The 101,214-nt window shown below is 43.6% G+C and overlaps 2 protein-coding genes across 2 annotated transcripts; one reads left to right on the forward strand and one right to left on the reverse strand.

Moving 5' to 3' along the window:
* Window positions 1-11,678: 11,678 nt before the first annotated feature.
* Window positions 11,679-12,917, reverse strand: SLC35G2 (solute carrier family 35 member G2). The gene has a single exon (XM_015426844.1). It carries the CDS (start codon window positions 12,915-12,917, stop codon window positions 11,679-11,681), a length of 1,239 nt encoding a protein of 412 aa, XP_015282330.1.
* Window positions 12,918-34,594: 21,677 nt separating this feature from the next.
* On the forward strand, window positions 34,595-83,745 carry PCCB (propionyl-CoA carboxylase beta subunit). Its single transcript, XM_015426807.1, has 15 exons — window positions 34,595-34,795; window positions 38,325-38,444; window positions 39,884-39,952; window positions 45,311-45,367; window positions 46,350-46,463; window positions 49,391-49,501; window positions 52,218-52,326; window positions 54,626-54,746; window positions 55,399-55,480; window positions 60,461-60,584; window positions 61,663-61,770; window positions 65,310-65,410; window positions 79,998-80,096; window positions 80,269-80,362; window positions 83,388-83,745. The coding sequence occupies exons 1-15, from the start codon at window positions 34,595-34,597 to the stop codon at window positions 83,507-83,509; spliced, it is 1,632 nt and encodes a 543-aa protein (XP_015282293.1). The 3' UTR covers window positions 83,510-83,745.
* The last annotated feature ends 17,469 nt before the right edge of the window (window positions 83,746-101,214 follow it).

Raw genomic sequence — 101,214 nt, forward strand, 5'->3', positions numbered from 1 at the left:
CCCCGGGGGGGGGGGGGGAATCTGCTTTTTAAAAAAGTCCGTTTTAATTAGAACTCATGTTCATTGTCGGTCAGATTCTCTGACCACGCTGTGTTTTAACGATCTTCCGCTCGATCTCCAGCGCTTGTCCCAATCAAACCAGCTTGTGCCCAAAGGCCACACAGCGACTGGACCGTCAGGGCAGAGGGAAGCCTCGATTCTCCGGCATTACACCATCGAAGAGGCTACCCCTCAAAAGCCCTCTGGCCTGGAGCCTATCGCAAAGGCTCTGTGGGGGTGTCACTTGAGGTGGCGCCCCTCCAGGCCGCTGGTGTGTGATTCGCCTTCCCACGGCTCGGGGAGAGCGACCGCCATCGCTGCTTCATAAACTGGAAGTCCGCCAGGCTTGAAGTTATGAAGACATGAATGGCAGTCATGGGCCTAGTTCTGAAAGAAAGGGCTGCCAGCCTTCTCACCAATGGGGAATTTATCAAAGGTGCTCCTGAACTTGGCAAACACAGGACCCAGAACCATGCAAAGACTGGGTGTGTGGGTGACTATGAGAGAAATCATTTCATTCATGATCAAGTTTCTATCATGAAGTCTGTCTTTTCTAGGTCTCAAAATGAGTTTGCTCATCATGCATATATTGAACAGGAAAGTGGAGCACAGTATATGTTAGCTTAACAGGTGAAGTCTAGAGATCTCCCAGAATAACAACTGATCTCCAGACAACAGAGATCAGTTCCCCTGGAGAAAATGGCTGTTTGGAGGGTGGGTTCTATGGCATTATCCCCCACTAAGGTGGTCCCCAAGCTCCAGCCTCCCAGGATCTACCACCCAAATCTCCAGGAACTTCCCAAGCCAGAGTTGGCAACCCTCAGCCACATATACATGCCACATATACATCCTTCCATCCCCGGAAGGAGTCACATATACATGCCACATATACATCCTCCCATCCCCGGAAGGAGTCACATATACATGCCACATATACATCCTTCCATCCCCGGAAGGAGTCACTGCGGTCGAGGAAGATCTACGCCATGACGTCGTCACCCGGGGATTAAGAACTTCAGCAGAAAACAACAACCAAGAAACCCTGCCGCGTGTGCCTGATAGGTAGTCATCTCCCCTCAATATATGTGGCCCTAGTGAGGTAGTGTAAATTAATTGTACGGTGTAAACCGCTCAGAGCCCTTTGGGGGTTGAGCAGTCTAGAAATCGAAAGTTAGATAAAAATAAATAAAAACAGGAAATTAGGTAGAAATGGACTCTGTATACCCTAATAAGGCCTTGAAAATTATTATGGGGGTGGGGGGAATCACTGAATATCATTATAAAACTAGATAAGGTATCATGATGATCTCTCCGCACAACAGACTATGTCAGCATCCACACTATGTTACATGGAAGCCTTAAGATTGCAGTACTATTCACAATGGACTCAGTGGGACTACTTTTGTAAAATAAGCACAGAACTCTCACTAAAAGGTGATTCTGCAAGATTCACCAGCTTCTTTGTTGGTTCCAGTCTTTGTAAATTAGCTTCATAAATAAGCTTCAGCAGTTGAGCCATAACCTGTGTTAGCGTAGGTTCACTTGAATTCTCTTTCACTCCATTTGACTGATAACAGTCCTAAACAAATGTATTTGTTTTATTTGAAATGTTTTTACCTTGCCTTTCTTGCAAAGGCCCAAGGCAGATTAAAACACCTATGCCATCATAACAGTCAAAACAATTAAAACAACAATATGTGAGTATATGAGCTAATCATCATCCCAGTACCAAAACCTCTCAAGAGCCAACTAAAATAGAATTAACAAATTTGCATAAAGTTAAGCAGAAAGCCTTCTTAAATTAGACTGCTTTACAAGATTTCCTGAAGACTATCGGATAAGGTACTCTTCTAACTTGCTCTGGCAGACTTATTAAAGATTGGGACAGAAACTGAGAAAGCCTGTGACCAGCCTGAAGAGCAAACCTAAGCAGGTCCATTCAGGAGTGAGTCTGATTTTATTCAATGGGGCTTACTCCAAGAAATTGTTTTTTTTTTAGGATTGCTGCCTGAGTATCCCTAAGGGATAGCACAGAGAATAACATCTGTTGGGAGTAGCATAAGGAAAAGGTAATCTTAGGCTCTTTGGAAGTACTTTTCTAGAAACAACTTCACAAAGGCACTTCTTTCTTAAGTAAGCATGTTTAATATGTTGTCGAAGGCTTTCACTGGCTGTTGTAGATTTTCTGGGCGGTATGGCCGTGGTCTTGGCATTGTAGTACCTGATGTTTCCCCAGCAGCTGTGACTGGTATCCTCAGAGGTATAACACAGAAAGATGGAGTACTCTCTGTGTCATTGTCAGAGAGAGTACATCTTTCTGTGTTATAACTCTGAGGATTGACGCAGAGAGTACTCCATCTTTCTGTGTTATACCTCTGAGGATGCCAGTCACAGCTGTTGACGAAACATCAGGTACTACAATGCCAAGACCACAGCCATACAGCCCGTAAATTCTACAACAACTAATAAGCATGTTTAGGTTTTATGTACATGACATTTAACTGGCAGAGTATCAGTTTATTTATACCCAAGCACTTCAAAGGGACCCTATAAAAAGCTTCCTCAGAGACAATGAGAGTAGTTCCAGTTAAATTAATAGGTCTACTCTGATGTAAGTACTTAGCTGAATCGAAGTAATAATCATTTGCTTTTTCTGGCCACTTGATGGCAGGATTTAGAGAGATTATATCCCATATGGATTTGATTTTCAAAAAAGAAAGATATATTCTTGCAGACTCTTATCTGAATAGGCTTCCTTAAACACGTTTTGCTAATGAATATAGGCACTGTCTATAGATGCATATTCAAACATTAACAATATTCTTAGGCTCAAAGTTAGCTGCTCTCCAGAGAAGCAAAAGCCAACAGTAACACTAGATCAACCAATATGTTTCAACAACTCATGAACTGAATTTGGCTAAATGGCCTCTTTAAGAAGGATATTTAATGTTTATCTGAAGATAAACAATTATTGCAGTTATTGTTCATCTCAGCAGTCAGCTTCTGGTTCTCAATCTACATTATTCTCCAACATATAAAATCACATAGTGGCAGCTACTTCCTCTTATGTTCTCTTTCTGATTAATCAGAAAGGAAAAATTGTACTACTACCTGTTGCACCTGGAAAACGACATTTAAGTGCTATTATTTATTACAGGTTTATCCCACCTTCCAGCAAAGAGATGTGTGAATATCATACACGGTCTCCTCTCTCAACAACATTATGAAGTAGGTTGAGAGACAACAACTGGCCCAATATCACCCAGTAAACTTTCTGGGTGTGCTGGTACTTGAACCCAGGTTTTCAATCCAACACTCTACAATGCTCTTGCTCGTCATTGTTTTGTCAGTATAATTTGATGCAACCTTGGGCAAAATCCACCCTCTCCATACTAATAGGAAATTTCAATGTCAGACATGGGGGAGGGGGATATTTGCTTTTCTTACTAACCTGCAAAGTTAATTCCTTCTTCCTGCTCACCATTGTTCTTTCAAAAGGGGGGGAAATCACAAACTGATGACACGTGATGAAATGCTACAAAATATTAGAAAACAATATAAAATACCACTAAGGCTGTTTACACACAAATGTCATTAGTGAGATACAACACCAACAATTTGATAATCTAAATACTGTTTTAGTAGCTAGTACAGATGGTATATGTCATTTGACATACTGTCTCTGGTTACAGGTGTTACATTTATTGTCGTTGTTTAAATTAACCAACTAGAAAAATGCCTCTGATTAATTAAACACCAAAGAGTGATTAACACATGGAATTCACTGCCACAGGAGGTGGTGGTGGCTACAAGCATGGACGGTTTCAAGAAGGAATTGGATAAACCTATGGAACAGAGGTCCATCAGTGGCTGTTAGCCACAAGGTGTAGGTAGGAACTCTAAGATCTGGGGCAAGTGGTGCTCTGTATTCTTGGTGCTTGGATGGGGGCAACAGTGGAAGGGCTTCTAGTGTCTTGGCCCCACTGCTGGACCTCCTGATGGCACCTGGTATTTTTGACTAGACGGGCCATTGGCCTGATCCAACACTGGCTTCTCTTATGTTCTTAATTAATTAACACATTACTTTTCATAAGAACATAAGAAGAGCCCTGCTGGATCATACCATCTAGTTCAGCATCCTGTCTCACACAGAGGCCAACCAGTTCCTCTGGACGACCCTGAACGAGGCTTTCTCCTGATGTTGCCTTCTGACTCCGGGATTCAGAGAGAAGTTGGATCTCAAAATTATGACAGCTCTTTTCCCTGGCTACACCAGAAGGGCAGTAGAATGAGGCTGGATGTAACTGTAGCTGTACAGAGCTATGTAGATAGCTGGAGAAGGAAGACATTAAAACTGATGTCACATGATGAGATGTTACTTACAGCAGAAGCAAAAGAGAAAATGGGTAACAATGGCCCCGGTCACACAGGCCGGATATCACAGTGGGAGGCATGGCTGTTTGTCCCGGAGCGAACTACCGCGCGGCCACGGGATCACACGTCCCGCCGTCTGGTGGTTGGGGGGGGGGAGCCCGGGGAGGTGCCGATCAGACGGCACGGCAAAGAAGCGGCGCTGCTGTGGCAAACGGGGATGGTTTTTTTTTAAAAAAAAACCAAGTATGCGCTTGCGCCGTTGGGTGCTTGTGCGCATCCTGTGGAGACTTAAAAAAAACAACCTTCTTTGCGACGGGACATGGGTGGGTGGCCACAGGATTCCACCAGAAACGCGATCAGGCGCCCGCCCTTGCCCCGCGGTTTCTGGAAACTAGTACCTCCGAGGTACTAGTTTTTTACCCCGCATTTTCGGCGGGAAGCCTCAGGTGAGCCACGGGAGCTCTACGCTTCCCAGATGTGGCGGTTTGATCGCGCCCGGAAAATCCACCTATCTTCCATCTCTGTAGCGTGGCTAATGCTCCGTGTGACCGGGGCCAATGTTTGTTTATTGTACTAAAAACTGATTGGGAAAGCCTTTTGAGCGCAATGCAAAAGCTAAAATGTGGTTGGAGACCCCACTTGGCTACTCAGTGTGCTGCCATTGCTTACCCAGTAGCGAGGGAAGGTACACGTCCTCAGAGGCACTCTTCTTTCTGTGCAAGCCTCAGCATGGAAAAAGGTGCAGGGATGCAAAAGTGTGAGACGCTAGGGATGTGGACACGAGAATAACTTGAGGCGACCCTTTTCTGCCCCAGCGAAAACTCTCTATCTCCCCCGCGGCGGGTTACAAGATTCCTGTTCCAGAGACCAGCAACGCTGTGGCGTCTCTGGTTTCCATGGCAGCATGACGGGCCAATAGGAGACAGCTCTGCTCCTTTCCTCATTCCTCAAATAAACAGGAGCCGTGGGGCACCTTAAGGACGAACAAACAAAACTGTATTCCAGTATAAATTTTCGCGGACTGGAGCCCATGTGGGATTCCCCCTCCCAATTTTTAAAAAATCGTCTTTAAGGTGGTGTCGCGTGGCTCCTGTTTCTTTTTTGCTGCGACAGTCAACGAACAGACGTGGCTGGTCTTGAAATTAAATTCTTCCCTGAGCAAGATTTTCTGGTCCTCCCTGTGCAGCCAGATGGCCACTCTGCTCCCTCTAATTGCCTAGCGGGACAGGAAGTGTATGTGGCGAGGAACTGAAAAGAGGAAAAAAGAACGGGAGTGACAGCTTCCTAGGGAACGGGGGCTTGAAAAATACTGTTTTGTTTACGTTTGTACGTGTGAAATCTGCCTGCTTGCACATCCGGGTGCAAAAAAATGAGCAGATGTGGTAAGGAAAGGGAAGGTCCCTTTAGCAGATTTACTATCTTCCTTCAAAACATCCATCACCCTCTGTTCAAAGAGCATCACTTTAAAATTCCCTCACATTCAAGTGCTTGCTTGATTTTGGTAAGGGGTAGTTATTAAAATGCCTGGTATTCTGGAAAAAAAAATTAGGAGCTGCGGTGGCTCAAATGGTTAAGACGCTGAACTGCAGGCTCTGGAAGGTCAGTAGTTCAGCAGTTCAAGACCCGAGTGTGCCACATGACAGAGTGAGCTCCCGTCTCTAGTTCCAGCTCCTGCCAACCTAGCAGTTCGAAAACAAGACATTGCAAGTAGATAAATAGGTACCACTTCGATGGGAAGGTAACAGCATTCCGTGCGCCTTGGTGTTTAGTCATGCCAGCCACATGACCACGGAAATGTCTTTGGACAGCGCTGGCTCTTCGGCTTTGAAAAGGAGATGAGCACCACAACCCTAGAGTTGGACTTGACTGGCTTTCGAGCAAGGGAACTTTTACCTATTCTGAAAAATAATTGGTAGGTAAAGAAGGAACTCACATGACTTAGACCAAATGTGTTTCAGCTAAAGCAGTGAAGCTGATTATGTCCAGGATGGAATTCAGAAGAATTCCCAAGCAATTAAGTTCTGTGATCCAGCCAATAAAGAACAACTTAGCCATGGTTTTGCAACAGATTCAGGTGGGTAGCCATGTTGGTCTGAAAAGTTTAATACTGGGTATAAGCTTTGTGTGCATGCACACAAGAGCTTACACCCAGAAAAACATTGTTGGTCTTAAAGGCACCACTGGACTCAAACTTTGTTCTATAGTTTTGTAACATTATCCAAAGAGGGTTTTTTTATTTGCAGCACAGTGACCTTGCCTTGTGGAGCACATATACAGAACAGCCACAAATAAGACCGTGGTAAAAATTAAACATCCATATTCTCTTATTTAATTATTGGGCTCCAAAGAAGATTCACATTTGTTTTAATATGTCCTCATTTGCTTCTTTTTATGGCAAAGAGTGTTAGAATTTTGTTGGGTGTAAGGCCTTAGAGCAGTGATGGTGAACCTTTTAGAGACCGAGTGCCCAAACTGCGACCCAAAACCCACTTATTTAATGCAAAGTGCCAACACTCCAATTTAACCTGAATACTGAGGTTTTACTTTAGAAAAAACAACTCATACATTAACTTAAGATGATCCAAACAAAGTAAGGAAAGCAATCCCAAATGCTTTCATTTACTTAAAATTATTTGGCAGAGAATTCAACATTTTAATGATGGCCTGGGCCTGGCTGGGGCGATGGCACACGTGCCCACAGACAAGGCTCTGAGTGCCACCTCTAGCACCCGTGCCATAGGTTCGCCACCACTGCCTTAGAGGATCCCCCAAACCTCTGCTCAGATCCTGAGCTGCTGATGATGGACAGTGAAATTTGGAGCTCTCTTAAAACACTGAAAGGTAATCAGGCAGTGGTTACCTGCTGCTGCGTTCTCATCTCTTCATGCTTTCTCCCAAATAAATCTGCAGATGCATAACTTTGTTTTTCTAAACCTCCCTTCTCCTTTTCCTTCATACCTTTCCTCCTCCCAGGTCCCTGGGAGCACAAACAGGCTTACAGCATTGGTGGCAAAGAGTTTTGCTTCTTGAGAAAGATGAGGCTGAAATTGGTTTCCAGTTTGTTGTACTTACTGGTTTCTTATTTGCCAGTCTGATACTGAAACAGCTCTACACCCAAAAAGGAACTTTTGACCACCCCAGATCATATACCCACAAAATCTGAGCATGTCAGGGGTTGTCAGAGGGGGTAGCAAATGAATTAATGAATGGAAGGATGGAGGAGTAAGTGTGGTGGAAGGAAATGATGGGGAGAGGAATGGGCGGACAAAGAAAAGGGTGGTGAGAGAGAAAGGGGAGGGAGAAGAAAGGTTATGAGGGAGGAAAGAATGGGAAACCGTACACTGGAGAGGAGAGGGAGAGGACTGGGGAGGGAAGTGGAGGATTAGGTAGAGTGGTGTGTTTGTGCTGTTCCACTTGGAGTATTGGTTTACTCCACTTGGAAATGTGGCAGCCTGTGTTGCAATAATGACATGTGGTAAATGGGAGGAGGCTACACTCAGATTAAGCAGGATCCAAACATAATGCCCAGCTGTGTCCTCTTTGCTTTCTGGCCTCAGCAGGATCGAAGGTAATGTGGGACTCCCAACCTCCCAACACTACTTTGCCTCACATGGAAATGCAGCATCCCCACCTAGTGAAGAATGTTGGCTATAACCTTCAGAGAAAGGGGAGGACAAAACTTCTGATCTTTTATCCTCATTTTTGTGTTCTCCTCCATTGTTTATCACATAAAATCATCTATTCAGTTTCCATAGGCTTCTGCCTGAGTAAAAACATTTAGCATTTATATAGCACTTTTAAATGTTCAAAGCATAACATATATATTATCTTGTTTTAAAGCAGCCTTGTAAGGTACATATATAAGTGCCATCAAGTTGCAGCTGACTCATGGTGACCCCAGCCAAGGGGCTTTCAAAGCAAGTGAGACGCAGAAGTGGTTTGCCCATTGCCTTCCTCTGCAGTCTTTCTCGTCAGTTTCCCATCCAAGTCCCACTGGCCCCTGGTTAGCTTCTGATATCTGACCAGATCATGCTATACCATGCTGCCTTCCATCTATGCCGGGGTAGGCAAATATCACTATCCCCCTATGCAGATGGGGTCTGGAAAAGTGTGGCTTGCCTAACAATGGTATATGAAAGTACTGAAAAGCAAACAGAAATGTCCCTGCTAGCAACCAACATGCCTTTTTTTGTTTTAAGATAATCTGATAATAATGCAGTGTAAAATGTCTAGGATGCAAATATTCTTTCCTTCCTCCTAGGGGCTGGTATAGACAATGTAAAATATATAGGTAAAAAGATTTGTTTGTCTGCTTACAGATCAAAATTGGTTAGTGTAATGGTTTAAGTGTCAGACTAGCATCTGGGATACGGAGACCCAGGTTCAAATCCCTGCTCTGCCATGGAAGCTTACTGGGTGAGTTTGGGCTAGTGACATAGTTGCAGCCTAATGTAACTCACAGGGTTGTTGTGAGGATAAAATGGCGGAGAGGAGAACACTGTAAGCAGCTTTGGACCCCACTGGGGAAAAAGGGAGACCTGGGTTCAAATTCCCACCCTGCCACGGAAGCTTACTAGGTGACTTTGGGGTATTGACATACTTGCAGCCTAACGTACCTCTCAGGTTTTTTGTGGGGGAAAACAGAGGAGAGGAAAACAATGTAAGCTGCTTTGGATCCTCACTGGGGAGAAACACGAACTATAAATGAAGTAAACAAATAACATGCACTCCACACAATTAGATCTGTACTACATATGCAGGTACATACATATAGTGCATATGTATCATATTTTAAACTTTCAGGTTACATGCAGCATACATGAAGAAAGGTTTTTGTAAAATAAGAAAAATCAGCTGTGGGAGCACCTGAGGAGTTGAGTGTCCCTGTGAAAGACCAAAACATAATTTTCTTCACTGGCTGATTTTATAATAATACATCATGGCTAACAATTTTGCTTTGTGTTTGCTGAAGATATGAAAAAAATTTTTTTTGAGAGGATACATTACAGTAGTGTTGTTATCACTCCCTGAGAAGGATTCTGTTTTGATTTGGAAAATGCCCCTATCTCTGCTGAGCAGGGCTGGTCCTTCTTCCAGAAGTTTGAAAAAACACTACCCAACGTGGTACAGTATGGTAGATGGAGCTGGCCATGACTCTGGAGCATACTGTAAACTTGGTAGCGCAAGGGCCCTGGCATACACTAGACCTACTATGGTGCTAGTACCAGTGGGGTTGTAGTGGTTACAGTGTTGGGATGGGATCTGAGAGACCCAGGTTCAAATCCTTACTCTGTCATAGAAGCTTGACTGGGTGACCTTGGGCCAGTCACTCTTTGTCAGCTTAACCCAGCCAACAGGAATTTTATGAGGATAAAATGAAGAAAGATGCTGTAAGCTGCTTTGGGTCTTCATTGGGGAGCAAAGGAGAATGTAAATATCAGATAAATAAATAAAAATATTGCCATTGCAGTGTGAGCTAGTGATTAGCCAATGTTCTCTCAGTTCAACTCAGAACTGGCTCAGAAATTATAAACTTCCTTGGATAACAGTAAGACTGATCATTTTTTAAAATGCTCTCTCCTGGCGTATAATGTTGGGTTATGAATGCCAAAGTAGTTTATAACACCAGAAGGTCGGACCAGAACCAATGGGTTGAAATTAAATCAGAAGAGTTTTCAGCTAAACATTAGGAAAAATTTCCTGACAGTTAGAGCGGTTTCTCAGTAGAACAGGCTTCCTTGGGAGGTGGTGGGCTCTCCTTCTTTGGAGGTTTTCAAAGAGAGGCTAGATGGCCATCTGACAGCAGTGCGGATTCTGTGTACTTAGGCAGATCATGAGGGAGGGCAGGAAGGGTTGCCTCAGTGCTTAGGTCTTGTGACCCTTTCTTACATGCCCAGGGAAATGCCGGTTGCCACTTTGGGGTCAGGAAGCGATTTTTCTCCTGGCTGGTTTGGCCAGGGATCCTGCAGGTTTTTTTGTCATCTTCTGGGCATGGAACAGTGGTCACTGCGGATGTGAGGGTGTCGTATTTGTGAATTTCCTGCCTTGTGCAGGGGGTTTGACTAGATGACCCTGGAGGTCCCTTCCAACTCTATGATTCTATGATTCTAGCCCTGGCTGAGAGTCATTTAGAAAAACAGCTGAGAGAGGTAATCCGAATAGACATGGACACTCATCAAATAACAGGCTGCTTGGGCAGGTGGACTTTTAACATAGTTCACAGGCATTAATATGAGTTTCAGCAAGGGTAAAGGCTTAACATTAAAGAAGTTCTATGGATGCATCTACAATGCATTCTGTGCTCTGGTCTACTTTGTGCTCCTGGTCTGCTGCCAACTGTACAACATCTAATTTTACAGTTTGAGCCAAAGAACAACAAATAAAAATCATACACCTGAATCAGAGATGAATCATACTTGTTATAAGCACATACATGTTAAAATTCTTATATATAAAATATTACATACTACATACAAGTAGTATATATGATTATCATAATCAATAATACTCTTCCTTTAGTGGCCATACTTCTGCTGAATTACTTTCTGCAATATATTATCTTATACTAGCTAGTTTTATCCCCACAGCAAGTCCTAAAACTGGGCCTTTGGTTCGAGGTTGTTAGGGCACTATCAGACTTCAGAATTCAGAAGAGCAGGGAAGCAAACCAGCTGACATCTCCCGGAGCCATAAATACATTTTTTTAAAAACCCTGATGCATTTAAAATGGCAGACATGGCTCTTTACAAAAACGTCCATATTAAACCTAGTTCTTTGTTGCAAAAAATGAACAGCGCAATCCTAAGCAGAGTTACACTTAGAAGGGTATTACTGTTTAGGATTGCACTATAAAGGCCTCATTTTGGTGGGTATTTCCTTCCGTTGCCCTTGTCCTGAACCCCGCAAAAGGCCACTTTACACAGAGGCAGTTGTCCAACCAGATATATATTAAACCTCAAACTATTCCAATTAGAATCTACTTAAGATGTCTCCTGGAACACAGCCATCTATATTAAACACTGGCATTTCTATATACTATCTAAGAATAAAATATAATTTTAAAAGCTTGCACATTTAAAAAAAAAGATTTTTCATGTATAGAACAGACATTTCTGGAGAATCTCCATTCAGCTATAGTTTGGCAGATGTGCCTCTTATTTTTGAACATGTAAAGGTAGTATGCTGTCAACAACACTATACAAAAAGACATACATAAATGAATAATAATTGTACACTGCAGTGAACAGAATACAACACCGTGTTATTCACTTAATGGAAGAATCCAGTATCTCTTGATAATCTTGTGTTTTTAATTTCTTCCAAGACAGTTTATAACATGCAAGAAAAAAGACACTGATGATTATAATAGCTCCTCCAATCATATCATAGATGCTGGGGAAGATGCGTAATACAAGAAGCTGAAGGACCATGGCTATCACAATCTCAAGATGCTGTACTGTGCTGACCAAGGCTGGATGGAATTTACTCAAGGCATAATAGACCCCCAGAAAAGCCACTGTGGAACACAGACAGATGCCCATGAGATAGCTCCAGCTTTCTCCATTCAGTGGAATAATTGGCTCCTGTAGAAAAAACATGGTGGAAGCTCCCCACAGTGTGCCAGTCCAACCGAAGGTAAACAGTGCTGTCCACATGCTGACATTATCCTTGATTGACCTGTATACTATCATGGAGAGAGCTGTTGTTAAGCCTGCCATGACTGTCATTGTGTAACCAAATGCCTCCTTCCAGATATTCAGCAGAGAACTTTCTTCATCAACAATGTTGGGGATTATGACCAGACAAACACCCAAAACACTACACAGCACAGTAATTACATCAACACAAGCCATTCGCTCATCTACTAGTAAAAAGGCCAGAATGGCACTGAAGACTGTGGTGGTAGCTCTCCACAGAGTAGTCCCATTGCTTGGGGGCACTATTGAGAAAGACGTGTAAGCACAGGTAATGGAAATAACATTGCACACTCCATAGAAGAACAGCCGCAATCTGTGGCCTTTTGGTCCAAAAGGGTCCTCTTGGTAATAGCACACAACTAAGACAGAAAACGCTTGCAAGACAGACCGAATGAAGATCAGTTCTAGAGATGGCACTTTGGAACGGTCAGAAGCCAGTCTAGTTATCAAGGCTACACAACCATGGGCCAAAGCAGATCCAAAAAGCACAGCCCAAGTCTTTCTGGATTGAAAAATGCTTCCTTCTATGAAATCTTGGCCTGGCTCACTCTTGGTGGCTTCTGGCTTTTGTGTGGCCTGAGAAGGGATGTCTATCGTTCCAAAGAAGGACCTTCCTTTCGATCGCCCATCACTCAGCAGCCTCCTCTTTGGATTATCTTCTACAAAACTATCATTGTCTTCACTAGCTCCTTCATATTCTTCTTCTCCAGGTTGCGGGTAATGGGAGGTATATTTTACTGTCACTGTATTAGGGTGAATTTTCACTCGTTTTTTCACTGGATATTGTTTGGAAGGTGAAGTATCCATTTCCTCAGATCACTAGGACTAATAGTAAAGAAATATATATATATAAGTAATTTAGCAATAATAAAGTAGTTTGGTTGCAATATTTAGGTACTTACACTGTAATCCTAAATTCAATTCTGTATGTTCTCCCATTGCCCTGGGTAAGCTGAACTGGTTTGAGAAGAAACCAAAGCTCAAATATTAATGCCAAATATAGCAAATCTGTTGTGACAGCAGAACACTACACTGCATCATAGTCATCAATGCATTTTTCTTGTTAGACATGTTTAAAATAGGCTTGACATTTACCTCTCCTGCAACACCCCCACAATTTCCCCCTGTATTTTAATGCAGTTCAAGCAAATGGCTTATTCTGAAGAATTCATTTGTCTTCAATAAAATATTAACAGATTACAGTTTCAACTAGAATTGAAATAAATTGCAATGTTTGCATTCTACAAAATAGATGTGTAATTGACAGACTCTCAACAAAGTTGCAATGGCCATCAATATAATTGTGTAATTGCAACGATATCCTGTAAATATGTAGCTATCCTGCAAACTTCTCTTCCATTGACACTGATTTCATTCAGTCAATGTTCCTTCATATACAGCTGAGTTACTCCAAGTCCCCTCTCCTACTTCTGTGCCACACAACAGCTTTATGTGTGGTTGTTTCTACAGGTGTTGCAGTGCTGACCTGTGCTGCTGGGCTATTATGATGTTATGAACCAGTCTGGGCTGTCCAGTTCAGTGCCATAGGTGTGATATTGCACTGGTTCAAAAGTCAGTCTGCTCAATCCTATTTGCTGGCATAGCGGTCCATACATAAGACTGGGCCAGAACTTACAGGAGTAACAAGAACAATTTTTATTATTATTTGGGAATACTGTACCCATGCTGGCAATTAAAACAGGTAAATGTCAGTTTGAATACAGTTTTCTTATGATGCAAATAAGGACTAACAGTTTTCCAACTTGTTCCCTGCCCCTTTCACTGCCTTTTAATTGTATAGTCTTTAAATGCACAGCATAAGATACATTGCCTTAAAAATGAAAATACAGAGAGCAGTAAGTTGTTAAGGCAGTGGGATTGATGAATGCTGACCACTCTGTCAGTATCAGAACTAGTATATGCCAAATGGGGAGATTAAAGACCATGGACACTTGGCAAAATGGAGATAGGAGTGCTCCTTCAAAAATATATGACCGTGTTAACAATGCCTGATGTGGGGTTACTAGTTACTACAATTTTGTCTAATCGGGGGAGGGGGGAGCTTTCAAAGTTGCTCTGTGATCCCCCCCATATAACCCATTATTTTAAAACTGCACATCTGCAGAATGCACATTAATGGACATGAATGGTGCAGCTTAAATAGACATTCAATGACAACTGAGATGTTCTTTTATCATGCAAGAGAGAGCAACAAACAGCCAAAGCAAAAGGGACGAAATATATTTCTTTACCTTTGTTTAGAAGGTTCTGGATAAACGATGCCACACAAATATCCCAAGGCTGAGAGATGTTAAAGGAAGTAAGTCTGTGCTCCAATATCCAGCAGCGTGTCCATTTCTGTTTTTTTTTAGCTTTGAAGAAAATAGGAAGAATTGGAGATAGCTACCTGTGAATCCAAATGTACTGGGCAGCCAGGAACAGAGAACCAAATGTCATCAATTCAGAGTGTGTACAGGAGAAATAATGTAGATTCTGTTTCTGCTACCCTCTCTTCTGTCTGCACACTGAGGCACTGAAGAGGAGAGGAGGAGAGAGAGAGGCGACAGCTAAAGAATCAAATGCTTTGAATAGACCAGAATAAGTGAGCATGCTCAGTAGAACTCAAGGGCATTTGATAGTACCTTCACTACTAATTATGGAGTGGAATAAATCTGTTTCTTACTAGTGACTCTGACAATGAAGCATGTTTTAAAGGATGTATTACTTATTAAAAAACAGAATAAACGAAAAGGTAATTATTTTTATGGCATACATGGTGTGAACATTGCTCATTCTCAGTCACAAAGACAGATTTTTAATCAGCATCCTGTATAGAGGATATACAGAGCAGAAGAAACCGAAATCCCATAATCACAAACCATGGAACTAGATTCAACAATGTTTTGAGCTAGGCATTTTAAATGTTAATATGCACAGTATATTACAGAGAAGTAGACAGAAATAAACACATTATCTAGAAGAAAGCACCTTTACAATAAAGGGACTGACTCTCATTGTTCATCAAGTAATCAGTAAATATCCTTGGGATGACTCATTGCCCATTTTCATTGATGCAGTCGTACAAAATAAATGGTACTGCATCACATGTACAGTGAGCAGTAGCTCAACCATAGTCTAATATCTGAACAAATGTACTGACAAATTTCTCAGGCTGGTACTCTCCCTTAGGACATGTAACACAGAGGCTTTAAAGGCTTACCCAGTAACAGACAAGTAAAAATCTAACACTATTTTACTTCTCAATAAATAAACAAATCAACCTCTAATTTTTATCCACTATTATCTTCTGTTCTTCTGCCTTTTCCATATAGATTACAATTATTTCATGTCAAAGTTCCTTCTCATGTGTGTTCATGCTTGTGCTATTTTGAAGAGAGTCCAAATTGGATAAACATCTAGTTTTCCAAACAAGATACAGGCATTCCTAATTCTTATTTATGTAGCTCATAATATGATATGGAACTAGGCACACCTCACAATTTTCTTATTGTACAGATTTTGTTTACCAATTTTATTCATTTGCCATATATATGATATCTTTTTGCCATAAAGACACTCACAGCAGCTAACAGGAATCTCTCCTTATATATAAAAGCAATTTCATGTCCCACTTTCCTCAACGTTCCACATGCTCCCACAGCCCTTGGCTCCCTCAGCTGCCATTCTGAAGGACTGCCAATCCCCTGGCTGCATTGCCTTGGCCCCACCCACAGAGCCAGTAGCCAGCGTCTCGCCCTCAGTCTGGAGGGAGCCAGCGTAGGGGATGGACGCTCCGTCGAGAGAGTGGCAACCCCCTCCACGGGGGAGAAGGAGGCAGACCTAGTGAGTGGTGGCAAGCAGGGGGAAGCACTCACCTTCACTGCCCCTTGCAGCGCCTCTCCCTCAGCCGCAAGGGCGGTGCTTCGTGAGGGTGATAGCTCAGCGGGCTGCACCACAGAGAAGGCTGCCCAGTGCCTTTCAAAGGTTCCCCCGCCTTCCTTCAGCAGCAGTGGCAGTGCCAGGGAGGGTCTGGCCTAGAGGAAACGAGCTGCGGCTCCTAGAAAGCCGGACTCTCTCCTGAGGAAGACACTTCTCTTGGCTCCTGTGTGGGACTAACTGGGACTAACTGTCCACTCAGTGCCTGTTGGTAGGCAACCAAGCCTGCTTCTGTCAGTAAAAAAACAAAGGACTTTCATCATAACCCCCTCCCCCGCCCACTGCCAGCTTTGCCACTTCCTGTCAGAATAAACTTAAAACATCTCTCTCTCCTTTTTGGCTCCACCATGGCTGGCTGGCTAATGAGGTGGGCCAGCGACCATCAAACCATTCTCTTCAACCCCCTGCTGTGTGGCTGACTTTCCCCATGGGTTGCCAGTCTCCAGGTGGGACCTGGAGATCTCCCGCTGTTACAATTGATCTCCAGATGACAGAGATCACTTCCCCTGGAGAAAATGGCTGCTTTGGAGGGTAGACCCTATGGCATTATCCCCTGCTGAGTCCTTCCAACCCCCCAATGCTGCCCTCCACAGGATACACCCCCCAAATCTCCAGGTATTTCCCTAATCAGAGCTGGCAACTATACTTTCTCCTCAGTGCCTGTTGCTAGGCAACCAGGTTCTGTCAGTAAAAGGCCCTTTCCACACCTATTAAGGCCTTTGGGAAAAAACTCATTGGGGCCAGTCCTGATAGGGTTGCCAACTCCAGGTGGGAAATTCCTGGAGATTTGAGGGATGGAGCCTGGAGAGGGTGAGGTTTGAGGAGGGGTAGGACCTCAGACAGGTACGATGCCATAGACTCCATCCTCCAAGCCAGCCAGTCCCTCATGGGAAACCATTGTTGCCAATCTCCAGGTGGGGGTTGGAGATCACTCAGAATTACAACTGCTCTCTAGGGTGGGGGAGGTGGAAAGCTGAAGCCAGGGGGCAGATGATAGGCTGACGGTTGGCTGGGAGGAAGATAGGGTTGCCAACTCCAGGTTGGGAAATTCCTGGAGATTTGAGGTGTGGAGCCTGGAGACTGTGAGGTTTGAGGAGGGGTGGGACCTCAGACAGGCACAATGCCATAGACTCCACCCTCCAAACCAGCCATTCCCTCATGGGAAACCATTGTTGCCAGTCTCCAGGGAAGGGATGGAGATCACACAGAATTACAACTGCTCTTCAGATGGCAGAGATCAGTTCCCCTGGAGAAAATGGTGGACTCTATGTCATTATACCCTGTTGAGGTCGCCACAGCAAATTGATGCTGAGTGCCCAAGGCTGGGGCACTCTCCCAGAGCCTCTTTCTAGAGCTTGTTGTATTTATTTCCACAACGTCCCTTATTCCTAGTAAAGTATAAATGCAAAAGAATAATGGAGAAACTGCTTGGGGTTTACAGAGGCAGCCTGTCCAGAAGGGGGGGGGTTGCACTCTTCCCGAAGGAGCAGTTTCATAGCTTGGGGGTACTACTAGATCCTGGCCTACAACTGGAGGCTCAGGTCTCCTCCATGGCACGTAGCACCTTTTATCAGCTCCAGCTGGTTTGCCAGTTATGGCTGTTTCTCAAAAAGCATTATTTGGCCACAGTGATTAGGGTTGCCAACTCTGAATTGGAAAATACCTGGCAATTTGGGGGCAGGAGCATGGGAGGGAGGGGTTTGGGACCTCATTAGGGTATAATCCCATACAGTGCACCCTCCAGAGCAGCCATTTTCTCCAGGTGAACTGATCTGTTTTATCTGGAGATAATTTTAAATTTTGGGAGATCTGTAGACCCCACCTAGAGGTTGGCAACCCTAACAGTGCTGGTTCTTACCTTTAAAGCTCTAATGGTTTGGGACCAGGGTACAAGGACTGTCTCCTCCCACACCGTCCAGCTAGAGATGCCAGACCCCGCCTTTGGGGCACACTTCTCCACTGTGGACCAGCTGGCTGGCGAGGGGCTTACCCTCCCAACTGGGAAGAATGCCAAAAATAAATACAATGTGCCTATGTGACCCAGACGTGATGTGGGCACATCAGGGATGCTGGGGGGCAACACTCTGATATTTGGTAGGGCTGCCAGATCCCCAGGGGGGCAGGGGGTTAGCTGCCCTAGCAGCCCCCAACCCTCTGGCCCAGATCCGGACAGCGAGGGGAACCCCGCCCCCAAAGTGCTGGAGTGAGCCGACATGCTCGGGATGATGACATCACCTGGAGGGGACATCATTGCGCTAGGCACGTTGCCAGGGGGATGCCCTAGCATTCAGTCTGAAAACTATGGTACCATAGAGTTTTCAGGCTGAATGCTAGAGCATCCTGGCAGACCAGGAGCCTCTTGCCCCCACTAAAAAAAAGGTAAGGACCTGGCAACCCTAGTATTTGGGCAAAAGTCCATGGTGGGAGCTAATTCTGCCATAACATTTTGCCCCAAAACCAGAGCATTGCCCCATGACGTCCTTGGCATGCCTATGTCACTTTGGGGTCATGTAGGCATGTCACATTTATTTTCAGCATTCCTCCCCACTTCTGGTAAGTTCACTTCCCATCCCCCACCAGCTAGTCCAAGGGACCTGGCAACTTTATGTCCAACCCACCAGTTAAAATTTGCCTCTTATGCTCTGCTCTCTGTGCCCCCCCCCTTCAGAGGTGAGGCAGGAGGTGACTGGAAATAGAACATTTTCTGTGGTTGCACCTTGACTTTGGAATGCCCTCCCCCTTGAGGGCACCTACTTGACTTTCATTTAGGTGCCAGGCTAAAACACATCTTTTTACTCAGGCTTTTAATTAGGGGTTTAGTAGTCTGGTCTGTTTTATGGATTTTATGCTGATGATGTTTAATGGCTTGTGTTTTACACTGTGATTTTTTACTGTAGGCCACCTTGAGCAGCTCTCTGAAGAGGCAGCATAGAAATAGTCTAAATAAATTTAAAAAACACACAGTAGCATAGCCTATATGAGATTAAAAATATGAGTGAATTTATATTTAAAAGATGTTAACATCCGTTCCAGGCAAACTTGACTTGGGAGAAAATTTAACAGTTCAGGTGCTATTGTAGAAAAGGCCTTGTCTCTGGTACCCACCTGTTTAACCTCTAAAAACAGGGGCACTTAGGCTGGCAACACAGATCTCTACTGATGGGCAGGTTCCAATGGGAGCAAATGGCCTTTAAAGTAGCCCAGTCCAAGATTGTTTAGGCTTTTCTTGGTAAATACCAGCACTATTAACCCCAAACACCTTTTCATAAAGTCCACTGATGCAGATGAAATGAGAAGTTAGAGATAACTGGCATATTAATGACATATCACTCCACATCACATAATCTCTCCCAGTGATGTAGGCATTAGCACGGAGGATAAGGCACAATTTTGAAGCACCTGACTGCATAACTATAGTGGTTGTATGAGAATCACCAAGAGATACAAGGGAATCAAAGGGCCACATTTTCCCTCTTTCATTCTCAGTACAGGCTATTCATCCTTCAGAATGTCCAATGCAGTTTAAATTACACAACAGGGTTGGAAGTAAGCGTGAAATGGGTCCAGCAACAGGTCTTGTCTAGAAAAGCCTGGAGCTATGCAACCAACCATATGTATGAACACTCAATTCCGGGACTTCCGGTTTATGGCGACACGCTGAGCAGACTCACCTCCCGGACCTCCTGGGGATGAAATCTGCGCACCAGCAGAAAGGAGGGGGGTGACGTCTCGCTACCCCCCCTAGCCATGGGACTTTTGAGAGGTGGCCTCTTCGTCAGCGCGATGCTGGGGAATCGAGGCGCTTCTCTGTCCCGACGGTCCTCCTGCTGTGTGTCCGTATGGAACTAGTGACGCTGACCAGGACAAGCGCTGGAGAGCGAGTGTTTTAAACGGAGTTACAGCAAGGTCGCAAGACCGAATATGAACTGTGAGTCAGATTAGAGCGTAATTGTCAATTTAAAAAGAAAGCTCCCACCCCATGGACTAGAAAGTAAAGCGAGTGGGGGAGGGGCCCGGGAGGGGCCCCTCCCATGCACATGAATTAAAAAGCGAGATCCAAGTAAAAATGCTCAAATCTGTTGGGAGAGACTTACCAGGGCGCGGATGAGCGGATGACCATATATTCAGAGACTTTAGCAAATTTTTGGAAAGTAAACAATCTATAAAGATGGCAGGGATGAGGACTGAGAAAGAGAAACTTTTAAAAGCGAAAGTAGCTGGGAGCCCTCGTCTGGAAGAAACCACCGAGTTGGCTAAAACGTTGGCAGAATCCCTGCACCCCCTGCTGGACCAGATGACTAATCTCAAGGAACAGCTGTCAATGATGAACCAAAGCATCACTACTCAGCAGCTTCAATTGAATGAGACTCTTAAAATCACGGAGCAAACAGCTGAGAAAGTGAAAGAAGTTGATGTCAGTACTCAAAAGGTGAAGAAAAAGGTGCAAAAACTGGAAAAGAAGCTAGTCTCTACAGAAGAACAACTTTTACAGCTACAAATGGAGAAGGCAAACCTGGTTCTTCGTTTCCAAGGTGTCCCAGAATCCAAAGGCGAGAATCTGAAGCAAATGATGAGTGAAGCATTAGCCCCAGTAACAGATTTGAAGGCGGAATACCGTATGAGTGAGATGGATGTGGCCTACAGGTCTTACTCCGTATATATAAAGAAAAATAATCTGCCAGGGGAAATAGTGATGAGATTCTTGAAGAGGCATGTGAGGGATTCTATCCTGAGAGCGACTGCGGGGTCACCCTTGAAAATTGGGGACAATACTATCAGGATCTTGAAAGATATCCCATTTGAAATAAGACAAAGGAGAAAGAAATATATTTAATTCTTTTTCTTCAAACAAATGCAATTGTGTACAGGTGGTTAATTCCAGAGGGCGTAACCTTCAAACTTCAGGACAAAAAAGAAAAGATTGACTTTGTTTCTAAAGCACGGGAGTTTTTGAGAATCCAGTTGGGTGAGCCAGAGGAGGTGGATAAAGAGGAGAAGGACAGCAAATCCAGTGGCGAGTTGGACTCGGAGTCTTCCGGAGAGGACTCTCTTTCTGAAAAAGGGGCGGCTGCCCCTAAAAGTCCATACAAACTGAGGAAAATACAAGATAAGAAAAAATGAAGGCTGAAGGACTCTGAATTGTGCCTTTGAAAGTATAGCTTTTAATAATGAGATGCTCTGGGGTTTCTCTCTAACAGTTAAATCTAAGATTTAAAAGATATTTTAGCATGTCTGACTAAGTTCAAAAGATACTAGCGATTTAAGGAAAGACTTTGTATTCAAGCTGTTTTAATGATCTCCTACTCTTGGGATTTTAGTTAGTAGTGGTTATCTTTTCTTTCTCCTTAATTGTAGTTCCCTTCCTCTACTTTCGTTGTAGTTTGTAGTCTAATTAAAAATGAAATTAAAAAATCCCCTCCGGGGGGCCAAAAACAAAACAAAACAAAACACTCAATTCCAAAAGTACTTTGCATATTGGACAATAGTGGATGAATCATAAAGATCCAGGGATGGCTGCAGTAGGAATATCCTGACAGCTGTCTCCTTCAAGGTGACTGGTACCACTCCCCCTAGCACAAAGCATTAATCAGCTCCTGGATTCAAATGGTCACCATCCTCCTCCTATGCAATAAACTGTGATGGACAAGGGTGAAAGCATATAGGTGTGAGGTCTTTTGAAGCATTGTTAATTTTCCTCATGCAGCAACTGTAATTGTATGTAAATGCATGTAATCATGCATCCAACAAACAAGGACTAGTCAGTGTTCTGGATGCCTCATATAGAATCATACAGTTCAAAGGGACCATACAGACCATCTAGTCCAACCCCCCGCCCAATGCACGACCTGTCTAAAGCATCTCTGACAAATATTCATCCAGCCTCTTCTTGAAAGCTGTCAGTGACGGCTCACCCACTAGGCGAACTAGGCATTTGCCTAGAGTGCGGGCTGGCCCTTAGGGTGCAAAACTAGACCTGCCCTCCCTGCCGCCGCCAGGACTGCCACCATGATGGTGGTGGCTCTCCTGCAGGGCACTGGCGCTGCCCAGGGCCTTCGTCCGCTGCCCCACTGCCGCCGACAGCTTCTCCCCGCTGCACTCCCGCCCGACCCAACTCGCACCTCCTCTGACCGAGCGTGTGCAGTGGGGCTGCCCGGAGAGCCAATCCCGGTGGTGCATCCGTGATGCCCCAGGGAGCCTGGCCAATGAGTGCGCTCCTTCCTCCAGGGGCAGGGAGCGGACGTTTCAAACAAAATGCATGGAGACGAAAGTGTCTGTTTTTCTGGGAAGAGTTTGCAGGGCAGAGGAGAAGGACGCGGGAGGGGGGGTCTTTCCCCACCCTCCCACTACCACTACTCACCTCGTCCCACTTGATGAACTTGCTGCCCTTGAGCAGAGTCTCCAGGACATGCGGGGGCTCCAGCTGGAGTGCGTGGACCCCCAGGCGCGCCCCGGCCATAGCTGCGTGCAGCTTGCCTGGGACCCCCGCGCAGCCCATGCAGAACCTCCTCCATTTCTGTGGTGGTGACTGCTGCTACTGCCTCTCCCTGGCCCGGGAGGGGCGAGGCGAGGACTGGTACTCGGGTGGGACCGGCCAAGGAATAGTAGCTTAAAGAGACAGCCGGGCTCCTCCTTGGAGTGCAAAGAGGACAAAGTTGATGCAGGCAGAGAGAGATGAGGACAAATTAAATGGGAAGGAGAGGAGATGACACACACGGAAGGCTTCGAGCCGGCACGTGCTTTACTTGGGAGCAAGGTCCTATTGGGGTTGCCAGGTCTTACTTCCGAGTAGGGCGGGACCGCGCTCTTTCGGGCAAGGTCTTGGCTGCTCAGGGAGATTGCAAAGGGTGTTTTCAAAGTATGAATGGTATGGGAGGGGGGAGGGGAGCCTTTTCTCTGGGATTCGAGAACTAGGAGCCGTTCAATTAAACTGCTTCAGGGTAGAGAAGAGGAGAGTGGGCCTTCTCCCAGTGTATAATTAACTTATGGAACTCTCTACCACAAGATCTGGCCATGGCTGCCAGCTTTTATAAAAGAGATCTCCAGGCCCCACTGGGAGGTTGGCATCACCTGGGGGGCGCCACAAGCTGGCCTCGCCTAGGGTGCAGAAACACCTCGGGCCAGCCCTGCATCTCACTTCCTCTTCTCCCACTATTTCCTCTTTTTCCTGAAAGCCCCCATAGTCTCTTCCCCTTTCCAGCTTTCTTCTCTCCTTCTAGGGTTGCCAACCTCTGAATGGGGGCTGGAGATCTCCTGGAATCACAACAGATCTCCCAACTACAGAGATCAGTTCCACTTAACATTGCCAGATGGAGGTTGGGAAATCTCTGGGGATTTGGGAGTGGCACCTTGGGAAGACAGGGACCTCAGTGGGATACAATGCCATAAAGTCCACCCTCTGAAGCAGCCATTTTCTCTAGGGGGACTGATCTCTGTCATCTGGAAAGTATAGGGTTGCCAGATCCTTACCTCTTGCTGGTGTGGGGTGGCAGGGAGCTTTCCAGAAGTGTGTGGGTGGGGATGAAGTTGCTGCACACAACATCCCTGATGTGATGACATCATGCAGAAGTGACATCACTCTGGGGATGTTGCATGGTGACACTGGTTTTGGGGCAAAATTGGACCCAAACCATAGAGTTTTGCCCCAAAACCAGAGTGCTGCCGCACGACATCCCTGATGTGATTACATCACTTCCACATGATGTCATCACATTAGGGACGTCACACAGGGTCATGGCTGTTGGGGGCGGGCTTCACCCCACTGACCAGCTGGCTGGCAGTGGGAGCCCATGAAATCGGGGGATCCCCCACTCCCACCTGGGGACTGGCAACCCTAGGAAAGTAGTTGTATTTCCTGGTGATCTCCAGCCCCCACCTGGAGGCTGTGGCTTAGTGAAAACATCTGTAATCATTTCTTCTGTTGGACAGTAGGTCAGCTTGATAACTTCTATCATAGCTTGGGGATTTTCCCACATCAGCTGCTGATGATTCTGTCAAGGCCCTGACTGCTCTCTGGAGTATGGAAATTGCCCAGAGTTGACACAATTGCCCCCAAGCATCTTCTCCCCTGGACAGAGGCAGGCAGTCTTCCTGGTTTACCAGGAAACTGATGGCAACAGAATGGGAGGGATGATGGATGGAGCACTGCTGGCAGAACAATCAAGAGTGAGACTGACTGAACATAGCACAGAGCCCATATTAGACGTTATTCTGTGACAGTGATGGTGGTGAAAAGTCAATATTTCTCTGCCACCATTTCATCTTGTCAGTTCTTCTGGCTGCTTCTCAGCTCTAGGGGCTCTTGGAAGAGGGTGATTTTCTGGAACTGTTTTAACCTGGCTTCAGGTCGGGGTTTGGAACTTGCTGCTTTGGTTGCCATGATTGATGACCTCTACCAAGAACTACACAGGGGGAATGTGACCCTGAAAATTCTGCAGAATCTCTCAGCAGCCTTTGATATTGACCATAGTACCCTACTGAGCCACCTCTGAGCACTAGGACAAGGGGACACTATGTTACGGTAGTTCAAGTCCTATCTGGAGGAGTAGTTTCAGAAGGTGATGCTGGGGGATTCCTGCTCTGCCCCATGGCCACTGACCCATGGGGCTTTGCAGGGTCTGATCTCCTCTCCCTATTCTATTTAATATCTGTTATGGGTGCTTTCACACACGCTAAATAATGCAGTTTCAATCCACTTCAGCTACCATTTCACATAGTAAAATCTAGTTGCAAAGTGCATGGAAAGTGTGTGTGAAAGCACCCTATGTGAAGCCACTTGGAGAAGTCATCAGGGGATATGGGCTTTGGTGTCACCAATATGAAGATGATTCCAAGCTATACATTTCTTTCTGACCTAATTCCAAGGATGCTGTTGATGTTCTGACCAGCGCTTGGAGTCAGTAATGGACAGGATGAGAGTAAACAAGCTAAAACTTAATCTCGACAAGACAAAGGTTCCCTGGGTTAGTAGAAAGGCAGACCTGGGATTTGAGATTGCTCCTGTTTTGGTTGGGGTTATAATCCCCTTGGAAAAGCCAGGTTTGCAGCTTGGGAGTGCTATTTGACACAGCAATCACCTTAGAAAACCAGCTGCCTGTGGTAGTTTGGAGTGCTTTTGCCCAGCTTCAGCTGTTGTGTCAACTGTGTCCATTCCTGGGTCAATAAGATCTACCCACAGTGATCCATGACTTAGGTACATCTAGACTGGACTCCTGTAATGTGCTGTACTTGGGGCTACCCTTGAAGAGTGTTTGGAGGCTGCAGAACACTGTGGCTATATTGTTGATTGAGGCCAGCTATTAGGAGCATGTCACCCTGATATTATAGCAATTACACTCGCGACCAATCCACTCCCGAGCCCAATTCAAGGTGTTGGTTTCAACCTCTAAAGCTCTAAATGCCTTGGTCCAGGGTATCTGAAGGACTGTGTTCTCCCATAAGTTCCTACCCGGGAATTAAGATCACAGGGAGAGACCCTCCTGACCATCTCATCAATCAAAGAATCTTGTCTGGTGGGTACACGCAGAGGGTCTTTTCAGTGGCAGTCCCGATTATGAAACAACCGCTCTGGGAAGGTGCGCCTGGCCTGGGTTCTCCTATGCATTTAAAACTTGTTAAAATAAAGGAAACAGAGAGTAGGAATACATGTTCTCACAGTGGAGGGAAGTAAGCAGTGGGGTCTCACAAGAATTGGTATTGGGATCAGAACTATTTCATTTGTTCATAAATGACCTGGAAGTGGGGTGAGTAGTGTAGATGACTATGAAGAGCTCCTGAACAGTCTTCACAAATTGGCTGAGTGGACACAATGTGGCAAATGAAGTTCAATGTTAGTAAGTGTAAGGTGGTACACATTGGAACAAAAAATCCCAGCTTCAAGTATAGGCTAATGAGGACTGAACTTGCTGAGACAGAGAAGGAAAAAGATCTTGGGCTCATAGTAGATAGCTCAATGAAAGTGTCCACCCAGTGTGCTGCAGCAAAGAAAAAGGCAAACTCTATGTTGGGGATTATTAGGAAATGGATTGAAAATAAAAGGGCCAATATTATAATGTCCCAGTATAGATCTATAGTGTGGCTTCATTTAGAATAATGTGTGCAGTTCTGGTCACTGTATATCTAAAAAGACATTGCCACCAAAATGATTAGGGAGTTGGAGCACCTTCCCTGTGGTAAAGGCTGAACAGTCTGGGACTTGTCAGTTTAGAAAAGAGATGACTAAGGAGAAACATGATAGGAGTGGCGAGAGTTGACAAAGAGAATGTTTTCTCTCCCAAAATACTAGAACTTGAGGGCATCCAATGAACTTGAAGGGTAGTAGATTCAGGATGGAAAAAGAAAATACTTCTATACACAGTGAGTGATTAAAGAAGAGAAGAAGAAGAAGAAGAGATTGGATTTATACCCCGCCCTTCACTTGGAGTCTCAGAGCGGCTTACAAACTCCTTTCCCTTCCCCTCCCCACAACAGACACCCTGTGAGGTGGGTGGGGCTGCGAGAACACTGACACAAACTGCTCTTTCAGGAACAGCTGTGCCAGAGCTTGTGACTGACCCAAGGTCACATCAGCAGGTGCAAGTGAAGGAGTGGGGAATCAAACCCGGTTCTCCCAGATTAGAGTCCGCACACTTAACCACTACACCAAACTGGCTCTCTTAAAATGTGGAATTGAGTGCCAGAGGATGTAGTGATGCCACAGGCATAGACAGCTTTACAAGGGAATTAAACAGATTCATGGAGGATAGGTCTATCAGCATCTACTAGCCATGATGAATAAAGGGAACCTCCATGTTCAGAGGCAGTAAACCTCTAAATACCAGTGCCTGGAGGCAATGTTAGGGGAAGGTCTTGGCCTTTTTGCTGGATTTCCAGAAGAACTGGTTGGCCACTGGGTGAAACAGGATGCTGGAGTAGATGAACCACTCTTCTTATGTTCTGAATTTTATTAGCAGTCCTGAGATGTGATTTTAAATGTTGATTTTTATGTTTTTAATGTATTTTATTTTATGTGTTTTATCTATGCTGTAAGCCTTCTTGAGCTCCGTAAGGCAGCTAATAAAAGTTTTAAATAAATAATCCAGGGACTATTACCATCTATAATATTTGCTGTACCTCTAGTTTACATTTGTACCAGACAAATCCTACCCGGAACCTTCCCTGCTGAAGTGCATATACCATCCTAATAGATTAGTGCTCATACACAATAGAATATTCAACAGCTATCAATTATTTTTCTTAGGGTTTTCCTTGTAGAGCTGAAGGATTAAGGAAATGGTAATGGTCTAGTTTTGCATCAAAGGACTACCCATTAAACTTTAGACTAAAACTCAGTGGTAAGCTTTGATGGAAGATTAGACCATAATTACTTCTCAATTGATCCAACCAAGTTAAAGGGAATTTTCGAACTCCTTGCTAAGACCTCCTAGCCTCTCCTTGGCACAAAGCAATTCTTTTGTTTGCCTTACCTATTGTGAACAATATAATGATAATTGGCCCAGGTAATTCAGTTGAACTGTGATTTTTGGGATGCATGTATACGTGCATCATCCTGTTAGAATGAAAGCTGAAATAATTATCTTAAATCTGGCACATTTTAAAATGACAAAATAATAACTTATAATTACCTCCAACTTCATTCTTTAGAATTACAGGGCAAAACCTAAGCATATTGCTTAAAGTAGAATTAACAGTAGGTATTGATTGGATAGTCTGGATCGTAGTGGAACAGGCTTGTTTGCTAAGACCTTTATTAGCAGTATTTAAAAATTATGTTTTAAGGCAGTATTGATAGCCATTGCACAGGAATTTTAAAAGATGATAGACTCTGGCTGAGAATATGAAGAAAGGGAAAGGGGACAGGAAATGATGGAAAAGAATGTGAGAACATGAGAAGAGCCAGACTGGATCAGACCAAAGGCCCACCAGGTCCAGCATTCTGTTCACATAGTGGCCAACCAGCTACCTCTAGGAAGCCCACAAGCAGGATAACTGCAACAGCATCCTCCTGCCTGTGCTCCATAGCAACTGATATGAAGAGTAACGCCTCTGGTACTGGAGGGAGTAGATATCCATCATAACAAGTAGCCACTGATGGCTCAGTCCTCCATTAATTTGTCCACTCCCCTTCTAAGGCCTTCCAAGTTGGTGGCCATCACCACATCCTGTGGCGGCAAGTTCTACAATTTAACTATTTCCTTTTGTTTGTCTTGAATTTCCCACCTTTCAGCTTCAGTGGATGAACTCAGGTTCTATTATTATAAGACAGGGAGAACAGAAAGATAAGGTTTCAATAAACATTTAAAGTCAGACGGAGGTCTGGAGGTAGGACATATTAAAAGGAAAGACAGAAAACGACTATTAAAATCCTTTCCCCCCCAATTGACTATAGGCATTCATTGAACTTCTGATAATTGGAAAACAGCCTTTAATAACCTTTATAGCTTTACATGGCCTGAGACCAACATATCTGAGGGACCACCTCTTCCTGTATATGCCCCAAAGGGCATCAACACCTCCTGGTAGTCCCTGACCCGAAAGACGTCCATCTTGCCACAACCAGGGCCAGGGCCTTTTCTGCCCTGGCCCTTGCCTGGTGGAACATGCTCTCCACTGATCAGGGCCCTGTGGGATTTACTTCAATTCCTCAGGGCCTGCAAGACAGAGCTGTTCCGCCAGGCCTTCGGCTGAGGCAGTGGACATCCATATATGGCTTCCCTGAGGTGTTTGTCACTCTGTTAACAACTACTTGCTATGGCTAGGAACCTCCCACAACCAGAAAATTTCTTTGTTATCAGCTGTTATAACATTTTAACATTTATGATGATGTTTTAAATTTGAATTTTACTGTATTAACTAATATATTTTGTTTAAGTTACATGTTATTACCCGCCCTGAGCCCACCTCTGGGAAGGGTGGGCTATAAATGTGAAGAAATAAATAAATAGCAAAGGAAATGGCAAGGGAATAAGAGATGGCTGCAGCACTGAAAATACGTAATGTTTGTCTTGTAGATAAGTGTAGCAGAGAAAACTGAGAGAGTGGGAGGAGGAATGGGAGGCATGAAGAGAAGGTAAATAAGAAGGCATTTATGATAGTAAAAAAAAAGTAAAAGTGGTATATGAGGAAAGTGGGAGTTAATACAAAGAACAACAGATTGGCATTGTGGTGTATTTATTCTTTGCATTACAATGGAACAGACTGTTTCCCCCCTCTGATATTTGTGTTTTGGTTTAGTCTCATGAGGTGGAGTCCCTGCTTGTTAGTTCTCTTAGTTAGAACTGTAGACTGCCTGAGCTCCCTTTTCATGAAACCAGGTGATTCCATCCCTGTATCTTTTTGCTAATAAACTGATGCTGTTTTGAGCACACTCCTCTGTGTTGTGTTCAAGACTAAAATGGGAGCCCTGACCTGGATAGCCCAGGCAAGCCCAATCCTGTCAGATCTCGGAAGTGAAGCAGGGCCGACCCTGGCAAGTACTTGGATAGGAGACACAGAGGCAGCGCAGGCAATAGCAAGCCACCTCTCTGAACCATCCAAGCCTCAGTAGGGGTCACCAGAAGTCAACCATGACTTCCAGACACACACACTAACAAAAAAGGACTGGAACGGGAGGAGAGAGTGTTAACCCCCCACCCACCAGTAACAATAATTGATACAAGAAATAATAAAGGAAAGAATGAAAGCTTTACTTACACCGGAGTAAAGAAAATAATGAATTTCACATATGCTAAAAATCATAACACTTAGCAACTGAATTAGAGAAGAAAATAAGAATCGAAAGTAACCTTGATTTGGGGAAGAGGCAAATGGTAGAACTGCCAAGCAGGACAGTGAAGGAGGAGTAGAAGCAGCATGGTGACTGAAAAACAAGAGCTCAGTTTTAGCATGATTTCATTTTTGGAAGTGAAGTTTCTCATCCAATAAGAATCAGTAGAAAAGGCATAAGAGATCCTAGAAAGGATCAATGAAGAAGAGGGAAATACACCTGAAGATTACTTATAACATTAATCTGAATTCAGTGTGACATTTGGAATCTTCCGTTGTCTGTGGTACATCTTTCACAGTTTATTATTAGGGTAACTAGGATAACACCTTTACCAGTTGTGTAGAAGAGGGAATTTCTGTGCAAACAATTTCCCCCATCCTGTGAATCCCTATAGCTTCCTGAAATTTTGGCTTGGTCTACATTTGAAGCCAGGCCCGTAGCTAATGCGGGGCCCATGGGGCCCGCCCCCCACGGTTTCTGTGGGCCCCCTCCTCCAATCCTCAGCTCCACCTCCCTCCACCGGCCCCCTCACCCCTGATTGATCTTCTCCCCCCCCCCGGCTCTAGATGGCTGGGCTCAAGGCGAAGACAACCCAGGCGAGCAAACGGGCGGCAGGGTTTGGCCCTGGGTCGGCTTCCACTGGGCTGGGCGGGACGGGGTCTGGTCTGGCGCTTCTTGCCAGGCACTGTGCAGGCGAGTGGCAAGCTAGGGACTCTGATTTGCGCCCACCACGGGCGGGGCGGGGCAAGAGGGAGGCCAGCCGTGGCACCCCCATGAGGAAGGCCAGCCGACCCGAGATAGCGGAAGCTGCGGGGGGGGAACACTTCTCCTGGCAGGGGGGGACAGGACTCAGGTGGGCTGGCGCAGCAGGATGCGACCGGGTGGCGAGGGGCCAGCGGAGAAAGCGGCCAGCAACAACTGGCCTCCAGACGTGGTGTGGGAGGCTTCCGCTGGGTCCTACCTTCTGTGCATTCCCAGCAGGTGGAAAGGAGGCCGGCTTGGCGTGGGGGTCGGAATGGTCAAGGGCTGGCTGGGAAAACAGAGACAGGAGGATGGTGGGGGTCATAGAATAGCTCCATCATCCCACTCCATCCCTTTGGAGAATCCAGGAGGGGTTCTTTTAGGAGCAACAATGGGAGGAGCCACTGGCTGGAGGCACCGGGCCATTCTTGTTCCATCCGGGTAATGAACAGGCCACACATGGCTGGGTGGGAGGGGACAGCGAACCGCTCATCCCACGCACCTCTGACTCCTCCCAACCTCTCCGTGCCCCCCTCCCTGGGCCACCTCCCTGAGCTGAGACCACAGGCACAGTCCCAAGGGCACCACCGCTGCCCCCTCCTCCCCAGCCTTAGACTCCCTTGCCTGCCTCAGCCAACAAGGGAGCATTCCTCAACCCAAGCCACTAAGCAGCGCCTTGCTTCTTCTCCCCCCCCCACCTGGGTTAGCTGCTGCCCCCCCTCGGCCCCCTCCCCTCCAAATCCCTAGTTATGGGGCTGTTTGAAGCATAATGAGATGGTAACATACTTAGGTGGTAATTGGATTGTCTCATTCAAACAGTTGGTGGGACATTTTAACATTTTATCCTATGTTAACGCTTTCAAATAGAACAACCAACAGAGAAAGCAAAGTGCTGTGCTAAACCTTCCTTACAGATTTGCTAGTTTGGTCTTTGCAGGGTTTTTTTTTAAATGAGGGAGAGGAATTCTAAAGCAGCATCCTCCAACCACAGAATGAACTGGCACTTATATTACCTCAATCTTCTACCACCTAATTCCATTACATGTGCAGATGGAGACCTAATTTAAACTGGAAGCCAGTAAGGAAAAAGGACTTGCTCATGTGTCTCACTGCAACAGGGCTGCTTAGCTGCTTATACATGCTTAGCTAGCATGCCACTGCAATACCAGCCCATCATGGATCTCTGGTATACTACCTAAGCCAGTGTAGTTGCTTTGCATGGGTAGCTGCTTAGTCTAAAATGTGATTGGAACATGATGCCATTAGTCAGAAGCACTTACCTGTGCAATATTTTACGTGCCCAAATCTTGCTCAAACTAGGCCTCTGCCTGCACAAAGCAGCTATCTCTGATTTGTTAGCATACAAAATCCATAGTTTGGATGGGTGTTGTGCTGCTGTGCCAAACACACACACATAACTGCTTTGTGCTTTGATTTTAACAATGAGGCGGGTGAGAAAAGCATTTACCCATGGGACTTCACACTCACACACAGCATCCTACCCATGAGAAGCAGCTACACCCTTGTTATACACTAAGAGTCCTTTAGCACAGGTGGACAATGTGCTGGCATGCTAGCTGAACATACATAGCTGCTTTGCATAAAGAGGATTAGTCTATTTAAATGATATTCTGTAGAAAAGAGTAAGAGTCCAGTAGCACCATAAAGACTAACAAAATATGTGGCAGGGTATGAGCTTTTGTGAGTCACTGCTCACTTCTTCAGGCTCATAAAAAGGTAAAGGTTCCCTTGCTCGAAAGCCAGTCGAATCCAACTCTAGGGTTGCAGTGCTCATCTCTGTTTCAAAGCCGAAGAGCCAGCGCTGTCCGAAGACGTTTCCGTGGTCATGTGGCCGGCATGACTAAACACCAAGGCGCATGGAACACTGTTACCTTCCCACCGAAGTGGTCCCTATTTATCTACTTGCAATTTCTTGCTTTCGAACTGCTAGGTTGGCAGGAGCTGGAACTAGAGATGGGAGCTCACTCCGTCATGCGGCGACTCGGGTCTCGAATTGCTGAACGACTGACCTTCCACAGCCTGCAGTTCAGCATCTTAACCACATATTTTGTTAGTCTTTAAGGTGCTATTGGACTCTTGCTCTTTTCTACTGCTACAGACAAACATGGCCACCCATCTTAAATGATATGCTGTGCAACAGAAGTTTCACATAGTTTAACTCTTTTACCCCACCACCATCATGTCTAAAACATGAATAAAAGAGACAGAACGGGTGTATAGTCACATAGGTAAACCATCACTTCTTGTTGCCCAGTATCCAATGATGTCCATGACAAGGGTGCACCTGCAGTTGGCACAGTAATTCCCGTTGTTGTTCAGTCGCACAGTCGAGTCCGACTCTTTGCGACCCCATGGACCAGCTCCCTCCAGGCCTTCCGGTCTTCCGCCATCCTCTGAAGTTTGCTCAACTTCATGTTCGTTGCATCGATGACACTGTCTAACCATCTCATCCTTTGCCGTCCCCGTCTTCTTTGACCTTCAATCTTTCCCAGCATCAGGGTCTTCTCCAGTGAGTGCTCCCTTCTCATTGGGTGGCCAAAGTATTTGAGCTTCAGTTTCATTATCTGGCCTTCCAGGGAACAGTCAGGGTTGATTTCTTTGAGGATTGACTGATTTGATCTTCTTGCAGTCCAAGGGACTCTCAAGAGTCTCCTCCAGCACCATAGTTCAAAAGAATCTATTCTTCTGCGCTCGGCCTTCCTTATAGTCCAACTCTCGCAGCCATACATGACTACTGGGAATACCATTGCTTTGACCATGCGGACTTTTGTTGGCAGGGTGATGTCTCTACTTTTTATCATGCTGTTTAGGTTCGCCATCGCTTTCCTCCCAAGGAGCAGGCGTCTTTTAATTTCATGACTGCTGTCACAGTCTGCAGTGATCTGGGATCCCAGGAACGTGAAGTCTGTCACTACTTCCACGACTTCCCCTTCTATTTGCCAAGGAGTGATGGGGCCGGATGCCATGATCTTAGTTTTTTTGATGTTGAGCTTCAAGCCCACTTTTGCGCTCTCCTCTTTTACCCTGAGCAAGAGGCTCTTGAGGTCCTCTTCACTTTCTGCCATCAGAGTGGTATCGTCTGCATATCTGAGGTTGTTGATCTTTTCCCCAGCAATCTTAATGCCCGCTTGTGATTCATCTAGGCCAGCATTTCGCATGATGTACTCTGCATATATATTAAATAAGCAAGGCGACAATATACATCCTTGTCGTACTCCTTTTCCTATGCGAAACCAATCAGTTGTTCCATATCCGGTTCTAACTGTCGCTTCTTGACCCTTATACAGGTTTCTCAAGAGACATGTGAGGTGGTCTGGTACTCCATATCCGGTTCTAACTGTCGCTTCTTGGCCCTTATACAGGTTTCTCAAGAGACATGTGAGGTGGTGGTCTGGTACTCCCATCTCTTTAATTCCCGTACTGTACATTAAAAAAGATGTAGGTATCTGGAGACATTGTACATCATTGCAAAGACAATGTGCAGAGTTATGCCCTTGCAACAGAAGGGCAACCATGATGCAGGTCATCTCTGGATCGCACACAGAAAACAGTAACAATTTAATATATAGATACAGGTGGGTAGCCATATTGGTCTGAAGCAGCAGAACAAAGTTTGAGTCCAGTGGCACCTTTAAGACCAACAAAGTTTTATTCAAGGTATGAGCTTTCGTGTGCTAGCTGTTGTCAGAATGTTAAAAGCTCATACCTTGAACAAAACTTTGTTGGTCTTAAAGGTGCCACTGGATTCAAAATTTCATATATAGTAAGACAAACACTTGACTTGCAGGAATCCTCTAGGTCTGAATATGGAGCGGATGAGAAGAAGCCTCCGAAGCATTCGACTTATGAGATGCAGACTGCAGAGAGAGAAACAGTAAAGTGGCATAGCCGTTTTGCGGCAGAGGAACAGCGCCGTAGGTGCAACCACGTGCCCGGTCACTCGTCTAGCTAGAGAAACTGGGCAGCGCTGAACAGGCAGCCAATCAACCTTCCCACGGGACCAGCGGCTTTCTCCGGGTCGCGCATGCGTCCTCGCAATCCAGTCATGGCCGCTTTACGGATCTTGCCTTTTCGGCTGACCAGGGTTACGCCGAGGCTTTCTTGCCCGTTCAGCTGCAACAGCTCCCCTCACCGAGCGCTCAGTGTACCCGAGCGCATCGAGGAGAAACGTCGGGCAGCGCTGCTTGGGGGCGGCCAGGCCCGTATTGATGCACAGCATCGGCGGGTGAGCGGGCGCGCCTCTCTCGGGCCTCTTGCACTGTCCTCCCTCCTTTTCTCTGCTCACAGGTGGTGAGACAGCTCCTTGCGGGGCTGGCAATTCCGTGCAGCCCTCTGGGAGACGATCGCAGGAAAGAGGTTTGGTCCTTTGGAGTACGCCGTGCGTGGAAGAGTTTGGTGCCCTGGAAATACTTTGAGAGGTGTTCACTTGACAGACTCGTGTCTAGCCTTCTTCCTAGTCTGATGGGGCTGAATTTTAAAAACTCGGCCTTCTGTATTCTACAGGTGCGAGCTTCGCCTTGGTTAATGAGAGAGGCAGCATGGGAACCTGCACAGTTCCCTTGGGGAATTTTCACTGGCAAGCAGTGACAAGAAGGGATACCGAGTCCACTTTTAAAATTATTACTTTGAAATGACATTGGTGCTGTCATTACATTGGTACAGTCACTGGTGCAGTCTCTTTAGAGGTTACGTTTCTTTACTCGTTTTCAGGAAAGTGACAATAAAAGTCAACTAACTGTGGTGTGAAAATGTGAATCTGAAGAATTTGTCTCGCAAATCCTTCAAGACTTTTCTAACCATTCCTGCGTTATATGGCCATGTCTGCAGCTCTTCTTGGACCCTAAGAGATGTACGGGAAGACAAAATAAAGTACTTGTCAAAAATAATATATTTCTTTACACAAATAAACTTTTTTGTTGCAGCCTATTGCGATGGCCATTTAACTTGAATGGCTTAACAAATAAGCAAAGACATGGAGAATAAGTGTATCAGCGGTTACTAGCCATAGAAGATAAAATGGAACCTTTGTATTCACCAGCAGAATACCTCTGCCTGCTGGGAATGAACAGTGGTTGAAGCTGCTGTATATTGAGTCAAGCTATTGGTCTGTCAAGGTTAGCATTGTCTGTTCTTTACTGGCAGCAGCTGTCCAAGGCCTCAGGTAGAGGCCTTTCACATCACCTACTACTAAATCCTTTTAACTAGAGATACTGGGATTGAATTTGGGAATTTCTGCATGCAAAGCAGAACCACTGAGCCATGCCCCCCCTCCCTTTGGCTGGCACCATCATGCCCTAGATGTGAACCTGAGACAACTAGCTGACTACTGTTATACTATTAAGTGAACCATGGTCTGACAAGGCAGGACAGTTTTTAGATTCTTAATTTGGTCCTGCTTGTGCAGTTTAGACTTACTGAAAAACATATGGTAGTTTTCTGGATTGTATCCTCTGACTGCATCTACAAGGCCAAAGATCATTAACCAGCTGTGGAAAGTTAGTTCGTTGGATTTTTTATTGTATCTCTGCTATAGATATAAAGATTGCTGCTCTCTTTGGGTAGGTTTTTGCCTGCTCAAAAAGAGCTGCAGTCCCTGTAGAGCTAAGCTATACATAACACATTTTCAGTACTTGGGTCATTTAGTAAAGGAGTATGAATATTTTAAATGGATTATTTTCATAGGATTATTACTCTAGGGTGTGTGGGGAGAACCATTGTGACTATTTACTGTAGTTTTAGTATAAATTTATTTAGCAGTTAAAAAGTTAAGTGCACAGAATTTATATGAGATGCTCATACAGTCATAGTAGAAGGACTAAGTCATTTGGACTATAATTTTTGAAACCTCTGTCCTCATGCAGATTACTTTCTAATGCTGAGCCTCTCCTGAAAATATAGATTTTTCTTCTTCTGGGTTTAGGTTTTATTTCAGTTGCACTAGCTGCCTTAGAGAAGCACATTCACAAGATCTGCTATTACTATGAATAAGCTAGCTGTTGTCAGAATGTTAAAACGTGAGTGGATATTATTTTTGTCCTATTGGTCAAGTTCACTATGACTGTTGGCAAACAGGCTGGATGACAAAAATTGCACAGGTTGACCACCCAGACCTCAAACAGAGTTTAGAGCAGAGGTGTTGAACTCATTTGTAATGAGGGCCATATCTGACATAAATTTCATTTTGGCGGGCCGGGCTATGTGTGCCATAAATGTAATGCCAGGTACCAGGGATATAAACTGTATAAAGGGCAGCAGCTGGTAAGCTCTGAGTTCATGTATCCTCACTGCAAGGCCCCATTGCAAAGGAAAACTTATATGTGCAGACTGGAGAGCCAGCGGTGCATATACTCCCATGCTGCTTGCCTGCTGCTGCAGACAAGGTTGTTCTGCCATGCTGACGCCACAATAGGAGTGGCTCCACCCATTCCCCCCCCCCAAGCAGTCTTCTGTTCCCTTCCTTGCACTAGCTGCTCGCGGGCTGCATAAGAGCCCTGGTCGGGCCGCTTCTGGCCCCCGGGCCTTATGTTTGACACCCCTGGTTTAGAGAATCCACGGGATGAGGGAAGATTCTGAAGAGTGGGATGGAGTTTCCAAATTCATTCTTCACCTCTGCAGTTCCTCAAAGACCCCCAATTTGTTCCTTTATATTTTTAGTGCAGTGCCAGTGCAGTGCCATGTGTTAATGCTGTGATTGAAATAATCCTTTCTGTGTTCACTCCCTCCTCAGCTAGACTTGTCTGTGGTTTATTTACTTTCTTCTCTACATATATTTTATTTATATCTTTGTTAGACATTTATACCTCACTTTCCTCTCCAATGGGGGACCCAAGCATGGGGGAGTATGTGTGGTGTAGTGGTTAAGCACAGCGGACTCTAAACTGAGGAACTGGGTTTGACTCCACTCCTCCATAGGAAGCCTGCTGAGTGACCTTGGGCCAGTCAATGCTCCCTCTAAGCTGTGGAGTCCTGTGAGCAAAACATTCTACTTTATGAGGTACCAGCATTAAAGTTGTGAGCAGGTGAATTGGCTACTGCATAAATTAGTTTGCTCTGGAGCCATCCTTTCTGGGCTAAGACAAAAATGTGTGAGTTGGAGGGTAAAAAGCTGTGAGCTAGCTCACACTAACTCAGCTTAGAGGGAACACTGGAGCTCAGTCAGAACTCTCTCAGCTCCACCTGCCTCACAAGGTGCCTGTTGTGGGGAGGGGATGAGAATGGGATCGTAAGCCGCTTTGAGATTCCTTGAGGTAGAGAAAAGCGGGATATAAAGACCTCATCTTCTTCTTCCAAGTGCTTTACAGCATTGTTTTCCTCTCCTCCATTTTATTCTCACAACAACCTTGTGAGGTTGGTTAGTCTGAGAGAGAATGACTGCCTCAAGGCCCTCTGTGCCAGAGTGGGGATTAGAACCTGGGTGCCTCTCAGATCGTAGTCTGGCAGACTGGCACTTATACCATTACACCATGCTGGCTGTCTATATTATCTCTCTCTCTGTACAGTTTGTATAAAAGGGAAGGTATTAAGGAGAATAAATATTTGGCTGTATGATTAGGACAGAAGAAAAAAGTTGCAAGGTAAAAGTGAGCTGGTAATATTTTCTTATGAAGAGTTATCATGGCGAAATGGAATTTTACACTGCTTGATAGGGCAAATGTGTAAGTGTGAATGAAATCTTAAACTGGGAAATTTATTCGTAATGATGCTTAATTCTGGTTTACTGTAATGATTAAAGCCACATCTTTACTGGTTTCCAGGGAAAGCTGACAGCTAGGGAGCGTATTTTGCTCTTATTGGATCCTGACAGTTTTGTAGAGTATGACATGTTTGTGGAACACAGATGTGCGGACTTTGGAATGGAGGCTGCAAAAAACAAGGTACTTGATTTATCTTCATTTTTGCTTCGGGCTGAGAGGGGCCTCACATAGTGGTGCTTTTGGGACTGAATCTGGGATGACCGCTGGACTTACATAATTGAAGTTACTTCTTTTATATGCCCTAAAAGTAAACCTTTGGAGTTTACATGCTCTAAAAGTAAACATTTCACTTTACAGGCAAAAGTTTTAAAGGTGAAAATAGTATGCATCAGCTATGAGAAGTTTAGAAAACACTGTCAGAATGATGCTGTGCTGCTACTTACCTGCCCTGTTGAGCTGTGTGGAGCTCAAGTCTTGTAAGCGATGTGTGCACATTGCATACAAGTACATGACCCTTTTTGAGATTCAGTTTAAACTCTCAAAAAGTGTTAACAATTAATTCCAGAGGGGTAAGTTTACATAACTCTAGTGCAGTTTGGGCTACTGATTAAAGTATTTGTCTTTTTGGTAGGGCTTGCACTGGCAGAACATGAAAACGATCCAGCTGCCAATACTAATTTCCCCCTCATCCCCCCCCCCCCCCCCAGTTATTTTAGTTTTCATGCTATGATTTGATTTGCTCTCTTGGTTAAGTTGTTCTAGGTCATCATTTTAACAGGTTGCTTTCTAGCTGTGTATTTTTCATTTTGTTTTTTATTCTAGTTATTACTTATGGGTTTATGTCTCTGTTCTACAGTAAGTCTCTGTTTTTTAATATATGACCAGAGGCTGGTGAATTTTGTCTGTAGTACTCAAAGGAGACTGTGTGGAAATAGGTTATCTTCAGGATGGAAAAAATGCCTCTCTCTCCCTCCCTTTTTTACAGTTTGGTAATATAAGATTCAGTCTGGCCTAATGATCCAGGCAACATATAGTTGAAAAGACACACACTGCCTTGAAAAAAACAGTTTAAGGTCCCTGCCACACGGCAGGGAAAAGGACGCTCGAACTGCGGCTAATGTGAGCCGCAGCAAAGTTGAGACGGCGCGGCGGGATCTCACGGATCCCCCGAGCCACGGCGCCGTCGCTCCCCGGCACAATCAGATGCCAGGGAGAAAGCGACGGTGGGGAGGGGAGCCTGGCGAACTGCGCATGCTCACACATGCGCAGTTCGGCCAGGAGCCGGGGATGCGCCGGCGCAAGGACGCGCCGGCGATCCCACAGTCAGCGTTGCTGCGGCCCTTCGAAAAGAACCACCTCGGTAGGTGGTTCTTTTTTGGTGCGGAGCAGCGCTGGAAGGGCTGGATCAGGGACGGAGACGGTACGCTTCCCAGATGTTGCGGTGGGATCGCGCCCGTTTGCTCCGCCCCCGTTCCGCCCCGCTCCCGGCCCAAAAGGCCTCGTATGGACAGGACCTAAGTCTCAGGTTAGCAAATGTTTGTTTCCATCATTTGTAAGAGTTGGATTTCATTGTTTAATCTGATTTGTGCTCCAAACTGCACTGTTGTTCTCTTTTTCAGTACCCTGGAGATAGTGTTGTAACTGGCCAGGGCAGAATAAATGGAAGATTGGCTTATGTCTTCAGTCAGGTATTGTCCTTTTGTCTTTTGACCTAGATTCAGGTGAGTAGCCGTGTTGGTCTGAAGCAATAGAACGAAGTTTGACTCCAGTGGCACCTTTAAGACCAACAAAGTTTAATTCTGGGTATGAGCTTTCATGTGCCTGCTCACTTCTTCAGATATATTGAAAAAAGACTTCCTTGACCAGTACATATAGATGGGGGGGGGGGTTAGTTGCCAGGAAGGGCTAATTAGAGTCAAGATGCATAAGTAGTTGAACAATAAGTATAGCTAAGATTGGATTACTCCAGTTGGTAAGACCTGTGGATAGCAGCAAATTAGCATACAGATAATAAAAGAGTTAACAAACAGATGTGAGAACTAAGTTTGAGTCCAGTGGCACCTTTAAGACCAACAAAGTTTAATTCTGGGTATCAGCGAGAACTGAGTGATTTAGCATGTGTAGAGAGATAAGAACCTGATATATCTGTTAAACCCTGGGGGTTCAGTTGTCTTGAGTGTTGTAATGCAGCAATCTCGTGTTCCAGTCTGTTTCTGAAATTCCTTTGCAATAAAACAGCTACTTTGAGGTCCCCCAGTTAAGTGCCCTGGGAGGTTGAAATGTTCTCCTGCAGGTTTCTCAGTTTTGGGATTCTTGATGTCAGATTTGTGTCCATTTATCCCTTGGCCTAGGGTTTGACCTATTTGCCCTATGTAGAGAACCAAAGGGCATTGTTGGCATTTAATGGCATATACAGTGTTAGAAGATGAGCAAGTAAATGTGGCTGCAGTCACACGGAGCATTAACCACGCTACAGAGATGGAAGATAGGCGGATTTTCCAGGCGCGATCAAACCGCAACATCTGGGAAGCGTAGAGCTCCTGTGGCTAACCCGAGGCTTCCCGCTGAAGATGCGCCGTAAACAACTAGTACCTCCAAGGTACTAGTTTCCGGAAACCGTGGGGCAAGGGCGGGCGTCTGATCACGTTTCCGGTGGTAGCTCGTGGCATCCGGCACCTACCCATGTCCTGTCGCGAAAAGGTTTTTTTTCCCAAGTCTCCACGGGATGTGCACAAGCACCCAATGGCGCATGCGCACACTTCGGTTAAAAAAACCCCACAACCCCTGCCGTGCTGTTTCTTTGCCGCACCGCAGGATTGGCGTATGATCGGCACCTCCCCCCCAAAACCACGGGACGTCGGCGGGACGTTTGATCCGGCGGCCACGCAGTAGTTTGCTCCGGGGCAAACAGCCACGCCTCCCCCCTGCGATATCCGGCCTGTGTGACCGGGGCCAGTGCCTAAGATGGTGCAGTTGATGTCGTTAGAGCCAGTGATTGGGTTATCTGGGTGTATGTGGCAGCACAGTTGGCATCTGGGTTTATTGGCAGCTCTGATACCAGTATTTTTGCCACCCCAGTACTTGTGAAAGAGAATTTCATTATCCAATAGAAGTTGTAAGTAGCTGATGATGCATTGAACTGTTTTGAGTTGAGAGCTGTATGTGACCTTTAGTGGTGTTCTGTTATTGTCTCTTTGGGGCCTGTTTTGCAACAGGTTTCTCTGAATACCATTCTGGCTTTGTTAATCTTGTTTCTTGACTTCATCAGGTGGATATTTTAGTTTCTATATTATATTTCCTATATTGTATTTCCTTTAATGGTTTATAAAAGTATATCTGGTACATAGTCAGGAAATGGCTTTGAAATGTTTTAAGAATTTGATATGAATACACAACTGGACTATAGAAACATCCTGGGAATTTTACAGGAATCTTTTATGCTTGTGTTGCCATCACTCTGACATCACAAAAAATGTGTGTTGGTAATTCCCTGCCAGTTTCTCTAGTCATGATTTTAAAAAACAAATCAGATGTGGCTCCTCTGGAGAAAAGTATGTTTACGGGTATTGTCAGGTATTTGTTAGTGTTGAGTTAGTTAAAAAAAATCTTGATGTGATGGGAATAGGCACTCTAAAGAAGACAGTTGAAAAGTAGCACTGTCAAATACAGGTGAAAATACTTGTCTTAAGTAGACAAATGTTGGGATAGTTTTGGCTGAATGATGAGCAAGTGGGTTTTGAGTTAGTCATATGTGTAGAATTACTCTGTGCCTGCACTCATTCATGCTGACGTCTCTGTGATGCTGGCTCTTTGTGATCATGAATCATCCGTGAGCTGCTCTGTTGCCAGATCAAGGCTTGTTTTTGTCAGCGATAGGGAACAGCTGGAGCTTCAGAATTAACATTTAAGTGATGGTGTCCAAGGTCCTTTATGGTGTCCTTTATGGCTAAATATATGAAATAAAGGTAGATTAAGCATTTGGGTTTTTTAAATGTAGATTAAATATGCTTTGGGGGTTTTTTTTTGTATTTTTCATATGTGTATGTATGTGTGTGTGCATGTCATGGTGACCTCTGGTGACTGACCCCTACTGGGGGCCCGGAGGATATTCAGAGAGGTGGCTGAGTAAAGCCTGCCCCCACCTTCTGACTGCTGGTATTCCAAGGAGGACTCCCACCCAAGTACTTGCCAGAGTTGACCCTGCTTAGCTTCTGAGATCAGGCTTGCTTGGGCTATCCAGGACAGGGCTGGATTGAATATGCTGATATACAACTAAAGGAAGAGTTCTGTGTAACTAATAAATCTTGATACTTCCTTGTGAATTTCCTTTCATTTGGAGTACTGTGTACAGTTCTGGTCACCACACCTCAAAAAGGATATTATAGCATTGGAAAAAGTGCAGAAAAGTGCAACTAGAATGATAAAAGGGTTGGAACACTTTCCCTATGAAGAGAGGTTAAAGCTCTTGGGGCTCTTTAGCTTGGAGAAACGACGACTGAGGTGTGACATGATCGAGGTATATAAGATTATGCATGGGATAGAGCAGGTCGAGAAAGAAGTACTTTTCTCCCTTTCTCACAATACAAGAACTCGTGGTCACTCAATGAAATTGCTGAGCAGTCGGGTTAGAACAGATAAAAGGAAGTACTTCTTCACCCAAAGTGATTAACACATGGAATTCACTGTCACAGGAGGTCGTAGCGGCTACAAGCATAGACAGCTTCAAAAGGGAATTAGATAAGCATATGGAACAGAGATCCATAGTGGCTATTAGCCACAAGGTATAGATAGGAACTCACAGGCTGGGTTAGGGTTGCCAAGTCCATTTTAGCCCCCAGTGGGGGACTTTGGGGGGTGTTCCCAGAGGGGAGGGACACCATCACATTGGGGACATCCAACCCTCCGCCCACCTGCCCAATGGGCGCACAGGAAAACACCAGCTCCCTGCACTTAAAGGGGCCCCTTTAAGTGCAGGGAGCTGGAAGGCTTCGCACGTCCGATTGGGTGTGTGGGAAATGCCAGCTCCCTGCACTTGAAGGGGCCCCTTTAAGTGCAGGGAGCTGGAAGGCTTCGCACGCCCGATCTCCACTTGGAGATTGGGCACCCGGGAAACGCCAGCTCTGTGCACTTAAAGGGAGCCCCTTTAAGTGCAAGGAGAAGGTAGAGGGGTGGCTGCGGGTGTTGGGGCTTGAGGGCGGGGCTTCCCCCCTTGGCCAGCTGGCCGGCGGCAGGTAGAACCCCCCAAAAAGCAGGGGACCCCTGCTAAACCAGGGGGTTTGGCAACCCTAGGCTGGGGCAAGTGATGCACCGTATTCTGCGGGTGTCTAGTGTCCTGGCCCCACTGATGGACCTCTTCATGGCATCTGGTATTTTTGGTCACTGTGTGACAGAGTGTTGGACTAGATGGGCTACTGGCCTCATCCAACATTGGCTTCTCTTATGTTCTTATGTTCTTAATTAGTAATAGGCCTAAAACCCATATTGTTTTACTTAACCAAATTTTGGTCTAATACAGCTCCACACTACTACCATATTTTGCTTTAATGCATAAGTAATTTGAGGGCATGGTTTACTGGAACAGTGTGTGCTTTGCATGTGGAAAGCCCCTGATTCAGTTAGCATCTCTAGTTAAAGGCTCTCAGGTGGCAGATGTTGGGAAACACCTTTGTCTCTGTGAGACCTTGGAGAGTCATTTCTAGTCAGCATAGACAGTACTAAGCTAGGTGGACAATACTGTGTGGTTTAAAAATTAGTTGCCTTCGTTGTTGCTGGGAGGGCAAGAAAGAGAACTTTGTTGAATTCTTTCCTGTTCTTTTTCTGCATTTTGCTATCTTGGGTCAGTTTTCACCCAAGCTAACAATAAGGCAGTATTGTATGGCTTCTGCCGCTGTGTCTTCTGGAGGGGACCATAAGGTGTGGGGTACCCTATATAATCTCCTATAGGACTGTGGAATATAAATTTAGATCAAGATCTGTCCGACATGAGAGAGACTGGCAAGGGTTATGCCTTCCCTCTCTCAGCACATACTCAAGTAACCTGGGCAGGAGGGAGGGCTGGGTGGGGATACAGGAGGTATGAACAGTAATGCGTCTCTCTTTGTGGCCTTGGGAGGGGCCTAGCGCTTCGTGCAGTGTGGCCTACACCCATCAAACTGTGTAAAGGGCATGACATTCACAGAACGGGACTTGGCCACCGTCCCTCTCCCATTGCAGCCCCCTGAAATTTTACCCCAGGATTTATTTGATGCAAACAGAAGGGAATGGCGAAGTGGGGGTCTATAGAAGGGGGAAACGGGAATGGATGGTAGAGTACAAGCATGGCTGCCAACAGGCGTGAAGAAAAATGTCACTTTAGTAGGGGCTGAATGTGTGGAAATTGATGATTGAAGCTTTTCATGCTTGGAGGTTCATAGCATAACATTAAACCTCTATTAAAGAGATAGGATATTTTCCTCCAGGCTAGTTGGCAACCGTAGGTACAAGCCAATTTTTTTTTTTATTCCTGATGTCTTGCTGTTTATTCACTTTTCATGCTGAGGGCATGTGCTTCTTATATCCACACTGTTTTATTATTTGTTTCCTGCTTTGCTGGTAACTGGTATATTTGAATATGGTTCTAACTTGATTTTTAAATATTTACTGTTCAGGTTTTTTACTCTTTTGTTTGCTGCTTTCATGTGCTTAGTGTTAAACATTTGTGTATTTTTATGACTTATTTGCTTTTGTTAAGCTTGTCTCAGTTACACGCTGAGCTGAGGGCATGGGATATCAGTATTTTAAATGAATAAATAAATATTGAGTCCTGTGCCCATCCTTTCACACACACTGAATCCCTATAGGGCTGCATTGTGATTTTTAATTTTATGTGAGACTATGGCAAAAATATTCAAGCTTTCTAAAGATTTATTTAAAAACAATTATATTGAAGAGCCATAGAATACCCCCCCCCCCAGTTTAAGCTAGTGTTGAGGAATAAGGGAGGAACAAGAATTAGCATAAATCGTTGGTATTTGATATTTTAACTTAACACATTTTTTTTCCTTCAGGATTTTACTGTATTTGGAGGGAGTTTGTCTGGAGCTCACGCTCAAAAGATTTGCAAGGTAGGCATTGTTGTAGAAGACAGTATCAACAAAATTGTCAGTGCAGGGAAGCTGTAAAATATAAAGACTGAACATTTGCCATCAGATTTAAAAATAGCTCCTGGTTCATATGAATCTATGCTGCATGGAAACGCTCCTCAGCTCAGCAGCCTTCTTTAGGCTATAGGACATATATTATTATGGGACAGGTGTATTTTAAAAACATATTGAACGCTCCCTCTCCAAAACCAACATGCTCACTTTTGGGATCTTTGCTTCTCCTACACTGAAAACCCAGCCATCCTAGCTTTCTCATGTTTGGTGACTTTTATCCTGTAGCTAATGAATTCCCTCTTCCCAAATATTGGATTCTCCTTTTGTAATGATTTGGTGTCCATTTGTTATTGTAGAAGCCAAGATTTTCATAGAATAAAAATATTTGACATTTAAAACTTCCAGTATCTTATTAAAAGTCAAACAAGCAGTGGTTTAAATGAGTTCTTAACTGTGTTTAGCTAAATCGCATCATTTTGAAAAGGGTCCATATTTGAATTTTATGTAAGAAGTACTATTGTATTGCTATTATTAGTCTTACCCAGAAAGTCATCACTGAATTGTTAAAAATATGTTTCTTACTAGTAATACAAATGGCTAACTGGTGGTATCTTTTTGTTTGCTATATTATTATTCAACTCTTTATTGACTAGTTACAGAGATTTCAGGAAATGCAAAACAATCAGAATATGCAAAAATGGCATTAATTGCAATGTGCAAGTATAATAATAAGTTGGATGGGGGCAGGAGTTGTAAGCTAATAGTTAATCAATGGAGATCATAACAGAAATGGAGGTTATGAGTTAAACGAACATGTTCTGATTAAAAAATCAAAGTCTTTTCTCTTAAGTCTGAGTGATCATTTGAGTAAGCTAACAATAAGGCTACTTTATGTTTTTGAGCTTGCTGCAGTAATTTACTGGCTAATCATGAGTTTCTGTTTCTCCAGATCATGGATCAGGCTGTTATGGTTGGTGCTCCTGTGATTGGACTGAATGATTCGGGAGGGGCCCGTATCCAAGAAGGAGTAGAGTCATTGGCTGGTTATGCTGATATTTTTTTGGTAAGAAGCCTGATAGGTAAACAGTCTGATCCTTGAACCCACACATATGTAATTCAATTAAAACTACGTAGGCTGCTTCGAACGATCTAAAGAAGCAATGACAGAGGAAGCATGAGTGATACGGCATTTCTCCTTCTACTGCTTCAGGATCTTATATGAAGGGTAGGGGATACTGGTCTTCTTTGGGGACAGAATGCTCATCCCTGGCCCCAGCCATCCCAGTACAAGATCTGGAAGTGGGGAGAGGAATGTTAGACTGTTATATTTCCACTGCTGGTGATGTGAATTCTCAAAGCTGTAGTGGTTTTCAAATCTTAGTTACAGCTTCCCTTTTCCAGCTTTTCTGATTATAATAGCATTTGTGATCTGATGCAACACTTATAAAAGGTTCTCAAACTACATGTCTAACAGTACAATTATTATGTACGCAGACCACCACCAGGGGTCCGCGGCTAAAGCAGGAGCTTGGTCCCCAAACACAAAGGGGACCTAGGATCCTAGTCCACCGGGAGTCCACCAATAGCACCCTTGGCGGGAGATTCAAATTCTCCAATGGGGACAGAGGTGTGCTGGGTGGAGTGTATATACTTGGCCTTGCAGGGCCGTTTTGTGTGTCTTGTGAAGTACAATAAATGTGTCTGAATGCATGTCATGGTCCAAGTCCTCCATGCGTCGAACCCAGTACTTTTCAACAATTCTTAGCAGAGTTACCCCAGTCTCATTTAAATCAATGGGTTTAGAGTAACTCTTCTTAGAATTGCACTGTAAACCCTCCAACTTCAATGTGAGCTAAGGGTTTTTTAATAGAAAGCCTGTCAGTGTTAGGTTATGGTAGCTTCCCACTTTATGGGTGCGTTCAGACGCAGCATGTACAACGGAATCTGTGCCGGTTGCAATCGTACTTACCGGCGTTCAGACGGCGAACATCTGCCTTCCCTCCTTAACCGTTGTAAAGGCCCTTAAACCGTTGCACTCTGCCGCTAGGTCCCCAAGTGGTGGTATCCTGAGTGCAACGGTTGCTTTCGATGTACCCCTCCGTCTGATCTCTCTCCACCGGTGCCTAGCCACTTCCGTTCGGAAGCCTGAGGCTTCCGATTTCCCCCCGCCATTTTTTTTTAAACTAAGCGATTTGCGCTTGGGCGAAGCTTCACCCTGAGCGTTTGTTTAAAAAAAAATCCCTTGCTTTAAGTGTAGCGTATCGGAGAAGTCCGGGACTTAAGGGAGGCCAGTTTGGTCTTTAAACTTTAAAGGGAAGTCCTTACCTTTAAAGTTTAAATGTAATATGGGGTGTTTTGAGCATGTGCAAAGATCGCCATTCTGTGGATGGCTGCCTATGCGCATGCTCAAACTGAGTTTAAAAAAAAAGCCGACGCCCGCAGCGTGTGAGCGGGCATACAGCGATGGGATCGCAAAATGGAGGTGAGTGTGATCGCGTTTCAGCCGGCATAAACTGCACCGATTCCAACCAGTACAGTTTATGCCGGCAGAAACGCCCCGTCTGAACGCACCCTATATGTTACATGTACTTCCAACATATCTTGAGGTGAACATCTGAACATGGGGATACTTGATGAATATGTACCCATGAACTGTGTATAGCTCCTGCTGCTATTGCCTGTCTACTGTATGTTTGTGGGTCTGCATCTTCTCTTCAAATGCCATTTGAACATTGTGGGAAGGGGACTTTAGATGGTTCAGCACCAGTGTTATGGGATCACATCCTGATTGCCAGTCATGTTCAAACAGCTGATTTGACTAGAGATGCTCTGGATTGAACCTGGTACCTTCTGCATGCAAAGGAGCCATAGCCCTGTGCCAGGGCACTCCATCCTACCTCTTATGCTCATCCTACTACGATCACCCTTGCCCCTTCCTGTCTCAACAAAAGGTTTTGTAGTAGCATTAGGGAAGTATTTTTCTGGATATTACAGTGCATAATGAATTTCCTGTTTCAACCCACCCTTGGCAAGGAGGGAGCCATTGCAGCTATTGTAGTAGGAAGAAGGAATCCTTCATGCTATATGGTTGAATGAACATTAATGGCAGCATTAATGACAAATTCAAGTGGGTAGCCATGTTGGTCTGAAGCTTTGTTGGTCTTAAAGGTGCCACTGGACTCAAACTTTGTTCAGCATTAATGACATTCAGGGTTCTTCAGCTGCGTCTGTCTGTACCAGCTGTCAGAAGCAGTGGTGCTACATATTCAACATGGGGCTTTGTATAGAGGCTGCTGTGTGAACTGTAGTGTTATTTTAGATTCATGCTCTGCTGTTTCTGATGCAAAACATTGTGAAGAAGTCTGGTTGGTTAATTTGGTAAGGCAGGAGGTGAGAATTTGGGATCCTGGAACTGGATCCAAAGAACCATGAAGAAGACTGTGCTTGAGGGTTGTAGGGAACTCTGGAAACAATGTGGGCACTGCTGTTCAAGTGGAAACTCTCTACCCCCCCCCCCCAGATCCCTCCTTGCAGAAGGTCCCTTTGGGTCCCAGTTAGTGGATCAGTCAGATTGGAGGTGCCGTGGCTCAGGGGTCAAACATCTGCTTTGCAAGCAGACGTTCTGAGATTCAGTCCTTAGCATCTCCACTTAAATGGGTCAGGTAGTAGATGATGTAAAGGAGCTCTGCCTGAGACTGTGACGAGCCACTGACTGTCAGGACAGGCAATACTGACCTTGATGGATCAATGGCCTGATCCAGTATCAGGCAGCTTCATGCGTGATTAAAAACAAAACAAAACTTGAGCAGATCCATTTTTTTTGGTTGTATGGTTTCTAAAATATGCTTTCCTTGTTCACAGTGAACACTTACATATCAAAACCTTAACAGGGATGTGGTGTATTATATCACAGTACTTGCTTTGAGATCTTTGTCTGGGACGTAAAATAAAACGCGGAAGTAAAGGAATGGTGTTTTTTTCCTTTTACAGAGAAATGTTTTATGTTCTGGGGTAGTGCCACAGATTTCTCTTATCATGGGCCCTTGTGCAGGAGGTGCTGTCTATTCTCCCGCTTTAACAGATTTCACATTCATGGTAAAGGTAAGGATTTAATCATTGTTGCCTTTTCATCAAACATCAGGGACCTGAGTATGTTCTGGTGGGATAGCCTGAGTCATGGGTTGGTGAGGGGAAGGGGGAAATGCCTGAATTTAGCCTTCTCCTATAACAGGTGATACGCATGGTCACAACTGGCCACCAAATGCATCCCCCAGGTCCTATTTGTAGGGACTGTTCTCCTGCCCTTGCACATTTGTGTGGTTATCTTCAGTAAGGTGACTTGCACCTGATAGCCTTTTCTGTCCCAGACGTGTTATGGAATTGAGGCAAAAGTGAAGACATTTAATGTCTTTTTAGCTTAGTTTTAAAGTTTCAAGATTATTTTCCTTTTCAGCTAGTTGTCATTGGGTTAGAAACATCTGAACAGTTGGATTATATTCATCCTTCCAAGAGAAAGCAGTGTTTTATTTTTAACTCTGTACAGCCAGTCAGGTATAGTGGAATTTATGGTGCTTAGATATATAAGGTAAAGGTAAAGGTAAAGGTTCCCTTGCTCGAAAGCCAGTCGAATCCGACTCTAGGGTTGCGGTGCTCATCTCCGTTTCAAAGCCGAAGAGCCAGCGCTGTCCGAAGACGTTTCCGTGGTCATGTGGCCGGCATGACTAAACACCAAGGCGCACGGAACGCTGTTACCTTCCCACCGAAGTGGTACCTATTTATCTACTTGCAATTTCTTGCTTTCGAACTGCTAGGTTGACTCAGCCTCAAATCTTTTCTGAACAATGAAAGTCACTAAGTGGCTGTGGCTATATCACTGTGTTACGCATTTACATACCTGGCAGGGTTGCTGTGAGATTAAAGGTGACTACTGCAATGCACTTTGCATGCAGAAATGTGATGATATTCATCATGCACTTGAAGCTCAGCAAGCCCTTGGCTGGAGCTGAAAGATGTCATACCTGCAGGAATACCTACTCCCATATGAACCTTCCTACACCATACAAGCAAGGGAAGCGTGTCCGCAACTCTCACAGCCCCTTCCCCTGGGCTGAAACATCATGGTGTATTCTTTTTCTCTGCAGAGGAAACACCTGTCAGGCTGTACTGAGTGGGGGAGAGTAGGATACAAATTGAAATAAATAGATAAGTCTCTGTGGCCCCTCCCAGCCCATCACCAGAAAGTGGCTGTGCGTCCCACCTTCTCTAATCCTGGGGCCACAGTTTGGAAACATTTCCACATCCTCCCCAGTGACCCCTGTTTGGCAGAGTGCCAGGTGTGCCACACCCATGTCTGGAGGGGTGCAAACCCATGTCCTCTTCCATCCTCTGCAGGTATCTGCAAAGGGTGCACCCAGCTGTGTTGCTGCTGGAGGAGAGAGTGGTGGCCAGAGGGAGGAAGAAGAGGCCACTCCCTCTCAGCAGGGAGAAGTGGAGGGGGAGCAAGAGGCTCCTCCAAGAAAGTCTCCCTGGACTTGGGCTGCTGTGGGTGGGACATGAAGGTGGGCTACCCTCCAAGAAGTCGAAAGGGCTTTGTGGAGGACCCAGGAAGCAATCACTCACCTCATTGCTGAGATGATTCTTGTTGATGGTCAACCCTTCTCCCTTGTAGCAGACATAGCCTTTCGCCAGCTGCAGTGCTGATGGTCAAGGCTCTGGTCTCCAGAGTGCAAGGCAGAACCGTGCACTTCACAGCAGACCTCTGGAGCAGCCAGTAGGACTGTCGGGGTATGGCCTAGGCCCCAGGAGGGGACAGTCCTGCCACCGGGCTACAAAGTGGTTCCGTTCCATGTGCAGGGGATGAATGCAGACATCACTGTGCAAAACACTGCCACCATGTGATACAGAGAAGCCTGAAGGAGTGGGTGGCAGCAGCAACATCGTCCGTGGCTACATGGTCATGAATGCTGGCGTCAACATGGTGGTAGAGGTGAAACGTGTGTGCCTCAAGGGCATTGTCTGCCTGGTGCACACGCTTCAGCTGGTGGTGAAGGATGCTTTGGGACTGGGGAGCACTGTCAAGGCCACCTGGGACACTGCCTCCTCTTGAGATGCAGTCCTTTTTGAGACCTGCTGGCGCGTGGCTGCCCACCTAGCATGGCATCACATCTGCCTGTCTGCTGTGCGAGAGGCAGGGGGAGGGGGATGAGGAACTCCACCTACACCATGATTGTGCATTTGGTGGAGCAGAAAAGCGCCATACAGGATGTAATCTCCTTTATGACCATCCTGCACGGGGAAGAGGAGCTCAGTATCAGTTCCAGTGACTGGCTGACCCTCTCCCAAATGGCATGTGTTGTCAAGCCCTTCCAGGATACCACCAATGTGCTGTGTGCCTATACAACCAGCCTGGGGCAAGTCATCTCCCTGATTCGAGGGCTGGACCGGTCACCCTGTTGCCTTGGAGTTTTGTAAACAGTTTAATTGAGCAGAGACAGCCTGTCTGGAAATATATCCTTTCACAAACTGCCATGAACAGTTTTTGAAATGTTCGTGCTGGGTGGCTTTCCACGAACATTGCTTTGCAAACCACGAACCGGCCAAAATTTGTGAAAAACTTTACTTTTTGAGCTGGTTCATGCCCATCCCTACTAGTTAGTTGTTTACTTTCAAATCTTTTGATTATGTCCATTTATCAAAATAATTGTCTAAAACATAGAGAAAGCTTTTCAAAAATCATGTTTCTGTTTTGCAAACATTTAATAATTGAAGAATTTGATTCTTGCATCCTGCACCTCACCCTTTGCATTTTTCCCCCCAGGATACATCTTACCTGTTCATAACTGGCCCTGATGTAGTCAAATCAGTTACCAATGAAGATGTTACTCAGGAGCAGCTGGGAGGTGCAAAGACACACACAGCTGTGTCAGGTTAGGAATGGCTAAATGGCTTAATTGCCATCTGTTCCTGTTTTGCAGTCTCATTATGATGTGATCGGAGTGTATATAGTATGAAGAATGCTGTAATCCAGGAGTATAAAACCAGTAACACAGTTTAGTTGGGAATGTGGTAAAAAGATTCCTTATTGTCTACTGAAAATAATTTGGCAGAGAGAGGGCTTATTGTTAAAACTAGTCAGAGGTTTAAGAGAAATTTCTTATACTAGAAATACTGGAACTGTTCCTTTTTGCAAAGAGCTGTATGAAAAGTGTTTCATAAGTGTCTGCTTGCTGGATCAGACCAGGATTCAGTCTAAATCAGCAACAGTATCTGGCCAGATGCCTCTGGGAAGCTCACAAAGGGAATGGAGGCCACAGCTCTCCCTTGTTTCCTGATCCGGCATCTGATGTTCAGAAATAGACTGCACTTAAAAATGGTGTTTTCATTTAGCCTGTTATGATATCGGCTATGAAACTCCCTAATCTTTTTAAAGATTTGAAACGTGAATAGCTATTATCACTTGTAATGAAGTCTTTTGTGGATAAGTTTTGAACCACATGCAAACTGCTTTATTTTGTCAGTCCTGCTTCCATTTGGTGATCCTGGGATTGGAACAGGGGTCATTTCTATTTCCTTCCCATGGTTCCTCGTTATGTAAGCCTTAGTCATGTCACCTTTTTATAATGCAGTCCTGTGCATAGCTGCTCTAGTCTAAGCCCATTGACTTCAGTGGACTTAGGGTGGAGTAACTAACTCTGTATATGAGTCATCTTCTGTTTCTAAATTCCAAATGCTTTAGTCAACCGTTTGATAATGTGAGGTACTGTAATAGCAAATGGAGACCAGCATCTTCTGTCTTGCCAACATGCAAGCAATCCAGGCTGCTTACACTAAAATGTGTTTGGCAAAATGCAGGGCACTACTTGTTTGGCAGTGGCTCATAGACTTTACAACTCCCCCTGTCCCAGGTGACCTATTTGGTTCTCTTGCCTTTGGTCCTCTGGAGGGTGTGATGGACATGATTTTGTTCTAGAAGGCCTTTAAGGGCTGAACACATGGTGCTGGAACCAGCTGTTTGGCATTGTTTTCTGTGGATTTTGTTTGCAGCTTTATTGTGGCTTACTGTTAAGGATTTTAAAAATAGTTCTACTATTCTATAACCCTTTTTATTGCTGTTGCTTTTATCTCTGCTGTTTTAATTTTGTATGTATTTTAAATATTGTAAGCCAACCTGGGTGCATTCAGACATTTTTCTTACCTGTGATTAAGTAAAAATGTGCACAGATCTGGCTTATTGCCAGGCTTGTGTGCACTCCCCAACCCTCCCATGTTGGATCTTGGTTAAAAACTCATCCCAGTTACCTGAGGGGTGTGAATGTTGGCATGCAGGTTAACCAGAGTCAGTTCTCCCCCCCCCCCCTCAGAGTTGATAAACCACTGGAGGGAAAACGAACTCTGCTAACCCTCATGCCTTCATTTGTACATCACTGGTAAGAAGAGTTAGTTTTTAACTCTAATTTTTGCACAGTGGGGTAGTGAGGAGGAGTATGTGTCAAACCAGCGACATGCTTGGTCTGCATAGTTTATAGTCAACATTGGATTAGATTTGAGTCCAGTGGCACCTTTAAGACCAACAAAGTTTTGTTCTGGATTATTAAGAAATCTGGATGTAGCTGCTGCATGTTTTTTGGTAGAGGGGCTCGATAGAATTACAGCAAATAAATAAAAGTGATGAACAAATAACTCATGACTTTTTTTCCACATGGAGTTCAGCTAGCTTATGAGAACATGTTGCCTTAGAATGCATTTTGAGCAATGCTCAGAAGTACTGGATAACAAGAATGGATCCTGTGAAAAAGATCCCCGATTCCCTGCAGCCCTTCAACTTCTGTCTTCATGTTGCTCCTGTAGGTCCCCCATTTCCCAGGAGCAGCATTTTGGGGAGTATTTTGAGCTGAAGCAGGAGAAAAGAAGAAAGGAAGTTGTACTTCCATTCACAGAATTCAGATGGGATCCAACCCCATATCCTCTGGTGTTACAGTTACTACAACATTTAATTTGTGTAATTTGTTTGCAGGTATAACAAGAAGCACCAATCCTATTGTAAAGAGATATTATATTCTCTGCTTTCTTTATATTAAGCATATGTTAACTACTTTGGCTTGAGAATTTGGATGCATATTGGTCTTAGATTAATATGATGTTGTAGTTGATGAATTTCTTGCTGTGTATTCAAGATCTCAATGGAGTCCTTGCAAGGTCAGATTTGTTTTGTCTCGTTCTCTGCAGGGGTTGCACACTGTGCCTTTGACAATGACATAGATGCTTTGCTCAATCTCAGAGAGTTTTTTAATTATCTACCTCTTAGTAACAAAGATCCAGCTCCAGTCCGTGAATGCAGTGACTCTCGGTAAGTAGGTTTACAAAGGATAGGTGCATGTAGAATTTGAATATGCCCTAGGACTCAGCTAGTCCACTTTCAGCAGTGGTAGGATTTCCTAGATATATCCCTGATGGAGGCTTATCCAGTTAAATACTCTAGGGAATATTCCTCTTGGGATGGAAATTCCTGGGCAGCCTGTTCAATCACTTAATTGTTCTGGAAGATAAGCAGCTTATCAGAGAATTCCCCAGGGGTGATTTCCAGATGTTCTAGGGATTGTTTCAAGCTGTTCCCCTTCAGAGAGATGCTTGCTCAGATGTGAGCGGTAGAAAATAACCTGGTGCAATTTTATATTGGTGCAGTTCTGCCGCTGTGTGATTGACACTTCATTGATGGACCAAACCTGTCTGTATTTCCTTCTTTAGTCTTGCCTCTTACTGGTACTATTTGGCTGTTAAACAGTTTTTGCTGGCAGTGATGGGAAGGAGGCTGTTCTCTAAGGTCTGAAGATGCAGTCTGCTAAAGATAATCCCTCAGATCTCATTTATATGCTGACTCAGGATTCTGGTTTTTGGTCAGATTGTCCTAGGTTAAGGAAAAGGTCACTTCTTATAGGACTAATTTCCTCATATGAATTCTGATGAGTATGTTTCTTGCTCTTGATTCCATTTCCTTAAAGCAATCGATTGGTTCCTGAGTTGGATACAATAGTCCCGATGGAATCTACTAAAGCTTATGACATGGTGGATATTGTACATGCGGTAAGCTCCATATGCCGATGTTACTAGTGATGGAATATAAAAACTTTGAGTTAATATACAGTGCATTAATATTTATTTCATTGGGGTTTTGCTGCAATTTGATAAACCTGTTTTGATCTTGCTGGTATGCAGGTTGCTAAACAACTAATAGGAGCTGTGGTGGCTCAAGTGGTTAAGACACTGAACTGCAGGCTGTGGAAGGTCAGTAGTTCAGCAGTTCGAGACACGGGTGCCACATGATGGAGTGAACTCCCATCTCTAGTTCCAGCTCCTGCCAACCTAGCAGTTCGAAAGCAAGAAATTGCAAGTAGATAAATAGGTACCACTTCGGTGGGAAGGTAACAGTGTTCCGTGCGCCTTGGTGTTTAGTCATGCCGGCCACATGACCACGGAAACGTCTTTGGCTCTTCGGCTTTGAAACGGAGATGAGCACCGCAACCCTAGAGTCGGATTCGACTGGCTTTCGAGCAAGGGAACCTTTACCTTTACCTTTAAACAACTAAAAATCCATTGGTTGTTGCTTTGTATGAGTGGTAAAAGTAATGTTTTGTATCCTATAGTCATTTTCTGCTGATGGAAGGAACTTAGCTGAGATCATCCTTCCAGTGCAGACTATGGATGGGCACAAACCACATTTTTGCAGTTCGGTTCGTGGCTGAACCACAAACCTATATGAACTGGGAGGTTGGTTCGTGAACTGAAACAGTTTGTATTGATTTGTGATGCCTGCTTTTTGCTCCCTGCCACTTTTTGAGTGGCAGCTGAGCCATAGCTGAGCCATAGTAGCAAGCTCAGTTGTTTTGAGCCCAAAGCAGTTGAGCTGCAGGAGCAGGCTGCCTCTGCGGCTCACCTGTTTCTGATCTGAACAGCTGAGTGGCTGGGAGCAGCCTGCTCCCGCTGCTCAGCAGTTTTGGTGGCTTTTGTGGGGAGGAGAAAGCAGGGGTTTAAAAGCCCTGCTATTTCCTCCCCACGAACAACCTTAAAAGTTCATGGAGGTCCGTGGCTGGGCTGCAGTTTGTGAACCTCAGTTCCAGAACCATGAACCAGCCAAAGCTCATCACAAACAAAAGTTCGTGAGCTGGTTTGTGCCCATCCCTAATGCTGACCCCCATTTTGTTCCCTCATGCTGTGCATGAGGTTCCCTTAACTACAAGAGGCAGAACTTCAGAGTGTTCAATGGACTGCAGCAAGAAGGGGAGAAACAAAAAATTCCCATTCTCTTGGCTTTGCATGACTCATGGTTTGCTGGATGCAAGCCAATTCATAATTGATGAATTCACAGATTTGTACTTCTTTATAAAAAAAGGAGTTATGCATTGTAATTCCATGATATCATAATCATTGTAATTGCATGATATCATAATCAAAGGACTATGGCTGCCCAATTTAATTTTTATTGATTTCACTGTGTGTGGCACTATAAAAATAGGATGGCAGTCATGGGTGAAGGCTTATTTCTATGGTATGTGAATTACATACAAAAAGTGTTTTGTTATAATAATTGTTTCTGGATTCAAATAATATGGGCACATGACTACAGAATGCTAGAACAATAGGAGCTGAGTTTGGAACTTCTTCAATTTTGCTTCTTAAAATAAAATTAAGTACTTTTTTGTTGGTGGGGGTGGCTCTGTCTACCTCTTGCTACCTAATCTATGCCATCATGATTTGTGTATAATCAAGAGTATTTACTTTATGTGTTACGAAGTGGAAAAGCAATAGCTGAATAAGACTTTGATATTGCCATATCAGTTTTCTTCACTTTGATTTAATTCTGTACTCTCTGATTTTCATCTTGCATTTTATTCTGTGCCATTTTTGCCTTTATGTCAGAGTTGGCTGGTGCTTCACCAAAATAGGGATGTTACAAGTGCCATTTACCCTGCTAAGCCACCCTCACTACTCTAGGAATTCCATGTCCAAAGTTCCTCCTTCCTGTTCATTCACAAATCCTTTCTGTCAACCATGATAGCTGACTAAATGATTTATTGATACCAAATGTAAATGACATAACATCTCAACAAAATCACAACATACAATAAATTCAGATCAGGATTAAAACGATTAAAACAATCCATCATGGCAAAATAAATTTTATAAATTTACAATATACATGTATAAGGTTAATAAGACATACATGCAAAGTTCTAAAATATAGAACCTATAATTTAGTTAACATTCTAACAGATGTACCCAAGGTTAATTTCTTCCTTAAGCTTATTGAGAGAAAAATAAAAATAGCCACCTTATGAGTAACATCTGGGATAAAATTGGCTAGTAAAAAGTTTAAACACTCTTCCGCCGAGCCAAATAAAATAATAAGAAATAGGTACAACAGTTTCTTGCGAATGGACTTGTAGTAAGGACAGTATAGCATTATAGTGGATACTGTCTTCCACCTGATTTAGGTTGCAGGAGCAGAGGCTCTGATCCACAGGTAATGTATGAAATCTACCTTGAAGATATGCCATCAGCTTAGTAAATGCCTTTTTCAAGGGGGCATTAGAAAGGTCAACCAGATATTGTGAAAAAAATCTGTTTTTCTTGAACAAAGGGTACCAAAAAGAGAATCTAGATTGGGAGACCTGGCTAGCATCTCGTAAGGCGTCTTTACCAAAAATCCAGTCTTGCATTTTACCTGAATCCTAGCAGTTTACTTCCTCTAAAGGGGGCAAGGAGTACAAGTGCAAAATGGGGGAGAACAATTTGGACCACTGGTTCACCTCCTTGTAGTACTGGAAACAGTATTTTACAAGATGGACATCTGGAATATTAACTAGCTTCTTATAATATTTTAATAACTTCAAATGTATTCTTGCTGTAACAAGATGGTAGGCCAACTTCTAGTCTTAAGCGTGGTGCGGGGGTTCCCTGTGGAAGACCTAAAATTTTCTTTAAAAAGAGATTTTGAATGGATTCTGAAAGAATTTTTTCTCATTCCACCCCCAGATTTCCACCCCGTATAAAAGCTGAGCAATAACCTTGCTCCAGAAAACCTTTAGAGACCGCCTTTAGTGTAGAAAATTTTAACTCTAATTTTAGCTCCCATAGTGCATCACACAGTTAGTAAAGTAGCATTAAGATGGGCTTGCCAAGATTGAGATGCCTGAAAGGTTATGCCTAAATATTTAAAAGAAGGGCATTGTTCTTTTCTGTGGGCATTGACAGACCATCTATGCTTAGGGCTGTTTACCAAATACTATAGCCTTGGTTTTATTGTAGTTAATTCTTAGATCCTCTTGTTCGCAATAATCCACAAGTCTCACTAGCATCCTTCTAAGCCCTAATTGAGTAAACGAAATGATGGCCATGTCATCTGCATATAAGAGTACAGAAATTTTCTGGCCAGCCAGGGAGGGAGAAAAAAAGTTCTGGGAGTTCATGGTCAAAACAAAATCATTAATGTAAAAATTAAACAGGAAAGGGGCCAGGAGACATCACTGTCTAACTCATTTTCTCAAGGGAATAGGGTCTGTAAGGGAACCATAAGCATCAATTTATATCCTAACTGAAAGGTTAGAATGTAATTCCTTCATAATCCTGAGGAGTTGTCTATCTATATTTGTATTGGCTAATTTAGTCCAAAGTCTAGTATGCGAACTAGAACTTTCATGCTCAAAATTACTATGTCACTGATGATGCTACAGCCAATATTGGAATGAGTCTGTCATCCTCATTACTTTTTTGTCTGCGTTTCCAGAGGCATCAGGTAGCCTGTTGCTGGAAACAGAATGCTGTACCGTGGCTCACTGGCAGAGCACCTGCTTTGCATGCAGAAAGTCCCAGGACTGAGTAGCAGGTGGTGTAAAAGACCCTACATGTGAGACCCTGGAGGGCTGCTGCCAATGAGAGCAGACAATACTGACTTTGATAGGGCTTACGGTCTGATGCAATAAAATGTTCTTTCAACTCTGCTTCCAGCTTAAAGGCTTGGGAGATCAAAGGTACAAAAGACAGCGGGTGCACTGTGATTAGCCGGCCATCGTCCATCACTCAGATTTTCCTCCACAATCCATGATTGACCTGCAGTGCAGGTGCCTGTGCAGCAGACCTTCACTGTCTGTAGGGGCAGGCAGAGAATGAAATAGTAAATTAATTTATACCCTGGGGCTTTCTGCCCCTAGTCCATCATGTGCACTGTGCAGTTTACAGATCATGCTGGGGGCCAACTAAGAACCTTTTTTTTGCATTTTTTTTCTTTTGCGTGTTGCATCACTTACAATGCAATTCTAAACAGAGTGAGATTCTTCAAATTGCATTGACTTCAGTGGACTTGGAAGAGTGTAACTGTTTAGGATTACCCTGTTAAGAGTCTTAAATCTTGCTGAACTTTCTCTGCGTTTTACCACTGAACTATCTGGGTTTGTGTGTCAGATGACTGTGGAGGGGCTCAAAACTATATGTTGATGTAAGTGTAGAAACTCATGGTGGCAAAATTTGAAAGCCTGTGCTCTGGGTAGAGGCTGACTTACTGTCCAAGAATAGAGTTCTTACAGTGATACTTTTTTCTTATTCTTTATGATTTTGCTAATGGATTGCTAGCATTTCTTAATCTCCTAGTGTTGATTGGGTTGGACTGGTTCTCTGAAGCTTATCCAGGGGCTGTAGAAGAGAGGAATTTTCCAGGAAAAGTGCACATGTTGTAGATTTAATGGGGGTCTCAGAGCTACATGTGGGCCATATCATTTCTTAAGCAGGTGATGTGTTTAAAGGTCACAGTTGGTTTATTAAATTATGGAGTAAGTAAAACAATTAATATTAACTGTCAGGAATTAGAAAGTTACCTTTATAAGAAGTGAGTTTCCAATTTTTCCCCTGCTCTAATGTTAATGTGGATAAATGTTCTCTGAGAGCAACATACTGAAAAGAACTTAGAAGAACCCTTCAGCTGTTTTATAGGCTAAATCTACTTTGAATGATACAGATAAGCTGAAGTCATATACATTTCATCAGTAAAATGTCTGGATTTCACTTGTGTAGATTGTTGATGACAGAGAATTCTTTGAGATCATGCCCTCCTATGCTAAAAACATCATTGTTGGCTTTGCAAGAATGAATGGAAGAACTGTTGGAATAGTTGGCAACCAGCCCAGAGTTGCATCAGGTAAGAAACTATTAGTGATTTGCATAGTGGAGAAAACAGACTGAAAAACATCTATGCCTAGCGGCAGGACCTGAACATAATTTCTTAACAGTCACACTAGTTCTTACTGTCACTTCTCTTTTCCTCTTTCTTTTCAACATTTTATGAGATGTACACTGTTACTGTCAGTGAACATTATGTGTGTTGTGGAACTGGGTACTGATAGCTGTGGTTTCTATATTGCAGTATATTTGAATATTACTCTAATCATGGACTTTGACTCCTGTCAATAAAGTTTTATCTGTTTATTTTGCTAAATTCCATCTCAGTTTTCCTGCTAGCTTTTCACTGGAGCCCTGTCACCTTATTTTAAAAAATCCTTAAATAAGGCGTGATGGTCTGATTCCAGGTTTGGGGTGTATTATTTGCTATCCAAGTTATTTGCTATCTAAGTTAGCAGATCTTGCTAGGTCAGGAGTGAGGGTCAGCACAGGAGAGGCTTGGCTATTTTGTGTGAGTCTTGAGTCCAGTTTGGGAAGCAAGAACATTTACACAGGAGATGTGTTTAACGTGGACATGTGGAGGCTACAGAATTTCAATTAACACTAGGCCTTTTTGTAAATGAAATCGGTGAGTCAGTATAAGTCATCTTTGCAGGACTCTCTGGTCCTGTCCAGTGTTTGTCAGAGGAGCAGGGCTTCCACATCACATTAACAGAGGCAGTAATTTCTGCATCAGTTTAAGAAGCTTTTTAAAATAGCCAATGGGTGAGAATGGAGGAACACTGGAAAGTATAAATGGAAGATGGAAGAAAGCCCAAGTGGAAACTGTAAGAGAGGTCTGCGGAACCTAGATTGTGAACAATGTAAAGATAGACCTCTCAGAGATCTCTGCATTCCTAACTGAGTGAGACAAAAGGAACTGGAGAAGAAGGGTGCATCCCAGCCCAGGAGACGGGGAGCTGGCACTTACACCTTTGCATCTGTCAAGGATGTTCTCCTCCTTTGAGTGAAGATTTACTGTAACTAACATGTGCATTTATGTACGAGAGAATTGATGTGTCATTAATAGTTTTTTTATATCTATTTTTAAAAATTAGGCTGCCTGGATATAAATTCTTCTGTGAAGGGAGCTCGTTTTGTCCGATTTTGTGATGCTTTCAACATTCCTCTGATAACTTTTGTGGATGTGCCTGGATTTTTACCAGGTATGTTGTTCTGAGTCTTCCTTGAAAACAAGTGAAAAAACAACACTATAACATCATAAAAGCAGCAATTCTAAGAATTATCAATATTAAAAGAAGACATTAAAAACAAGCCAGGAGCATAAAAACAGCATAAAATGAGGTTAAGCCGCTGAAGCCCTGTCTGGTCATCACCCACCTAACCTTTGAAGGTGTGGGGGCAGAGGGCAGGGCTTGGGAAGATGATCAGCTGGCAGGCTGGACAGTGTGGGAGAAGGTTTGAGTAGTACCTCAGTCCCAAGCTGCTTAAGGCCTTTCAGGTAAGAAACCATCACTTTGCACTGTGGCTGTGGAAACTGAATGGAGGACATGTCACTTCTTATATGTTGAATTGGAAGCTTTCATTGCAGATCCTAAATAGAAGGCATAGGGGTTTGCCTTTGCTTGCAAGGGTACAGGCAGAGCCAGTGTCTTAGTGGTGAAAGGAGCTGTTTCTTTGCAGAGCATTTTTCCTGCTACAGTGCACTGTAGATACATAAACTGTTGTTGTAATAGGTTCCTATTGACACACATCAAAAACAAGAGAGTCTTGTGGTACCTTTAAAGACTAACATATTTATTATAGCATAAGCTTTTGTGAGCTTGTTTAAGCTGCAACAGACTGTTCCACTGGTATTTATTCATGCATAGTTAATGTATTTGTTGGTAGAGTTAGAGCTGTGGAGTAAGAGGATATAACTGATGATCCCCCTCAGCAGCTTGTCTCACTATGTTGTCAAAGGCGTTCACGGCCAGAGTTCATTAGTTGTTGTAGATTTTCCAGGCTGTATGGCTGTGGTCTTGGCATTGTAGTAGCTGACGTTTCGCCAGCAGCTGTGACTGGCATTCTCAGAGGTATAACACAGAAAGATGGAGTACTCTCTGTGTCAATGTGAGAAGAAGAAAAAAAAGTTTTGATGTGGCATCTCTTTTTATGAAGGTTCTGGTAAGAGACACACTTGCACTTGTTAATCAGATTTTTCCGGAGAACATAACAGCCTTATTCCACCATTGTTTGACAGCCACTTACTTCCAATGGGATAATGAATTCTATGAACAGATGGATGGGGTTGCCATGGGAAGCCCTCTCAGCCTGGTTATAGCAAACCTACATGGAACATTTTGAAAAAACAGCTTTAGAATCTGCACCCCACAAACCTACAGTCTGGTTCTGGTACGTAAATGATACCTTTATCATTTGGAGCCATGGAGAGGTAGAATTGATGGAGTTTTTAGACCACCTCAACAATATCCACCTGAACATACAGTTCCCCATGGAAAAAGAAATTGAGGGTGAACTCCCATTTCTAGATATCATGGTCATCCACAAAGCTAACCTTCAATTAGGTCACGTCCAATGTTCCCTCTAAGCAGTGGAGTCTTGTGAACAAAAATTCTGCTTTGTGAGCTACTGACATTAAAGTTGTGAGCAAGCCATTCGGCTACTGCATAAATTAGTTTGCTCTGGAGGCATCCTTCCTGAGCTGAGACAAAAATGTGTGAGCCGGAGGCTAAAAAACTTTGAGCTAGCTCACACTAACTCAGCTTAGAGGGAACACTGGTCACGTCTACAGAAAACGATCTGAGAGACCTAGGTTCAAATCCTTACTCAGCCATGGAAGCTCGCTGGATGACCTTGGGCCATTTTTGCTCCCTCTCTTGGCTAATCTACTTCACAAGGTTGGTGTTGTGAATGGAGGAGGGGAGGACTCAGACCCACCAGAAAAGTATAACAGATGCTACGATTGGCAAAAGACAGAAGAGACTCCCTCACTTCTACAGGAGTATACCGCATACCCTGCAGTTGTGGACAGGTTTACATCAGGACCACACAGTGTAGCATCCAGACAAGAATAAAAGAACATGAAAGACACTGCAGACTTGGCCAACCTGAAAAATCCGCAGTGGCTGAACATAGCCTAACTCAAACAGGACATAGTATCTTATTCCAAGACACTGAAATGCTGGACAACACATCAAATTACCATGTCAGATTACATACGGAAGCCATTGAAATTCATAAACATAAACAATTTCAACAGGGAAGAAGAGAGTTTAAATAGGGCATGGTTCCCTGTCCTGAAAAACACAAAATGCTCTACATCTTACAACAGCACTACAGATAAGATTGGAATTTCAACAGCCAACCCATATGCAAAAGAACCTCCTCAGGAAAGCTCCTCTATTAGCATGTCACAGCCTGGGAAACTCCTATAAGTTAATGACTCAGCCCTACCCCACCTTCCTGAGTAGATATAAATTACCTCCTTACCATTTTTCTTCTCACATTGATACAGAGAGTACTCCATCTTTCTGTGTTGTACCTCTGAGGATGCCAGTTACAGCTGCTGGAGAAACATCAGGTACTACAATGCCAAGACCACGGCCATACAGCCTGGAAAATCTACAACAATTAATAGCTTGTCTCACTGTTAATTCACAAGCATCAAATTAGCTTCATAAAGTTTTGCATCAGGAACTAATACCTTTTTATATATTGTTATAGAACCTGCACATGCACAGTTTTTATTCAGTGCCGGAAAGGAAGAATGAGAGCCATTATGTGCAGCTTTCATAGTATTGCCTTTCATTGAAAATGGTAGCACTATGGAGGCTGTGTGTATGGCGGTATCCTAGTTGCATTTTGACCATTTTGTTGGCAATTTACCTCCCCTTGGGCTAGGGGGTCTCCAGACTTTTTGAGTCTATGGACACTTTTGGAGCTTTGAGAACACCAAGCACCACCACTAAATGGCTGCCACGGTGTGTTTGTGGGGGTCCAGCCAGCCATGAGATCTGGGGCCAGTCACAAAATGTTGGGAGCTTCCAAGCCAAGTGTCATCCTACGATACAGACAGCTACTTTTGAGTGGGTGCTCCTTGAAGACGCAAAGGCAATGTGTCCCGAGTCTTTTGAGGCAGCTCCTGCTCAAAGGAGGTGGAGGAAAGTCAGGACTGGCTCTTTGCATTGGGGAGGAGATGCTTTGAGGAAGAAGGAAGTGGGCAGCATGTTGGGAGTCGTGGCCTTAGGCAATTATTGTTTGCCTCTGATAACCACATAGATGCTACTTCACAAGGCTTGACATATTTTGGATAGGTTTTTTAGACCATTTAATCCCAGATTACTAAAAAAAACAAACCCAAGGGAATAGTAGATAACTCTGTAGTTTAAAAATGGCCTCCTAGGATGCTTTCAGTCAAACCAAGAAGTGACATGCAGAGGGTGTGGCACTTTCTGACTCATTGAAAGACATTGGTCTTGTGCGAGCAAACACGACTAGCACCATAGGTCCATACTGTACAGTGGAGGGTGGCCTCCACATTGGAGGCTTAGGGTACGTACCAGATTCTGTAAATCTGTTGTCTTTCTTGCTACAGATATCTGGTTCAATCATGGTTTCCACTTCTGCTTTTGTTACTCAGATAATGCTGTCATCATTAATGATTGCTGTATATAGTTTCGTATTAAACATCCTGTCCTGAAGTAATTTTCTCGAAATAGTTATATGTTTTTGTTGTATTCAGGAACGGCTCAAGAATATGGCGGGATCATACGGCATGGTGCAAAACTCCTGTTTGCTTTTGCAGAAGCAACAGTGCCAAAGATCACTGTTATCACAAGAAAGGTAAAGTCAAGCTGCATCTTAATGTTGTTGGCTAGCTGAGAATGACTAGAGATTTGCCTGTCTCTGGTTCTGCTCTCATATGCCCCTTTTTGTTTTTGAGCTTGTGCTTAACTTTGAGAGACTGTCTTAGTTGCAAGTGTCGTGATAAGTAATTTATATGGAGTTATGTACAGTCTATGGAAGCATTAATTGCATTGCCATTCTTGGTTTTTCTAAAAATAAATGGCTGGCTTGGGCTTATGCTGTAGGTAAGAGTAGCCAAGCAGTGTACAATTTTGTTTTCTATTCATTAGATTCCTATGCAAGCCCTGTCAACAAGAATGGAAATGTTGTTGCAAACTCACATTCATGTCAGTGGGATCTGTCAAGGAAACATTCCCTGTGGATTAGAGCCTTTGATGTTCTGTGTCAAAACCAGGGCTCTTGCTCAGGTTAATTTAAGCAGGAAAAAACGATGGTAGAGCTTGCTGTCTGTGCAGACTTGGAAAAAAAAGAACATTGATCTTATTCTGCTCTTCAGTGGATGGAGGATATCCTTGGGGGTTACTCTTTCCACTTGCTCTAAAGGCAGGGCTATCTAAATTAAACAGGGTTGTCATTCCTTCTGGTGGAAGGATGACAGAGTGCAGCAGAGGCTATTCAGAAACCCAAAGCTGACTACCACAGTGTGAAAAGAAGCCCTTGCTAGCTCAGAGTGCCATCCTTGGGCCCTGAATGATGCCTCCACTGATGAGAAGAAACAATTGTGGTGAGTCCAACATTCTTTTCTTCGTTGGTGGAGGAGGGTATCCCTGTGAGAAATATTAAACAGCAGTACCTACATTCTGGATGGCAAAGCTTGCTGCTGGACAATATGGAAGTAGAACACGCTGGAACAACTATCTCATAAATGCTGCATCAGAGGAAGGGAAAGTGCGCATTTTGTAATGCTTCACAAAGGAAAAAAAACATGATCTATGACTGCTCTTCAGGCACTGGTGTAAAAGAAATAGATGCTAAAGTTCCTTTCGGAAAATGGACAGTAACACCTGAGAGTGCAGGAAAAAGCTGGACTATGTAGCTAAAATGTCTGCTTCAGTCCATCTCCTGATGATGGATTTGGAGAACTTCCTACCCATGTTAGATGAATGAAAAGATACACTTTTGGAATAAGTGTCTGAGTGCCATTGTATCTTTGTGGCATAGAGATACATGGATGGAGAGGACTTCCAATTCTGAGGCCTTGCTTATTTATTAAAATATTTATATCTGCCTTTCTTTGTGGCTCATGGTGGCTTACAAATTATAATTGAAATCATTACAGTTTAGAAGCAGTAAACAACCCCCCCTCCTCCCGGGAGATTTTTGTTGTTCAGTCGCACAATCAAGTCCAACTCTTCGCGACCCCATGGACCAGCTCACGCCAGGTCCTCCTGTCTTCCGCTGTCCTCTGAAGATACCACCACTCCACTTTATTTTCCATTGAAAGTCCTGGCAAAGAGAATGGACTCACAATGCCTCCTAACCATTTCTAAAGACTGTGCTACCCTTACCTGCTTAGGGAAGCCTGATTAGAATTGGAGCAACAATGGAGAAGGAAGATCTAGGAGGAGAAGCTCCTTTGAATATGTGGATCCTAGGCTATGAATGGCTTTAATGGTTTTAACTAGTACCTTGAATTGGACTTACCAGCTGAAGATTATGGGCAGTCCAACATAGAACATGTTAGTTGTCCAACTTGCAAGGTTAGAAAAGCATGAATCAGCATGGCTAAATCTGCTGAGTCTAAACAGAATGAGAGTCAGTGAGCCAGCAGATCATAGAAGGCACTACATCACCCTCCTTTTCAAACAACAAGGTTGGGTCCATGAGCACTCCTAGGCTCTTAAACTCTGCAGATGCCAACTATCGTGCATCTACTACAACAGATCTATGACTGTTCTTCAGGCATCGTTGTAAAAGAAATAGACGATAAAGTTCCTTTCGGAAAATGGACAGTAACACCTGAGAGTGCTGGAAAAAGCTGGACTCTTAAAACATCGGCGTCCCTGACAAGCATCACCTCTGTCTTACCTAGATTCAGCTCGTTTGTTTTGTGTTAGCCACCTGACATTGTCCTCAAAGCACTGGTTCATAGCCCATGGACACATTTAGAGGTTTATAAGAACATAAGAACATAAGAGATGCCAATGTTGGATCAGGCCAAAGGCCCATCCAGTCCAACACTCTGTGTCACACAGTGGCCAGAGGTTTGGATAATGAAATATGGAGCTGGATGTAATCTGCATATTCTGCTTCGGCGGAAGGGCAGGATAAAAGCCGAATAAATAAAATAAATAAATAAATATTGATGACAACCAAACCTGAAGCTCTGAGCAGTTTCATTGAGGAGCCTCATATAATGCTGAAATGTTATTGCAACATTAATGGAAAGAATTCTGAGGGGGACCACTTTTAATAATTCAGTTAAAGGTTTATGATGGTGACTTGTGAGAAATCTAGAAAACCTTCCTCAATAAGTAGTTATGTGGACTTGGTACCTTTCCTGCTCAAAATGGCAAAAAATGCTGTAGTTTGCATCTTATATCTTGGAGGCCCCCTCATGGATCACTGCCTTGTCGTGGCGAGGGGGCTTGCATGGTTCGATGAGGCGGACAGGCCACAGCAGAGAACTCAGACCAAGTGGGATCCACTGGAGAAGGAAATGGCAACCCACTCCAGTATCTTTGCCAAGAAAACCCCATGGACAATAACAAAAGGCTAAAAGATATGATGCCGGAAGATGAGCCCCTCAGGTCGGAAGGTGTCCAATATGCTACTGGGGAAGAGCAGAGGGCAAGTACAGGTAACCCCAGAAAGAGTGAAGTGGCTGGGCCAAAGCCAAAAGGACGCTCAGTTGTGGATGTGTCTGACAGCGAAAGGAAAGTCCAATGCTGTAGAGGACAATACTGCATAGGAACCTAGAATGTAAGATCTATGAATCAAGGTAAGCTTGACGTGGTCAAAAATGAGATGGCAAGAATGAACATCGACATCTTGGGAATCAGTGAACTAAAGTGGACAGGAATGGGCGAATTTAACTCAGAAGACTATTCTATCTACTACTGTGGCCAGGAATCCCGTAGAAAAAATGGTGTGGCCTTTATAGTCAACAAGAGAGTGAGAAAGGCAGTATTTGGATACAATCTCAAAAATGACAGAATGATCTTGGTCCGAATCCAAGGCAAACCATTCAACATCACAGTAATCCAAGTCTATGCCCCAACATGCAGAAGAGGTTGAGGTCAGCGAGCCAGGAGGGGCCCAGGGAGCCCTTTCAGGCCCTCCCCCTGGGTTCTTCTGCCCTCCTGCTGAGGCAGACGACAGGAGAAGCTGCTCAGAGGCCCCCGGGCCCCCTCCTGGCCTGGCCGCCGAGCCAGCCGAGCCAGGAAGGGGCCGGGAAGCACTTTGGGCGCTCTGGTCTGGACAAGTGGCCTCGCAGGAGGGATGGGGCACCTGGCAAGGTAGGGGCGCCTTTGCCTTGGGCCCCGGAGTCAGCAGCGGCAGTGGGAGGGCACCAGGCTGGGGCAATCGGAGCGGCCTTGTGCCACCACTGTGGTCCAGGCAGCCAGGAAGGGCGCACCGTCGGGGTCTGCGGCGGGCACAAAGGAAGAGAAGGTGGGTTCTCCTGCCCTACTGCCCTCTGGTAAGCAGGGGGGCCGGGTCACGGGCCTTGGCCCACTGGGGCGGGGGGCTGGAGCCAGGGCCGGACAAAGCTGGGCGGCTTGGTCCACCGGGGTCTCAACTGTGTGTGTGTGGGGGCAGGCCGGACGCCTTTGACGAGCCAGGGTGGGAGAGGACGGAGACGGGGCCCACAGCCAGGTGGCTGAACTTGTGCCCATTCCGCGGGGCGGGACGAGCCCGGGTGGCTTGGCCCAGCAGAGCCTTGATCCGGTGGCGCTAGTGGGGGGAGGGCTGAGGCCAAGCGGCCCACGCCCGAACGGCCAGCCTAGCATCCAATATCTTCTCTCCCACAATGGGCCTTCTTCCTTGTGTGTGTGTGTGTATATATATATATATATATATATATAAATTAGACAGGCTATGCTTGTAGCTGTCAGATAAACATCAGCCTTGTAGCTATCATAAAAGCAGTAGGGTTAGCTAATTCATGTCAACGTTTACAGAACAATAAAACGTCAAAGTAATGCTACTACAGGGCTGATCACTGGGCAGGGGGCATGGAGCCACCACACAAACTCCTCAGGTAGCCACAGAATCTTTACTGTGAGTACAGCTGACAGGATTTTTGTGTTGTCACCCTCATGGATGGCACATATACATCCAGCACTGTGCCAGCTGCACTGGCTTCCAGTGGAATGCCAAGTCAAGTTCAAGGTTTTGGTTTTGATCCATAAGGCCTTTAGCGGTCAGGGACCAACATATCTATGGGACCATCTCCTCTGTTATGTCCCCAAAAGGATGCTGTGCTCCTTGGAGAACAACACCCTGGTGGTCCCCGGCCCTAGGGATATTTGGCTGTCCTCGAGCAGGCCCTGGCCCCAACCTGGTGGAACTCTCTGCCAAATACCATCAGAGCTCTGTGGGACCTTATGCAATTCCATAGGGCCTGCAAGGCAGAGATGTTCCGCCAGGCTTTTGGTTGAGGACAGCAACGACTTTCATCTCGGTGGGCTGGCACCCTCCTCTGTTTTCCATGCTTGTTTTTTTTTTTTCCCCATGCTTGTTTTGACCTCTTCCGCCCACAGTCTGTAATATGGGAACAATTAATTAATAAGTGTTAGTATTCGCCATCTGTTTTTTAAAATGTAGTCTAATATGATTTATTGTTTTTATCTGGTCAACATTTTTAATGTTTTATACGTCGCGCAGAGCCTGCAGTAGCAGGGATGGCGCGACTCATAAATTTAATAAATAAATTTAATAAATAAAGATACCTTGATGCCTCTAGCTTTCTGAGAGCTGGCTCTTTGAATAGAAGGAGCTTGTATCTCCTCCTGGCTCTTAATATTTTAATATTTTTGGAAGGAAAGGGAAACCTCTCGGCTTAAAGGTGGTTCAGCAAAGGAAGAATCTAGAAATTGCTGTTCACCAAACAACTCACAGTTTTCTACTTCTCTTTTTACCTTTTGCTTTTATGAGGGTAAGGTCATTCTCAACTATATCAGAACAAGGTTATCTTGGGTGGGTGGGCAACCTTTGACTGCAATTTTTCATCGCACTCCTCTAGGTGATTTGTGGCTTTTGCCCACCCAACAGTACTTTTGTGCTGCTGTGGGCAGTGTTTAATGGCCCATTACTTAAACACAATACCTCAGAGCTGGATGGTGAGTAGGAGAAGCAGTACTCCCATCTGTAGTGTGTTTCTCAGTAGATCTCTTTGTGTGCTTTTCAGTTGCTTACCAATTGTAATATTGCCTTTTTAGCACAAAGAGGCTGTGGGAGCAGCTGCCTGCTTAATTAGAGCATTTAATATCCTGCTTTTCATGGTGAAAGATCATCTCAAAGCAACCAACAAAAATCTTTTAAAATTACCGTATTGTATATTAAACAGCTTGATGCCTCAAAGAGAAGAGGTGAGCTGGCAGGGGAATGGGTTGAGTAGCTGGATCTCATTCAGGCCTTGATGACAGCTGGTCTTCTCTTTGCTGGCAGTTGGCAATGGGGCAACATGCCAGCAGTAGAAGAGAAAGCCTTGTTTCCCTTCCCATCTTAAAAAAAAGGAGAGCAAGAAAGGATTCTCGTGTTTTCCTGCCTTTTTATGCAGTAAAAATAAGGGCAGAGGAGACAGAAGTGGAAGTGGGTAGGGTCTCTTTCCATCAAAAGGGATGAAACTCTGTCTAATGACAGTGTTCCCTCTAAGCTGAGTTAGTGTGACCTAGCTCACAGTTTTTTAGCCTCCGGCTCACACATTTTTGTCTTCGCTCAGAAAGGATGGCTCCAGAGCAAACTAATTTATGCAGCAACCAAATTGCTCACTCGCTTTAATGCCAGGAGCTCACAAAGTAGAATTTTTGCTCACAAGACTCCACAGCTTAGAGGGAGCATTGCTTGTACAGTGACTCACCCAGATTCCTTCGTCCACAAATGGAGAATACAATCCCCCCCCATTCTTGGTCACAATGTAACGTTACATTGATAGGCGAATCTCTCGTTCCCTAGGGTGATTTCCCCACCTCAGAACACTGTGACAGATGGTGTTCATATGTATGTGCATGTGTGTATATAGACGCACACATATACTGTATGTGATAAAAAGGGAACATAGGTTGTCTTTGGGGAACCGTGCACTTTTCAGTTGAAACAGCTGTGACCCATGAATTGCTGGTCTGGCAGTGAAAAATTACTTTAAAAACATATTAAGGATTTTTAAACGGAAAGACAAAAACAAACAACAGATATTTTAAAAAAGGAAATAGAAATACAAAGTTGAAAAAAACCAAGAAAAAAGGATAAAAAAGAGATGAGAAAAAAATATGAAGAATATAAAGAAGTGGCTTCGAATTTTCTCCATGACAAATATACATAAAGTTACAAACTTAACACTTTGTAATTACAAAGAGTTCTTTCTTCTGTTATCTAATTCCCCCCTTTAATAATCAGATCCGCAAATCATCATTTCATTTTTTCCCCATTTCATGCAAAACGTCTATAAGGGGTTTCCAGTTAATAATAAATGTAGATAATGTCTTTTCTCCAATCAAAGATGTAAGTTTAGCCATCTCAGCAAGTTCCATCTTCTTCACCAACCATTCCTCTGTTGTAGGTAATGTAAAACTTTCACATTTTTGTGCATATAATAGTCTAGCTGCTGTTGTCATATATAGAAATAAAATTCCATGACGTTTTTCTAGCTGTCTGTCCATTAGTCCCAAAAGAAAAACCTCTGGTTTCAATTGTATATTAGTCTTTAGAATTTTCTGAATTAATGAATGTATTTGTATCTGAATTTTTTTGGCTTTGTTACATGTTACATAAATGATAGAATGTCCCTTCTTTTCGTTCACATTTCCAATATACATTCAAAATATTCTTATATATTTTCGCTAATTTCTCTGGTGACATATCGCATCAATACATCGTTTTATAAAAATTCGCTTTGAGACTAGAGCTCAACATAAATTTAAGGCCTTCCTTCCACATAATTTCTCATTGCTCTATTTGTATATTATATCATTCTGGGCCCATTTTATCATAGATTCTTTCACTTACTCATCCTGTGTCTCAAATTTCAACAGGAGTTTATACATTTTAGCAATAACTTGTTTGTCATTTGTACATAATTCTGTTTCAAATTCAGTTAAAGATTGTTCAAAACTGTGCAAAACCATGTCGACTTTTATCTGCTTTAAACCTTTCTAATAATTGTGCGTTAAAAAATTGGCAAGTGTATCCTTCTGTTATCACATCTTCTCTTTGTTTCATTTTACAATCCCCTTGAAAGAAATCTAGTATGTCACGATAAGTTAACCATTTATGCTTACTTATCATTTCTTGTCTGTAAAATGATTCTTGGCCCCGGTCACACGGGCAGGAAACTGCAGAGGAGAAGCGTGGCTGTTTGCCCTGGGGCAAACTACTGAGCAGTTACGTGATCAGACCTCCTGTGGAGGTCCTGTGGAGGTACCGTGGAGGTTCCATGGCAAGGGAGAGGTGCCGATCACAGGACAAGCCGGCGCACAACGAAGAAGCGCGCGCCGCGGCAAACTGTTTTTTATTTTTGTGTACATGACAAATGTGCATGCTCCGTTGGGTGCGCATGCGCATCCACAGAGACTTGGACAAAAAAACCCCACCTTATTTGCAAGGGGACATGGGCGGGCGCCGGATGCCACCGGAAACGCGATCAGACGCCCGCCCTTGCCCCGCAGTTTCCGGAAACTAGTACCTCGAAGGTACTAGTTTTTTGCCACGCAGTTTCGGTTGGAAGCCTCGGTTGAGCCACGGGAGTGCTACGCTTCCCAGATGTGCTGGTGGGATCGCGCCCGGAAACTCTGGCTGTTTTCCGTCTCACTTGTGTGGCTTCTGTTACGTGTGACCGCAGCCCTTGTGTAGAAAACCACAAGGGTGCTTTTGGACACAACCTAGGTTTATATTTATTCCATATTCTTAAAATAGCACATCTAATATAACGGTTTTTAAAATCCACATTGACCTTAGCTTTGTTGTACCACAAATAACCGTGCCAACCAAATCTCAAATCATAACCTTCTAACTCCAATAACCTTCTATTTCTCAACAACAGTGTTGTAGAAAAATTACTTTTTAAGTATTAAACTAAATCTTAGGTGCCTTATAGGGATAGAATCAACAATTACACTGGACTTTAATTTAAAGCTATTAAATACTTTATTATCTTAGTTTAAAAATTTTGAAGACAAGACGGGTGGGCGGAGCCAGCGGCGCATGGCGGATGCTTAGTTTCTGTGCTCCTGACCCCTTCTTCCATATTTCTACTTGAAATCGGTACTCGACGCCTTCATGCCGAAAAAAACTGCTAGAAAAACTTCTGGGATTATCGCAGACAAAAATCGAACAAACAAGGCATCAGTACGTACCTTCTTTTATCTGATAATCCCCTCTATGCCCTCAGCTCCGGCCTCGCCTGTAACACCTAAAATGGTGGCAGACACTACTCCGGATAAAAATAACGACCCTATAACCCGTCGGGACCTAACCGAGCTAAAACAAGACATACTCAACTCAATGTCAACTCTAGTATCGAAGCTTTTGCAACCACTCCAAAATATGGCGAAGGAAATCAAGGAGGCAGCTAAGATAGCTGAAAATGCGGCAGACATGGCGCTGACCCTCCAAGATGAAGTAAGAACCTTACAATCATCTGATTATGCTATGCTCAATAGAATTGCAGTACTAGAGAACAAATGGCGACGATACAACTTAAAATTCCGCAGATTTGAGGAGGGGGCGGAAGAATCCATGGAATTGGCTGTATCTATGTCGGGATGGCTTGCTAAAGCCCTTGAACTCGAAGAGGGTATCGCTCCAGCACTGGCGCGAGCACAACACTTAGGCCCTTTGGCGATGGCCCGTAAAGACAGACCTTGAGATATCCTGGTCCAATTTGTTTACCAACGCTCTAGAGACAAGGTCCTAAAGGCTGCAAGACAAAAAGGAACTTTGACTTTTAAGGAACAAAAAATTATTGTTTTGTTGGATCTAGCTCCGGAAGTCTTGGAAAAACGACACAAACTCAGGAAAGTCACAGCCAAACTAAATGAGGCAAAAATTTGCTTTAGATGGTCTCCAACATCTGACATTAACGTCTTTAAGAATGGTCTACAGTATTAAGCTTCAGACGGAGTATCTGGTAAAGCGCTGCTCCTTGCAATGGGAATAAAGCTTTCTAAAAGAGAAGAAGATGACCTGATGGCAAATTGAACGTCTACAATCAAACTCTAAGAGAAGTGCTACTTATGTGACATTAAAAGGTTTTTGGTGATCCTGTGCAGTTGTAAACCATTACTTTCTATTTCCTTACAATACAAAGTATTAACTAATAGTATCGTTAGAGTACAAGTTGTTTTGAATGTCTAGATTAAGAATTAGCTACTGATTCCACTAATTCTTATTAAACCTTGAACTGTTATTGGAATCAGGATGTTTAGATTCAAATGTGGTTTCATAAATGTTCTTCTTAATGTTTCTTATATCTATATTTTTAAAAAATCTATTATATAAGGTGTTGAGTCTTTTATAACTTTTGAACAATAGGGGGGGAAGGTGGAACTTTATAACAATCTATAACACAAGTTACAACCCCACCTAGATTTTTATTTTTTGCGGTGTGTATCTAGCTGGAGTGACAAGATTGTACACTCCTTTATATTGGCCTGTAATAGGTCAATCTCCTAGATACAAACCCTTTGGAGGGGGTTTGGATATTTTGCATTTTTTATTTTAAGGGGGGGGGAAGATTCTGGCAACAGTTAAAAAGTTACATTATTGCTTGTTCTTGTAGTTTAGTATTTTTTAGGGTAGTGTAGTGTTAGTAGTGCTTGGAAATTGAAGTTTTGTGCTTTGCTTAGACTTATTGATGCAACAAATTAAAATTTCTACTTGGAATGTTCGAGGCCTAAATAACAAAATAAAACTAAAAAGAGCCTCAAATTTATGGGCTAAGGAAAAAGTTAATATTTTCTGTCTCCAAGAGACCCATATAAAAATTCTGATAAACCAATTTTAAAGACAAAATGGTTCCACCAATAGTTTCAAGCCCCTGGCTCCTCTAAGGCTAGGGGGACTGCTATTTTGATTTCTAAAAATATCCCATTTCAATGTAAGAAAATAGAAGTCGATCCTAAGGGGTGATATATATATTTATACAGGGAGATATACAAGGAGATCCAATTACTATTGCATCAGTCTATGCTCCTAATGATCAAATTTCTTTTTAAAAAACAACACTGAAAAAGCTTTTGAAATTCAAGCAAGGAGAATTAATAATAGGTGCTGACTTAAATTACATTGTTAACCCAAATATTGACAAGACTCATAAAACCCTGTTCCATAAAAAGAAGCATTGGAAAATAACTGAACCTGATAATGTTTTTAATTGTTTTGACCTAGCGGATGTATGGAGAGTAAAAAACCCAGGTAATCGGCAAAATACTTATTATTTCCCAAGACATCAGGGGTATACTCGTATTGATTATCTTTTGGTTTCCAAGGCATTTATTTCTAACATAAATACATCAGAAATTGGTCCATGTATCCTCTCGGACAACTCTTGGGTTACATGTAGGTTAGTTAAACAACAAAATGACGACAGAGGTTTTGTCTGGACTTTGAATAGTCTTTTATTGCAGAATGAGGTCATGTGTGAAGATATCAGAGATAAGATCTTGGAGTATTTCAAGTACAATGCTGACTGTGCAGCTTCACAAACATCTATTTGGGAGGCCTTTAAGGCCTTCGTGAGGGGTCATTTAATATCTTTGGCTTCCTCCTACAAGAAAAACAGACAAAAAGTTATTAGTGACTTGCAATCTAAAATTAAAACTTTAGACTTAAGACATATGAGATTTGGAGGTAAAAAAAGTTTAAACAACTCCAGCAAGCAAGCAAGAAACTGGATCTTTTGGAAACGTCACATGTTCAAAAACAACTTTTATATTTGAAGCAAAAATATATTACCAAAACACCAAAATCTATTAAGATTTAAAAGCCTAGAGTAGCGCAAAAAACATCATCTTAACTGATTTATGCAATCTGAGACGATAAGAACAATATCCAAACAACAACTAAAAACATAGCTGCAGTATTTGCAGAATTTTATTCTACATTATATATGTCAAGTAATCCAGCAAAACCAGATATTCATGAATATTTAAATTCCATTCAATACAATAACAAATTAACACAAGACCATAGGGACATCTTAGAACAACCTGTTACATCAAAGGAACTAAATGAGATTATTTCAACTATGAAAAACAACAAAGCCCCAAATAGAGATGGGTGCCTGGTCGAATATTATAAAATATTTAAATTAGAGATAGGTGAACACCTTTTAAAAACCATAAGTCATGTTTTGCATACAGGCTTCATGCCTGATTCATGGGCGGAAGCGAAGGTGATTGTTATACCAAAGCCTGGCAAAGACTTCTGGCTTCCTATAGACTTATATCTATCTTGAATTCAGATTTTAAAATCTTCTCCTCCATCCTTGTGTCTAGAGTGAACAAAATTATCACGAATTACATACATAAAGATCAAGCCGGCTTCATGCCAGGACGCAACATAACGGATAATATTAGAAAAACTTAAACATTATAGAACACTGTCAAATCAACAAGATTAATTCTGCAATACTGTCAGTCGATGCAGAGAAAGCGTTTGACAGGGTGAAGCCAAATATCTTATAGAATTATTACATCATATGAATTTCGGCCCAAAGTTCCTTCAAGCAGTGCAAGTGATTTATAAGAAACCTAAAGCCCAATTTTCTGTAAATCAGTGTTGTTCATCAGATTTATATTTGCAGAGAGGTACTCACCAGGGATACCCCTTCTCCCCTATACGATTCGCTATTTCTTTGGAACCCTTGGCACACACTATACATGATAATCCTTCAATTAAAGGCATAACTATTCACTCCTATTTATGTAAGATGAGTCTCTTCGCTGATGATGCTATTTTTTACATGCAGGACCCAGTAATCTCATTGAAACCCTTACTCCAACAAATTAACAATTTTGGATGTATATCAGGTTTTTCAATAAATTATTCAAAATCCGAGCTCTTTCCCATATGGTTAACCATTCAAGATCTAGAGGGACTGGCTAGGCAATATTCTTTTAATAAATAAATAAACAGGTCTGTACACACTGGAAATACCTTGGTATTAATATACCTTTGAATTTGGACAATTTATATCAGTGTAACTTTAAGACATTGACACAGAAGGTGAAATCTACATTTCAAGAATGGCAAAAATTACATTTATCTCTCCTAGAAAAAATAGATCTCTTTAAAACAATGATTTTGCCCAAATTTCTTTTTTTATTCCAAAATTTACCAATTGAGGTTCCGATTAAAGACTTGAAGGATTGGAATACTAGTTTATTAACATTTCTTTGGAATAATAAAAAAGCCAGATTAAAGTTGCTCTTACTTAATAAACCTACCGCAAAGGGAGGTCTGGCCTTACCATCTCTATTTAAATATTATGAGGTGGCTCTATTTAAAGCTATAATTTATTTTGCTGACCCTCAATGTGAAAAAACTTGGACACAATTAGAAAGTAATTTGTTGCTTCCTAAAAACATGCATGAAGTAATTTGGAACGCTCCCAAAGATAGGCCTAAATTAAAATATTTTTACAGATTTTTACACCATACATTAAAAATCTGGGAGAAATATAGATATATACTTACCCCAGAAGTATCCCCCATTGCAGCATTTCTGGGCCAACATTGGTTTCTTCCTGGTAGAGTACAGTCAGATTATGTCAATCTAAGAGCAAAAAATATCTTTAGATTAAGTGACATTTTGGTGAAAGGTGAAATAGCAACCATACAACAACTACAGAATAAATATGCTATTGAAATAAATTGGTTACAATATTAACAAATTAAACATATGTATACAGAAATAGTTAAATCTTCAGATCTATCTCGATCATTAAATCATTTTGAGAAACTAATACTAAGATCTAGTAATAACACCAAAGGTGCTATTTCTATTATATATACAATGCTTAATGATAAAACTTGGGCACTCAGGTCTTCTCCGCAACTAGCCTGGGAAAAAGACCTTAATGGTCCATTTGATGACAAAATATGGACTCAAATGTGGAAATCATTTCATATGACTACTAACAATATGCTGATAAAGATGCAATCTTTTAAGATATACTCACGTTGGTACTTAACACCTTCCCGATTATTTCACTGTAAGTTTAGACCTTCTCCGGTATGTTGGAAGGGTTGTGGTTTGAAAGGATCATTTCTGCATTGTTGGTGGTCATGTCAAGCTGTGAATCAATTTTGGTCAATTGTTGTAGCAGAAATTTCAAAAATAATAGGCCATGATCTTCCATTTACGCCTGAAGCAATTCTCCTTAACATTTGGACGGATTTCCCGATTATTTCACTGTAAGTTTAAACCTTCTCCGGTATGTTGGAAGGGTTGTGGTTTGAAAGGATCATTTCTGCATTGTTGGTGGTCATGTCAAGCTGTGAATCAATTTTGGTCAATTGTTGTAGCAGAAATTTCAAAAATAATAGGCCATGATCTTCCATTTACGCCTGAAGCAATTCTCCTTAACATTTGGATGGATTTACTTTTGACTAAAGAAAAAAGAGAGTTGACTACTATTTTATTATCAGCAGCAGAATCTCTAATAGCCCAAAACTGGAACCAAGTTAAAGTTCCTTCTTTAAAACAATGGGTTATGAAGTGCTGGGATTTAGCAGCAGCAGATAAAATTGCGACGCAACTGTCAGTGGCCTATTCCCCTACATTATCAAACAAGTTTTTAGAAAGATGGTTTTCTTACTTTGACTATGTAACCATTGCTCCTAATCTACTATATAAGTGGCCAGATAGATATTTACAGTATGTATTTTATTGAAGTTTGGGGTTTGAAAGTTGTAAGTATTTTTTTGCTTAGAAAAAGAATGTACATGCTTATTTCTGTCTGGTTGATAGAATGCACTATATAAACAAAATGTCTTCTAAGGCTGAGCATAAAGGGCAGATCCATATTCTGTAATACACTTTGAAAGTTATGAAAAAAATATTATTTTTTGCATTTTGTATTTGAACTTTATGAAGAAAAATTTAAAAATATGCAAAAATATAATTTTTGAAGACAAAATTCTATAGGCTAATTATAAAAGATGCTTTACGATCGTCACATTGTATCTTTAGTGTATGAAGCCAGGAAGCACTTTATATTGACCAGCTGAATTTAGAAAGGTGAATGCATATTGAGAAGATGGTGAAATCAGATTGTAAATTAAAAGGGTGCATACTGCAGAACATTTTAAATTGATGCAGTGGGACTTATTCCTTTTACAACAGCAATGAGGTAGAAGCACACAGAATCCTGATTGGCTGCTATTGGTGTTTCCTTTTCCAGGCTTATGGTGGGGCCTATGATGTGATGAGTTCAAAGCACTTAAGAGGAGATGCAAATTATGCCTGGCCAACAGCAGAGGTAGCGGTGATGGGGGCGAAGGTAAGTTGGAGGCAGCATTCACTTTGAGTGCCTAGGAATCACAACTGGACATCTCCCCCCTGCTTTTGTCACTTTGGATTCACTTTATAGTTCAGACAGTAAGCTAACCCACATTCCAAAGCCTTCAAAAAGATGTTTCACTTGTTTAATATCCTTGTGCTTTCTTCTTCAGGGAGCCGTCCAGATCATTTTCAGAGGAAAGGAGAAAAATGCAGAAGCAGAATATGTGGAAAAGTTTGCAAATCCTTTCCCTGCAGCAACCAAAGGTATGGTTGCTTCAAGTTTCTACTAATGCCTTTTATTAACCACAGTTCATTTTGGTTCCAAAAAATTATTTCTATATGGTCTGTTCTACTTTTTCAAAAGCAGGAGGCACTGATTTTCCCAACTTGCAAAGGCTTAAGTGCAGTTTCATTAAGAAGAAACTGAGAAACATAGGTTGCTATAGAAGACTTACCACAAACATTTTTAGATAGTAGTGTTAGACTATGGTGCCTAATGTCAATCTGCAGACACTTCTGGAATTTTGAGGAAATGCATGTCATGGGAAGGGAATGTGCTTAACTGAAGTTATTTCTTCTTGATGAGGCTGGTTATCCAAAGATGGTCAATGTCAGTTTTCTGCTTTGTTAAGTCTCAGCATTTAAATGAAGAATTACATTATTTAGGAGGAGAGGATATGCGGGCAATATAATCCTGCCATTGCCAGTCCATATTACTGGAAAGCTCTAATTTCCAGAAGAAGAGGGAGCAGATGAGAGGCTTAAATGCTAAGGTCGATCTGTTAAAACAGCCAGAGGCAGCTGGCCTAGAAGGCTAATTTGCAGGTTTCTAAGTCTGACTGCTTCAATGAACAGTGCTGCTTGGGAAGTAATATTTATTTATTTATTTATTGAATTTATCAACCACCCTCCCCAGTGGAACCAGGCTCAGGGAGGTGTACAACATGATCATATAATTTATCATCGTCATCATCATCATCAATTGGATTTTTGACTGCCCTTCTCAATAGCCAGTCTTAGGGTGATTTACATCAAAGTACCCATAGAAAACAGTTAAAACCAGCATAAAACAGTCAAGCATCAAATTCCCTAAAAAACGATGGCGTCAAAATCCTTCTCTGAGTCCCAGTGATGCTGCTATCTTTCAGGGGTGTGTGGAAGTGCCAAGTTGACCCGCTGCTGTCATCAACCAAATGCCTGGTGGAACATCTCTGCCTTGCAGGCCCTGTGGAAAGATAGTTAATCCCGCAAGGCCTGGATGGAATTTGGCAGAGAGTTCCATCAGGTTGGGCCTAGGGCGGAAAAAGACATCAAGTAAAACAGATTAAAACTAAGTAAAATACTAAAAACACAGCATTCTAAGGATAGTGCTAAAACCCCTACCATGCCACTGTCTCGTGGGGAAAGGGCTGGGAGGTTGGAGTGCCAAGACAGGACTCTCGCTGGTTTCCTGCTTCTAATGTATTTGAAAAAAGTTTTATTGATGGTCTTTGTTTTTTGCTATATGCTCCTCATATTCCCTTTTTGCCTGCCTGATCAGACTTGCATTTTATTTGCCACAGCCTGTGTTCCCTTTTATCAACCTCACTGAGACTAGCTTTCCACCACTTAAAGGAATCCTTCTTACCTTTTACAGCTTCCATTACTTTGTTTGTTAACCATGCAGGACTTTTTCTATACCTATTTGTGCCTTTCCTAACCTCCAGTATATAACCTTGGAGGTTTTACCTAGGACTGCAATCTGCTTCACATGTGAAAGAGCCCCTCAATATCCATCTCCTTGGTCAATGCAAGGATTCCTTGGCCAGACCTTCTTTCCTGTTGGGTCTGGTGCCTTCCTGTCTTTGGGACTGATAACTATTTTCATCCCAATAGCAGAGAACTTTTAGGATTTTTTCTTTGAGTCCTAATCACAGTTGCCAGTCTGGTGTAGTTCTTAGAATGTTGGAATAGGATCTGGGAGAGCCAGGTTTAAATCCTCACTCTGCCATGGAAGCTCACTGGGGTTACCTTGGGCCACTCAAGATGGATAGCCGTGTTAGTCTGTCTGTAGCAGTAGAAAAGAGCAAGATTCCAGTAGCACCCTAAAGACTAACAACATTTTTGGCAGGGTATGAGCTTTTATGAGTCACTGCTCACTTCTTCAGTCACATGCTCTCAACGTAACCTAGTAAACACAGTGGTTGTGAGGATAAACAGAAGAGAGAAGAACAATATAAGCTGCTTTGGATCCCCGTTAGGGAGTAAGGTAGAGTATAAATGAAGCAAAAAATAAAATGATCATAACTCAGAATCTGGGGGTAGAATCTTAGCAGAGTATGCAGACCAGGCAAGGGGGACTGCCTGCATCATGGTAATATCTGGGTCCTTACATTGCCTCTGTACAACATATCTTGGGTTGTAATGTGTTCCCATATAGTGTGTATTCCTCTCTCCCTTCCTGCTTATGGTAGAGCTGCGATAGTTTAAAGAGTGGGCCTTCTCACCAAAATTACAGTATTCTCCCCCCAGGGATATTCGTTTGTCTCCATTGCCTTTGCTCAGTGGGTGAAGACTTGTTTCATCTGGCTTTCCCTCAGTGATTCCTCCTACCAGCTTTGTGTTTTAATTTGCTGCCCTCTTATCTATGTATTTTAGCTCTGTTTTAATTGGCTTTATGGTATATCTTATTATGCTGTTTAAATTGTTTGTGGCCCTGACGAGGCAGGATGTAATCATTGTTAAAAAAAATACAAACAGCTGTTGTGTGTGCTAACATAGCAGCATAGCAAGAGTTCTGTGAGTGGAAAGGTCCTTATGTTGGGGGAGCATGTAAAAGTGAAGCCATTGCCTGTTAAATAGCATGTTTCAGAGTGTATTTTGAAGTTTAGATACCAGAAAAATGAAGATAAAGAGGACAAAATGTTCACATGCTAATTAAGTATGTACATCTTAACACTGAAATTTCGTGTTCAGATTTCAATAACCAAGACTCTTTTTTCTCCTTTGCTAATTATAAAGGGATCATAGTTATCTTAGTAAAAAGCATGCTATTTAGCAGACAATGGCTTCACTTTACAGTCACTGGAATAGATCTTGAGGCCTCAGACAAGCTTTCTGAATTCCTAGGTATATAAAGACCGAGTTCATTTTAGCTATTCCTCACTTCTTTTAGAACAGTTTACAAAAACAATAAATTTGGTCTAATTAGAAGGCTAATGTGCATCAGATGGAGTTTGGTATTAGCCCTGCTGCTTATTTCCATGCTTAGCAGTAGAAAATAATCATTTCCTCTTAATATGTTTAACAGGTTTTGTTGATGACATCATCCAGCCTTCTACTACTCGACTTCGCATCTGCCGTGATTTAGAAGTGCTAGCAAGCAAAAGACAATCCAACCCTTGGAAGAAGCATGCTAACATGCCACTCTGAATCAATTCAGAGTGCTAAGACTATAGGGAAAATCAGTAGAGCCTGCTCAATGGAGATGTAACTTCAGTTTCTCTGGAATTTTCACAACCTTGGATAACATTTAGTGATACTTTGAAATGGAAAACATGTAGAAATGTCTTCATGATGCTCAGGATATGATATCCTACTTCAATTTCTGAGAATACTACAAAATAAAATTCACACATGTAAAATAACCATTTTGCAAGAAAGTAGATGTTGGATCCCCAAGCATCGAGAATAAATCCACGTTTTCAAGAAAAGCAAAATTTATTTCAAAGCGTTGAAGACATACTCAAACACGTTCTTTGTTAGAACTGGGGATACACAGTTAGGTCAAGCATAATAAAGGAACTTCAAATAGATACAGATCCAATGAATAACTTTCCCGCTGGCGGGCTAATGAAACGGTTGCGCGCCCAGGCCATGGGAACCAGGCAGAACATCAGACAAAACACAGGTGCACTATTCATGGGAAAAGCAATAGCCAAGCATTACAGCACCTTCTCCCCCACACAACCTCCAGCAGTTATCTTTTGCATTCCAACGCAGGAGCAGGATGATAGAAACCAAGCTGGGTGCAAGAGGGAAAGATATGTACACAGAGGTCACAAAACACATAATGGCAGCTTGCTGACATACTGCCCCCCTTAAAATACACTTACAACCCTCCTCCCGGGCCGGGCGGGAGATCTCCCGGGCTGGGCGGGAGACCTCCCGGTTGGTCCGGGAACCTCTTGTGGAAACTACGGATCAGGTAAGGGGCCCGAATATCCCCTTCTTCCACCCATTCGCGGTGCTGGGGACCGAAATCAACCCATTCGATAAGGTACCAGAGTTTACCACGTTTCAATTTACAATCAAGGATATCAGCGATCTCAAAATGTTCATCCCCTTCCAAAATGACAGGTGGAGGAGGAGTAACTGCTGGTCTCCAGGGAGACGGGCCAGGATCCTTCTTCAACAGGCTCATGTGAAAAACAGAATGCAGAGCACGTAAATTCTTAGGCAAAACAACATCAACCGCCACATCATTTATGACTTTACGCACTTTGAATGGACCTATGAACTTCCACCCCAATTTCCTGCTAGGCCGCAGCATCTTAATGTTCTTGGTCGAGACATACACAAGATCCCCAGGTTTCAGATCAAACCCCACCACCCTACCCTTGTCTGCCTGGGTCTTGTAAGCAGCCTTGGCTGCGTCAAGTGTTTGGCATAACAGAGGCCATGCTTTTTGCAAGGACATACACCAGGTATCAGCATCCCCCACAGGACGTTGGCCCATCCCCTCCAAGAAAGGGAGGGGGGGGCTGTCGTAACCAGAAACAGCTTTATAAGGAGACATGCCCGTGGAGCTATGGACAGTATTGTTATAACAATATTCAGCAAGAGGCAATAAGTCACACCAATCATTCTGTTGATAATTAGTAAAACAACGAAGATATTGCTCCAGGGTCTGATTAACTCGTTCCGTTTGTCCGTCAGTCTCGGGATGATACGCGCTGCTGAGTCCTTGTTCCACCCCTAAAATGGAAAGAAGTTCCCTCCAAAATTTAGAAACAAATTGGGTCCCCCTGTCAGAAATTAATTTAGCAGGTAATTGATGAATTTTCACCACGTGAGACATAAACGATTTCGCCAACCTCTGAGCTGTAGGCAAGGAAGGAAAAGGCACAAAATGAGCTTGCTTAGAAAATAAATCAACAACCACCCAAATAACAGTGTTCCCTTTGCTCGCAGGGAGGTCAGTAATAAAGTCCATGGACACCACTTCCCACGGTCTCGATGGGGTAGGGAGTGGCTGCAGAAGACCAGGAGGCTTGCCCACTCTGGGTTTAGTCAAGGCACAGGTTTGGCAGGACCGAACAAAAGTCAAGAGGTCTTTGCGCATCTGTGGCCACCAGAACTGTCTGCGGATGAGTTGCAGAGATTTAACAAAACTCCAATGCCCTGCCAGTTTCGAACCGTGAGCAGACTCCATCACCTCCCTCCTCATTGAAATAGGCACATACAGTTTGTCTCCAGAATAAATCAGACCTTCAGGGCTACGGACACAATCTGGCAACGCTTTCAGGGAGGCATCATCATCAGCAGTAAAAGCAGACATATATTTCTGGACCCAGCCCCCCCCCCCCATTGATTCTGGGTGTGGGAGGGATCTCATCAGCCCTAGAGTGTTAGTTGCACTGGAAGCGGGGATAGTCCCCTTGAAGTCCCCCATCATTTTTACTCAGATGGATGGGGCACCCATGGAACCTTGTACGCACGAGACTATGGCTTTGCGGTTGGGGGCGGGAGATCATTGGGAATCCAGGTCCTTCATTGTCACCCCTAAATCGCAGTTCGACTTAGTACTGGGGAGTCCCTGGTTGTTTACCCATGACCCTTACATCTTGTGGGAAGAAGGGGTTGTCAAATTTGTGTCGGCTAAGTGTGTGGATCACTGCTGGGTGGATTCGTGGGGGGACCAGCCGACCACACAGTTCCCCTGCGGCACTTTGCAACCGGAAGAGTTAGCTTCTTTGCCTCGAGAGTATAGAGACTTGGCAAAGGTGTTTGGCGAAGAGGAAGCTAACGAATTGCCCCCTCATCGCTCGACTGACTGTGCTATTGAACTTTTGCCTGACTGTAAATTACCCAAAGGTAAAATTTATGCGATGGGGCCGGCTGAAAAAGTCGAACTGCGGAACTTTATTGATAAAAACCTAGCCCGAGGTTTCATTCGCCCGGCTTCCTCCCCTTTCGCCGCGCCTGTACTTTTCCGAAAGAAGAAGGACGGGGGGCTTAGGTTGTGCACTGACTATAGGGGTTTGAACGCTGTTTCTTTGTCCAATGCTTACCCCCTCCCATTAATTAAGGACTTGGTAGCTGAGGCCACCAAGGGCAAGATCTTCTCGAAACTTGACCTCCGGGATGCATATTTCCGTGTGCGCATCCGGGAGGGGGATGAAAGTAAGACTGCATTTAATACCCCTTTGGGGCAGTTTGAGTACCTCGTTATGCCCTTCGGCCTTCAAGGGGCTCCGGGGGTCTTCATGAACCTAATCAATGAGGTCCTACATGAGTTTCTATTCAAAGGAGTGGTCCTTTACCTTGATGATGTGTTGCTGTACTCTCAGGACCTCCAGTCGCATATTAAATTGGTGCGCCAGGTCCTTAAGCGACTTTATGAACACCACTTGTTTGCTAAGCTGTCAAAATGTGAATTCCACAAGACATGCATTGACTTTTTGGGATACCGCATCTCTGGGGGGAAGGTTGAAATGGACCCTGCTAAAATTCAGGCTGTACTTGACTGGGAGCCCCCCAGGACCCGCAAACAATTGCAAATGTTCCTCGGATTTGCCAATTTTTACAGAAATTTCATCCAGAATTTCGCGCAAATTGCCCTTCCCCTGACTGAGTTGCTAAAGACCAAAGGGAAGGGTTTTGATGCTACGAAACCTGGCGCCCCGCTTAAATGGTCCCCTGCTTGCGCAGAGGCTTTTGAGAAACTTAAACTGATGTTCACCTCCGAGCCGGTGCTGGCGCGCCCTGATGAATCTAAGAAGTTTATTGTCCAAACTGATGCCTCGGATGTGGCTATGGGGGCCGCTATTTTGCAAGAAGGGGAAGATGGTCGGTTACATCCCCTGGCGTTTGTGTCCAAAAAGTTTTCTGATGCCGAACGAAACTGGGGGATTTGGGAAAAGGAAGCGTCAGCGATCCGGCTGGCTCTCTCCACTTGGAGGCAGTGGCTGGAGGGGGCGCAACTGCCGTTTGAAGTCTGGACTGATCATAAGAATCTGGAGATGCTGAAATCCCCTCGTTCTCTCAACGCTAAGCAACTTCGTTGGGCGGACTTCTTCGCTAAGTTTCGATTCACACTTCGTCATTTCCCGGGGGCGGCTAATTCCCTGGCTGACGCGCTTTCACGCCTCCCACAACATGACAGTCAGCGTGAGATCATCATGGACTCTGTTTTTTCCCCCTCCCATCTGGGGGGGGCCGTAGTCACCCGGGCGCAGGCGCGAACGATTCCACACTCTGATGAGACTTCGCCTTCCCTGTTCCCTGTGGGAGGGGGGGCCTGGGTCCAGAAATATCTTTCTGCTTTTACTGCTGAGGATGATGCCTCCCTTAAGACATTACCTGATTGTGTCCGTAGCCCTGAAGGTCTGATTTATTCTGGAGACAAATTGTATGTGCCTATTTCGATGAGGAGGGAGGTGATGGAATCTGCTCACGGTTCGAAACTGGCAGGGCATTGGAGTTTCGTTAAATCTTTGCAACTCATCCGCAGGCAATTCTGGTGGCCACAAATGCGCAAAGACCTCTTATTGTTTGTTAGGTCTTGCCAAACCTGTGCCTTAACTAAACCCAGGATGGGCAAGCCTCCTGGTTTACTGCAGCCACTCCCTACTCCGTCGAGACCATGGGAAGTGGTGTCCATGGACTTTATTACTGACCTCCCTGCGAGCAAAGGGAACACTGTTATTTGGGTGGTTGTTGATTTGTTTTCTAAGCAAGCTCATTTTGTGCCTTTTCCTTCCTTGCCTACAGCTCAGAGGTTGGCGAAATCGTTTATGTCCCACGTGGTGAAAATTCATCAATTACCTGCTAAGTTAATTTCTGACAGGGGGACCCAATTTGTTTCTAAATTTTGGAGGGAACTTCTTTCCATTTTAGGGGTGGAACAAGGGCTCAGCAGCGCGTATCATCCTGAGACTGACGGACAAACAGAACGAGTTAATCAGACCCTGGAGCAATATCTTCGTTGTTTTACTAATTATCAACAGAATGATTGGTGTGAATTATTGCCTCTTGCTGAATATTGTTATAACAATACGGTCCATAGCTCCACAGGCATGTCTCCTTATAAAGCTGTATCTGGTTACGACAGTCCCCCCCTCCCTTTCTTGGAGGGGATGGGCCAACGTCCTGTGGGGGATGCTGATACATGGTGTATGTCCTTGCAAAAAGCATGGCCGCTGCTATGCCAAACACTTGACGCAGCCAAGGCTGCTTACAAGACCCAGGCAGACAAGGGTAGGGTGGTGGGGTTTGATCTGAAACCTGGGGATCTTGTGTATGTATCGACCAAGAACATCAAGATGCTGCGACCTAGCAGGAAGTTGGGGTGGAAGTTCATTGGTCCATTCAAAGTGCGTAAAGTCATAAATGATGTGGCGGTTGATGTTGTTTTGCCTAAGAATTTACGTGCCTTGCATTCTGTCTTTCACATGAGTCTATTGAAGAAGGATCCTGGACCGTCTCCTTGGAGACCAGAGACTACTCCTCCTCCGCCTGTCATATTGGAAGGGGATGAACATTTTGAAATAGCTGATATCCTTGATTGTAAAGTGAAACGTGGTAAACTCTGGTACCTTATCGAATGGGTTGATTTCGGTCCCCAGCACCGCGAATGGGTGGAAGAAGGGGATATTCGGGCCCCTTACCTGATCCGTAGTTTCCACAAGAGGTTCCCGGACAAACCGGGAGGTCTCCCGCCCAGCCCGGGAGATCTCCCGCCCGACCCGGGAGGTGTGTTGTAAGTGTATTTTAAGGGGGGCAGTATGTCAGCAAGCTGCCATTCTGTTTTCTGTGACCTCTGTGTACATATCCTTTCCCTGTTGCACCCGGCTTGTTTTCTATCATCCTGCTCCTGCGTTGGAATGCACAAGATAACTGCTGGAGGTTGTGTGGGGGAGAAGATGCTGTAATGCTTGCCTATTGATTTTCCCAGGACTACTGCACCTGTGTTTTGTCTGATGTTCTGCCTGGTTCTCATGTACTGGGCGCGCAACCGTTTCCTTAGCCCGCCAGCGGGAAAGTTATTCATTGGATCTGTATCTGTTTGAATTTCCTTTATTATGCTCGCCCTAACTGTGTATCCCCAGTTCTAACAAAGAACGTGTTTGAGTATGTCTTCAACGCTTTGAAATAAATTTTGCTTTTCTTGAAAACGTGGATTTATTCTCGATGCTTGGGGATCCAACATATTGTTAGAACTGGGGATACACAGTTAGGTCAAGCATAATAAAGGAACTTCAAATAGATACAGATCCAATGAATAACTTTCCCGCTGGCGGGCTAATGAAACGGTTGCGCGCCCAGGCCATGGGAACCAGGCAGAACATCAGACAAAACACAGGTGCACTATTCATGGGAAAAGCAATAGCCAAGCATTACAGCACCTTCTCCCCCACACAACCTCCAGCAGTTATCTTTTGCATTCCAACGCAGGAGCAGGATGATAGAAACCAAGCTGGGTGCAAGAGGGAAAGATATGTACACAGAGGTCACAAAACACATAATGGCAGCTTGCTGACAGTAGATATAAAAATAAAATATTTTAAAATGAAGTATATCTTCGGGGAGATTGTTAAACAGTAATGCAATTTACAGAGCATGAAAGCAGTAAAAGAGAGTACATAACATAAGAAGAGCCCTGCTGGATCAGACCAGTAGTCTATCAGGTCCAGCATCCTGTCGCACCCACTGGCCAACCAGTTCCTCTGGACAGCCAACCACAGGGCATAGAGGCCAAAGCATTCCCCTGGTGTTGCTTCTTGGCTCTGGGATTGAGGATTAGTGCCTCTGATAGATTTATCCTCCATGAATTGATCTAATCCCCTTTTAAAGCTATTTATTCCTGTGGCCATCACTACATCCTCTGGCAGCAAATTCCACATTTTAATCACTCTCTATAAAGTAGCATTTCCTTTTGTCCATTCTAAACCCACTGCCCATCAGTTTCATTGGATGCCCTCAAATCCTAGCATTTTGGTAGAGGGATAAAAATTTCTCTTTGTCAAGTCTCTCCACCCCATGCATAATTTTATAAACAACTTTTGTATCCCCCCTTAGTTGTCTCTTTCCTTTGGACTTTTTTGTATTTTGTGTGTGTGTGTCTGCGCCTGGAAGTCACATTGTCCTCTGGTGGCTGACCCCTACCGGAGGCCTGGAGAATATTCAGAGAGGCTTGGTATTCCAAGGAAGTCTCCCATCCAAGTACTAACCACAGTCAACGCTGCTTAGCTTCTGAGATCTGACAAGGTCAGGATTGCCTGGGCTATTCAGGTTGGGGCAATTGTCTCTTTTCTAAACTAGACTCTTCATATGGAAGGTGCTCCAACCCCCTTATCATCTTGGTTGCCCTCATGTGTACTTTTTCCAGCTCTACAGTGTCCTTTTTGAGATATGGTGACCAGAACTGTACTCAGTATTCCAAATGAGGCTGAACCATAGATCTATACAGGGCATTATAATATTTCCCATTTTATTCTCAATCCATTTCCAATGCCTTTTTCATTGCTACAGCACACTGGGTTGACATTTTTATTGAGCTATCCACTATGATCCCAGGATCTTTTCCCCTCTGTGTCTCAGCAAGTTGAGACCCCATTAGCCTATACTTGAAGTTGGGATTTTTTTTGTCTCAGTGTGCATCACTTTACACTTACCAACACTGAACTTCATTTGCCACATTGCTACCCACTCACCCAGTTTGTGGAGGTCCTCTTGGAGCTCTTCACAGCCAGCCTTGGTTTTCACCATCCTGAATAATTTTGTGTCATCTGCAAACTTGGCTACTATACTACTCACTCCCAATTCCAGATCATTTAGAAATAAATTAAATAGTACTGGCCCCAATACTGATTTCTGTGGGACCCCACTGCTTAATTCCCTCCATCGTGAGAACTGTCCATTGATTCCTACTGTTTGCTTCCTGTCATTTAACCAGTTTTTCATCCACAAGAGAATCTGTCTTCTCATCTCATAACTGCTAAGTTTATTTAGTAGTCATTGGTAAGGTACCTTGTCAAAAGCCTTTTGAAAGTCCAGGTGTATAATGTCTACCAGGTCACTGTTGTCTACATACTTGTTCACTTTCTCAAAGAACAGCAAAAGTTCGATGAGGCAGGACTTCCTTTTGTAGAAGTCATGCTGATTTTCCCTCAGACTTTGGCCCTCTATGTGCCTAGCAATTCTATCTCTGAGTACAGCTTCTACTAATTTGCCTGGGACAGACGTTAGGCTGTTTTGTTGTTGTTCAGTCGCATAGTCCGACTCTTCGCGACCCCATGGACAAGATCTTGCCAGGCCCTCCTGTTTTCCGCCGTCCTCTGACGTTTGCTCAATTTCATGTTCGTTGTCTAACCATCTCATCCTTTGCCGTCCCGGTCTTCTTTGACCTTCAATCTTTCCCAGCATCAGGGTCTTCTCCAGTGAGTGCTCCCTTCTCATTTGGTGGCCAAAGTATTTGAGCTTCAGTTTCATTATCTGGCCTTCCAGGGAACAGTCAGGGTTGATTTCTTTTAGGATTGACTGATTTGATCATCTTGCAGTTCAAGGGACTCTCAAGAGTCTTCTCCAGGACCATAGTTCAAAAGAATCTATTCTTCGGCGCTCGGCCTTCCTTATAGTCCGACTCTCGCAGCCATACATGACTACAGGGAATACCATTGCTCTGACCATGCGGACTTTTGTTGGCAGGGAGATGTCTCTACTTTTTATCATGCTGTTTAGGTTCGCCATCGCTTTCCTCCCAAGGAGCAGGCGTCTTTTAATTTCATGGCTGCTGTCACAGTCTGCGGTGATCTGGGATCCCAGGAATGTGAAGTCTGTCACTACTTCCACGACTTCCCCTTCTATTTGCCAAGGAGTGATGGGGCCGGATGCCATGATCTTAGTTTTTTTGATGTTGAGCTTCAAGCCCACTTTTGCGCTCTCCTCTTTTACTCTGAGCAAGAAGCTCTTTAGGTTCTCTTCAATTTCTGCCATTAGAGTGGTATCGTCTGCATATCTGAGCAATTTTAATTCTCGCTTGTGATTCATCCAGGCCAGCATTTCGCATGATGTACTCTGCATATATATTAAATAAGCAAGGTGACAATATACATCCTTGTCGTACTCCTTTTCCTATGCTAAACCAATCAGTTGTTCCATATCCGGTTCTAACTGTCGCTTCTTGACCCTTATACAGGTTTCTCAAGAGACATGTGAGGTGGTCTGGTACTCCCATCTCTTTAAGGACCTGCCATAGTTTGTTGTGATCCACACAGTCAAAGGCTTTAGCATAGTCAATGACTGAGTATGTTAGGCTGACTGGTTTGTAATTTCCTGGTTCCCCTTTGGATCCCTTTTTAAAAATCAGTGTCACATTTTCTGTTCTTCAGTCTTCTGGTACATTGGCTGAATATTACATAGACAGGCTAGTAGATCAACTATCTCACATCTGAGTTCCTTTAGAACTCTTGAGTGTATGCCATCAGGACCTGGAGACTTATCATATTTTAATTTCCCCAGTAGTTCTAGAGCTTAATCTCTGGTCACCTCAAATTGGCTCAGTTATTGAGATTCTTTCCTGAAATAAAGGGCTGTTGCATGGGTATGTGCCACACACTTTCCACAGTGAACACAGAAGCAAAAAGATCACTGAGCATCTCTGCTGTCTCCCCATCTTCATTTAGCAATTCCTTTATTCCTTTGTCATCCAAAGGCCCCACTGCTTCTCTGGCTGGTTTCCTGATCCGGATAGATTTTTAAAAATGTTTATCGTTTGTTTTGATGCTTTTAGCAACCTGGTCCTCAAAATCTCTTTTTACATGCTTATTGATTTACATGTCTTTTGGAGAAGGAGAGGAGATTAGATTTATACCCCACCCTTCACTACCCAAAGGAGTCTCAGAGTGATTTACAATCCCTTCCCCTCCCCACAACAGACACCATGTCAGGTAGGTGGGGCTGTGAGAGCTCTTTTGAGAACTGCCCTTGAGAGAACAACTCTGAAATAACTTATGACTGATCCAAGCTCACACCAGCAGCTACTTGTGGAGGAGTGGGGAATCAAACCCAGTTCTCCCAGATTAGAGTCCGCACTCTTAACCACTACACCAAACTGGCTACAGCCTGTGGACCCTCCGATTCATTGGGGCAGACCATCCACTTTTAAAAAGAAGCCTCTTTACTTTTTATAGCTTCCTTGACTTTTATTTGTGAACCATGCAGGCCTTCTTTTAGACTTGGCAGTGCCTTTCCTAACCTGTGGAATGCATTCTATTTGGGCCTCAGTTAGTGTGGTTTTAAGTAGCTTACAAGCATCCTCTAGGGATCTGACTCTTGCATTTCCCCTTCCCCTTCCTTTTTACTTATTCCCCTCATTTTTGTAAAGTTCCCTCTTTTGAAATCAAATGTTAGTTTTGGACTTCAGGGGTAACTTTCCATTGACCTGAATGCTGAACTTAAAAGCACTGTGGTCACTGTTCCCAATTAGTGTAACAACCTCTACATCTCTCACCAGGTCTTGAGACCACTCAGAACCAAGTTCAAGATCACTACCTTCTGGTTGGCTCTGTAACCAACTCTTCCAGTGCACAGTCATTTATGATGTCTAGGAATCTGTTCTTCAGCATGACTTGAACACGTTTACCCAGTCAATGCGACTATAGTTGAAGTCTCCCAATCCCAGTACAATAACATTAACTGCTTTAATCACCTCCCTTATTTCCTTCTCCATCTCAAGATCAGCCTCAAGGGTTTGATCAGGTAGGTGATAGTACATCCCCACCTTTAAGTAAACTTTAGGGCCCAGTATTTCCACCCATATTGCTTTTGTTGGGGAGTTAATTCCCATTTTCTCTCATTTGATTCTATGCCCTCTTTGATGTACAACACAACACCATCACCATCCTGTTCCTCCATTGTGCTATAGAGCTTATATCCAGGAATGACTGTATCCCATAGAGTTTTCCTATTCCACTATGTTTCTGAGATAGTTAATATATCTAAGTTGTCATTGAATGCCAAGCACTCCAGCTCCCCCCCATCTTGGCTCAGAGACTTCTAGCATTGGCATAAAGACACTTACAATGTGTTATCCTTGTCACACATGGCCTTCAGTCACCATTGTGCCCTTCCTCTCAAGTGCTGTCATGCTCCTATCAATATTCCTGAGTGTTTACACAATCATCCTTTTGGACTCACTTGTCCTGAACCAGAGGCTCCCTCCCCCCGGATTAGTTTAAAAGCTGCGCTGCCACCTTTCTGATATTGCCAGCAGCCTGCTTCTCTTTTGGTTCAAGTGAAACCCATCTCTTTTGCAGGTTTGGCTTGTCCCAGAAAGTTCCCCAGTGCCTAATAACTTAAACCTTCCCCCCAGCACCACTTTCTCATCCACGCATTGAGACCCCTGATCTGTGCTTGTCTAACTGGCCCTGCCTGCACATGGAACAGGCAGCCCTTTGAGAATGTGACCTTTGAGGTCTTGGTCTTTAACTTCCTGCCTAGTAACCTTTTCCCCCAGGACCACAGAATTACATTTACCAGTGTCACTGGTGTCAACATGGACTATGACTGCTGACTCCTCACCAGACAGGCAAGTTACCATGCAGTCAAAACATCTGTCACAGACCCCCACTCTCTGCATTCCTAATGATCATATCACCCAATACCACAAGCCCACTGTGACAGACTGCACTTTTAAAGGCTTAGAAGTGTGGTACAAACAGATAAGGGACCGTGAAAGATTAATTCTTCACAGAATCAGGGAGCCTTAAGTGACAGGTTGCTCCAAGCAATCTGATTGGTTAGCATCAGCTGAGCAGAGAAAGACTTTAGAGCTGAATGCTGAGAATTCATTCGGAATTCAGCCCTGACTGAGAGCAGTTTAACAAAGATTGGAGAACTGAGGAAAGTTGGCAAGAATGAGTGGGTAGCTAGATGGAGACTCCCATTTGGGTGAAGGTGAGGGGATAGATCTAGAGAGAGAAGGAATTTCCCTACCCAGTCTAAACAAGTTGATAGCTCTTAAGAGTGCAGATATCCCTGATCTGGGGTTGTTAGAAACTGCCTTTAGAGACCTTCAGTTAAAAACTCAAGACGAGTACTCGTGTTTCAAGAGAAGGGGGTTGGATACTGGAAAGACTGTACCAGCCTTCTGGAAACCAAAAGAGTCAGAGAATACTTAAATAAAGTACAAAAGCCACACAACATAAAGATTTAAGTCACTGAGAAAAGCTTAAGAAACACTCAGCTTGAAACATAAGAACTAAAGTCACTGCATGTACTGATTTCACCTCAGAGTTATCTATAGTGAGTTATCTCAGAAATTTTACCCATGATTTCACCTGACTTTCCCCCTCTATATTGAATAAAACATTTTGTTAATTTGGAATATAAAAACCTTATCGAATGCCGTTTAAGTTGAATAAGTTAAAGGGGGCTCTCATTCCTTCCCTGAGGTTCCTGGGCCATCATACCCACCTCCTCCCAGCCAACTAGTGGTATCCTTGGTACAAGAAGATATTGGTCCATCACCCAAGGAAGGGGTCTCTTCTAAGGGGTCACATCCCTCCTCCTCAGACTGATGCCCTCTGACTTCTAGACTGTCACTCTCCACAATAGCAGAAGAACTGTCAGCACAGGAGTGGGACTGTTCTGGTAAGTCTCTGAGGATCTCTTCCCCAAATCTCTCTCTTTGCCTCAGTTTCTCCAGGTCGGCAATCCTAGCCTCAAGGGAATTAACCTGCTTCCTGAGACCCACAAGCTCCATCCAGCGCACACCTCCCCCCCCCATGATTTCTACCCAGTGGGAAGATAACTGTACATGTGGCACTCTCTGCAAAACACTGGATAGCCCCCTCTCCCCTGCTGGCTTTCTACCTTCATAACTGGTTAGTGGTTTAAAGGTAGTGATGCAGGGTACTCAGGCCTGTACTCCAGGTGAAGAGCCCTTTGACTCTTGCCTCTGCCTGGGAGGAGTCTTACAGTTCAGAGGCCCATAGCCCCTGCCTCCCTGCAGCAACAGCAGAGGGTGGAGCCTTCAATGAGCAACAGACCAAACAAAAGACCCAAACAGACCCAGATGAAAACAGCACTCTCCAGCAAGCTATACGCACCCACTCACCCTTAAACTCTGTCCTCTCACAAAACAACCTGAGTTAATGCTCCCCAGTAGTTTAGCAGTTTGTTGTTGTTCAGTCGCATAGTCGAGTCCGACTCTTCGCGACCCCATGGATCATCTCCCGCCAGGCCCTCCTGTCTTCCGCCGTCCTCCGAAGTTGGCTCAATTTCATGTTCGTTGCATCGATGACACTGTCTAACCATCTCATCCTTTGCCGTCCCCGTCTTCTTTGACCTTCAATCTTTCCCAGCATCAGGGTCTTCTCCAGGGAGTGCTCCCTTCTCATTTGGTGGCCAAAGTATTTGAGCTTCAGTTTCATTATCTGGCCTTCCAGGGAACAGTCAGGGTTGATTTCTTTTAGGATTGACTGATTTGATCTTTTTGCAGTCCAAGGGACTCTCAAGAGTCTTCTCCAGCACCATAGTTCAAAAGAATCTATTCTTCGGCGCTCGGCCTTCCTTATAGTCCAACTCTCGCAGCCATACATGACTACTGGGGAATACCATTGCTTTGACCATGCGGACTTTTGTTGGCAGGGTGATGTCTCTACTTTTTATCATGCTGTTTAGGTTCATCTTCCCAGCTGCTCTCACCTGAGTTCTTCCTCCCTCACCTGAGTTCTTTCTCCCAGCTCAGCATGATAGTTAAAGCTGTATTTGGTACAGGGTATTATTGGCGTTAACAGTTTTCCATTATGGCTGAAAGATGAGAGGTTCATGATGTTATCTATGTATGTCTAATTACGATGAAGCCATTCTCTCATCACTTTTAAGGCCTCCATTCTTCATTTAAATTTTAAACAGGCCAATGTAAAGGTTGGCTACTGATTCTGACACAATGTACACTAATGCTGGTCTGGAAACAGTCCTATCATCTAACAGTATTATGTAATACACATCTGCAGTTTGTAATTGCCATTCCCTTTCATTGTGCCAGATGATTTTCTGTAACCCCACATTTCTTACCAGAACAAGCGGAATAAATTAGGGATGGGCACAAACTGGCTCATGAACCAATGTTCGGGGAAGGTGCTACTCTTCTCCCTCCCCTCCTGCTTGGCTGCAATAGCAGCTCCTTACCCTGGCGGGCAGTTGCTACACAGCCTCACTGGGTCTTTCTGCGTTCAAGTTGCGGCTGAGCAGGAGGAGAGGGAGAGGGGCTTTGAGAAGCTGACTGTGGAAGCAGAAAGCCTGCTCTTGCCCATTACATCCTGCCTTTCCAGCCGGCCTCACCGCTCAGCCTCACAGGATGGCAGCAACTGAGAGTGGCACACCAGGAACGAGCCCCAGTGCTCCCTCCACCTCCCAGGGGAGGAGAGACTGGGAGAGTTGGGGGCAAGGGGCAGGGCACATTCGTGAGGGGCCATCACCCCCAGGGCCCCCCGGAAGCTACGGGTCTGGTCACAGGAGATAGAAAATAGGGCCAAGGCTGATGGTGCAAAATCAGGTAAAATATATATTTTATTAAATTTCCAAAAATTCCCTATGTGTTTTGTGAACAGACTTCGTCAGGGTAATCTGTAATATTTAAGAACACTGACTTTACATAACTATAGTTAAAATTATATAAATTTGTATTAAAAGTTAGAGTTCAGGTACTAAAATACCAGTCACATACAAAACTGCTGTCCTTGAGATTGCATGAGGAAGAGAAACTCCTTGTAAAGAATAGAGATAAGGCTGTTCAGCACCCAACAGGTTTTGGCTCAAAATTAAGAAATATTTTTTCTGTGCCTAAATGAATGTTACCAACCTGTTTGTCTTGCAGTAGTTCTTTAAAAAGAGTAAAAGATCAGTAGGTAATTCTGACGGGAAGAACTTTACTATATTCTGGCATCCAGTTGATGTAATTTTTTTTTAAACAGAAGCTGGTGCAATTCTAAAGACAGATTTAACCCTTCAGGTGTCAGTGTCTGGAGTTTAACAATTCAGTCTGCTTCTTTTTTCAGTAGCAGACTTTCATTTTGACAGGTTAATTTCTGCACAGCCCAAAAAATAAAGCCAGAAGGACTATGATTATTTTCTATAAAGTGTTTAGCCAATGGGGCACTTGTTTTTCCCCACTATAGATTACTTTTGTGTTCTGCTATGAGTGTTCTTAAATTTCTAGTTTTTCCAACATAAAGTTTTTACAGGGGCATTGGAGGATATATAGAGTTACATGTTGTAAAATCCTTTAGTATGTACTTTTTATCTAAAGGGTTGATAAAGTATTTCATATTACGTGTTAATTTACAACAATTAGAAAGTACAATTTCCACAGGCAAAACGTCCCCAAGGAGGATTAGTACCAGATAGAACTGTTTGTTGACTACTGCTTGTTTACCCTATAAAAACTTTATGTTGGAAAAACAACTACAAATTGTGGACCCGCTGAGTGGTTAGGTTTAAATGGCTGGCAGTCATTTAACACTTTCCAGGCAATTCCCACCCCCTTTCTCCCAGCTGTGGTAACCCGTGGCCAGGAGAAAGGGAGCCCTGGCCCTGGTGAGTTGTGGTTGGGCAAAGTCCATTCCAGGGCAGTCTCTGCTCCCCAAGCCACAACTGGGAGACGGGGGAACTGAACTCGTCCAACCAGCTCGGTCAGGGTCCTTTTGGCTTGGTTTGGGGTTTGGTTTGTGGGCCACCCCAACTGAACCACCCTTTTTAGGTTTGCGTGCATCCCTAGAATAAATACTCAACAAGACATATAAATTTGTTAAAATTCAGTGATTCAGCAGATTTTGAAAAGTCTTTTTAAAAAAATTGTCACTATTTATAATGTAGTAATTTGTTCCAAGATATCATGAGTCAGCCAGGGATTAGCGATAGCGAGAATGCCTCAGGTGAAGAGGACTTCTAAAGAGAAGAGGAGCCCTGTGTAGCCAGCCTTGTGTTAACAGAAGCTGTCCAGCAGGAAAATGAGCTGTAGACTGTAGACTTATATTTTTAAGATTTCAATTTTTTCTAACTGATATGCTGGGTGAATACGGTGGCGAGTAGTTCCAAATGACATCTCCAGAATAACAACTGAGCTACCTTCCACCTGAAGTACTTATGCTAAGCAAAAACATCAAATAACAAAGACTTCTGGGTGCTATTGACTACAACAATTTGGTACCAACTTATTTACCAAGCTTTGTATTTTCTCTAACTTTGTCTTATTAAGGCTCTTAACCCTTAGAGCAGAAATATTGGTTCACAGTAGCTCTTAACTATTGCTACTAAAATTGTTCATATTAAAAGTTTAGCAGTATTCACATTTAAACATTTTCTAGATTGGACACTTAGATATATCAGGGAGCCATAAAAAAGAAAGTGGATATGTTACCTGCCTGAAGTTAATATTTCAGTAAAGCATCACACAAGTATAAATTTTGAATCCACGGTCTAACAATCTTGAACAACCAACTTGTTCCCTGAAAAATATCCACACTCTGTCACAAGTAGGACAAGTGTTCTCCATTACCCTTGTACCTGAAATAAGAAAGTTCTCTAGTGACAAGCTGTCCCATCTTTAAGGATGTTTTTCTTTTCAGAGACTGGAGAAACAAGATTCTAAATTACCAAATCTAGATGAAGCAGAAACTTGTTAAAAGGCTGACCACACATGAAGCTTCTGGGTGTCCTAGCCTAGAAGCTATCTGAAAACTTAAATTTTGAGCATATCACATTTAGATATATTTATTAAAACTGCTATTGCACCAAAATTCCAGCAGGATCACACTAACTCATTTCATGCTTTATTGTGAAATTACGAACTCCTGTAGATTTTGGATTATTATTCTGGCAAAAAAGTTGAACGCTGCAGTGGTTAAGGGTCTTAGTGACCTACAAGAGTGTGTGTCTAGAGGAAGTGTACTTCACCTATTGAATACTGGAGCTTCATAAACCTTGGTAAACACAAAGGGGAGAAGCTTGCTGATTGTGTGTTCCAAGTGAAAGCTGAGACCCTAGGAATCCCATTCTCTAAAATTCCATACATGTGCTAAATTGCTATTTACTTGAATGACATATCTGGTGCATAAAAGAGGGGAGATGGAAATGTCTTCCAAGGGGGTTTGAGTACTAAAAGCTATTTTGGGGAAAAAATTGAACTAAAAGCATCATTTATTGTAGGGAGGAAAAATCTCCAAAGAGGGGAAAAAAACACACCAAAAACTCAAGAGTCTGCTGTGTCCAGAATGCTGAACAGCAGGATAAGCAGACATAAGGAATGAAATGAACAGCTTTTCAAGCTTCACTATTGGGAAATATTTAGTGGAAGACAGACCAAACAGAAAGCACCCATTTCCAAATGCTTTGTGGAAAGGACTCCACTGCACATGCGATTTTGAGGAGTTTATTAAAGGAAAAGTGAAGCATCAGTTTTAAATTGTACAAAAGGAAAAAACCTCATATTGTAAATGTACAATTTACAGAATTACTAGCAAAACCAATCAAGGAGACACATTTAAAAAACCTATTGATTGCAAACTGAACTGGAAACCCATTGGAGGTAACTTGTATTGTTTTACAGAACTCTATAATGATCACTTAAAATTCATTTTTGTGTGTGGAGGGATATGTAGCACAAAGTTTATTTGTGATGGCTTCAAACCAGCAGCAGTTATGCCACTCTGCCCACAAAACACGAAGTGCTACTCCACCCATTCCTGTCCGCTTTTTTGGGAGAACTTGCACTTTGTCCTGAAGCACTAACCCAGTGACTTTAGCAACTTTACAGTAAACAGCTACCTTGAAGGAATGCCTGAATTATCAGGTCAAACAGTTTTTGGCAACCACAACTTTAGACCTGTATCATTTTTTTAAAAGGGAAA

The sequence above is a fragment of the Gekko japonicus genome, unplaced genomic scaffold (genome assembly GCF_001447785.1).
Source record: "Gekko japonicus isolate JY-2015 unplaced genomic scaffold, Gekko_japonicus_V1.1 scaffold14, whole genome shotgun sequence".
Lineage (NCBI taxonomy): Eukaryota > Metazoa > Chordata > Lepidosauria > Squamata > Gekkonidae > Gekko > Gekko japonicus.

Bases quoted from the DNA above. Each gene is read 5' to 3' on its own strand.
- PCCB (XM_015426807.1), top strand. From the start codon at position 34,595: ATGCGTCCTCGCAATCCAGTCATGGCCGCTTTACGGATCTTGCCTTTT. The intron at 55,481-60,460 runs GTAAGCTCCATA...TCACTTGTGTAG, and splicing joins TGGTGGATATTGTACATGCG to ATTGTTGATGACAGAGAATT. The intron at 65,411-79,997 runs GTAAAGTCAAGC...TTCCTTTTCCAG, and splicing joins TCACTGTTATCACAAGAAAG to GCTTATGGTGGGGCCTATGA.
- SLC35G2 (XM_015426844.1), bottom strand. From the start codon at position 12,917: ATGGATACTTCACCTTCCAAACAATATCCAGTGAAAAAACGAGTGAAA.